This window comes from Ciconia boyciana, chromosome 7, assembly GCF_034638445.1.
Source record: "Ciconia boyciana chromosome 7, ASM3463844v1, whole genome shotgun sequence".
In the NCBI taxonomy this organism is placed as follows: domain Eukaryota; kingdom Metazoa; phylum Chordata; class Aves; order Ciconiiformes; family Ciconiidae; genus Ciconia; species Ciconia boyciana.
The window spans coordinates 40,623,445-40,735,174 of record NC_132940.1 but is presented as its reverse complement, the minus strand read 5'-3'; the positions used below and the strand labels follow the sequence as shown (position 1 = coordinate 40,735,174).

The window sequence follows — 111,730 nt, the reverse complement described above, 5'->3', positions numbered from 1 at the left end:
GTGCATACCTGCAGCTGAACTCTGGTTTTGCTCTGCTGCCTTCTTGTAGAGATTCACATTAATTCTTGCTCACTTGATTTGTAGGGAACAGAGAAATTCACCCACTACTTAAATGGTAAAATCTTTTCTATTCAAGGCAGTAGATGAAACTTTTGATCTCCCATCCTTTATCAGTACTGGAAGAATTTTTACCAGATGTGCCTTTGACTGTCTGAAGGGAGATGTTGGGTAACTCTTGTGTAGTTCTGGGCTGTGGGTTTAAGCAGTCATCTAATGTTTTCTGGGGTTTAGTGACATGGAAGTTCCCACATGGCTCATACAAGGAAACCTCTTTATTAAAATGACCACCATTTTACACTTCTGCACGGCTGTTCATTTCGCATGTTGATACAAGAGCTCAAAATAGCCTTTTTTCTCAAAGGCTCCTTCAGTTTCCCAGCCCATCAGTTATGAAGCTAAAATCAAACTGTTTTCTAGAAAAAAACGCAAAAAAATGTTTAGGGAGAGGGAAAATAAATGTTTTATAGTTTGTTGCAGTTAAATCGCACCCTGTATGAAAGCAGTGAACAGCCTCCAGTGTTCCATCGCTAACATCTGAGCTTGGTTGGTCCGATCATTAAGCTGTTGGAAACCGCCTTGACGGCGGGGCGGGGCGGGGCGGGGCGGGGCGGGGCGGGGCGGTGTAAGGGCTGCGGCCCCGCCCTCCCGCGCGGTGCCCCCTGGCGGCGGCTCCAGCCTGAAGCCTCGCGAGAGCCGCCCGCTCCGGGGGCGCACGGGGTAAGGGGGCGGCCGTTCCTAGCGCATGCGCAGAGGTGGCTGCCGGCCGTTCAGCGGAGAGGCGCCATTTTGGGCCTGTGCGAGGCGGGCGGCGTCGGCGGCGTCTGGAGGCGGTGAACCCTAGCGGCGGACGCTGCGGTGGGGGCTTCGCCCCGCCGCCAGCCCTCGGGGCGTCGGCGGGGAGGCGGGGCCGGCGGCCCGCCATGGAGAGCGAGTACTACGGCGGGGACCAGTCAGGTAGCGGCGCGGGACCGTCCCCCGCGGGAGGGACGCCCGGGGCGCTGGGCCCTGCGAGGGAGGGTGCTGGGCGCGGCGGGAATCGCCTTGCCCTGTCCGCCCGGCGGCTGCTTCCGGGGTCCTTCGCGCTCACCGTGGTGTCGCGTAGCTCCACGGAGGGTGCGCGGGGCCGGGCCGGCCTGCGCCGCCTCTCCCCCGGCGGTAGTCAGCAGCCGGCTCCGCAGGGGTCTGGGATGACATCGGCGGGGTTGGGCAGGGTCCGCTGGCGTGATCACAGCACAGCGGCCGCCTTATTATTAGTTCGGTGTTTTGGTTAGTTTATCAGTCACTGCTTGCGTGCATGTTATAAGTAGTTTTGTGGTCTCTTTGGGGGGTATCTGTGGTGGGTTTGTTCCAGACCTTCCTAGTAGATACTCTCCGTTTCTCTGTATTAGTGCACTGTTAGAACGAGAGTCTGACTGTAGCACTGCCTGGCTCCCTGTTCGTCATCACTGTCAGTGCTCTTTTAAACTTTGGGAGATGTCACTGAGTTTTACTTTTCTTTTCTTAACTTCGGAGTAGATGATGGTGGAGCTACTCCAGTGCAAGACGAACGAGATTCAGGATCTGATGTTGAAGATGAAGGAAACGAGCAGCATTCTGGATCTGAGAATGGAAGTGTAGGGCACCATTCAGAGGTACTACTGGAACTTTATCTAGATAAAGATTACTCTTCTATAAGTTGATTTTTTTTTGTTGTTTAAAGAGGCTTTTTCTCCTAACTGAGACTTATGTGTTTATTCAGTTCTTCTTAAGGGTTCTGTCTGGCAAAACTTTGCTTCCAGAATAATCTCTTGACCAATATGTAGGATAGGGTCTTTTATTTTTCTTAATTGCTATAATAGCATTCACTGTTTTGTACTAGAAAAAGTTTAATATTGTTGTGCTCAATTACAAGAAGATAAACTTTTTGGATTTGAAATTATAAGCAATAGATTATGAGGAATTTGGAATTTTACCTCAAATTCTGCACAGTAATGTAAAACCACACATTACGGAGGCATAGGTTTCCTTACCAAAGAATACATGCTCTCCCATCTTCCATCTTTCCTCTCAGATGTGAGTGTTGACTCTCAAAGTCTGTTTTGTGCTATGTTTTTCACCTTGTCATTCATAAAGGAGCAGGTCTCCATGTGGACCAGGAGCAGGTTAAGGTTCCTAAATGGGATCTGTTCTTCCTCTGAAGAGGTTCTTGCTTCGAGAAGCCTACACCATGAAAAGGGTGGTAATGCTTTGATCCAGCGTTGTATTTGGGGGAGAGCCACTTAACTTGTGGATTGACTGTTTTGGTTGAAAAGAGATTCTGATAAAAGTGAAGGTTCCCTTTAGGTTTCTAGGACAGTTTTGGAGTTAATCTTAATTTTGAGGAATTTTTTGTGACTTGAAATACATCAGGTCTTACTAGGAAGGAATGATTTTGGCCTGTGAACTCATGTCTTCTGCCAGCAAAGTTATGTTATGGAGAACTTTTTGATACTCATAAAAATTGTAATCAAAGCCATTTCATTCTGTTCTGCATATTTTGTTGCATTTTATGTAAAGATCAGGATTGATTCTGAGTTTTCAGTGGTTATACATTTTAAAAATGGCTTAAAATGTATGATGTCATATACTGTAGCAGGCTGAATGTGTCAAAAGGCTCAACTCTGCTGTGGTATAACTTGCAATCTTGCAATTCTTTTTTTTTTTCTCCACACCTTTATTGAAGTCATACTTCCCTCAGAGTTAGAAAGTAGATGAAAATGTTATATTTGTATAAAATGAAAGTTCTTCCTATGTTGTTGAATTTGAGTGTAAAGCAGATTTGGAATTTCTTTTTTTGAAAAGGTGTTGATATTTACAATGGAAGAAATTGATTTGGTGCGAGGCAGCGTCTCTTATTGTGACAATCAGGATTTCAGTGTTGGAGAAAATATGTTTTTCAGCATGGGAGAAATAACTGTCTTTCAAAGGGATTTAGTAATTCTGTTTTAATGAAAAGAAAAAAAGGTGATGAGTGCATGGAGACTCATGTTGCTGCTACAATAATATTAAACTTTTTCTGCTGTGTATGAAAACTTGGTCATTTGTTCCTACTCTTCTGTACTCCTGTGGGATTTTAATTTTACTTACTGTGGCAAAGTAGTTGGAAATGTGACCGAAAGAACAGGTAGTTGACTATTACTTATATCTTCAGCATGTCTTTTTCAGATTTAAATAACCAGAAAGTACTAGGACCTATTAGCATTAACTGATCCTCTTCATGTGCCTGCATTATTTTAAGGGCTTTGTTCTGTGATGGCTGTTGAATATTCCTCTGTAGATAAAATACTTCAGAAAGTCCATTAAAAAAAAAAGAAAAACCGAACTAAACCACCTTTCTGTCCAATAGTAAATGTGAAACTTCAAGCCTTAGTGCTTTATTTGATTCAGTTCGAATCATAAACATTTGAGTATTTTGTTTTGTTATGAAGTCTGACATTCTTAGTTTTCCCTACATCAAATTCAAAATGCAACTCCTGAAAATGCAATAATGTGGAGCAGCTGTCTCTGAAAGGAGTAGCTTTCAGTGATTTGTCATATTTACCTTAAATATTTTCTCATCCTCTTATTTCCTTCATCTTTAGGAATATGTGGGAGGAATGACACTCAAAGGTAGTAAAACCTTTGAGACAGCCTAATCAGTTAAGTCTATTTAATTGCTATTTCGTCTCTAATCTAGAACTCAGATGTAAAGAACTGAAGTTTTAAACTTTCAAACTTTTTTTTCAGGTTCTTAACTTTAAAGAAAAGGGGAATCCTGAGGAATTACTTTTGTAGGTCTCAGGTATGTGGGTTTTTCTTTTCCACAATTCTTTTCTGGCTTTCCTTCCCCCAGTCCCACTTTATCTATAAATGTTCTCCTTGATGTCCTTACCAATTCTGCTTTAGACAAATAGAATTAGATAACACATAGTTTTAGTACAGTAATGAATATGAAATCATGTTTACAGTGTTTGTACAAGTCAGGCTTATACGGAAATCTTTAATGACTTAGATTCTTACACTTTCACCAAGTCGCTGCTGTCTTCATTAATTAAGTTATGGTTTGACTGTGACTGTTAACAAACATATACAAATATCTTACATTTCTGAAAAAAGAGGGACTTGCTGATCTGCCTATGATGGTTATGTATGCCTTAGTTTAACAATTGTCATTCATGAGATTGTAGTGGATGGGTCAATTTTGTTGAACTTACTAAATTATCAAAGTAGTACCTCTTAAAAGTGGCTGCATGTTCATCCAATAAACTACTTGCTAACTGAAATTTTTATGTAGAAGAGTAACACTGTAAATTTGATTTTTGATATATTCTTTATTTTATACTGTACTAAAGCCTCATGTTATAGAATTCTTTCAGTTAAAAAAAATTAAGGACATCTCAATTAAAATGTTTATAGATAAAGAGGAGGAAGAAAAGAAAGCAAAGGAATTAGAGAAAAATGCAGTAGCAATTACCTGAGACCTACTTGTTTTTGAGGATGTCTGATCTTTTATTTTAATTCAAGTATTTGGAAAAGGAAAAATAGAAAACTCCAAAATTACATACTTGATTTCTTTGAAAACATCTTTTTAGAGACGAACTAGTAAAAAAAAAAAGGGGGGGGGGATGGAGGGGAGACTGTCCTACAGAGTTTAGTCATCTTACTATAAAGTTGCATGAGCTTTTTATGTTGAGTATATTCCAAACCATTCAGAGATTCATTGATTGTATTCAGGAGACCTTTGCACTGATGGCTGTGGACAGGGCCTGTCTGTTCTGCGTAGGCTCTGAGCGAGTCAGCTCTGCCTCAGCTCTGCTTTAGGAGATGCTCAGTTCTGTTAATGAGCTGAGTCTGAAGTAGTGTGTGTCATCTCTCTGCTGGGCTTACTGACTTGACTAATATAACTGTGTGCTTTTTGGCTTAGCTCTGGTTGAGCTTTCCAGACTCAGGACTGGTGCCTGCCTGCCCAGTCTCTGTAGGGGCACCTGTATTATCTAAGTGGTTCTTCTGTAGGTGATTATATCACAGTAGAGTTCAGCTGCTGTAACCACTGTGATTCTGTGGTGCAGAGCACTGTATAATCACAGTGTGAGCTAATTGGGATGCATGTCTGCTTTCTCTCCCCAAACATCTTTGTTCTCAAGAGTGATTGTCAGTTTGCAGTAACAGATTAGAGATTCAATATATTGTAAAGTGCTTCAGTAATAATGCTGTATAATTGTAATGACTTTTTACCAAGTATTTTGCATAGGAAGTTCTTTGTAATTTAGTAATATATTCTGAATAGGTGGATATATAACCTGCAGCCATGCTTCTGACCTTAGAAACATTTAAGAATCATTATGGATTCCAGTTGTTTTTTGGTTTTGTTTACTTGTTTGCCAAAGGCTTTCTAGACTGGCAGTCTGGGAGGTGATGAGCCTAATAGTTTAAACAGGAGTATTTGTATTGTTTTCCTTGGTTTTGTTTAGCAAAATCCTTTATTACTGCTGACATAATTATCAGTACCTATTCAGCGTTAGCCATCTGAAATCAGGAGATGACAGACAAACCCACCAAAAATTAAATGATAGGAAAATAAGGATTAAATAATTTCTATTACTATAAACATCAATTGCAGTGTAGACCTCTGCATTTCAGTACTTCTCAATGAGCTTACCTGTAACACTGCTGTAAAATGTGTGTTTCCTGTTTGGTTGCAGCTGGAATTTTCTTTAATCTTAAATAATACAGTCAGAGAAAATACATCACATACACATTGTTAGTTTATGTGGGAGATACTGGGCAGGAGAGGGCAATCGAATTCATTTTTTGGTAAGAAAAAAAAGAAGTAAATAAAATCCCCTAACAAGCTGAGAGCAGTTGAACGTGTGTATGAGCTTCCTCAGCTGTGCATCCTCAATTCTGTAACTTTTGATGTTCATATTTAATTCTTTAAAATTCCAAGTTCAGGTTTTAAGAGAACTATGTTTTCTTTCTGTAGGGAGAAATAAGAAATACTGAATAATACCACCATCATGATTCAAAAGACTAGCATCACTGTAGAGACAGGGACAAGCAGTAGAGAGAAGACTACTCACTCAGATTATTACAGCAGCTGTTTTGTAGCTAGTGTTAAGTAACATGGAAATAGTGAAGTTGTATTTGAAGTGCATTTTTTAAAATTATAGTCTTTATTTTTTTCCATTGTGCAGTAACTTTCTGTTAGTAATTCTGCAGTAATTTAGAAGTTATTATTTTATCGAGTGCTAGCCAAGGGAATAAATGTGTAAGGTCCAAAATCTTAAAAAGCAAAGTTATTTACCACTTAGTATAATTCTGGAGGGAGTAGTTCCTAAAATCAATTAAAATTAATTTTATTTAAAATTCCTTCTTAATCATACATTTTAAAGATTAATAGTATTGTTTGTTATAGGTGTAGGATAGATACACCTGCATTATTTTGTATGGCTCTGAATGTGGGAGTAGAATGACTATAGAAAATAAGAATAGATAGAAGGTCTGTCTTTCCAAGGAAATTAAAGTGCTGACAAAAAAGATTTGGAAGCTCCAGGACATATAGGTCTTAAAAGTATCTCCTAGGGCAATAAATACTCAGTTTGCAAATATGCTAGTGGAAGGAGTCTGTAGCTGAGACAAAATCATCCCTGTGGAAAGCCTGGCTGAAGACTGGAGTTCAGATGTAGAAAAGAAGTTCCTTTTACACTATTGTTCTTTTCAGTTGAAAACAGGATTATTGTGACAGTGACTGTGAGCTGTATACTGAGTTAATGAAATGCGTGTTCAAGAGTCTAATTTTTGTTTTCTCAGGTAAATTCAATTGAGTTTTTTTTGCAAGGAGAAATTAGATGTTGTAGGAAAGATAAAACAAGATGTTGTCAGTAATGATGTTGACAGGTGGCTTGTGACACGTTTTTCCAAAAATGAAGTGTGTGGCTCAGTATTTTTTTGCCTTGTAGAAAAAGACATAAAGGATTGTGTTTCAATTGTAAAGTTTTAAGAAGATCGGTGTATTTGTGCATAGGTTCCCTCAGGTGTCTCTACAGGCATGGGAGCTATCAGCTTAAGGGAGAGAAACATTGAATCTGTTCTTACATTCTTACACATTGAAACACAAAACTTATTAACAATAATACTCTGAAAGGTCTGACTAAAACTTTATTCCTGTGTTTGGTAGGCTTTTGGTCTTAACGTATTCTTTAAGTTTCCTTGGCGAAGAAGGAAAGGGCACAAGCTCTCTTGAGCTTCGCTTGGAAAGTAATGCATGTGCAGTTTCAGTAAAGTGTATTTCATACAAAAAACATCTCTTTGAGATTTTAAGAAAAATAAAATGACAAGTGCAAGATACTGTTTCTTGCCTTTTTACTGGGGATTTGGAGTAAACTGCTTTGAAGGCCTGACTTTCTAAAACAAAAGCACTAAGCATTTACCCTCAAGGAACTGGACCCTTCTTAGACATGTTTGAGGGTTTTTTAAATTCTGTTACCATTTCCAAAATGTGATTGAGCTGCAGGGTGGACAGACTTCCATTAATGTCTTAATATTTTCCTTGATCTGAAATATTTGATAGTCCTTTGATGCAAATTGTCTAATAGTTATTTCTGTATAGAAGGTATTTCAGTTTGCAGTACCTTGGGTAATCAAATTGGAGGAAGGACAAGCAAAAATTAAGAACACTGTTTACTTTTTAAGGTGGGGGGTTTTTTTTGCTTAGTTGCCTGAGATTATTTTTGTCTTTCAGAATGAACACAGTGATGGAGATGATGATGTGCAAATGGGAGAGCCTCATATGACAGACTCTGAAAATGAAGATATCCCAAGGCAAAAAGACAGTGACTCAGATAATGAGGAGCCTCCAAATCACAATGTAAGTGATTCAGACAATGAAGCAGCTCATGGAGGGAAAGACAGTGATTCTGATACTGAGGACCGTCCAAATCAGCATTTAAGTGACTCTGAAAATGAAGATGCCTTAAATCATCGAGCAAGTGACTCTGAAAATGGAGAACCTCACAGGGATCACAGTAGTGATTTTGAAAATGAGGAATCACACAAGCAGCCGGTCAGCGACTCGGAGAGCGAGGAGCTCCACAAGCAGCCAGCCAGCGACTCGGAGAGCGAGGAGCTCCACAAGCAGCCAGCCAGCGACTCGGAGAGTGAGGAACTCCACAAACAGCCGGCTAGCGACTCGGAGAGCGAGGATGTTTCCAGACACAAACAAGAAATAGAATCTGAGGATAGTGATGGGGAGGACAGGAAGGAGGAGGTGCAGAATGATTCTCATCATTCAGATAATGAACATGTAAGGGAAGGATTTCAGGGCTCTGACAGTGAAGAGGAAGCTCCTAAGAGACGAAAAATATCGGACAGTGATGAAGAAGAGAAAGAGGAGGAGAAAACGGTGAAGAGGAAAACAGCTATCCTTTCTGACAGTGAGGATGACAATGAGAAAACACGTAAGGAACTATAGTGTCACAAAAATGTGACATGACAAGCAGTAGTGTTAGAGTTAAATCATTGTTTTTATGTGAAGAAAGCATCTGAGATAAATATGAAACCATAAAGGAAATTTGTCTTTAGAACACAACTGCATTTTTAGAGGCTATTGTTCTAACTGCATTTCTGTGTGAATGTATATCTAGTACTTTTGCATAATAAGTAGAAGTAAAAGAGAAGACTGCAGTGATCTTGCTTTATACTGGCATCTGTTGTCATGTTGATTATTTCTGTTAGTAATTTCTCTACTTTGTTATTTCTCTAGTCATTTTTTCCTCTGTTTCATATACTGGGGGTGAGAGTCAGTTTTGAAATTACAAGGCTTTATGGATAGAGGTGGTGTATGGAAACTTCAGTTACTGATTTAATAAAACAGATTTTAGAATGGATATGTTTTTTAAGAAATGGCAGTGATTTTGTGTAGGAAGGCTAGTCAACTTCCCTCTTGTCCAAATCGAATTTGAGAGAATAGTTTTTTGAGAGTATGAGTTGTCACCTCTGTTACTAGGACATGTAGTAATGCTCCTTTCTGTTGGCAGCTGCAAAAAAAGTACGAATTCTTTCTGATGTCGAAGAATCAGATAGTGATGCTGCTTCAGAGACATCTGACAAAAGGAAGAAAAATATTGTATCAGATAGTGAGGAAGAAGAAGAAGAAGAAAGAAAAGAGAATGCTGGGAAGAAAAAAGAAGAGAAAGATCTGTTTGGCAGTGACAGCGAATCTGGAAATGAACAAGAGTAAGTGCTTCTGGGAATAGGAATTCCTTCAGGGTTGCAGATAGTGAGACTGATCGTGAATGGAGAATGGATGAATCCCATCCAGAGAATGATTGTCCACCTCATTGGTGGTATGAAGAGGAAGGTCAGTAGTACGTGGCAGAATGAAAGGTGGATTTCCATACAGTCATTAGAAATTTTGCAGAAAATGCACTTCTCACTGTTGTAGTCTAAATAGATAAATGTTACTGTTCCTTTCACAGGAACCTGATTGCAGATATATTTGGAGAATCTGGTGATGAGGAAGAAGAGGAATTTACAGTAAGTGTTATTGTGGATGTCTCTTGTTCACTTGCTAGATCTAATCTTCATGGGAAGGTACTCCAGAGTGACTATTTGGGTTTGAACTCCTGTTTGAGGATATGCTGTATCAGGAGGGAAGCTTTGTATCTGCTGGATTCACTGCGGTAGTCTTTGGGTTAAATAACATTTACAACTCTTCTGTTGGGAGAGTTACTGGTGTGAAAGTCATAGGTGGAATTAGGAAGCCTTTGTTCCTCTTTCTTCTAGATCCTCTGCAGACTTATCTGAAGCTTTTTGAGTATGTGTCAGGTGCCTTAGTAGATGCTCAGTCTTAATCCATACACTGATTTGCACTGTCTTTACCCATCAGGGTTTTAACCAGGAAGATCTGGAGGAAGAGAAAGGTGATGCAGACATGAAGGAGACAGCAGATGAATCGGACTCTGATGATAACATCAAAAGGGGGAAGCAGTAAGTCATTGTATTACATACTCGTTTGTTAATAGCAAATGCAAGATTTTAGTGAAAGGGCTCCTCCAAAGACTGGCTAGACTTCTTAGTTTGGAAAGGCATGGGGCTATGTTTCCACAGAAAGTGTGTTCTCCTAAATGATGACAGAAGGTCCTCTCTCAGCTTGTACAGTTTATTCACTCGGCAGGCCATAGCCAATTACCTATGCTGCTGCTTCAGAGAACAGTATTTCATGGTTCGCATCAAAACCTGAGTGAAATTAATATCTAATCAAACGAGCATTTAACTCTACTTTTAGCAGTTCAGCATTGGAGTCACAGGTGTGTTTCTCTGCTGGTGTAAGGGATAAAGTACGGCAAGACCTGCCATCAGCATGTTTCCTGTTTCCTTTCTGTCTGCTCCAGTAGTGTCAGAGCAGTGTGGTGCAGGTACAGGAAAGCTAAATCTTTGTCAGCTTCAGTGGCAGCTTTAGCACATTTTGAACCCTGGATGTTACATGTATGCATGTCATTGGCTATTTCAGCAAGGTCTTGCAGACTTCTGAGGGCATCTCAGAGCCATTGAAGCCCTTTACTGCTTTCCCAGTTTGTATACTGAGGATAACTAATTATCTTACAGGGACGTTGAGACATAATACTTGTAGATTTATTGGCGAATTTTTGAAAGGTTATGCTACAGAAATACAAAATTATTTCCTACAAAGACAGTAAGATCAACCCTCTTCTGACCATCAGCAAACTCTCTTCTTGCATTTCAGTATGGACTTCATGTCAGATTTCGACATGATGCTGCAACGAAAGAAGAGTATGAGTGGCAAGCGTAGACGAAACCGTGATGGTGGAACTTTTATTAGTGATGCAGATGATGTGGTCAGTGCTATGATTGTGAAGATGAATGAAGCTGCTGAGGTGAGATTTCTGGGCTCCAAAGACACCTTAAAATCCAGTTCCATTCTATGGGAAAATCTTGCAATCAGTAAAATACAGAAATCTGGCTGGTACTCAGGAGGAGTAACCTGTACGCTACGGAAAGCTTCCAATATCTAAATAACTGTTTAAATATTATTTTGCTACTCTGAATTAAAACACTTCTTCCGTTGAAATTTGAAGAAAATATTTATTCATTTTAAAGATTAAAATTAGTTAACTTGCTATACTTTGATCAGCTGAGATCAGCTGCCCTATAAAAAGGCATGTGTATGTGTTCTATAAACTACATGAATAAGTATATGAAATACTGAGAAAGGGACTATGTTTTAATTTCACTATACAATTACTAGCATATGTAGTACTTCGGTGTTTGTTCCTGAGAAGAACCCTTTTCTAAACTGTTTGAATTACAATACTGTAGTAAATGATGGTAGAGCAACAGAATTATGGGAAGTTCTGCCTTGGCAGACTGCCTTTTTCAAGGAGTCATGTTTAGTATGTTACTGTGCAAGGTTTATTGGGGTCTGGCCTTTTATCAGGTATCTTCTGTTGTGGTTGTAGTTTTGTTGGAACAGCAATCAAATTAACGAACAGCACTGCGAAACTCATTAAAACCAATTGGGGGGGAATATACAGAACTTTAGAAAGAGGGATCTTACAAATAACAGGAACAACAAAAGCATATTCCTGAGAACAAGATAAGAAGGATAATGTGTTTGGGGAGGAAGGGGAGAGTGAGATAGCCATCTGGGAGACAACTGAGACTTTCTTGGTTGGTCTTGGACAAGATGATAGTCAAATGTTTCAAATGAAGCCATAATGCTGGAGAGAAGGAAGAGCTGAGCTCCAGTATTGTGGTGTCTTTAGTTCTCTAGCTTGTGCCTGTCAAACCATTCTCGGGCATGAAGAGGGGAAGAAGGGCATTAGAAGAATCTCCTCCCTTGCAATAAAAAAAACATTGTGCAGAAAGAGCCTTCAGTGGATTAAGATCAGTGAAAAGGAATTACCACAGCAAGACATAAATCTGTTGATTGTAATGGGTCTTTTTGATATGAGAGCCCAAGTACTGAACAGATAGTGACATTATCTGTTGGATAATGTCTTGGGTCTTGGATGATAGTCACTTTGAAACTCAGACTTTGTTTTAGCACGTGATGCACATTTGTGTGCTCTTAAGTTACTTGCACCATGCTTCATCCTAAACCTCTAGGTAATCCAGTTCCATTCTTAGCTGAAGTGAATATACGTTTTCTCGCTTCCCATTGTTGTGGTTAGCTATTTTTCTGTTGTTCAGGTGAGATTTTACTAATGAAGTTTCTAGGTTATCTGTGCATAGCTAGCATGGAGAACTCTGCATGCCTCCAGTTTATTGCAATCAACCTAAATCATGAAGTAGGAAAAAAAAAATGTAATTTTAGGGGGAATCTTCTAATGTGATGCTTTTAACGAAAATGTTGACTAAGGTGGGGACCCTTTTTTAAGAGAAGTCATCATATAATGTGTTTTGGGGCTATAGGAAGATGGAGCAGGATACAAGGTTAGTGTAATCCTGCCCAAAGTTGCACTTCTGGTTTAATAGACTAATCTTTTTCCTGTAAATGTTGTAAAGGATGAGAGTTGCTGATTTCTTCTTTTGATTAACTTGCACTAATTCTTCAATTCCCTACAGGAGGATCGACAGCTGAATACACAAAAGAAACCAGCACTAAAGAAATTAACTTTGCTACCAACTGTAGTTATGCATCTTAAAAAGTGAGTTGTCATTCTCCCAGTTAATTATCATATTGGGGAATATGGGGAATTTGGTAGATTTCATGGAGTGACATTACAGTTGTACTGAGTATGCAGTGAAACTCTTTCTTCCAGCTAAATGCTGGAGCTAGGTGGCCTCAAAAATCTAAAATTCTACGTAATTTTACCTGTTAATTTAACATGAAACAAGCTCAAATGCACTATTGTGCTGAAGGAACATCACATCTTAAGATTTTGATGTATTTGTGGCTTTGACTTTTTGACTGTGACTTCTCTTTACTTTAAACTTTCTAGGCAGGACCTCAAAGAAACTTTCATCGATAGTGGTGTTATGTCTGCCATCAAAGAGTGGCTTTCTCCTCTTCCAGACCGAAGTCTGCCAGCACTGAAGATACGAGAGGAGCTTCTGAAGATCCTGCAAGAGGTTTGAAACTGACTTTTAACCGTATTTGATTTGTGGCTTCTTCATGGTTTTACAATCATGTGCTTTAGGGAAATGTTTGGTGATAAATGTACTGCAGCTGCTACCAATGGACTGTGCAGTGAAATACACAAGGAAGCAAACTGCAAAACAGATGTGTTTGTTTAAAAGTTGCATCATTTTAATGAGTCTTATATTGTAGACGTGCTGTCTAGCTGAACAAAATTTGGCTAGGGAACTTCAAGCACCTAATTGTTGTTACGAAAATTTTGCCCATGTTCACAACAAAGCAAATAGCTCTGCTAGCAGCAGGCCAGAAGACATTTTTGAGAGTCTCAGGTGAACTACAAGACATGAAGTTCTCAACCCTGTCTCAGGGAGTTACATGCTACAGCATTTCTAGATTCTTGATAAATCTAAACGGCTTAGTCACTTATCTTCCCTCGTTCTCAGTGGCTCATACATTGTGATTGGTCACTTTAATTTGTCTTTGCTGTGTTCATAAAATAAGCATGGCATAGTCTTGATAGTGAAGTAGAAGTGAAATTTTTCTTGCAGCACCGCTAGCTGGCTTTATTTGACTGAAGCTCTAGAAGTATTTCTCCTTGCTAAGAGTTTGCAAGAGTTCTGCCTGAATTCAGATTATTTGGCCCTGCCTGCCTGTTTCAGGTTTTTGCAAAGTTTAGTGAAGAGTCATTTGCTATGTATCCCTGAGTTTTTCTCTCTCGTGGTCCCTTCTCTTTTCCGGCCTACTAAAGTGTGCAGTGCACTAGAAAGCCTGTCATACTCAGTGTAGACTTTTAGCATTTGTAGCTAAGCTGATTACTTGAATGCTTTTGCCACGTAAGTTTTTATCTTTATAAAATGAATGCTTTGAAAGCAGTAATATAAGCAAAAGAGTATTTGGAGTAAATAGTTTTGGAAAGTTATTTAATTTTGTGTATAAACCCCAAGAATGTTAAGGCAAATTTCTAGGTTTTTAAGTATCTAGTGATACTTTAACCAATTCCTAGTGGGACAATGAAAATGCTGGGTTTTTTCAAGCTTATTGTGAAGGTGGGTTTTGGTCTTTTTGCAAAGTTCAGTGACACTGTTAATGTTCAGACATAATTTCTTGCTGTTTTCTGATTTTTCCTTTACCCTGCAGCTACCCAGTGTGAGCCAAGAGACCCTGAAGCACAGTGGCATTGGACGAGCTGTGATGTACCTCTACAAACACCCCAAAGAGTCGAGACCTAACAAGGATATGGCAGGGAAGCTAATCAGTATGTAAACCTCCCTTTGCCTTGCATCGTGAGATTTCACTGATAATTTAATTTCTGCATCAGTCTTTGTTGCATGTTTTTTGCTATTGTCTGTAGTAGAATTAATTCTGCAATGTAGGAATCTCACTAATCTGTTTCATTGCTTGCTTTGTAGAGCTCTTAACAAACGCTGTTGCATTAACTTCTGCATGCACCTTTTCCTGTTTCTTTCATTCTTGTTCTAAACCAGAGGATGGCATTTATTTTGCCTAGATTCTCTTGGCTAGTTGTCCAGACCTCGTGTATGTGCTACAAAGGCAGGAAGGTGCTGCCGGAAGACTGTTTATTCCGTGGACTTCAGAGAGATCTTGGATGACTGAAAGTTTACTTCTTCAACAGCTGTAGCCCATGTGTAGTGCATTGCATCCTGAATGACTGCAAACTGATTATAAACTTATGTTCTTTAGGAACTACTTTGCATATTTCTAAAATAGCATTCACTGTGGCGTGCAGGAGTTCCTGACACTAAGTATTCTAAGAGCTCAGATTCTGAAAGAGCAGGTAACAGCAAGAGGCTTTATGGATGAAAACTCTTTCTTACCATCCACAAGGCTGGATTTCCCTTGTGGACAGTAAGAAATATTAAGGGCTCAAAAATAATTTGTTTGGTTGAAAGGAAGCATAAATACTTGCCATGAACTTTGAAAGCTGTATTTGGTCACCAGAGTGGTTTGGAGATAAACTTCAGAGGCCTCGTGTTTGTTAACCGGTTTGGTTTTTTTTTAATAGATGAATGGTCTCGACCCATCTTTGGCCTTACCTCAAACTACAAAGGCATGACAAGAGAAGAGAGGGAACAGAGAGATTTGGAACAGATGCCTCAGCGAAGGAGATTGAGCAGGTAGGAGTAGCAGGCAGAAACATTAAATCCTTCTTTCTTTCTAAGACTCCATCAAGAAAAACAAAGTGGTGTGTAAATATAAAGGGAAATAAAAGGATAGTAAGTTATGACCCCTCTCTTTTCTTTTACCACACTTGACTGTCTTTTAAAATTACTGTCTTTCTCTGTGTATAGATGCCTATAATATTTTATTTTTCTTACAGCTCTGGTGGTCAGACTCCCCGCAGGGACCTGGAGAAAGTGTTAACTGGAGAGGAAAAGTAGGTTGGATTTTTAAAAAAAATTTTGATTAGAAAAAAGTATTTCAGTGGTACTAACAATATGCAATTTGTTTTGAGGTTTTAGAGGCAATGGTTATGCAGTATGTTTCAGAGGTAGAACACGCTATATTGCTTGTACTTCTTTCTGTATAAGATTTACCTCTAACAGTGACATCTTTTTTTCTGCAGGGCTCTTAGACCTGGAGACCCCGGGTTCTGTGCCCGTGCGAGGGTGCCAATGCCCTCCAACAAGGACTATGTGGTGAGGCCAAAGTGGAATGTGGAGATGGAGTCTTCCAGGGTAAGCGCAGTGGTGTTGGGATAGCTTAGTCTCTCCTAGTGACCATGTACCTAAGCTGTCTCTGATTAAGCCTGGGAATCTGTCACCTTATTGCCGTGGTTACTGTATAATACAGTAGTTCTTTTAAGTGCCTCTTCTAATTTGAGTAGACAGTTCTGCTATCAAGTGGGCTGGTTTAAGCTCATCAAATACTTTCACTTGGGTATCATTGCTTCTCTAACCAAAAAGATGTTTTCATGTTAACTGGTCTAGAGTTTCTCTCTAGGGTGAGAATCTGATTACAGGCCTCTTATTTTAGAGCATTTTGAACTAAAGCTGCAATTCAATAAGTGTGTCACTGATATTTTTATACCTTTCCCAGTTTTTGCATCATGTTCTTCTGATAATACTCCAGTTTGGGAAAACTTCGAGGTTTTGGTAAACATTAACAGTTTCAGTAGAGGCCTTTGCCTTGCTTTATTTGGTTCATCCATCTACCTTGTACAGTTTTAATTAAAGTGGAGTACATGGTTGAACACAAGTAAATGGAAGAAGTAATAATTACTGTGCTTTCTGCTGTTATCTCTCCTTCTGTGCATTAATTGAGATATTGTTTCTAGCCCGGGACTATTAAGAGAGGTATTAGTCGCTTGGAAAAACACAAGAGACGGTTTGCTGAACAGAAACGACTCAGCAAAGTGCATCGGGCCATCAAGTTCAGCATTGAAGGCAACAGGATGCCCCTGTAGCCATGACACTCTGCCTTCCCCAAGTTTGAGAGGTATTCCTCAAGGGAGGTGTGAACAGTGCATGTGCTTCAGCTGTTGGCAGTTTGCACATACAGGAAAGGAGTGTGTACACCCTAACTTAAACTTGGAAAACTCTCCTCGTACTCTCTCATTTCTGTACTGTCACCTAAAAGGTAACTTGTACAGGAAAAAATAGGCTGTAGCACATACCGTTTGCTATGATACCTGCCTTGACAGCTTCAGGGTACCCAGATGACAGGTGTTAAATGGAAATACCTGTACTCGAAAATAGCTTTGCACCACCACCTGTGGTTTTGAATCCTGTTCGGACATAATTAGGTTCTCCAGGTTTACCTGAACTGACACACAGGAATTCTTAGCCCTTAGTATAGGACCTTATGTCACTATACCAACATCTGTACCTGACGTTTTAGTGGTCCAAAGTAAGGTATTTTTTCACACCTACACTTTCAAGGAAGTTGAGTGATGTGAGACTTTAGGGGTGGTTGATAGGAGGCAGAGAATGAGGCCGCTGCAGATGAGGGGGAGAAGAATCCCCTGCTGTGAGTGTGGGGTGGAGGGAGATCAATCAATGACATGCATCGATGTGGGAATTGTTTTGACAACTTGTAGTCTGCATTTCAGTTCTGTGAGCAGGGTTGACACAAACTTAGTGACAGGAAGAGGCTAGCACAAATGGTAGGTAACTGTTGAGTTTAAGCTTCATATTTATTTGTTTAAAAAATTTTTTTTAAAATCACTGTGAAATTCCAGATATAACTTCAATGAATAGTGAACAGTTTTATGAATAAAGTTTATTTAAAATCAGTGTGTCAGGAGTGCCTTCCTCAGTGATGGGAACAAGAGGTTCAGTTTCTAATAGATGTTTTTTGTCAGATATTAAGTAGCATGTTCTGGATGTCTCTGTTTCTCCCAAACTTAAAAGGTGTGAAGTTTCCATCATTTACTGTTTCTGTTGTCTGGTTAGGGGAAATTGCTTTCTAGGAAGTAATGGCTATGGATTGGAAGGTCTTTGCTCTTTGTCTTCAGTGGTGTTTCTTTACAGAATCACTGTATTTAATCTGTGCAAAATAACTGCTGCATCATCTCAGTTTTTCACTTGCAGTTAAAATACAGAGATGAAATGCAGTAACTCATCTAATAACTTGTATGTTCAGCTTAGGCATTTCTTTTGCTTCCCCCTACATCCCCTTTTTCCCAATAATCTCTTGCTTTATAAGTACTAATCAGTGACCTTTAAAATAAATTGTGGTTTGGAGTTGATATGTCCATTCAATCCACCTAAATTACTGTGTATCTGAAAATCTTCCCCTACAGGAAGCCTGTATGTATGACACCGTAGTGCAGTATATTTCTGACACTAAACTCCAGCCAATATAGATACAAAACTATCCCAAACTGTATATTCAGCCAGCATGTGAACAACTAACACAGTTATTAATCCCTGTAATGTGAAAGCTTTACTGTGTGATGTTTGAGTGTGACTACCTCTATATATGCAATGCATATATTGGGGGAACCATTTTATTGACTTTGGGGAGAGAATGTGTGTATGTGTGTACACACACACCCACCCCCCCCAGTTGGAACCAGTGGCTTCATCAGCTCCCTCTTGCAGGTGTAACCTTGCATGCATTGCTTTTCTTGAACCTCTGGGACGTCTGCTTTTTTTCAGTGGTAATTACTAGTTTTATTTTTTAAGTTCCAGGGGACCTCTAAGAAAGGGGTGAGTCGACTGGACAAACAGATGCGGAAATTCACAGATATCAGGAAAAAAAGCAGATCGGCCCATGCAGTGAAAATCAGCATTGAGGGCAATAAGATGCCATTGTGACCCTTCACAGAATACCCCATGATCTCTGCTGTAAGACAATACACCCATAGACTCTTTGCAGACCTTTAAATTTTTTAACAACTTGTTTGGGTTTTAGTGAATCTTTAAATTGTTGGTTCAGGTTCTGGTATAAGATGTTGTCCGAGGACTGTGAATACGGGGACTTCTTTCTCCTGATTGTATTTAAACTTGCTCTACTGTGTCCTTTGTACAGATCACGTATTTGTTGTATTGCAACACTTTAGACAATAAAACATCTTCTGTTTTTTGGGGGGGCCGTCTGTTGATTGCTCAAGTGAATGTATGTGTGGACCACCTGGTATGTGGAAAAGCTGCTAATTGTTCATTTTCTGCTTACCATTGTCCATTTCCTCTTTATTCAGTGCTTTATTAATCAGTTGTTCTGTTTTTGGAGACAATTGGTTTTGATTAGAAATATTGACCATCTTCCACTCAAAGGATTTCATTTTTCATGAAAGCATTTTTCAAGAGAAGACCAGCAGACCAACCGCTAAAAATTCCAGTGGCTTCCAGCTAAAATGCTTGATGTAAGAGACAGTAGTATTTCACTACTGTTGATCCTCCTGTGCGAATGGCAAAGCCTTCAACTGTGACTGCTATTGGAGAAAAAAGGGCTGCGGATGAAGGGCTTTTTTGTGATGCGTGATAGAATAGATTATTTTTAAAGTAAGCCAGACTTTGGAATCAAGGCTAGTGAGACTGCTCAAGATGACTGAATGTCAGACTGCTGGACACTTCTCTTCTGGGTGTTTTCATGCAGCACTTAGATTGGCTGTGAGGAGCCTTTGCTGCAGGGCTTGATACTGCTGTGATGTCATTTTTTAGAGTTGAAAGCTGTGTAAATTTTTTTGTTTTGCTTTGGTATTTGGGTAGCTCAAATGTGTGTTGCTCTGTAGCCCACTAGTGACTGTCTGAAAGGTTTATTTTACCAGTGGTAAGGAGAAGGTTTCTGTCTCTGTTAGGGGGATAATGGTGCTATTTCTTTGTTCCTGGTGCTACAGAAAGAGAGCAGAGCAGCATTTTGTACCTCTGCTTCTTTACCTCTGCCTCTGAAAATGTTTTTGTCTGCTGAGCTTGCCTACAAGACGATGACTCTTCTCCTTGCACGGATAACTGGCAGTTGGGATTTCAGTAAGAGAGTCGCCTTCGTTCCAGAGGAGCACAGCCCATTTGCTGTAATGTGTGTGCTGTAATTCTGTGAATTCTTTGAGGGTAGGGGTCTTGGTCTTGGCTGACTTAGAGGTGCTTAGTGCCAGCAGATGCCAGAGGTACTGATAATGGAGAGAATGTAAGTACGTGGATGGTCCCATTTTAAATATGCTCCTGTGAGACTGAAGGGGACTGACAAAATAAAGCTGTACACTGGGACACCAACTTGAAGCAAAAACTGAAGGAGGATGCCTGTGCTGGATGGAGCCTACTAAAGGAATTCTGCTTGTAAGACTACTTCACCTACTCTTGCCAGGTATGCTTTTGACACAGTAACTGACCTCAGGTGTGTGTTTTTAGCATGCTGTGAGTTTCAAGGGTTTGGGGTTGGTTGTTTTTCCATTTTTAATTAAGAATTTATTGAAAGACAGGGAATTCCTTACTGCCATATTGGCAGGTGCAACTATGTGAAGAATAAGTGAATGGTGTAGAGCTATTCATATTCAGGTTCTGTTTGGCCCTGAAGGTCTATGGGTTAGGATGGCCTTGTTTCTTTTTGTTTCTTTTTTTTTCTTTTTTTTTTTTTTTGCCTTCCCAAACTTTTTTTTTTTAGTTCTGGTACTACAGTCATGGCAGACTGTGGGCTATTTTTAAATCCTAAGAGATGTTTCCTGAAAGTACTGACCCTTGTGGTCTTGTGCAGTCCTAACACAGTTTCTTGCCATCAAAATTAATCATAATAGCTTGGCATCACATGTTCTCTGAGGCAAACAAAAAGGTTCTGTTTCTTATGGAATGGTAATAATGTACTTTTATAAGGCTTTGAACAAAGCTGGGGAAGAGAACCACTCAGTGTGAATGCTGGTTTTGTTTTTTAAATTAAAACTTCCTAGTGAATTGTAAGACGGGTCACAATCCAAAACTTCTTTTGACATGGGTCACAAAGACCACCTATTGCAGCAGAGAAAGGTGATTTTATGAAGATGGCAATGTAGATACTTAGAGGGGATAATTAGTTGGGATAATTATTTTAAGTAATTAGTAGGATAATTAATATAATTACTCTGGCCCACAGGTATTTTATTCCACCTGCATTTTTGGCATTGAGCACTTCTTTTTGTGAAGCTTCTTACCATGTGTGGGGAAATCAGCCTCTTTGAGGGATGGCTAGCTGCACATGATCAATCTTCCGTTTGTTTTAGGATGACAGAAAAGTTGTTTCTTGCTGTGGTATGTTGGCTTTTTTCCCATCAAGTGTGTTCACAAATATTTCATGTCTGAATTGCTGGTTTTCATCAAAAACTGGGAGAGGTAAATTGTGTACATGAGGGGGTGGGGGGGTGTCTTCAGAATAAAGAGAAAGGGTTTTCTCTCTTAGGAAGAAAGTGTGAAAAATGGACAGTTCTGTTATTTGCTACTTCTGCATCTGTGTTTTATAACTTCACTTCTGTAGCACTCTGCCCAGAGTGGGATGTGGAGGGTGGGAGCATGTAGCACATCTTCGTGCCTTTCCTCACCAGCTGCTGGAGCAGAGCCACATGGTAAGTAGGGCTGTCCTGTGAGGAGCAGGAGATGGCATTTCCTCACACCCCCCGCAGCCCCTCCCAGTAATCATTTCTTTCTTTCTTTCAGAATTCTACCATACAATCCTTTTATGTTTCTTCAGCTGCAGTTGGGTGGATTCCCTCTCAGACAGTTTATCCAGTGCAGTTTGTAATACATGATTCCACAGAGACATGATTTTTGTATGAGAAAACATTTGTATTTTAGGAAACTGAATTGTACTTGAGGTATCAATTCTACTCTGACCCTAACTGCTGTGTTCAGCATGGTATTTCATAGCTAGAGGACAAGACAACACTACCAGAAATGCACTTCCTTTTCTAAGCAAGTGAGACAGAGATGCTTGCCTGTTTTTGTGATATGCATGTAGGCTTGAGAAGTGGAAAGCTTTTTCTTTTAAAAAAAACCAAACCCTTTCTGATAGGAATTTACATTAAGAAAAGTTGTAGTTGTCTACTTTGTTATTTCCAGACTAGTTATTATACACAAGTATTTTACTCAGTAATACCTGAACAATTTAGCCATTTACAGTAGAGACTCAGAATTTCTTTGGAGATAATCTAGATTTTATACCATTAAGGACAGGAACTACATAGTGTCTTAGACTGAAACACTCTGTAATAATAGAATTGTCCCTGTTTTTAAAGATGATATTAAGAAAAGTTAATGGCAAAGTTTTCTGAATCTGCTACACTTTCAACAATCTCTTTAATCCACGGGATGTAATTGGATACTCTCGTATATACACCATATTTTCCTTTTTCAGCACAGCCCTCACCCCAGCTTACAATCCCCAAGAGAAACCAAGTGTTGTGGTAAGACACTGTGAAAGGGCCACCACTGTCCCCTTTGCAGGCGTCTGCAACTTCAGTCTTGTAACCTGCGCAGAACATGTTGTCAGTAATGAGCCTGTCTGTTGACTGCTGGCAGGTCTCCATGTTTACAATGGGCAGCCTGACTTTCATGAGGAAGCGCAGAGTTGAACCTCTGTTGTGAGTGGCACCCCATCCACTTACCATCCCTATCCTTCCTTCTTCAGATAGCAGGGTGGCAAGGTTAGGGCTTGGAAGGCAGATGGGAATTACATACTCGTTAAAAATAACATCACTGCTCAAGTACAACAAGGCGATGTCACTGTTGTAGTCATTTGAATCATAATGTGGATGTGTCCAGCTCCGTTCCACATCAATCTTCTGTTCTTTGAATTCTCTTTGATATTTGTCAAAGTCTCCTGTAGTCATGACAAGTTAAAATGTTAAGCAAATGTAAACAGCCTGTACAGTATCATTATGGGGGAACAGGAAGGATAGTTAGTTAATGCTTTGAGCTTTTGTCCCAAGAAGGCACAGACCAAAACAAATCATGCTCTGTAACAATTTCTTTGCTGCAGATGTGATCTTGCAAATCAAGCTTACCAGTTTGCCCTTTAAGGGTGAAACAAAGTTGTTGACTGGATGAATAGATACTTAGGGAGATTATGGCTTCCAGGGTAGGGATTTTACCATAAATACTGACTGCTTTTTTGTAAGCACTGTATTTTGAACAGTTTGTCTAAGCTTCCATGGGACTTTGTTCCCCCCCCTCAGGAACATGACACAAGCACTAAAAAGTGGACATCCAAGCATTCAGCATGGATAAAGCTGAAGAGTTGTTTCCTGTCAGCCAGTGCTGTATTCTGTTTGCTCCTCTTGCATGTCCCTTTTCTGGAGTTTCAAGCACAAGATTGTTTACTGCAGCATTCCTCCTGCAAGGGGTTCCAATTCCTGCTATTGTAACCAGTGCTGTAGTACATTACAGGGGAGAGGGGCTTTCTGCTCTAAGGCAATTACAGGCAATGAGAAGGAAACTAATATTCAGGCTGATTATAAAACAAAACTGACTTGAGAGCAGACAATCACCTACAGGAATCCTTCTTCCTTCTGAGGGGTACCCTGAGATATGCTTGGTCTCCGTGCACAATGAGTTTGCCAAAATGGGCAACAGAAAAAGATAAATCTGTGCCTTATGCTCCCAGGTTCTCCATGAAAACAAAAGGGACCAACTAGAGCCCCTTTGCACCTAACTTGCCAAGAAAATGAAGGGTTCTGTAAATCTGAGTCAGCTTGGATGTGTCTGTGTCTCAGCCATACCTTACTGTGTTCGTGTACAATGCAAAGCACTTTCTAAGTAAGAGCTTGCCTCTGTTTATACAATATACAAATTGTACTCACCAACAGTAACATGGTGTGGTCTGACAAGATCAAGGCAGTGAGCAGCAGTGACCACCCAGCGACTGCTGATTAAACTCCCTCCACAAAAGCCAATATCTCTACTATTCCGGATCAAAACCTGTATGAAAGATGAGGTAGAATGTGTCACCAGGGCTGAGGTATGTATGCACCCTGTCAGGCTCACTGTGGTTGACTGCAGGCTCTGTATCTTGAAAATAACACTTCTGGCAATAACAACTACAGATGAATAACGATCAAAGATGATTATGATGTTAACACAATAATAAAATGACTGCACATCTGTGACAATGGAGCAGAATATGGTGAACTAAGCTTGACAAAATCAAATAGGATTAGAGCTATGCTGACAGGCATTCTTCTAAGGAAACGTGTATGATTGTGATTTTCTCATGTGACTTCAAATTTTTCAGGGGTGGGGGAGAACAGTAACACAAGGTGTATTTCATTGGTACTCAGGTTAAAAAAAAAGAGTGGTGTTTGTCTACATGAGCAAGGGACAGAAAAGAATGTTTCACTTACCCAGCTGTCAAGTGGAAGTGCAAGTAAGAGTAGAGATTCAGAAACTTTGTTATTTTTCCTTTTATTGGTAATAAAATTTGGGATGATCTACAGAGTAGAAAATGGAGAAGTAAAAACACACTGCTCAGTGTTAGATGTAATCTTGTCTAGTCAGAATTATAAGCTCCTTTAATGCCTCAGCATCTCTTCAATTAAACTCCTCCCTGAACCTGTTATTTCATGTGTTAAACTGAAGGAAAGGCTTAAATTTTGGTACTCTGCAGTTTCGGTGAAGTTAATAATCAAATAATGGAAAAAGGTGCGACATAGTCTGGCCTCCTACCTTGGTCTAGTTCCTGGAGTAATGTCATGTTTTACATGAGCTATTTTGACTTAATTCAATGTACTATTGATGCTTTTAATTCTGTTCAGTAGTGCTAGAACAAAACATTGAAAAGTAGCAAAGAAAAATTACCTGAGAAGTCTGTCTTAGGTTATGAAGAACTAGAACAGAAAGGGTTTGCAAAACCCTTTAAAAAAATATATATATATAAAATATAAGATTCAATTATGAATTGCCTGATGTAAATAAAATTTAAAACTTCCTTGATGGTAACACTTTATTTCAAGAAGAAACAGTATAGGTTAGGCAGCATTCAGACCACCTTCCCTTCTCGCAACCCAAAATCAGGTCTTCGCTTGATCAAAAGGAAAGCAGCTGCTGTTCCTCCTAGAGGCATGTAAGATGGCAGAAACCCATAGAATTTACTAGTAGCACTAGACATTTCAGCTTGCAAAAGTGCACAATGACTGCATGGTTAACACACTATTTTTCCACCTGTAAAATACCTCCTGATGTGTGGAATGGGAAAATCTTTTTTGTGTGACAGCAATAAAACACACTGACAGTAACCTGAGGTTTTTTAGATCAGTCTGTTAAGTTTCTGTGCACCAGCCTGTAAACAGTAATAGTACACTGATGAAACAGAGACAATATAAACAAGTGAAAATTAATAACAAATAAGGACACACATGAAAAAGCCCAAAACCAAGATTTAAACAAAATAAAAAGAAACACTTTTTATAAAAATAAAGTGGAAATAAAAGAAACACTTCAGGGAGGTTCCCCTACTTCCCACATGCCACTTGCCTTCACATTTGAGTCCTCTCGGTTTTATCTTCCTTACCGTAACATGTATGAAAAGCTCAGCATTCTAATCTCACCTCACCTGGTCATAGAAAAATTTTTGTGAAAAATATTGCCAGCCATTCCAGGAGGAGTCAGAAGCACAGCTTTTCACCAAGAACATTTAGAAACAAAGAAAAGAACCTGAATAACAGAGCAGAAGATCTGCTTGATTGATGTAGTTAAGAGAGAAATATTAAGCTGAGATCACAAAAGCGCATATAGCTAGGCTGGGAGAAGAATGATGAATAAGGCAACTAAGATACGTATCAGCAAAAAGACCTGCAGAAGTTTGAGAAATACAAGTGATTGGATTGCTCTCGACTTGAAAAAAAAACCCCCCACTTTATAATGGCTTCATGAAGCCTGCACCAGATGGAACCGGAGATGATAAAGTAAGAAAGCATTCAGGTGTGGTATTTATGGCCAGACTGGAAGAAAGGTATTACCTGCCAGGGGCAATGTCCACGATGACACAAAGTTCCTCCCGTTATCCTGGAGTCACTGTGCTCTAAAGCAGAGCTGACGTTTATCTGGACGAATGGAGGTGCGTCTGAAACATTTCCCCAGTCACTGCTCTGATTAAGCCCATCATGAACAGTTTGAATGGCCCCTGTTTTGTTTCGGCCAGCGCTCTCCCCTGTTTGGTTTGGCCCAGCAGCCTTTTCCACCATTTCCTTCTGCCTGGCAGCAGGCGCTGTGGTCTTGTTCTGCCATGCAGGGCCCTGGGTCGGCTCACTCCACGGAGCCGGGCCTCTCCTGGGCTTTCCAGGCCTGGAAGTCCCCTCTACTGCCTCATCGTGCTCAGGGACACCCGCCTCCTGCCCAGCAGCACCATCCTCCAGCGGCTTCTGGGTAAGAGAGTCCACCAGTGTCTTGTTCCAGCTGGAAGCATCTCCTGCCGCCTCTGTTTGTCCAGCGTCACCCTCCACACGTGTGCTCTGCCCAAAGGCATCCTTTAAGGTCTCATTTTCCCCAACAGTACTTTGTTCCAGCTCTGTTTGCCTAGCTGTGCCCTTTGTACTCTCATTCCACCTGGCCACATCATCCCTGTGCTCATGCAGTCCCCTCAGGAGTCTTTTCTGCCCCAGCCACCCTTCCTCCAGAGCCTGCCTGGCTTTAATCAGGCCACATGGAAATGGTGCTGCAGGGAGGAAAGACAGAAACAAAGATTTGAGTTTAGGGTGTGTGGTGTCATGTCAAACTCCAACACAAAAGCAGCACTTCTGTCCAAGAATGGGATTCAACCCTCCTGTAAGAGCCCAGGAACAACTCTGACATCTTGATGTCAAACTCCACTTTTGCCACCCACCCCTGCCATCATCTGACCAAGGTGTGTAGAGCTAATTACCGAGAAACACAGCAGATGGCTGTGCCTTTTCCGAACCACAGGCATCAGCCATGGCTGGCTACTCCAGGAGCAGTCTGCGAAGGGCTCTCTTCAGGACAGAATCCAAACCCAGCATTCCCCTTGTGACAGGACGCTTTAACACAAAGTTTTAAAGACCCTTGTCATGTCCCCTTCCCTCCTAATACTGCGGTTTAGTTTCATAACTCAGTTAAGTTGATCTGTTGGAAGGAACAGGCCCACCCCAGACTGTACTGCTGCTCCTTTACCCAGTACGTGCCCATGAGGGCACTGGATTAGAGAGACACCTGATTGAGAAGAACCTTAAAATTCAAAATAAATAAACAAAACATTATAAATAAGACAGATCTTTTCCATACACTAAGTGCAAGCTGCAGTAGCTACAGCGTGTGTAGCTCTCCTGCAACTAGTGAAGAGGAAAAGACGGTGCCTGCAAATCTGCTCTTTACCTGAAGTAACTCTGAGCTGACCATGCTTTACCTGCTTGCACGCATCTCTTCCCATCCTCATGCAGGGTGTAATCCTTCGCGCAGGAACATACCACGTGAAAGGCGCTGCTGCTGTCTCTGCAGTACTGCCAGCACCCACCGTTCTTATACCAGCATTCAAACTTTTCTGCAATGGACACACACAGGCATTCACTTGGTTATTGCTACACATGGACCCTGAGCAGCGTGCAGCTTCTAGCACTATTATTATATGAAAGAAAGTAGGAAAAAAAATCTGCTGAAATCTCACAGGGAAACAGAAGGAACTACCTCTTATACTTCCAGAAAACCACGCTGATTTGTAGCAAACCAAACACGTTGCCTTGTTTGCCTGTTTCTACCATTTTCTTATTTGCCAGCTTTGTCTTGAGGCCACAGCTGGGCTCTAGGCCTTTCTGCCTGTAGAGCAGGGGCAAGAAAATGGCTGGAAGAGCAAACGCTTCTAAATGCATCTGTGTGCAATCCATCTGCACATCTTATCTTTTATATTATGACAGATTTAAAGTACTAGGCATTTTGGTGGGGGCCAAGTCTATGAGAAATTGACTGAGTTTTTTATACATTGTTACGTTAAAAAAAAAGAGAATAAGGCCTCACCATGAACGATCTCCAGTGCGGGCATCTATGGCAGGAATTACTAGACGACTTATCACTCTTAAGTGATAAAAAGAGGTAATTCCCTATCCTTTCTTGGGGGGAGATGGGAGATGGCCACATGCCTTCCTCAGAGCTTGCACAGATAAGTGCAAGAGCCCAGAACCGCAGCTGCTGTATGACAGGAGGTGGTGCTACCCTCTTCTTCCACGCAGCAGAGCTAGAAGTAGCTACAGCCACTGTCACAACGATTCCCTTCCTAGGGTGGGCAGTGCCCCAACATGTCATATAAGAAAACACTGTTCTAATGCATGAAATCTTAAACAACCGACCAGTTCTGTATCAGACAGATAAAGTCACCACCGATAACCTCAGCAAGAAGCCTGTGCAAAGGTTCAGCTCAAGTATCCAAGGAGCAAATTCCAGCCTTAATCCTTCCTTTACAATGAATGTCAATGTGTCTGTTCCTGCATTCACCTTTTTCACAGTTGTCTCCTCCAAATTTTGGGGGGCAGATGCAAAAGTAATTGTAGTGTCTTATTTTGCAGACTCCACCATTGTTACAGGGATTTGTACTACATGGATTTAAACCTAAGAAGAAGAAACAAGGCATAGTGTAATTCCAGGAATTAAGAGAAGCCTGGCTTTAAACTGCCACATAATTCTTTGTACCCAGAAGGGACACAAGAAATTGATTTTTTTAGAAATTCCTTTCTTACCCACCTTTGTAATTGAACCAAAACTCCATCTGCAAGAAGAAATCACAAATGAAGAAAACAGTCAATAAGTGATCATACTGGTTACTGAAAATATAATTTAGAAAACTGGGGTTTTTTTAGGGTGCATGTAAATTAACATTTTGATTAGAACCATAAAATACATTCTCAGAGCAGATCTCCTGATCATCACCACGCTGCTCACTTTCATTTGCATCATGGACCAGGCACAGAGTGCATAAACTGGGTTGCATTGGAATGAAAATTAAACTAAAAGCTTAGATCCTTAAATGGTCCAGCCAGTGAAAGGTCTGTGGCACCAGCCTAGGAGTTTCAAGTGCCACCCCCCCTCCCCACAAAATGTGCCAATGCGGGGTCCTCAGCACCAACTGCTTCACTCTGAAGAGCCATTTCTACTGCGCTGCACTACCTGCTAAGGAAGACATCACCTAAGCAACTCGGGCTAGATACAAGAGAAATTAGGCACCTCTGTTTAAAATTGCAGTTCAAACTCTTGCTTCAGCAGAAGGTCCCTGACAGAATGCCTGCAGCCCCGCTTCCCAGCTGGACAGTATCGGGCCCTGGGAACAAGGCCCTCCTCCTCCTCCTCCTCCTCCTCTGTATTTGGAGGGGTCTGATCAAGCAAGTGGCCTCTGAAAATGTCACAGTCATGTTGCTGGATGGAGGCTCTCACAGAAATAGGTTTTAGATACTTTTAAGGAATTGTGTTTAACGTTTACACAACAAACTGAGCACTCGCTTAGAAAGTGAGATCTCACAGGTGCCTTGAGTGACCCATCCTGACTACCAAGCTGCAGAATCCATAGGCACACACCTGTCAGAGCCATGCCAGGTGGCTTCGGAAGGATTACTTACAGCTCACACTGTTAACTTTCCTCTATTTTTCCTAACATAAAGTTTCTCACCGTTTTCTCCTGCGAATGGAAGATCTCCTTAGCCTCCTCAAATGAACACTTTTCCTCATTGCATTCTCTCTCCAAGTTCCCTGTACGAATCTCTTCTAGAAAATAGTTAGCACGTTTACGGACTTTCAGCACCTCGTGTGCTTCGTCTTTTCTCATAAATACTAGAAAACCAAAATCGAACAGTTGATACTGGAACACAACAAACTGGCATCATTACAGTCACAGTCATGCATGCTTTCAGTTGAGTAAACAATATAAAGCAGGGCAGCAGGAATCCACGTAAACAGCCCAAAGGAAAAGAAAATTAGTCTGTCTTCCAACAAAAGACACTAGTAGTTTAAGCTTTCTTTTAGTGGATCAGAAGACCCACTACCGAGACTTGCAGATCAGTGCAGAAATAATTTTTTATTCTTCTTTGGAGGCTGGTTATATTTTTCTGCCTAACTATCCTGATTCACAACAATTATTAGTTGCCTGGCTGTGTGTGCATGTGGAAATAAAGCTGAAAGGAGAGGTTTGGTTTATATTTGGTGTCAGCTTTGTTAGATATCCAGTAATGGAGACCCAGTGGTTCCAGGTAGCCACAACAGGACAGACACCACTCCTTCATTAAAGTGTCAGTTTTGTACTTACATGTAGTTCATCTCAGCTTCGCTTCACTAAGCTATCTGCCCTGCTACCACGATGTCTTAAGAGCTATTACTGCCAATAAATTAAGGGAGGAGTGGCCAGAAGAGGGAATGTGGCAGTAAGATCCTCCCCACATACCCTCTGATGCTCCATAGCAAGTCTTTGCTACGGCACCTCTAGCAGAAGCACAGTGCTCCCAGGATTTTCCAGCCAGGATGCTCTGAAGGAAAATGAGGGCTCACTCAGCCCTTGTGGATGTACCGACACCATGTGCCATCTCAAGCACCTCCGGACACTTACGTGCAGTGACTGAACTGAGCCCTGAGTCACTATTTAGAGCAGCTGGAGGTTTTTACCTTTTGTTAGATCTCCAGAAGTGTGGCCCTATATCCAAAACCCATCCGATTGTGAAAAACTGCTGCTAAGAAGCGTTTTAAGAAGCAAGCTCACTTTGTAATCCTGACAAAGCCCACCAAAATTCACACACCAGTTCATTTAACAGTACTCTGCTTTCCTCGTCATGGTTTAGCATCCTAGACAAGTCAAAACCCTCTGACAAAGAGGGTTTTGGAGATGGACCATAAAGACACGTTTCTTTGCAGTTGCAGGATTGGTATCCATAGCAATGACTGAAATTCTAGAATATTAAATTGCTTCATTTCTAGGCAATTAGAAACAGCCGACAAAACCTCTTAGCTGAGAAAAGCTTTGGACAGATCCTGCTGTCTGGTAATGGAAAAAATGTCTTTCACTTACTTACATCCGTGAAATTGCCCTTCACCACCCCTTGAGTTCTGGGGTCATCTTTAAAGGATTTACCTATTGTAAGTACCATCACATAAAAGATATGCCTGTTGTAAAGCCTTCTGGTTTGCAGATACCAGCTCTACTTCTGCTCTTCCTCCTCTGCAAGGACAGCCATAATGACTCGTGAGATCCTGTGCCCTCTCACGCCTGTTCCAAAGCTCTCTGAAGCCATTTCCAAACCTTGTGTAGTAGTTGTAGTAAAATCAACATAAGGTCTCAGAACACATGTTCAAAGTGCCTAATTTTAGCTTTCCAAATTTGAAAACATTGCCATGCAAAAATAATTCAGATTTTGGGTTCAACATCACAAGGAGAATACTTTTCAAGAGGATAGTGGTCTAAGCAGGAAGATAAGAAAGGCTGATTTCTCTTGGAAATATATATGAATATTTATTTTTATCTTGTGCATTTCAGGAAGTGCTTCTTCAACCCACAGGACCTTGTGTTCAGAAAAGGAATGTAGTTTCAGTTCAAATGCCAAGATTGTCACTATAAGACAATTAAGTTAAAAACGTAATTCAGAAGTACCTACCTGAATATGAAAACGGACAGCTGCTGTTGATGGAGCACATCAGTAGGAGAAACATCACAAGTGAGGAACTGCTCTCCATTTTAGTGAGCCTTCAGAATACTCCGACTTCCTGCTGATTTCCTTCAGAGGGAAAAGAAGAATGATATTGGTATATTGTCACAAAAACAACAAGGGTGAATTAGCCTGCAAAAAAGACAAGGAAATAGAAGCAAGAGGACAAAAGAAGGGAGAAAGAAAGCAAATTCTACCCAGTTCATTTTGATCTGATTTCCATTTTTTCTCCAAGTCACACTGATGCTGCACACTACCATAGGAATCCCAAGAGTTCGCAAGGCAACATGCAGAGATTGACCTAGCCCAGGATGTGTGCAGGCTCTGATCCAAAGCCCACAGCAGCAATAAAAAAGCTATGGTGAACATGGGAGGCACGGATCAGATCCAAACTGAGCAGAAGCCAGTTCCAGCGACAGCCTTGTTTAAACTGCGAAGGATCCAGGCCGAGGTCTGAGCTGCACACTTCAGCCAGCAGTTGCTAATGACGGCAGCTGCTGTGTAATTACTGATGGTCTTGTCAAGTAAGACCGTATGCGCAAACTCTAATGAAGAAACCATCCGCCACATACCTGACAGTAAAAGTTACAAGAGAGAAGTTTGCATTTCTTTGTATTACCTTCCCAGGCTAAGTAATTTACCAGGATTTGACCGCACATACCTCTTTGCTACCTGTATCATTTTTCCAAAAGCAGAGTGCATTCACTTTACACAGAACCATGCAATTATACTCACTTTTTTCTTTATTTTTTTAGGGGAAGACAGGAGAGAGATTTGGATGTACACCAGGAACAGCCATGAGGTCAAGAGGTTGATCATTAACCAGTCACAAATATTGACAGAGGAGAGACAACCTTCTGGATTCTATGAAACACATTTGAAATCCAAAATCAGAAGAAAATAGCGTGTTTCCACACACATACACGTGTGCATCAAGAAAAAAAAGTCCTTAAAAACATCCTCCAACAATAAAAGCCACTTCTTTGCAACAAATTTCTTCAGGAAAATCTGGAATTTTTAAGAGAAGATTTCTGACACTCCATCATCTTTCGGTAGGTAAGACCAACTGATCTGGAAAATACACAAGCTGCTCTGTAAACATCTGTTGAAATATGCAGAGCTGTGAGTGTGTAGGAGGATTCATAGCAGTCACCCACAGGAAGGCAAATATTGCCCTGTAGTAGTCACAGCTATTCATTGGCATTACGATTTCTGCCTTTAATTAGACGCATGTTTTACTGGCTTTGAACACAATAATTTTCCTTGTAATCCAAGTACTAGCAACCTCCTCAGAACCACATATTCTTGGTGCAGGCCCTGGCTGGTTCGACGCATTATTCTTTAACATTCCCTGATCCTTAAATCCAGTCTCAAATAAAAAAGGTGAGGAGAAAAAAAGAGAAAAAGCGAGACAGAGACAGCGACACAGAGAGATGGCTGACTGTACTCTGCAGTTTCAGCTTACCTCAACATGAAGCCCTTAGCCCGACTGTTACTTCTTTAATGCATGAATCAACTTCAAGCACTTGCTTAATAAGCATGTAAGCAGCTTGTAAGTCAAAAAGACTAAGTCCACAAGTTTAAGAGGTATTAAACCTCTTTGCTGACACCCTATTAAATTTCTCACAAATCCTAATACAATTTTGTTGTGCCCAAGTTGTTTTTCGTTTAACAATCTCATCATAAGAGCAGCCTGAAGTTCTTCACTGATCCAAATATGGGTCCAAATCCTGATTGAGATGTGGGAAACATATGTCACTACGGCAGAGTTAGTTTCACTTTTTTTTTCTATGAGATTAATTATATTTAGCAGCCATGAGTGCTAAGATTAAAACCAAGTATAAATTGTGATATCAAACTTCATTTTGACTATTGCTACTTCCTATGAACTTATTGGTGCTATGTATCTTTATTTTATTTACTGATACATACACAGACATACAGATACAGATGCAAACACACACACACACATATATTTATCAGTAAGTATTAGTAATGCTAATATAGCCTGCAGCTGATAGCATTCACTAGAATAGGAATGAACAAAAGTGTTTGCTTAGCCTGCTAATTAGAAGAGATTTACGGACCTTAGGATAAATAGAGCATGCGAAAGCTTGGAATTAAACCTCTTTTTTTTAATAACACCAGAATTACCATTGACTTTTAAGGAAGTCTGGGGGGGGTAAAATCAGGCATCAAGTGTGCAAAGAATAGAAAATATGGAGAAGTTCTAGTGACCTGCTGAATCAGCTGAATCTGTGAGCACTGCAGCAAGATGTGAATGAGTGGAGGCAGTGATGATGTTATTAAAATTTCATTGTGTTCAAAGAAAAATTATACAAATACAGAGCAAACCAAAACAGTTACTGTGGATATGTTAGAGTAAAGCTGAAATGACCAAACTGTATCACTACGGTGATTGTTAAAATACTTTTCTCTGTCCCCTCCTGCCCCCCACCCCAACCAATTCAGTCATTTTACACTTCAACGATGGAGTCATCTGACCATGGACTATCTTATTTTCTACAATGCTGTACAGCATCTCAGGGTAACAGGGTATTATTTCTTGCCTGTAGGGCCTAAGTAGGGCCATGCTCCAAATAAACAACATAACCTGGAAACTAACCAATGTAAACAATGTAAAAGAGAAAAAAAAAAAAGAAGTAAAAAAAAATAGGTACCAAGGAAAACAGTACACAAGGTTAACATATACTCAATATTTAATACTGAAGATCTGACAGTACATTACACTGCATACTGTCACTAGCACATAGCCACAATATTCCAGACTCTCAGTATCAGAATCAACCCTTCCAAGATGCTGAGAACTCATCTATGTGGCGCTGGATCCACTCAAGATATTGACTAACTTTGGTGTAGACTCCAAATTTCTCCCTTCTTCCACAGCCTTCACCCCAGCTCACCAGTCCTACCAAAAACCAAGTATCTTTATATTTAGTGATCATAGGGCCTCCACTGTCCCCACTGCAGGCATCTTTTTTGTCTCCTAAGCTCCCAGCACACAGCATGTTGTCAGAGATAGCAAATCTCATCGCCTGGGCACACTCGTTCCGGGGAACCATGGGGATCTGAATATAACTGAGGAAAGTAGAGTAATTGCTGTTAACATCACTTGTGCTGCCCCAACCAGTTACCACCATCTGCTTCCCGCTTCTTGTCAGCTCCTGTTCTGCCAGGTCGCGGGTCGGAAGACAGATAGGGAGCGCATATTTGTTATACATCACAGGCTCAGCCAAGTGCAGCATGGCTATGTCATTATCAGAGGTCGTCTTGGTGTAATTTTCGTGGCTCACATGTTTATCAACCCAAATGGTTTGCTCGTCTGTCTCAACACGGAGACGGTGGAATTTACCTGGAAGAGCAAACAAGAAGATGGCAGATGCTACCGAACCTTCCTTCACTTTGAACACCAAGGCATCTGGATTACATTTGGGCTTTAGTACTTCACGTTTTCACTTCCCTTGTAATATAGACATTTGTTCATTTTATGTTATAGGTTAGCAGTGTTCTTTCTAGATGGACAAGTCTGCAAACTTTCCATACTTACCAAATCATGAATACATACAGTACTAAATTAATTAGTACCCTAGAGGTACAGTCATCAGGCGAGAAACTGAAATGCCTATGTATTGCCCTGTTGTGTTGATATTACAGGACACTTGTGCAACTTGTGAGATCTTCTTCAGGAGGAAAACAATCTTCTTGGAGACAGCACTAAAAGCTGGGAGAGCAAGCATACAGCAAAGCAAGACATTTACAACAGTACATGAGCTTTATGCTGTATAACCAGTGCCTGAATGACTGAACTTTAGGATTTGTAAGATAAAGATGACTGACTGGTAAGGCTATTCCTTTCTGAAATCTTGCATCTGTATTTTAAGGAATTTTTAAGACTTCTTAAGACAACTTAAGACTTCTCAGTTGTTATTTGTGCTACATGATCATGGCCACTTTGTGGGCTAAGCAGTTATGGAACAGCAAGCAGGAAACTAAGTTGAAAAGGGCCAGAAAGGCAAGAACAAGTCACTTGTGATACACTGGAAAAGACAGAAACAGATATCTCTCATAGGATGTGAAGAGAGAGCCCCAAGAATAATTATCAGTGGCTGTCACATTTCTCAGCTGTGCTGTCGGTTAATTTAAGCTTCATATCAAGGCCTACTTCAGTATGTACTTGATAAAAACACTCCTTTGGAGAACTAGACGCAATTATGCACATTCGAGCTGCAGGCAGGCACACATCCAAGCACATGAGGTGGCAGGACTTGCAGGCTGACACCTCACCTCTGCCCATGCTGCATGTGTGTGACAGAAGTGTCCTTTCCTTCTCAGTCTCTCTATAAGTGAGTTGGAAGTTGCTCTTTATCACCACCTTTTCAAATGTGTGCTCCACAATACTATCCTTCAAAATTGTTCCCCCACCCCCCGTTAACTTTTGCCTTCTTTCAGTCTTATTTGAATCCCTCCAGATACAAACTCTACAGCCAAGTTGCTCTGACTTTGTGTGACCAAGGTCTTCTGAAGTCACTTGCTTCAATGTGAGCACCCCTGTGCCTGAGCCTGCCAATGAGGTATTGCAGCTGTTTGGGTTTTTTTCCTGTAAAGAGTCAGTGCCTCCAAGCGTAGGGACTTTATGATCCACAGTAGTTCCAGAAATAGATTCTCTAAAGACCCCTTAAGTCCAGCTTTGGGTCTTGGACTTCCAGACCAATTATTTCTGAGTCTCTTCTCTTGCTCCTCTGCAGACAGCCAATGGACATTTCATACATGGCTACAGCAGATGGCTGAAACTGCTCTGACAGGCACCTGTATTATGTAGTACCAGAGCCTGAAGGACTTGCTACTACCAAGCCGATGCTCACAAATCTGTTTTTTTCTGCTATCACGACCTCTCTTCTTTGTGGCAACAGTGTCCGTAGCACCCTTGGAGCACATTTCCTTGCTACCCACTCTGCAGCCACTGTGGCTGGGGGCTGACTGGTGGATAAGGGGCAGGGGTTTATTCCTCTCTTCAGAGATACAAAACTCTGCTTTAGGCATCAGAAATAACTCTGGACTCCAACACTGTCAGATCATCTCCTCCTCCTCCGAGGAAGGCAGTTTAGTTGTGTAGGAGCATACTTTCTGCTAGGCTTCACATGCTCTGTATACAAGCATGGCCATGAACCGTCTGTATCCTGAGACACCTATGAACAAGCGGGTGACAGCTTTCACACTGGTGCTATTGTAGCAATGGTTCCGCCCACCCCAGCCCAGGAGAAGACACTTTTGAGTTCTGGTCATGAATACTTCCTTTCTCAGATGAGTTACCCACGCCAAGAATTTCAAATTCCAGAAGTCCTATCCACACCTGGATGTACTGAACCTAGAGGCTGTGTGAAATGCATCTAGTTCCTTCTACACAAGAAGGAGCATCATAACCTTGCTGCTGGCAGAAAAATATTAACTATGAAGCTCTACATAAACAAGGAAGCGTGAGACCTGTTCTCTGAAGGGACAGACAGTATTTTGAATCGAATCATTACTTACATTCACCTGTCTGCTTTATTTTCTTGGAGCTCTGAACACACTTCTGGATGCTCTTAAGCTGGAGGTGCAGGAACAAGAGCCACAAACAGGAAAACTGGGTTGTTCTCAAATCCATCTTCCAAAACTTCAGCTACTCTGAGATCTAACTTTTCACTTCAGACACCGAAAAGCCATGTGAGTCCTGCTACGAGACTACTCCCCAAGATCATGAGTGCAAACCCAGACGCAAGCTTCCCCTCCAGTTTTGCTCTTATGGATGGCAAGCAGAGAGCTGCAGCAGGACGAGTCCAGAACAGTGTTGGGTATCTGCCTGACAGAGGCAGGTTAAGTATCACCTCTGCAGTCTCACTATGAACACCTTCATTACTGTCATGGAGCTCACACCTGCCCCCACAGACACGGCAATGTCTCCATTCAAAACTCTGTTCCATGCATCTCACTAGATGTCTCTAGGGTTTAGGGTATGCATTTTTCCGATGAGAACTGCTTTTCTGGTGGCAGTAAAATGCCCAAAAGATACATGTAAAAGGACAACCATGTGATGTTAGGCTGGGTCTTAAAAAGGTTCCCTTCTGCTTGACCTGGAGTATCATTTGGAGAAGAATCTCTTCTCTCTTGGTGAAGTCTCAGGCTGTAGTCATCTCAGTCCTGCACGTACACCCCCATACCACAATAAAGGACCCTTCTGTGGTTCCCATTTCACCACAGCAATATTGCTCAAGACTGAATGAGAAGGGTTCTCCTCTCATATGTCACAACTCTCAGTCCATGATCACACACTTGCTTCTTCCTCTGTTAATAAGGAAGGTCTTTTGGGCAGCTAGGAGAGTGAGAGAAATTCGAGCCTCTATTGCTGATCATCCTGACACTATAAATTACTCTGTATACTCACCCCAAATTTATGTGTGAGGTGCCTCTTGAGTTTCATTTAAGCCAAAAAAAAATCTCAAATCAGGGTTCTCAAGTGCCAACACTTTCCTTCATCCACTGAAAATCACTTTTTATTTGGACAGCACAGGACTCTTTTGACAGATCCCACCCCTTCTTTCTTTGCTGCAGAGAGATCTTTAGGCATGGCTATCCCAGCTGAAAGCTTGTCAGACTGCACAGATCTCTACCAAGACCTGCAGTACAAGGCCAGGGTGGGGTAATTTAAGTGCAGCCTCAATACTTCTAGTTACCATTTTCCCACTGACCTATCCCCTTCAAGTTACACTCAAAGCTACATCTAGCATTGCAGAGCATTCAAACACCCCATCTGACAGTTGCTTTTCCCCTAAAACATTTCAAGATCCTTTACCAAGCAAACTGCACAGGTTTCTTCTCCTTGGGCCTCACTAAAACTAAATATATATATTGGCAATCACTTAAAAGGGAAGACTTACTAGGAACTGGAAGTGCCTAGAGATGTGTAGTCTGTACGCTTATTTCCAAACTACTACACACACTTCTACTTTGATCTCCCTCTGTAAAAAAGGTGGATATTCTGGCACTAAGAGGACCCAAGGGTATATCACATGCTTTTCCATTCATCCTTTATGTTGAACAATGGAGGATGTACATAAACACATCCATCTGTATGTGTCTTATTGTCTCTGTTCTCAAATGTTTGCACATCCACATTGTATATGGAACACGCATACAGACAATATATTTCCAAGGCTATGTATACAGACAATATATCTGCGAGACTTTCCACAATTACTGGGAACAACCTATCTTTTCACTAATGGAAAGATACTTGTGCTGTTATGCCTTGTCACCACCAGTAGACAGAAAACACTAATAAAAAAAATTCTACTTAAGTGTGAATGGAGCACTGATTATTTTTGTCTGTTAATTTAGAAGCAGTACTGTACTTGACATAGATTTTCTCATGCTTAAGAGCAGCAGTGCCAGTAAAGTCAGTGTTGCCATCCTGCAGCACCTCTCCTCCTTCTCTACTGAAACTCTCTTAAGTAATGGTGTTCAAATGTATGAAAAGGCAGGAAGAGGCATTGTGACATTCTCCTCCTGGGATCAAGACTTTTTTTTTCAGTATTGGGATGACCTTGAATATTTTCATCACCAGAAAAACACAAGCAGAGGAGACTAGGTCTTTCTACTTTATAGACAAGCAGCAGTGTTCAGAAGACATCAGCTCACTTCCATAGGAAGGTTGATAGTGGCTCAAATGAAATCAGATTTTTACTAAACTTTTTTGGTTTGTGCTAAGGTACATATTAATAATTCCTAGACAACCTACTCCTACAACCAAGGACTTTTGTCTTCATAACCTGCTGGTCTTTCTCCTGAGCTTAGAAACCTTGGGAATGAAAGAGCTATATTTAAAAAAATAGGGACAGATTTTTTTTCCATACCAAGTCTTACTTTGAGCCCCTCTTCTGCCTCAATGCAGTGTGCTGCCGTTAGGACCCAAGATGGATGGATGAGAACACCCCCACACAGAAACTTCCCTTTGCTATTTTGCAGCATAATCTGAAACAAAAAAAGAGAGGTCTGACACTGCATGGAGCACAGCTCACAAAAGATTGTACACATTCTTCTTTGTAGTTGCAAAATGTCCAGACACATCAAGCACCAAAGCATGTCACATTAATTGAAGCCAAAGCTCTACAGTGGGACAAAAGCACTTATGAATAAGGTCTCTGTGGAAAAAAGTTTGGAATATTGTTCCTGAAAGAGGGCTGGCTTCATCCAAATCAGCAAGGGATGATGCTGGTCACTGCAAAAAGGCACTTTGGTACTTCAAAGCTTTGAAACACAGAGCTCAAATGAGGGGATTATTCTTGTGTCCACAGCACACGAGAGACAGTGCGTCATCTCAGGCTGCAACTCTCATGCTACGGTGTAAAAGGGCCTTTAATGTCAAGGAGAACCAGGCCCTGATTATATGCATTCACTAGTTCCACAATAAGCTCTGCGAGGTCTCCCCTTTCTCTGTGATGTCCCAACCTGCTCTGTAAAGCTATGGCATATTTTGCTGATTAAATCTGCTAATTTGAATTTAGGACAGGTGAGGTTTATAAGAACAGATCCATGCAGAAAGTGGGAGAAGATTACTTCACAGTCCCAGCATAAGGCTGTTACAATAGCTGGAGCATGCATCATGCAGCACAAGCTGCAGTGATTAAGTGGCCTTCCCCAGGATGAAGCAACAGAGTAGGTTAAGTGTCATCACTATCCTCTCTCTTGACATCGTTGACAAGGTAAGGTAAAAAACTTGGCAACAGTGACAAGGTCAAGAGTCCTAAAAGACAATAAACTATTTTCTCCTGTTACTCCAACTTTTGGGTTGCCTCTGAAAAAGCTAAGCTAAGGGAATCTTAGCTTCATGTGACACCTCACTAGTAATGTAGGAGCTTTCTGGACCAGCTAGACAGGCAGAGCTGTTCGGGAAGAGCCTGAATTATTTGTGGTGAAAAACTCTTTTCTCCTTACCTGCCAAGGGCTGCCTCCCCGTCTTCCTACTTTTCCCTCAATGAGCCGAATATTGAATCCTGCTTTGGCTTCAATGTAGTCCATTTTCACTCTTCCACAGGGGAACTCCACTACAGGAGATGCAGAGAAGTTAACTAGCAAAGACCAGACCACCCAATACAAAACCTCTCTCTAATGCATTCCCTCCATCTCTCGAACCTAGGCAATACTATTAAGTGGCTTCACAGAATTCCCTCAATGCTTTGCAGAGGAGGCAGTTTCCTGATTCCCCTGTATGTCTCCATGAGGCAAACACAGGTTTAAAGGCCATAAAGTGGGTCTGGAGCTGTGAAATGCAGGCACAGAGTTACTCTGCATGGAATGGATGTTTTGAAAACTAGTACAATGTGCACTGCAGACAATTCTCCCATAAACCCCTCTTACTTCATGTTTGAATAACCCTCTGTCAAATCTGGACTACAAACATCCTCCTCTTACCTACAGGCTTGCACATGGTATGGTCCTTCATCAACTGATACCCAGACGCACAGCTGCAAGAGCGGCACTGGTTGGCAGGGTCGTCCCTACAGAAGTGTTCACATCCTCCATTATTGACAGAACAGTTGGTGTATTTGACCTCTGCGGAAAAAATGAACAGCAAGAGAGACATAAGAAGTTGGAAAGCCAAAGGTAAGGAAGCCACAGGAAGGTAAAGCGGTAAAATGACATCGTGATTCAAGTGAGCAACAGCTGACAATGGATTTGGGATGACAGTTGTGGGCTTTGATGGCACTTGGGCCATGAGACAGCAAACACACCTTGGTCCAGAATAAGGCAGTGGGGAGATGGAGAAAACAGAGATTACTGTCAGGCCACGTAGACTGGAGAACAGAAAATTCACTGTCACTGAGTGCAAGTCAGACAGTGCAAAGTGTTGATGATACATGACATACACGCTCATGCCTAAGTATGCTATCCAGCTTTTGTCCAAGGAAGAAATTGTCACAGTAATGACAATCAAATATTTGCAGTGGATTGTTTTTTCCTCTGTATTGTAAAAAACCCCACCATCATCCCTGTGCTGACAGTTCTAAAGTAACTGAAAACCCTGCTTTACAGAATTATTCCCAGTATTTTTGTAAAATGTAGATATCTCAGATCTCCAAACCTCTCTCATGGCAACACAAAGTTCATTTTGCTTTAGATAAGCACAGATAATCCTTTCACCACATCATGAAACAAAAGAGAAATCACATTAGTAAAGGAAGCAAGTATACTGTGTAATGACAAAAGTGTTGATCCCTATTACACAGAGATCCCTATCACAAAGAATGTTATTTTCTAGTGGATTAAAGGCAGCATTACCATAATTGCACAAAACCCCCTCCCAGCCTTTGTTACAGATGCAGGAAAATTTTCCAATACTGTCCTTGCAGATCCCATTGGAACAAGGCTGTGGGTCACACTGATCTCCGTCTGAAACAGAGGTAGGAAAACTCAGTCCGTGAATAATACAGAGCTCACAGATCGAACATTAACACAAACAGACCCCTCCTAAATTCCTACGCATCACCCACGGTTTCAGCCACCGAATGGTGATACCTCCATGGTGCTAGCCTAGAGACAGGGGCATTTGTTTGGGTTCTGAATTACAGCTGCAGAATGAGTGGAGTGGGTGGAAGGGGAAGAAAGAGCAAAACCCGAGGCAGACAGGGAGAGGCAGGTTACTGTGGAAGCGAAGAGCAGTGGTGGGGCTCCTCTTTGGACACATCAGGCAGAGTTAGAGCATCAGAGAGCACTCTTGACCAGTGCCTTAGCTCTGAGGAGATAACTGATGAAAGGCACAGATACACCTCAAGTTTTTTAGGAAGGTTGCTTGTAATGATAGGACTGGAAAACATTCTTTGCACACCCCATATGAAAGAGAACAAGAATTTGAATCCATATGTGATACATGGCAGCAGAAAGGCTGAGTACTAGTTACTCTTGAGGAAACACAGAGAAGTGATTAGGGAAGTCTTTCACTTACCTACATACTTGCTCCAAAAATTTAGCTGTGGAGAAACAAAACTCACATTAAGGCTAGAAGCAGATTTTTAACAAGCGAGGGATGTAAAGCGTATCATGGTCTTGGCCAACAGAGCACAGCACCCCAGTCAACAGCATCTGCCTCATTCTTCTTGACAGTGTAATGACTAGCACGACAAACCAACAAAACTGGCCACCCTGGACATTCATGTATTGCCCATACTCAGCACACATTCCCCCTGTCCTGCTGCAGACCCACCAGCACCACAACCCCTCAATATCCCCACAGATTCTCTGTTTTCTTGTCACATACTGCCAGGTAAGTCACCTGTGTTGTTGAGCGCACAATTCATTTGTGCCCAGTTAGAAAAAACATGGGCATTGTGAAGGCAGACCCCACTCCACTCTGGGGTCTGAGGGACAGCAAGGACTGGTTCCTATGTGGCAAGCCTACTCTGCTTAATGCAATAAGAAAAAGTCCCAAGCCAGTGCAACAATTGGGTGTGGAAAGGGGCACGAATCAGTGATGTTGACAATAAAGGTAGTGTCCAATTGAAAATATGAGGTTTGGAGAAGGAGAGGACCTAGTGATAAATGTTTGTCAGGCACAGGTGGGAGACTGTGAAGGGGAGCTACAGTGAAAAGCAGCCAGAGCTGGCGAATGGACAAGAGGGCAAAGGACTGGAAGGACTGGGAAAAAACTCAGTGACAGCAAGAATAGCCAACGGGGTCAAGCAGGGACTGGGATTACCTGGCTGGGACCTAAACCTCACAAGTAGCTCAGGTGGGACATGCATGAGCAGCCAAGTTTTGTGGCCCATACAGGTGGTAACTTGACAATCACTGTTACACAATTACATTCAAAACCATGCTTATACCTTAGGATGCACGTTCAGTGCTCACAGCAAGATCTTCTATGCCCTGGATTGCAATACTTTAAGAAGACGACAAACGATTGATTGGTTAAGGCCCACATTCATCCTTAAAAAACCAACTTACTGTTGCTTCCTTCGTTTCAAATATCTCACTGGCCTCCTCAAAGTCACACTGCTCTTCAATGCACTCACGCTCCACAGAGCCTGGTTTGAGCTCCTCCAGAAAAGAGTTTGCCCGCTTCTGGATTTTCAGGACTTGGTTTGCATCTTTATTGCTGTAAAATACTGGAAGCAAAAACGTCAAAGCACAAGCTGGGAAAAGACCTGGCTGAAAACTGGTAGTGGTCCTTCCCAAAGGACACTTACAAGAGCAATAGCCCCTCTCTAGCACAGCAAGAGAGCCTGCCCTACAAACCGTGGGCTGTCAGTGCTGTGCTGCAGAAGCAAGCTCCAGCCTCTGCTCTGTGATACTCGGACAGCTCGCAGGGCTCTTGAGGGCTGTGACCAGGCAGCCATCACAGCCCAACGCTGTGTCTGTGAACCTCTGCTAGAGGAATTCAAACCCCCTTTAATGGGAACGATTCCAGCCACTCCCTGTGACTGACAGAGGAGCAGGAAATGCACTTGCAGTGGTGCAGGGTATCTCTAAAATGAAAACTTACTTGAGGTACTACAGACTCGTGAAGAGCAGGCAGTCAGCAGCACCCCTATGGTGACGAGCTTCCACATACTGCAGCAGGAGTCACCTAAAGAAGAGAAGGTGGGTGTGAAGGGGAGTGCACTGCTGAGCTGCAGCACGACCCCCATACTGCAGACAGTTTCTATTCAGAGAGCTCAGCTAGCTCCTTCACTTGTTTTTCTCAGAGCAGCTCCCTCGCTGTGTTGTGCCATGACTTTCTCTGATTCCAGCTCCAAAGCAGCCGTTCATTAGAGGCCCTCCAGACTGGTTTTCTAGTTCCCTTTAACCCATCAGCAGCTCCCCCAGAACACTTCTTTTCTGCCCCGACATCCTCCCCTTGTCACCAGACATTTTTTACAAGCTTTATGCTTCATTAAAGCAAGCTGTACTTTGAAATCCCGAAGGATACCATACTTTTGAAGCACTTACTGCTTTATTCAGTGTGAATCAGCGTGATCTATTCTTCCGCCATGAGCTCTGCTGGAACTTAGTTAATCCATAACTTCAGATATTTACTCTTTGGAGTGACATGAAATGCTTTCTTTTTAGTCATTAAACAAACAGTGCTCAGGGGGAGCTTGACAATTTACCTGCATGCAGGAGAAAAGTGAAACAGCTGAGACATCCACTCTGCCTTTTTCCAATCTGTTTTTCTTTTGATTCTCTGGCAAGTAGAAATGGTTATCTTCAGTTTGTAAGCGGAACCACCCAGTGCTGAGGTCTCTTGGGAGATCCTACCACCTTCTCACAGCATGCAATCACCCAAAAGGGACACATATTGCTATTTTCAAGAGTCCTCCCACCTTACTTTCTCATCAAAGGTTCCACCACAAAACAGCCAAGGCAACTAACCTCCCTTACAGCCATCAGCAGGCAGTGCCTGCCCCATCAGCTGCCTGCTGTGAGGACGCAGGGCAAGAAGCTTGTACCAGCATGCTGCATCTTTGGTGTACTGGATAAGCTCTCATCAGCACAATATCTTCTATTAAATTTTGAATATTAAACAATTTAGAGAAAAACCACAATCCTTTCTAGAAGTCTTCTTGCATGGGAGATCGTACAAACCAGTGTGTTCCGCTTCTCTGAAAGCAGTTTGTGCAGCAGCACCTCTGCGAGCCGTACAGCTTGTGACATCGTCCTGCAAATCACCTCTGCAACCATGTGTCCTTAAGGGTCCTTCACCAGAGAAAGTGCCACGGGGTGCTGGGAAAAAGTGGCCCTCTCCAGGATCTCAGCTCATGTCCAGTGACACCATTTAGGAGGGCTCTGACTGCTTATAAATTGTTTTTTTCTTTTTCTCTTGCAAACTTGGCCATGGACTTTCTTGAAAACAAACTCTTTTTAAACACACAAAGGTTTATGTTTCAAAGTTCATCCATTTTGGACTTGTGCAAAAAAAAAAAAAAAGACTGCAGTATCCAAAATTACAGTTGGGGAAGATGTGTGCACTGTGAAGCCCTACTGATATATTCTTTATCTTCAATTCAGCCATTCAATAAGAAAATTTAAGCTGAGATTAATGATAACAGATTTTTGCTGAAAATAAAGTTTATGAAACACATCTGAACATGGGAAACATAAAATAGGAAACCTAAAAAGAAACAAGTCTAGTACCATATATTCCATGTATTACTCATACAGTATTAGTAGCTGAGCTGGCTATCTAGAAATAGTGCTTTGCAACCACATAGGTTACATGCTTTTGAATACACTTTTCTTTCTAAGACTTGGTAGAGGTTGGAAATTTAGGACACGTACATCAACGGCCAACTTAAAACATTTAAACTAATGTGTTGGCCTCCTAAGAATTTTTTTTTTTTAAACCTGTACTGATACTAACAAAGAATGTAGTTTTTCATCAGCCCTTGTGTTTTGGGGGCTTTATATTCCTGCTTTCCCATTTCTTTTGCTACGGCAGTGCAGAAATATGTATTTTAAAAGCCAGCACTTGGGCTCTCAGGTAATCATATGACCCCAGCCGCAGGGGACTCAATAAAAGGTGCTCCAGGATACTTCAAGTTCTGCCCAGTTTTGCATGCCAGGGAACCATTTCAATCTAAACAATTACAGTGTCGGGCTCCCTACTTTCTAGTTCACCTTCATTAAAAGAATAGCGATTTTTCTGAGGAGGGTAAAGGGAAGAAAGCAGAGAAACTTCACGAGAGATTGAAAAGACAGAGGAGGCTCCACATCATTTTAAATAACACTGTGGAGAGTTCTGATTCAGAGTGTTATGAACAGGCATTAATAATCAAAAGAAATCACCTCCCTGAAGTAAAAAAGTATCATGGATCTTTCAGATTTCACAGCTTAAAGATACTCCCCCTTACAATCTGAAGGGAAAGAGCACACCAGCACACCAGACTGCACACTTTGTTGTTCTTGGTTCCCCTGTGTATATAAAAAAGCCAAATGCTTTGGTTTTGCCTCTTCTACAGAAAAGCTTCTGGAAAACTCTCAAATGTGTTCTCAGCCTTTAGCTTCTTAGCCAGGAGTGCTGAATCACTCCTCTCTAATTTTTCCAAATTGCAATTGTAATTTAAAATGTAATTTTCCATAAATTAAATAAATTGTACACAGATGTAAATTTTGATAGAGGGGGGAACTGAGGCGGCAAAGATACAAGGCCTCAAAAACACAGCTCTCCAGCAATCATTCTTGTGTTGCATCCATCAGTTCTTCCTACTTCCCCATAACAGCTTTTAATTTGTAACAAGGCCAAATCTGAGTAATTCACTGAGCAATCAAAGCACTGAGCCTACTTCCTATATGCACACTGGAGCCTCTCCCTGCAAGAGAGCACTACCAAGGTCTCCCTCTCATCCTGGGTACTGATATCTTGCAAGACTTGTAGAAATGTAATGTTCTGTGAGCCATCTCCCCATGAACCATCTGAAATGAGACAGTAAGTTCCGAACAGGCATTAAAGGGGGAAAGACAGGCTGATACACACAGCACCTGACAAATCAGACCGCTTTTGCTTCCCTAGTAAACCAAGCTGAAATATTAGTCTCCTCGGGCTGCTCTTCTTAAAAGAAAAGGTCCTTGGAGGCCAAGGTTTTGCACAGCTCACACATGAGCACAGGAACACAATGCCAGGAAAGCAGAAACGCCTCTCTGTGGAGAGCCCACGTGTAGGGAGGCAGCTCAGAGCACATCCTCAGCAGGCTGCTGGGAAGTGCTGCTGTGAATCCAGTTTGCAGCCTGGGAGCAAGAGGAATTTGACAACCTGTGCAGCAAGCAAGCTGCTCCCATGACAGTCCCTCCTGGCCTGTTACTTCCCTGCCTGGTATCTGCTCACACCTGCCTGAGGCTGCAACTGTGCACAGCCTTTAACAAAAGGGAGACCTACCACTTGCTCCAACTCCTCCCGCTGGCAGCGCAGCCCATCAGCCAACCCGTTCATAAAGAAGGACATAAAGGGGCAGACATAAAGGTTCATAAAGGGGTGGCCTGAAGCCGCCCCTTTCCCTGCTCCCCTGAGGAAAAGCCATAGGCCACAACTGACTCTTATTTTACCCTGAAGTCAACAGAAGTGGTGTGTCTTTTAGGTCATATGCAAACTCCCCCACTTCTTCCCTTCTTGTGAAGACAAAGACTTACTACCTTCCAGGTCATTTGGTAAGCCAGCAAAATGCTGGAACTTTTCAGATGGAACGTTGCTAGAGAACTGCCATGTGTCTTTTAGCTGCTATTAACACAAAATGTCACCTTCCGCAGTCTCAGAACCTTTTCATTCTGCCCACATGAGAATTAAATATCTCAAGCTGCTCAAGGCCCAGCTGGTGGGTGCACAGTTATTCATCCCAACCAGGCACACAACAGCCAAACAAGGAATTCACCTTATGACTCTGCTTTACAGGTAAGGAATGACGGGGCTTCTTCTAAACCTGTTCGTTTGCAGTGCTGCCCATTCAGTGGGAACAGATCTTGACTTCTCCTCAACTCTCCTGATGCTTTACACTGTACTAAAAAAACCAAACACATAAAAACCCCCAACCCAACAACACTTACGACAAGGGAAACAGCAGCAGAATATATATTTTTTAAAAAAACTCATTGGTACTTCAAGATCTTTACAGCACACCTCCCTCCCAACCCACTCCACCTTCCCAAGATCCATTAAGTAGTTATCAATCAAACCAAGAGGATGGCAGCCCTGAGCAGGAGGTCTGATATCCCAGTAATGATACATGGAGTGGGGCAAAGAGTTTCTTGCTATTGGCTTCTGCCACATAAATTTTAAAAAGACCAAAATTAATTACCTGTATCAGAGGAGTAGGCATATCTTCTGTCTCTCTGCTGCTGCTGCTTTCTTTGCATGTTTTCTGTAGTGCTACTTTAATGCAGAGCCTGACACTCAGGTCCAGTGCATGTATGAGCAAATGCAATAATTTTTCTTTTCTCCTTATTACTAGGGCTAGGTAACTAACATTTTAATGATCAGTTTTACCATTTTCATCTTGCAACAGTATATAACATTACTACAGTTTCTTATGTTCCTGTCACATAAACTATTCCCTCCATACAGACAAAATAATTCCTTCAGTTTAACTATCAAGTACAAAGGTCTTTTTCACACAGAAAATATTCATGACCGTTATAAGTTACTTTCCATTTACTTTGCAACAGTACTATGGAACTCTACGACCATCCTCTCAGTTTAAATTAATCTGCTGAAAGTTTCTTGTCAGCATCTTACAAACACATCAATCTGTACAGATGGAAGAGAAAGCTCATTACAATCTGATCCATGGATTGGATTTGCTCACCCAATCATCTCCAAATCTTTTAGTTTCAAGTTTACAGGTCTCATTTTATGGCAGTCAATTTCTATATTTCATGCGAAAATTAATTTCTCCCACATTTTTGTAAACGCACTTTCTTATTCCAGTTACTGTATATACTGCCTGCAATAAAATGAATGCACAGAGGCCCAAGCGGAGTAGAGAAACAACTGTTCCCCTCTCATCAGGGCACTGCACCACCATGACCAGGAAGATGTGGTCACACCACACCACCCAATGAGAGGTCTACAAGCACATGGAGGTAACTAACAAATACCCTGCTGAGTTTCCGAGTGTCTTCCCATCCAACTGTGTGTTTGCAGACAGTGGAGCTATGATCAGGACGAGCAGCACTAGAACCACCATTTTTAAAACATCTCTTCTTCTCTTCACTGCAGAGATATAGCTTATAAAAAATAAACTACATGATGCCTTTACCCCATACCAATTAAACCAATGCAAAGAAATGCTACAAAACTAATCTACAACAATCACATTTACCATTTCACTCTTCTCCAAGGAATAGCTCTGAACTTCTGATGCAACTCAGGATGAAGCCATTTTATCACAGCACAGATTTTTATTAGCTGGTTCCCACCAGATGGGCACTGCAGCCCTCTCACTCAATGAAATCAGTAACAGAGAATCTTTACTGGAAGCTCAGAAACACGTTTACTTTATATACAAGAAAAACTTATTTACAACAATCAACAGTAAACTATGTACAAAAAAAATACAAGAGACATTTCCATGGTAATCATTGTATAAATTAACACAATAAATAGGAGGGAAGCAGGTCCCATTCTTAAGGCACAAAACCTTCTTCCCAAGACTGTACAGGGATTCACTTGCTTCCCTATGCTTTTGACAGGATCACAGGAATGGCGGGGAGACCCCTGAGGAACAATGGTTGGTGGACAATGATATAGACATGCAGTCACTGCTGACAGTTGTAGAAAAACATCATTTTTCATCCTTTCCTTTTTTTTTTCTTTTTACAGTACACACATCTTAAGATACAAAATATTTCATGTAAACAGTCCTTTTTTAAACCACATAGATAGTATGCACATTTTTAAATAATACTAGAACAATGAACAAAGCTTTTCATACGATTTGGGAGCAGAAACATTCCCAGGACTAGCACTGAAGGCCTCGGCAGAGCTGGAGGCTCCCGGGTGCCCGGCTCTTGTGTGGCCCGGCCAGGCTGGCACCTCCGGGCACCAAGTGACACACCTCCCCTCTGCTGCAAAGAGCCAGCTCCTGCCGCAGCGGGGGACACATGCTCTCAGCACTAAGATCCCACAAGCGAAACCAGAAAGACTACGTTAGCACTAACAGCCCTCCCAAAGGTAGCCCAGAGCAGGATGCTGCCGATAGCTGCTTCACAGGCCAAACCTCCCTCGAGTCTCCATTGCATGCACTCCCACTGAACTGAAACACCGTAACACAGGGTACGCTATTCCCCAGAATCTGCCATTAAAGTTAAATATCCAGAGCAGTGCCAGAATGTGAGATAACATACTGAAACCTTTTCCTAGCAGAAGAAACCATATGCCCAGCTCACTGCAGACACTGCCCCAGCATCACTGCCAAGGGTGAGGGATGATAAACAGAAGGTGCCGCACGGCTTTCACATGAGTAGCATTTTTTAAGAGACTAAACATAGGCGCGATATGTGCAGTTCTAGCTTCTCTCAAGCTGGTGTTTTACCTGAGACTGCAGGAGAGTCTCTTTTTTGGCAAAGCAGCAGATTTTTTTACTGTCCAATTGTCTCTCCTGAGTTTCTCTCCCACAAAAAATTATCAGATGCCAGAAGAGGAACTTGGAATAACATAGCCAGAAGTTCAGTCTGGCTCCCTACTTTGCAGGTAGCTCTCACTGATGTTTGGCACAAATTGTCCTCATCTAATCACAAAATCTCTGCAACAGAAATCTGCATTACTCCCAGTGAGACACACAGAGCTACGACCCCTTTGTTAGATATAAACCTTAATATATATTCAAAGGCACACAGGTTAAATGTGGATCCCATTTTCTAGCTCTTAAAAGACGGTAGCATTCCCTCCCCGCCTCCAGTAAGCAATAGACAGGAACATACTGGCTATGAACCCTTTGATAAAATGTGCATGTACACAGAAAAGATCTGAACCCATCAACATGACAGATCATAAAAGTAAAACAAATGAAGATTGGTCTGTGCAGGCATCATCACTCATAGCAGATGGCTAATGGCCGTCAGGCCTCTACAGATACGGCAAGAATTAAGGAACATGCCTGAATCTATAAACTTTTTGGATTCCACTGTTACTCTGAGCAGGAAGAGTAGAGAGGAGCTGTTTCTACTGAGGCAAGAATTTAATCCCCCAGGAATTATGCAAGCAAGGCAAGTGCATATTGTTTATGCACCTTTAACCATGAGGTTGTCTGGAGAAACTTCACAGCAAGAACAGCTTCTTCACCAAGTACAGGAACAAACGCAGATCTCACCTCTTCAGAGTTATCACCTGCCTTGTGCTCCCTGCTGCACTCTCCTGGGCAGGCACATGAATGTCCTAACCACGCACACTGCTGGGGACAGGCAGCGGGCTGCACCTTACTGTCACCAGCAAGGATGGCTGCGTCCTGGAGCTCTCCTTAGTGGAAGTTTCTCCTCATTCTCATGCAGATGCTGCTCTGTGCCTCAACAAGCAAGTGGGAAAATACAGTATGTCTACAATTCTTACTCATCTGACACCTCAGGAATTCAATACAGCGAGGAGGGGCTGTACTGATAAAGAAAAAAATATGGCTATGGAAGCAATTGCCAATGTATAGATAGGAGAAACAAATTCAGGGCAGAGCTGAACATATTTCTTGCTCAGTCCCCACAGTATTTATACCAGAAATTTTGCTAGCTGGATTAAGTACATTTAGTCTTTTGTTAACTTCTCATGAGCAAACCCTTTCACTCACTAGGCTGAGACATGTGGGTGCATGACAACTAGTTAAAAACAGACAGGGAGAATTAGAAACTTGGTGAAATCTTAAAGAATGCAATGGAGTTCACCCAGCATGAAATCAGCTCATAACCTTTTTAAGCTGACAAGTGTTTACATAAAATAACTTGACTGACTGTTGTTAGACTAGAGAGCTGATGTCAGTTTGATAAAATCCTTACAAATAACAAAGAACAACAATATCCTCAGGAAATTATTTTTTATGCCACTGTGTATGTGGCCATTTTTCTGTCTGCAGCCATAGCCAGACAGGTGCCACTCTGTAATAATAATAAAAATAAATACATAGAAACCCACAAAGTAATTAAAAATTCCTGCTGTCTCTCCGGCTTTACAGCACTGAATGTTCCCGAATTCCCTTCGCAGTGATAAACATGGCAATACGCACACTGGTCTTCGGGCTTTAACAGTCACCTGACTGGGGTCAGGCAATACAGTGGAAATTTGAAGGCCATCTAGGAACTCTGATTCAGAGGCACTAATTTTTCCGTGCTCCACTGCTGTGGTACCAAAGGCAATTTACCAACATACTCCAGTTTTCATTACGATGCTCATCTGCTCAGTAACAATCCTCCTTCTCTCAGTGCTCTTACAGGAGCCCTGATGTTTGACAGCACACAATATCTCTCTCAGGGGTACAACCCAGGAGGACTGAGCCACCCTAATCTTTTGGCATCCACCTTGGAGTGAAGGAGCAAGGCAGCAAGAGAGAGAAGCAAGGTGGAAAAGCCACTAGAACCAAGACAGGTGAAAAGATGCAAGTACTACAGATCAATCATATCCTTTGTGACAGAAATAGTTTTCTGCACTGCAAGTTGAAGTAAAGAAACAGCTCTGTTGTCTGTGGCCACGAAGGTGGCACTAAATGGGCAGGAAGCCGCTCCTGGCTGTTGCCAGTCATGCTGCTCCCCCCTACCAAGACAGAGCAAATTGTTCCATATCTCACTCCATTACATTACATTTCTCACACAGCCCAAACAGCTAGTTAGTGTTGCTCTCTCTTTCATCTGGTCTCCTGAAGATGAATTCAGAAGGGGGAATGTCAGAGCTGATCTCCTGTAACCTTTTGGCTCTCCAGAATTCTGTCCTTCCTTCCTTACTGCCAGGAATTTCTGAACAATTTTTTGTGATGCCTGAAAACCTAGAAGTTGTACCATTGCCACTGGCTGGAAGAGGAGAGCCAGGCCCTGAGGAAGACCCCGCAAGCTGGTGCGAACGGCTGTTTGAACCACATGCATTGTTTGTTGCAAGGCATAAGTGAGTGAGAATCACTGGGTATTCATCAGGAAGAGGTCTGTACTGGCTTTGAATTTCTGACGCAAATTGCATGCAACTACAGGTGCATTAAAAAGGGATTAGTAAAACACAAGGACAAGCTTTGTCCCTCTTAAATGCTCCAAGATACAGGTGTGACACACAGATGAGCAGGAAAGTTTTGGGTCTGAAAGGACTGTCAGATGCTCCTGAACTAAGACTGGCCAATATATCTTTTGCCCTGAATAATTCTACTGTGATGAAGTTATCCAGTAAAGGTAGCTGTGTTGCAATTCTCAGGAGTCCTGCACTGTCACTGGAACCAGAACTTCCCACGTCAGAGGACATGGTTCTTCAAACAGCAAGTGAGTTTTCTTCCGGGAGGCTCTGCCTGACCGCAGATAAGGTGCCTCTCGACTGGATGCAGCCGTACCCCACAGGAAAAAAGGTAGCACCATGCTTGGTTGATATGAGCTCTGAACAGCTACAGTTTGGCTGTTCAGAGGAGACAGTCGTGAGCACATCTGCTCTGTGAGGTGACTGCTGTGCAGTTAGGGGGAATGGTAGACACAGGCTGTGAAAACAGAGGCTAAACCTCGCTGGCAGGAGTACTCCGGCTCAGCTCCTTGATCCCGTGCAGTATCCTCTTCATGTGACCTACTTTGGTCACACCCAGGTCCTGGAAGAAAAGAGAAAACCTTACCTTAGGAGAAAGGCAGGGGGGAAATTCCAGGTGGCCAAGCAATGGTTACAAACCAGTCAGCCAGTTACAAAGAGAGGAGGAAACCAACCAGAAAGATTACAAACCTGATGGTTATATATAGAACCTCAAACCATGTGTCAAAAAGCTATCAGAGCATGACAGGGTAATGAAGACAGCAGGCACAGAGCAATGGAGAGAAACTGTGGACCATTAGCCAGAAATGCAAACTGCTTTGACTGTTAAAGGCCAAAGCAAGAGAACAGAAAGAGCATACAGATCTGAAGGACCTAAGTTAGCAGCCAAAACATGCAGGAAGAACCAATCCATCACTGGTCACATCAAATAAACGTACAAACACTTGGGTACCACGCAATGAAACACAGGCTGTAGCTGGATGGCATGCAGAGGAATCAGCTACAGATTTCAGCAAACCTCAGAACAGGAAGATGGTCAAAATCACAAATTAAGATCCAAGGGGCATTCAACAAATGCCATGCACTACTTTACAACAAAGTATTTTTCTGCTACATGCAAGTCACCAGAACGATGACGCAAGTCACCAGAACGATGGCACAAGTCTCTTGCACATGCAAAGAACCACCACTCCCAATTTTTCTCTGTAGAGAAAGCATATCCTGGTAAGGAGATGCAAAATTGTGCAATTCGTTACTAAGCAGCATTTAAAAATATTCTCTCCATCTAGCAGCCTCATCAAAACTATGATGATTTTTTTTCTTGTAACAAAGAAGTGCGATGATCTATTCGTCCAGTGACTACAACATAAGAACCAAATTTTCCCAATCACAGCATGTTCTACAAAGATGGTACGGGAGCCAAGAAGTTGAGAACTTCCATTCCATCATTAAAATCAGAGACCTTCAAGAACACTATCTGCAATCTGTGTGCTGGACTGTATTACATCTCCAGGAAGCTGTGGCAGAATTAGACAGCTGGTCCCTCAACTAGCTATTCTACCTCTCTGCTGTTAAAAATCAGGTGACCTGAAATGGTGAGAAAATAAAACGAGGCTGCAATGAACCCGTTCATCTTGCCAAGGCATGTGGAATGAACAGCGGGCAGACCACTTCGAAGCACATTCAGCACAGAAGGTCATGCAGATGCAGCTGGCTATTTCTCATGAGCCAATCATGAAAGTACCTTGAGGTCCCTCCGTTCGAGGTGCAGGAGCTCAGAGCCCCGGACGTCATGCCGGATGAAGATATCCTTATACTCACAAAGACTGAGATGCTCAAGCCAGGCCGCAACCTCCTCCGTTCCCCAGAGGTGAACTGTTAGAGATGGAAAAGCAGGAGTGCATTGAGTACCCAGAATCCCAGAAGACAGTGAGAGGACACCATCAGCACTCAGTGCCAGAGAAGGAGGGCAAGCAGTACCACAGCCTCAAACCAAGGGGAAGGCAAGGACTGGTAGCACGACTTACAGTCTCAAACAAAGGAGGTAGGGCAGAGAAAGGTAAGAGCTGTTCTCTTAAGCAGAGGCTGGCTGCAGTAAAGCCAGGAGGAAGTGCACGGTTGTTTTGATGGGATTGGATAGACTTTTTAAAGTCTACCCCCATGTTTAAGAAGAGTAAGTTCATTGATATTCCTCTGCTTACAAAACAACAGATTCATAAAATATATCATGAAGAATCAAGCACAGATTAGTTTGCTATTATGTACAAGCACTTGTGCTCAGTAAACAAAATGGCAACCTCTCTCCCCCAAGTCTGAGGGAGAGAGGAAGAGTTTAGACTTCCACCTTCTTGCACAGCCTCTAAATAAGAGAATAATAAAGTTCTCAAGTTCTGGGAGGCAACGAATGAGCACCAGCCTGTCAGACAGCAGGAGACTGTACCCACAATTCCATGGCAGAGGACAGGACCAAGGAGCCCACAGAACAGGTAGTACTTCTGAATTTTAGAAGAAAGTCTTCATAAGGAGAGTATAAACCAAAAATCAACTAACCCAACTGGAGAGAAAGTGTCTCGAATGGCAATTTGTTGATTCATGGACAGTTTTTATCTACTGACCAGTAGGATTAAAGGTCAGGGTACACCTGTGGTGATGCTGATCCCCAGCCAATTAGACATGAAACTTGATTAAAGCCTGAGGGTGAATCAATGAGAAAAACATCATTAACCATACCACAGAGAATTAGCAGTGCAAAGACCGGAGTTATGCAGACTTGGGCTCCACAGTCATTTTGATACCTAAAATGCCAAAATCCTCACATTCATTCCACTAAGCACCCCCTGAAATATCCCTGAAAATGTCTGGATGTAGGCAGAATTCTTCAGAGGGTACCTCCTGTTTATGCTCAGGAATATTTGCATGGTACTGGGGGATCATGACTTAGAATGGAGCAATAAGCTACTTTGCCACGTGAAAAAGACAGACTAGACCTCCAAGAAAAGGCAGATGCACTTGAAACAGAAGGAGAGAATGTGAGAGGAAACAGACAGAGAACAGGCAGTGGTGTGACCACACTGATGTGACAAAGAGACACAATAAATGAGCAGACTTGGTACCCGGCAATCCCATGCTACTATGAGTCTCCTTATTTTTGTTGTTCTTCTCCTTTTTAAACTTGGTCACCAGACGGAATTTGCCACTGCGGCTGCGTTTAGAATAATCCAGCATCTGGTTCTGTGAGAACAAAAAGGGAATATCAGGCAAACAGCCATAAATTGGTTGTAATGGACCAAGAGCAACAAGTACTGTCAAGCTCACCTCCATGACCTTGTAAGAGAGGAAAAAAGAGTTCTAAACTCATTCTGATCAAGACAGGAAAGGAAACAGAGAAAGTTGATCCCATGTCAGGCAAGGGACCTTAGCAGGAAATTACTTTATTTAGCCCCAGGAAGTCAAGTTTCCTTCTTAATGATTTTTTCTCACATCAGTCATATATTCACAGGAAGTCAAACACTCAAAGCCGACTACTGAAACAGAGAACACCTAGGGAAATATAGCCTTGGTCCTCCTCACCTCCTCATCGCAGGGCTCCATAAGCTGCCACAGCCAAGGGATGTCTGCTAGTTTCCTCAACTGGAGGTCCATGTCTGCCAGGGCTGCTTGGAGCTGCTCCTTCTGTGGAGGATCTAATTGCTGGTCCAGAAATGGAAGCAAGGCAGAGTTAAAAGCCATATGGTGGAACACACAGTCAGGCCCTTGCCTTGAAATTCCCAGCTAATGAAGCAGTTCCTTTTAAAAGGAAGTGCCCAGCAGGCACTCTGCCCAGACATTACCAAGTTAATGATTTTCATCTTTCCTGAGCTTCAAACTCTGCGCAAGCTAGCTTGACTGCTCACCATGCCTACGTAGCAACACCATCCTAATTCCTCAATGATAACATTTAAACTGACTTGTTACAAAAGACAAAGAAGACCAAGATCAACAAAATGTTGCTTGCCAAGGCAACAGTAGGAGAAGAGAGAAAGTGAGAGGCTGCATTACTCCTGCTTTGTGCTTCTTACCAGCGCCATCTTGCCCGCCAGCAGCAGCTCTGTCTCATTATGCAGGGCTTTGACATTATTCACCATCTCTACAACAAGGCTGCAGTTCAGACCCTGCAGGGAAGCAATTCATGCGCAAATTAAGCCTGGAAATGCAGAGGTCTGAGCAGTCAAAAGTAAGAAGTCTTAGACAAGCAAGGCCTAATTTTGGTCAATCAGAAAGGAAAACCAAGAGCTATGGAATAAGGACAAAATGGGAGATGCCAAGTGAGTGAAGTACCTCTGTAGACTTGGATTTAGCGTAGACTTTGTCCATAGACTTGGAGCTGGCATTGACAGCGTGGGCAAGCTCCTGTTCCATGTCCTGATAGGACTGGGCTATTTCCCGAATGCTAAAGAGAGAATTACAGATTGCATCAGCATATGCTCAAAGCAGGAGACCTTTTCTGACTGCGTATCTCCTTTTAATACCCATCTGAGTGACAAGAGCAGGGATAAAGCATGGGAAGGGCACAGCCTCTGGTAAAGCAGGGCAATTCTCCCTACTATAGTGAGCATGCATAGGCAAAGCAAGGCAGATTTCACATGCACAACTTCAGGTGCATATTCAATTCTGCACACAAGTTGGGATCAGTTTGAAATACACCTAGACATGGCCATAGTGATGTGAAAGGCAGCTGCACATATGGCAATTTAATTAACCCGTCTCTGATGTGACTCTGGGAATTTTCTCTCAGAGGCTCAGACCAAGGAGCTGAACATCTGAGCAAAGGATGAGCAGGTGAGCATACAGTGACTTCTTCCAGAAATCTCTGCTGGGCATCAGGGTTATAAGAACCCAACTTGTCATCTGAGCTCCTAGAGAGGCTTTTGTTTCATTTCTGATAAAAATCATCAATTCTCAAAGATAAGAGGTTCTTTCAGGATTAAAGGATCCATGTTTGCTCATGAAAGCAATATTTTTTGTTCAGAATGACCTAAGAAAGTTTATTTGACTTCAGTCCTCAGGCAACTGGGATAGTGCATAATGAACGATGTTATCCCCAGTGCCACGGACCAGCACTGCAGAAGATAAGAGTGAACAGAAACCTCTCCAGGAACAGGAAGTAGGACAAGAACTTCAGGCATCAAAGGACGGCTCTATTCACCAAAAGCAAATTGAGTCCCACCTGTGGATCAGAGCACCTGCAGCTTGACCAAACTGGTTGATCTGGGTGGATTCTTCTTCGGACATGATCTCTGGTTGCAGAGAGAAAGAGGAAGGTCGGGACAACTCACACTTCTGTTTGTCCTCCCAGGACTTCAGGGTGCTCTCAAATGCCTAAAAACACAGCAAACTATAAGATATCTTATAAAGCTCCTATAAAAACAATGGCTGTGCCTATGCCTGTAAAATATGTAAATCTGGTATAGACACTTTTCATTGCAGGACCCAGTTGTTCAGCTGCTTATAACTTTGCCAACTAGCTGCTTAGGCTGAAGTTTTCCATGCCACATGCTTGCCTTGGCTTAATTTTTGCTTAAGCCTAGTTTTAGTCAAAATTGCTAGGCCAGTTCTGAGGGCCAAACTAGCAAAATCCACCAATTCCCTACTGGTGGCAGCCTTTTCTCTGAGTAGCTATATCACCTCTACACTTCAGTATTACTGCATACCTCAGTGACATCTCAGAGCTGGAAACTAAAAATGTTCAAGGCTCCTCTTTATCTGGAAGTAAATTGGGCTTCCCCAGTAATGGGTGGGACAAGCAGCTGAACTCAGAGCTAGGACCTGTCCCACTTGCACCTGTACTGATATTCCTGCTGGCATCAGCTAGCAGTACAGGAAGAAGTAAAACAGATCCAATACAGAAGGATCAAAATTGGATATGGTGAGAATGAAAACTGAAACACAGAGCCTCAGGGCAAGGAGAGATGGATCAATGAGCACAAGAAATGACAACAGAGAAGGTTAGACAAGAGAAGGGAGTATGGGAGGGGAAGACTGAAATAGGAAGAGTAATTCAGAGAAGAAGATGAGGATAACAAGCAGGAGTGCGAAGCTTTCATGGAAAAAAAAAATCAGCATTTGGAGAGCCAGAAAAGGAAAGGAGACTGAGTGTGATGGGTGGATGGGAAAGGGGGAGAAAATGGTACTTATGGATCCTGGGCCTGGGAAGTCAAATGAGATGAGTACAAACTAGGTAAGGAGCACAGGACTAAGGGTAGAGAGAGGAGACAGATGGAGCAGAAAAGCCAGTGTCCGCTAGAACACAACTGCCTTTGGGGACAACCCAAGGTTCTGGGGACATGCCATTCTCCTGCGTCTGCAAATACCTGTGAAGCCCTGTGGTAAAGCATTCCCTTTCCCTACTGCTCCTCATACAGGACAAAACCAGGCTCTGTCAGCTCAGTGCAAGCTATCTGTTGATCTCAACCTTGCTGATGACGGGCCACATGAGGGAATTTGAGTTTTTCCATCTTCAGTTTAGGAAACTAAATACCCCAAATCACATTTGAAAAATGCTACCAAAGGTACAGGGTCACACATGTGAACAGAGAACCCCACTTCATCTACTGCATAGGACAGATTTGCTCTGTGAAGGAAGGGGTGTGCAATGATGATCAAAAGGACTGCAGGAAAAAGAAGGATAAGCCCACAGTCAAGACAAAAGCTGAATGTTGCTCTGTAAAACAGGGACCTCTTCCTCAGTGGCAATTCCATGCCCGCAAAACTGGGTTTGCAGGAATGAGGAGGGGGAGGGCACAATCATAGCCATGGCTTCAGATAGCCCAACACACACAGCACACTCACTAGGGACTTGTGTGTCCTCTCTATCTCTTGTGCTTCACTCCACCTTTCCCACCATACCACCATGTAGGTTGTCTCTCCTTTTCTCTCTCCCACCTTTACAGCAGGAATCCCGTTCCCCCTTGTTCTCTGTGCTATCTCCTTCAGTCACTCCCCCTCCAAGTCTCAGTATGACCCTGCAGAAGCTCTCTTACCCTCCAGGAAAGACTGTGCGCACTATTCCTGTCTCCTCCTCTCCACAATATTAGCATCAAGGTGTGACAGGACAAGGGGTAATGATTTTAACTAAAAGAGGGTAGATTCAGACTAGATGTAAGGAAGACATTTTTTATGATGAGGGTGGTGAAACACTGGACCAGGTTTCCCAGAGAGGTTGTAGGTGCCCCATTCCTGGAAACATTCAAGATCAGGCTGGACGGGGCTCTGAGCAGCCTGATCTAGTTGAAGATGTTCCTGCTCATTGCAGGGGGGTTGGACTAGATGACCTTTAAAGGTCTCTTCGAACCCAAACTATTCTATGATTCTATGAACAGTACCCAGTGTTCTCTCCCAGCTCAAGGGATCTTGGGTATTGCCCTGTCCTACCATGACCGGGGCTTTGTATGCCCACCTTTTCTTTCTTTTCATACCATCATACTTGTAACTTCCTGCCAGGCAATGTGCCTCAGGCCTGTATCAGGCTGCTTTCCCTTTTTCCTCTTGGTTGTTCTCTCTTTTCTTGTTATTCAGCAGGTGAGTCCTTTGCAGAGGACTTCGATTTGCTCTGGAAGCTGGGTAAAGGGGCGTTATGCTGGAAAGTATTAAAAGCTGCTATCAACCAAATTGTTTATGCATGGACAGTTACAGAGTTGGGAGGAACCACAAAGCCTGTTTGTGCCACAGCAGGGCCTTTATCCTTTCCTTTGGCTTACCACCATTCAGTAATACAGTAAAATGGCAAGGACATGTCCTTATGTGCTGGTACTCATCAGATATATTTGAAAATGATGAGATGAGACATAGACACACACTGCTGAACAAGGCATAAGACACTGCTTTACTTGGTCAATGAGGTATAAGCCACATATTGAACAATAATGAGAAATTAAAATATTGAACAGCTGAATCTAGACAATCCGCAGCACTCAGTGAGGCAGGCATCCTGTGGGAAAAACAGCATGCAAGCGTGTTAAGAAACGCTGTCACAAGGCACCTAGAAAAGGAAGCAAAATAAGCTTGCATAAACAACTTCATTTATGTGATTTCCCAAGCGGTGAATACGAGTTTAATCATGTTCTTTCCAGAAAGTTTTATGGTGTGTAGCAAAATATGCTTCTTACATTCACAAACATAAGCTTTCACGTGTGGCCATTGCCACACTCTCCAGGAGTATGTGACATAGAAACACGTGTGTACTACATAGTGTATGCAAGGCTGCTCTTACCCTGTCTCGGGTGAGGGTCTGTGCTCTGTTCTTATGAACAATCCAAATGTAACCCGGAGGCTGGATCCAGGCTTCTCCGTCCACTTGCACGGGAACTCCCTCTTCTCCCAGGATGGCTATCTTCACTGTCCGACACTGCAAGAAGTGATTGCATCAGAGAAGCTCTAAAATGGTGCTTTCCCAAAAGCATGAGACATTCTCTTTCTTTCCAAAGCACTTCCCCAGGTACTGTAGCTTTGGTGCTACTAGAGGCACACGTGCCTGGGTGGCAGGGCACACCTCGTCCTTGTGCGGCAGGGACCATTTGCTTTGTCTTTGGACTACAAATCTGTATTTTAATTGCTGGCACTACCAAGCAATTCCATGCCCAAACTGCCCCTGGATGTGCTAATTTTCAGCCCTGGTGGATGCTCTTTCCATGGACAAGAGAGAGCACAAATGGGGGCTCAATGACTGAAATTGGCATAAACATCACAAACTGGACATGGGGGAGGCAAGAAGAGCTCACAAAAGCAACTGATACCTGTGCAATCCGGTGATGCTGTAGGTTTATCACTCGTGACACTGCCATCTGCATGCTACCAAACACTGCTACCACCTCCAAAATCTTGTCATCAAAGGAGGGGGCTGTAAATGTCTAGCCGGATACAAGGGAGAGAGAATTCAGCTGACATACAGCTCTGTTGGAGAGGCTTCCTTTACCCCCTATTGGTGAAGATCTGGGGGTCAGCTTTCAATTGTGCCTTTTAATCTGTATAAAATTAACGAGGCTCGAAGGTGAAGATTTGCAGTGAGCTAGGAGGGAGAAAAAGGAGCCTCGATATTCCCACTGTGCCTCCAATGGCACCTAAAGTATAATTCAAACACAAAGGCTGTAGAGGCCACAAGGTAATAATTATTCTTATGAGAGTAGGCACTTTTTCATCTCAAATAATACAATGTTTCTGACTGGATCTAACTCCCTTTGACTTCAAGGGGCTTTACTTCTCAGGCAGTCTGAGGGGAGAAGGCAATCTAAAGCACTTCCTGGAAGTCCAAATGCCCAGGACAGCATCTGGGGTTTTTTTTTGTCTGAATCACTACAGACTGCCTGGGTGTGAAGCTGCTGAAGATTGGATTTCAGTATCATATCCACTTCACAGAGAACATACATGCAGACAGGCCCCTTGCCCTCTTCTTCCAAGCACTATTCTCAGCGATTATGACTTCAAAAGCAATAGTAAGTAAAACACTTCCTGGATTGCCTTAGAGAATACTCACATCATCTTCCTTGGTTCCCCCCCAGAAGTTGGTGCCTCCTGCGTAGCTGGGAATGTTGAGTACGGCGATTCCCTGGAGACTGGGCAAAGGGATTGGCCTCCCATCGCACTGCACAGAAAAGAAGGTAATGTTACTCTCAGCACAGCAGGAGACAGCCCCTCCTGCCATGTGCTAAGAACAGAAAACAGTCTGCACAGCTTAGTAATAAATTAATTCAGGTTTCTTCCAGTTTATGCTTGGCCTAGCAGAGTAGAACATATCCATTCATGTCTTATGAACCACCTCTCCTTTGGCAAACATGGCAAACATGGATTTTAGAGAGATACTGTTGCTTCTTTTCCCCAAACAGGAATAGGGCACACCTGAAAGGCTTGGCAAAGCCTCTTGGTTTATTCCTCCGGAAAGGGGAATAAAACTTCTGAAACGCCTATGCAGTCTGCCGTGATGAGGGTCTCCTCCTGCAAGCTACCTGTTTATGCTGTACATGACCAATACAAGAATATTTCTTTTCCAGTTTGATGCACATTATAGTGTAGTTAAATTAAGAGCTTTCCACTGCACCTATCTAAAATGATGTGTTCACATGAGATATCACATATAACATAACAATCTTATCTATGCTGAATACTGAGTTGGGGACAGCTAATAATTTCCAGCAGGATGACACTTCCCTTACAGGCAGAGAATACAAGTTATCTTCCAGAACCAGGAAAAGCTACTTTTAGCTAGCTCAGGGTGAGATACAGCAAGTACATTGTATCAGGCAGGCAAGTCATCAAGCAGAATCACCATGCCAAAGTCAAGGTGTCTGAAGGAGATGCAGTTAGGCATCCCAGTTTTAGCAACAGAAGGGCATGCTAATTCCTCACCTCCAGCAAGACTTTCTGCTCCAGGTTTTTATATGTTCTGTGTAGCAGCTCCTTGGTGCCCAGTACTCCGTACCACATCATGTTTTTAGTACGACTTCTAAGGAGGCAAATCAAAAGAGAAAAAGTTAGCATAAGCATTTACCGTTTCACTTAGAGGGAAAAAAAACCCACATTGAAATGGTACCTCCTGCATCCTAAAACACAAAGGTGCTTTGCTTCCAAAAGGGTCAAGCACTCAAAATGGTCATAGTTTCTGCTAGGAAACTACTCCCCTTAAAATAAATGTCAGGTACGAACTGAGGATGACTGAGTAACACACATTACCAGAAACAAACACAGATTCCCCTGGCACAGAACTTGTCAATCTCATATGCCAGGACATCAACAGCATTTTCCAGTATTAGCTCAAGTATAGCAAATGTACCAATCCCAGGCTACACAAAGCATCCTGTAGTTGCCCAGGTACGCAAAAGGCCAAAACCTGTGGTTTGTATTAAGTTAGGATCAAGGCCTCCATGGCATTTAGAGCTGAGATGTGATTCTCTTATAGCTAAATAGCAAATCCAGGAGAAAAATCTAAGTGAGATCACGAAGCAAATAGAACCAATGCACTAAATCCACACCAATGTAGCTACTCAAAGATCTTATACTAGCCACAGCAGCATAATGAATCAGTAATAAATCAGTAGCTAATCTCCTCCATCATGATTTCGAGCCTTGAAGGAGGATTATGCAGACAAGATTGACAATATACCTATTCAGCACACTTGTGCACAATTGGCTTCAAAACCACACAGAGACATAAAGTGGGTTCAGTCACTTCTGGCAATAGCCAAAGGTCAGCCAAAGCCAAACCCACCTGCATTTCTCTGGGTGCTCATCACGTTTGTTGTTGAAGTCCAAAGAAATCTTTGCATCCAGTCCAATTCCAAAGTAATTATTCATGACACACTTCTCTGTGTAACATTCACTGCCGGACAAAAGAACAAAACTCCCATTTCTAAGTCTATGTACCATTTGGTATATGTCTCACATGCCCTCTCTAGCCACCTCATAATTCTCTTGCATAAAAAGGTGAAGAACAAGAAGGCTGTATGCCAAGGTGCTCTGATAAGCACTGCTGGGAACTGCCTAAAACCCACAAGGGATACCATAAAAGTGGCTACTGAGTGGAAGTCCCTGGCCTGCAGCCTCTGTCCATAAGACTTCGCACCCCCAAGACTTGCAGAGGAATTCTCCCCTTGCCACAGAAACGTACTCAGAAGCCTATACCTCATTTACAAAAAACTACATTGCTGGTTGCTGGCATTGTGTAAAAGGTCTCACAAAACATTAGCAATGCTAATTGCTTTTATATATATATATTTTAGGTGTTACCTACAGAGAGACTGACAAATGAGCTCGAAAGTGTCAGTTACTCATCTCAGCGGCAGTGAACCCCATGAAAAAACCTTAAAGTCTCTATCATTGGATTTTTACTGTTAAACAGTTTTGCAGAAACAGCTTGAGAAAGTCTTCACATTACATTTCTCAACTGCCTCCCTGTTGTGGCCTGCCCATGACCTTTCCTGGGCCTCCATGCTGTAAGGGTAGTGATTCCCCCACAGGTTATTGTTTACTAACTGGAAGCTGGAGTCGTCTCTGAGTGTAGGGAGAAGACTCATCTAGATTTCGTTCTCACCTAAAACCTAAAAATCTTCTACCATGATCAGATGTGTCACTGCATGCATAACTACATAAGCTGATCCTCACTGGCACCCAGCATATGAATTCATTTATATAACTCTGGACTGCTGCAGTCCTTTATTTAGCTCTATAAACTAATCTGCTTCTCTGCTGCGGTCCATTTGGAAACGCTCCCTCCCTCCCTTCAACCTCCTGGGCATACTCACAGATTTTCAGGCTCAGAGTTAAAGGGATCAGCATGGATCAACAATCGACTTATGACAGAGCTCCCAGGCAAAGAACCAGACATGCCAGCACGGATATCTGTAGGGAAATTGACCACAGGGAAAAGTGTGATTAATAATAAGCAGAAAACAGGTAACTTCAATCTCAGAGACAAGATGACAGGGCAGAATATATTAACTCTTGTCATTCACTGTGGAAAGCAAACAGCAATAGTGCTTTCTTCCACTCCACAAGGCTTAGCTCTCTCGATAAGGAGAAGGGTTTCTGGGGCTGCCTGCAGGGTTTTTGATTGACAGGGTATCACCTAAGGCCAGCATCACAGTTATACAGACACATAGAAATGGGAAATAGGAGTGTATTCACTGCAGTAGCTTTTTTGTTCCAGGGTGAGACATGCAACATCCTTGCTTCAATGAGGAGAGAGAGGGAGAAGTAGGACTGAAGTTATTCTCCAAGTTGGTCAAGAATTACTGCCTTCTACTTCCTACTTTATTAGCTGGCAACCCACAAACAGTAGCTTTGTCAGAGAGAAAGGAAATTACTTGCCTCCAGGAGAAACAACTTGAACAAGTAATTTGGGGGAAGGGGTGGAAGGACAGCACCATGGTGATGGGGAGAAGTTCCTACACAAGACTGGGGAGGTGGGAATTCTGCTGGATCTGTGCACCTCCAGTGACTTCAGCCTTCACATGAAGGGACTGCTGCTCCCAGTCTATGGCTGCCACTCTTCAGAAACCTCTCTCAGCAGCATCCTATCAGGCTTCTCAAGGTTACTTTGAGCTCAGTGTCTCCTTGTAATTGGCATCAAAGTTCTGTCACTGCATAGTGTTAATAAAAATCTGTGTCTAGGTCTCAGCTACAAACTGTAAACTATTACAGCTCCCTCCAAGTCTCCACTTTTCAGCCCTAGTGGAAAGTTATCCACAAAGGGATTTCTCTCCAAGTGGACTATGCACAAAAGGACATCAGGCAGGACAATTTCATGTTTTCATGTGGAGACTGCAGCCTGAGCTGCTGTCACCCATGCTCCAGTTGGCTGCCCCAGTGGGAAGTGGTGGGTGTTACACTTACTTGGGTAGAGGATTTTTGTGTTCAGCATTGGCAAGTTGTCCCGGTTTCCTGTCTGGGGAGGAAGAGATGCAGAGCTGCCCAGTGACAAACTTCCTTTGTTTATTAGTCTTTCGCAAGGGGACTTGGACGCTGTAAAACACAACACAACCATGGCTATTGACAAACATAACACTGTGATTCAGACCAGCACATAGCAGTACAGCCCAAGCAGCAAGACTGGTTTAAGAATCACTCAACAGCAAAACACTCTAGCCACCATAAAACAAAGAGCTGACAGAACCAGCCATTAAGAAACAGAGATGTGGCACATGTGAAGCCAGAAAACCTCACAGATTGGAGGTACCAAAATGCCACATGCAAATATTAGAAACGGAGATGAGAAAAAGCTGGTGCCAGCAGCACAACAGACAAGGTATTTGGCTCCCAATCAATACTCAGGTAAGTTCGAAATACATTTGTAGTGATCAGGGATTTCTAACAAATTACTCACATAACACAGTTATTAAAGCAAACTGGCTTCCGTTCTCTGTCATCTGCAAAGGATGGCAGGGGCTTACAGGGAAATGTCATCAGGTACATGACATGAAAAATGCTCAAGACCATCCTTGTCCAAGCACTGAAAGCCAAGAGAATCCAGATTACTGGCTAAGGTGCAAGAAAATTTCTTAATGCTAGGCTCCATATGCTAAGATCATGGACCAGCCATCAGAGATGTAGCGAAAAGTGCGGTGCATGATGCACAGGCTAGAGTATAGAAACATGCAAGGCCTGGCATCTGAAGAGCAATCATTAAAAAATTAGAGAAAAACAGAACTTGGAAGGTAATACACGTAACACCTCCCTCACTTTTTACAACTAACAGAATCGTAATTCGCAGGCAAGATCTGCATGGTGGCAGCCCCGGAGCAGTACCTTTCCGCTGGCTCCTCCCTTTGGACACTCCATAGCTGCTGCTGTGTGATGACTGCAGGGAGATTTTATCCTCGTTCTTCAGCTCCTTGCCCTCTTCAGAGGCTGAGAGACTAAGGAGGAAGCCCTCTTGCTCCTGGGTCTGGGCGTTCTGCTCATCTACAGCTGTAAGGAGAGAGAAAGTAGGTGAGTGCCTCACAGCTCTTCTAGCAAGGAACAACTCCCACTAATGTAAATAACAATAGGATGGGAGTCTAAAGGCCCCGATTCCTTAAAGGAAAGAATAGAAATAACCAAAAGCTTTCCTATATCATTTGTCTCAACTAAGCTCTGCTCTAGAGAACTTCTGGAACTGGGCTGGCTTAGCCTCCTGTTTTCTTTGCTGAGCTCTTTAGCAGTAAGGCTCTAAATAGAAGCGTCCACCCTTAATGCTACAGGTACGCATGCTTCCTCAGACGTAAACTGTGCTACAGGTGATGGGCTTCCATTTATTTGCATTTAGATGTTGCCAGAAATTCTAACTAGATGGACATTAAACAATAAATTTAATGAATTTTCTGTTTGCTTAATCTGTACTGGGGCAATAGGATAAGCCACTTGAAAAGGGCACTTAGACACATATAATCAGGAGGAAGAAAATAGCAGTTGGTAAAAAACAATACAAACAAAGGAAAGAATCAGATTACATACTTTGGAAGAAGAAAATCAGTTTGGAGAAGTTGAATAAATACATTTGAAACGTAACTGGAGTTTGCCCCAGAGCTGGTAAGAATTAAATGCTAGCATGTTGCCTAGAGAAATCAAAACTTCCTTTGCATGTAATCAATAGGCCTTCCTCCCCAGTAACCCCTCACAGGGCACAGCTCGGTGAACAGTCCTGAGCTGATCTACCAGCTCACTGCCTCTACAGGGGAACGAGCCTCCCTTCTTTCAGTCTCTTCTCCTCCCTTGTGCTGACTCTGGAGTTGATCAAACTACCCACAAGGCAATCCAAACCACTAGCCCAGCAGAAATATAAACTCTTTTTGTTGGATTAAGCAAATTGGTTAGGCTCCAAAAGAACTCCCACAAACATCAAATTGGCATAAGGTAAGCAGCAGCAAAGTGGGGCAGCAATGAGGTCAAGACCTCTACTTCACCAGAAGCAGGCTGTTTGCTCAACTTCCATCATTTCATGTAACTTTGCCTCCAAGATAGGTCGCATACAATATTGCAGTACTGGAAATCCAAGCAACATTGCAATGATCTGTACCTGACTGCACAGTTGTTCACATTGCACATTTAGGTGTGCATGGATGTCACATCTGCAACTTCAATGCTTTTATCTCCAATAATTAAGTTAAACCACTGAGTTGATGACTAACATCTGGGAGACTGACGCCTTTTGAAGGAAATGAAACTTTGAGCTATGGGTGTGAGTGGCTGGAGAGAGATAAGGGTCAAGATGTGGAGAAGAGGGTCACCTGCCTAGGAAGTTACCTCAGAACAGAACTGATTTGCATCAAGGTGCACTTTTATAACATTTTCCCAGTGACAAAGCCAGTTTAAGAAGTCCCTGCCCTCTCTTGCAGTTGTACTACTGCACTGTTTTGCTGGGCTGTACTATAAAGAGATTTCTGAAACAATCCAAGTTAAAATACTTGAAATACTTTCTTCCCAAGTATTTTCAGAACTGTTTTACAGCAAGGCCACACAAACAGTTGTGCTGACACAATTGTGGTATGGGTGGGGACAGACAGGAAACGCAAATGAACAGAGTGTGGGAGGGTAGTAACTTCCTAAACCAGCCCTATGGGAGAGAACATACCTTGAACTTCAGGCTGATTTACCAAGCTATGTTTCAAACAGGTGGGCTTGGCAGAGATGATACTGAAGCTAAATAGCCATTACTGAATAGCTTCTCTAGCTCAGGAAAGCTGTTTTTAATAAAGAACCCTACTCCCCTCTGGAGTAAAGGAAATTTATACTTCTCAAGAGCCTGTAACAAGTCACAAGCAGGACTCCTAACAGGTTACCTTTTTCTGCATGCTCTATTATCTGACGAATGGCTTTTTTCAAGCTGTTGGCTCTCAACATGAGCTGTTCTCGGGGGCGAAATATCTGGGGCCGTGCAGTACATGACGAGCCCACTGACCGGTCACTAGAAGAATCACAAGCACTGCCTGACCCATCACCATCTTCAGTTTCCTCTGCAATGGTGGGAGGAGGGTTTGGCAGAGATGAAGATGCTTGAGATTCATCATTCAGTGTCTTCAGCAATGAGTCCAGTTTCTCCTTCAGGACAGAGCACTACAAGGCAAAGAAAAACATCTGAGTAGAACTAACAGTAGACTGGGTAGCTCCTTCTTTTAGCGCTTGCTGAACTGCTGCTGTCCTAGTTCTCTGAAAACAGAGCGGTTTTCCACTTCAGAAGTAGAAATCCAAACAATTTTTCCAATTTTACCTTCCTGGCCATGACCTCTGATTCCTCTGAGCTTTCCGTTGCCTTCTCATAGGCTTTCCCTACTCGAGCCACAAAATCCTTCACTGTCTCACAAAGCACCCTAGATAAAGAAGGTAGTGAAAACAAAGTCATGCAAGGATTGGCTCAGGATTTTCACAGTGCAACTTTCACTTGGAGCAGCTAAGCAAGTGTAAGTACTCACTTGGCTGAGGAGATGACCACTGAGTGTTGGTCAGAAGTCAAAATTTTGGACAAATGAGCAGCCACAGAGTCTTCATAGAAGAGAATCTTCTGCACCTGGTGATAGTCAGAAACAAGCCACTGGGGTGCTGCTTCCCAACATTACAACACATGCTGTGTAACCCTGGCTCCCCAGAGAGTACCTATCATTCTACAGGTTCTTTTTGCCCTGGAAAAGTTCTGTGATCCAGGGCTCAGTTACCCACTGAAGATCTGAATCTGATGAAGAAACTAATTCTGAACCTAGAAATCATCAGCAGTGCAGTTCTTAAGAGTCTCTGATTGGGTTTTTACAGTTCTTATGACTGCTATGCAGCTTTCCACAATTTCAACAACATGATGTCATGACAGCATTTATCTGTCTTTTATCAGTCGATCATTTCCTCTCTGTCCTGTTCCAAAGCATTTTCCTCCCATTCCCCATTATGGTTGTTGACTCTGGTAACCCAACCGCCATCCTTTTCCATAATACTTCATTGACTTAAAGACCCAGGATCTTTGTAGCTCCTGCTTCACCCAAGTCATAGCTCAGGCCTCCTCCATTTGAACTCAACCACTGCCTCCTATCTTGTCTGTTCTGAGGTCACTGCTCCCAGTCCCCTGCCCTCTGCATCTCATGAGGTACCTCAGAATCCTCACTGAAATCTTCAGTGACTGTGGAAGTGGAGGCCTGGCGAGGGAGTTTGGTTTCATACACCATGATGCTCCACCTGTTGAAAAGGAGACATCATAGCTGTCACTACAAGGCAGATGATTTCCTCCTTTATCCAAAGGACATAACAGGTTAGAACTTCAAGCAGAACAAATTGCACTTTGGCAGGGGCATGGCTGATGTAAGGAAGCCATAGGGTTGCAATGGAACTGCAGATGGATGAACTGCGGTAAGAGAAAGGGAGGACACTATGAACAAGTATCCTACAGCACAAGGACCTTCTCTGTACTTCTTCCCTCTCTCACAGAAATTCTATGGGCATTACTTGATTCAACATAACAGATGCCAAAATGTAACTCTAAAGACAAGAAGCATTTTTAAATGTACAAATATATATAGGCGATACCAATACTAGGGGTAAAGATATCCATTTCTGCATTCAGCTTTCATTTCTAAGCCAAACTCAAGATAAATTGGTTCAAATTTACCAAGCAAAAAATTAGCTTAAAAAAAAAAATCATGACTACAAGGCTGTCAAATTCAATTGACAAGAACTCTGGAACACAAGAGAGGACGCTGGACATCAGACAATTTCACTCATTACTATTCTGCAGCAGTGACATAGAAACCCAGACTACCTTTTGTTGCTAAAGGGTGACAGAGGATTATCAAAGAAAAAATGTTCACTGGCATTAGTACGAAGTCCAGCAGCTGGGTAGAATCAAGAACTGTCCAGTTCTCCTGGAAGGGTACTTTCATACAACTCTTGAGCAGGGGAGGATGTCAGCGATGGTTACTCACCTGTCCAGCATTTTGGTACTGGCCCTCTCCAGCTTCTCCAGGATCTGTGGGAGCTGGGTATCATCATCACAAGCAGACCCCCAGCCTAACACACGGGCAAGGTCATTCCCTGTTCCCAAGGGCAGCACTCCCAGCTGGCACTGCATTAGAGAACAGGAAACCAAAACTGATATTCAAATGGGAAAACACAAGCCACAAACAGCCACAAGTAACATGACTGATTCCTTACACAGACTAGTCATTGAGAAATAGCTAGTCCCAGGGGGAGGAGAAAGTAATTGGATGGGGAAAACAGCCAGAAGAGCATGCAAGTACGGAAAAATTTCCTCTAAGTTGTTAACTGAGAGAGGAGTGTATTACAGCTACCATCTGGAGGAGCATCTTACTAAAAGTAACCCCTTCTACAGATTTATTTTTTTAACCATCAGGTGGTGCTATTGCTTTTTCTGTAAAATTAGCATAGACATCTCCAAGACAAAATGGAAACAAATTAAACACTGTATGATACCTTTACTCCAATGAAGTTTCTGTCTATCCCAGGACTCAGAAACAACACCACAAGAATTAAAGGGAATAGATGAGGAGCACTACCCTTGCGGAACTCCCAGTTTTCTAACTGCAGCCCTTTCTGAGTATAAGTCTCTGCTGCCAATGGAGCAGGAGTAACTTGGAGCTACTCCAAAAGCTGGATCTTGTAAGAGGCAGTTGCGGGGGAGCAATGGAGATAGAAATAACGAATTAATGCGGTACTGCTTCTTGCAGAAAACTACTGCAAGAACACTGCTGTGGTAAGCTTTCAGCGGCTTCAGTCCTGGGGCAAACTACATCTGTATGACCAAAGAAAGTCCTCTTCAACCCATGCTATTGTTATTCCTTCATTCTTTCATCCAACCAAGCTCGTTGGGCAGGTACCTGCTTGTGAAGATTGAGGCTATCAATTTCGGAGAGAACCCAGCCAACACTGCCGTCCCCACCGCAAACCAGAATCCGGAAAGTGTCAAATTTCTGGAATAAGCGTAAACTACAGAGAAGGGAAAGAAAAAAACAAGACAGAAGAACAATCATCTGTTATAGAAAGAAATGATAAACAATTCCAATCTAGGTAATAAACATGGCAGATTTGCTTAAAGTAGGCTCTGATTTCACAATGAATATGGGCCACTGTCAGATTACAAATGAATTAAAATTATTATAAATAAGAAATTATAAATACAGCTAAGCAATTCACAACGGCTATTGACTACAGAAATGTGTCCCAGACATACTCCTCTACTAAAGCAGGGCACTTTTGTCTGAACAGAAGAGGAAACAAGCATGTGATAGCTCATTATCCATTGAATTAATTCCTTTTTGCAGATTTGCTGTGTTCAGCCTAACACTAGTTATTTGTCACTGTTTGGAGTGCTCTGATGTCACTGCCTTCGCACTCAAGGCCATCCCAATTAAAGCAAAGCTTGAAGAGTGGGAACTTTATGCAGTCATTCAGTAAGCAGACAACTGTAAGAGGATGTAAAGCCTCACAAGCTTTAGTCCTTCTTCTAGGAAAGCAACATAAATCAATGCTCTGGCGCCTTGTCTGTCCTGCAGGCAGGCAAACAACTCACCAGCAAGATAAGTGTGAATTTCTCTATTCACCCTTTTCAGAATATTAAAAACAACCTCTCCTTAAGCTATTTGAAACTGTGCTTCTTACTGAACATCTTCCAGAACTACTGCCTGCTTTTATTTTGGTTTTGTATATATTTATTTTTTTATTATTACCTAAACAGGATTTACTGTAGTACATGAAAATCCTTACTTCTTCAAGTACTGTTGACACATGAAAAATGTCTATCAGAAATGACAACATCTTATGGTACAGTTTGACTGGCACCAATTGAGAAAATTTACATTATTAAGAAGCAGCCTTTACCCTGTACTACCATTTCCTTTTTAAGAAAGAGAACAAGAGCAGCTGTTTTAGAAGTGTGCACCACAGCTTCAGAAAATAATTGATTCCCTCCTTTCTCTTCTCTCCTGCTTAAAAGCAAAATTCCTCTCTACAGTCAGTCCAACTGGGGAGGGGAAGAAGAGAACTATTTAATTTTAAAAGTTTTCTATAAATTATTTATCAGGCAAACACATCCCCTAGACAGCATGCTGCAGTTTTAAAGGCCAGTGTTTTACAATGCACTATGGCAAGAAACCACAACAGTTCTCAGGAAAGCAGAACCTAACGGTCACTCATCCAGGAGTGGACACTCCCAGATTTAGCACCCTGCATCTACAGGTCTTAGTCATAAACTCTGAGTCACATTTAGAAAAATATGAAGGAAGTTCACCTTGTGTTGGCTCTTATTATAAGAAGCACCCATTCATGACAAAAGTTACTCAAATCCGATGCAAGAGAAACATTTGGAGGGAGCAAACTAGAGACCAGATTTTTTTTTTAAACAGAGTTGCAGAAATACACTAAAGGAATTTATTCCACAGCAATTTTTTTTTTTTTATCCATAGATATTCTAGTGTAATCTGGTAAACAAGTCTGAAATGTCATCTAGATCCCAGGGCAGAACCAACTTCACCAAAAGAATTCATAAAAGATGTTTTCCCAATATCACCATAAAATCTTTAATGGATGGAAGTTTCACATACTTCCCAGGTAAGTTATTTCTGGACAAATCTCATTTTGACAAAATTCATTTGCTATCTATGACGTTTGTCTGTTCACTCAATTTAACTCAAGTTAAGTCTCGTTAACAGTACATCAGGATGCCTGCTACAAGTCTGTTTGCTGACAAGTTTTCTTCTGGATTCAAGCCTTCCATGCTTGGTCTTCTTCCAGGGTAGTGTTTCTGGAATTCCCCCAAAGCCCCTCAAGCTGTCCTGCTGTTACTGATGAATGGAAATAATAAACTTTTTCAACAACATTCTTGGTTTTAGCTAATCAATAACACTAAACACAGAGAGGGGAAAACCCCTCCAAACTTCCTATGTGTTCAGTCTTCTCTGAGGAATAGGTTCCTTGTTATATTTGAGGATGAGCTTATAATCAAATAAATCACTTGTACTTTTCTGGTATTTACAAGGAACATGTGCTTCCATAGAATATCTGCTTACCCAAGGTGAGGTCCTCCATTCATGAGGTCAAAGACTTGGGCTGGATTCAGTAGCTGTTTGAACCTTCGTAGAAATTTTACACCTTGGTTGTCTCCACTTTTTGAGTTGACAAAGACCAACAAAGGGCTTGTGCAAGAAGGGGGACAAGTAGCTTTCCAGAAACCTGCCAGGGAAAAGGGAAGGCAAAGGGAGGAAAAGCCAAGAGATGTGAAGCTGCCCATGGAGATGGAGTGAGAACAAAAACACCCCACACCCCAGCACAGTTATGAAGAAGCTAATACTCTCCTCGTGCTTATGGCACTCACTGGGTAAACGCCAAATGCGCACAGCACTGAATCCAGCATGAACCACGCCTCATGCTGCCAAATGTCACACTTATCTCGTACCAGTATGCCAAAATTTTCAGCTTCCCCAGCCCTCCCAAACCTCTTCTGCAATATAGTTGTTCTCAATAAATTTTAACAGCTGCAGCTCAGCAAATACTGACGTTACAGGGTAATAAACTGCATGCAAAAGCAAAGCAAACAGTTCACTGCCATACTTCAGCAGTATCTTCCAGTTTGGAATTTCAGCAACACCAAAAGGCAGAATCTTCAGTTGACAGAGTCTGTCATTAATAGTGTTAGCTGAAGGGACTGTGACTGAGAGGAGGAGAAAGAAGGCACTACTTACTACTAATACTTACCATCTGAATCAATGCTGTTAAGAGCAGTAGGAGGAATGACAGACACTTTGCACAGCCCAAGAGGGCACTTATTTGGCAACAACTCTTTACATGCTGTGTGTACCTGAAAACACCACCAAAAAACATTCATTCAGACTCTTTTAGGCACTGTGGTATAACTCATAAAGCCACCCAACAAGAGGCTGTAAAGGAAGAGTAAGAAAGGAAGAGGGGGAGCATCCAAGGAAATATCAATTGATAAAAGTTACTTTAAGAATGATCTAATCAGAGTCTTCTACTAATTCTCCTCTTTCCATTAGTATGTACTTTTTCTGCCATTTGAATTTATGAGACTAGCACTCTGAGTGCTAGGAGGACCAGATAACAGATGATGTGGCTTTAAGAGCCTTCAGGCATTCTGCTTTCAAAATCCCAGCCTCAGTTCAAAGATCAAAAGTAGCAACAAAAGAAAAAGCTGGGAATTCAAGAAAACAAGAAAGTAAAAAACAAAGCAGGAAGACATGAGGGACATAAGAGGTAAGAGAAGAAAGGATTAATAAAGCCACCCAAAAAAGGAAATACAAAGCAGAGTAGGGCACTTCAGTCATTCCTGGTACACGAAGACTGCAAGACAGAGGGTTTGCTTGGGGTTTGAGCTCCCGCCCCCCACATTACAAACACATATTTTGTGATACTTCTCTTATTAATCTTATAGACAACTGGAAACATAGCAAGGTCTGCATCACTGCCGTGGTTAGGCAAGAGAAACCTATTGCAATGGGAAGGGAAATTGCTATTATTAAAATAGCTTAGTATTCTTTATCGTCCTTTTTTGTTGTACCTTTTCAAGTTGTAGAAATGACAAATAATGGCTCCTTAAAATCCAACATCTCCCATGCCTGAGGCCTTGATTCATAACTAGTGTAATTAGATTCTTCTATGAAAGCTCACTATCAAAAGAAAATGAGCTTGCAGAGAAGCCAGATACTTATTTCAGGTCTTACTTTTACGCATCCCAGTGATACTTTTCAGCACAAATTTAAATTTCTATCTCTTGCAGGTGTTTATCATCTGGAGAAAGAACAATGAAGTCCTTCATGGCACATACTGACAGGACAGTTAGAAATTTCATTTTAAGTAAATGTCATTAAAAGAACACACCACAGAGCTGATCAGAGATGATCCTTTTAATGAAATGATCACATTTATTCAACTCACCATGGCTTTGCACCAAAGGCAGCGCCAATCTTGCAAACGTAGGACACTGCCACAGGTTTTATCACACACAGTGCATTTGGCACTCACAGGCAGGTTTCCTTCCAACCACTGATGTGGCATCGAGATCTGCAAATAGTGCAGAGGGAGAGAAGCAATATGGACTTTCCAGAGTGCAACTCAGGGGCACAGGATGCACTGTGGCACTGAGACATACAGAGATGCAAGACTTTATATGCACTGTTTGAGGACAGCAAAGGCCACTTCTAGAAAACACCTGAGGATCTCTTTTGGCATTTTACATCACGCTTAAGCACAAAGAGACCAGGTGACTCGCCCCAGGCTACCCAGGAAACACACACTTCCATCAGACATCCCATATGCTAAGGTACTGTTCCAACCACTCATTTATCTTTCTTTTGCCAAAACTCAGACCAGGTTCCAACTGCCTCCAATTATTTAACCTCAACTCCCCCAGTCCATAGCAGGAGCCTCTTCCTATTAAGGAGTCCTCACTATCCTGGTTGGACTTGTCACATAGAATCTCATGCTCTGACAGTAAAGGCCTTTCCCACATCACTAACACATAAAGGTAGAATCTGCTATTTGTACAGTGAAAAAAGCTGTACAGCACATGCCAGTGCTTCCACATCAAGATAAGGCTGGAAGAGTTAAGACTTAACACCTACCCCATCTTCATCCTCAATGATATCCTTCCCGATAGAAGCCAGAGTTGTCCACTTGCAATTATTGGTTGCCCGCACAGCACACCGCTTGTGGGCTTTAAACTTGCACACTAGAGAGGAAGAGAAGAATATATTAATCCTGCCTCAGAACATATAATGTGGCAGTCTGTGCAAAAGCTTTCCCAGGTGACCATATTTGGCTCCAGAAGAAAGCATGGGCACACACTACCCCTGTTAGCACTGCCAAAACTATCAGCTCTAAGCATACTCAGTAAGATGAGCTAGCTATTAATTCTTGCCTTGTCACTTTTGCCAGTTGCTTGTACAAAGCTTAGTTATCACCTTGTTAAATTTGACATGATTTACACAGTCATACAGTCCTGCATCCTTTTACACAGTGTGGGTGTAACCTCATTCATGCTAGAAGTATGAGCTGTGTACAGCCAGGCGTGTCTGCTATGCCAAAGCTGAAAAAGAATAACCTCCTGACATTCAGACACTTAAGAAGGATGTTCTTACAAATACGATTATTCTTATGAACAGGAGTACTCTTATGAATATTCTATCTGATACCTCAGAAGTAGGTATCAGATAGATAACTACATGCCTCTTCACTTCAGAAGCATGATTTTAATAAGGGATGGCAGTATTTGCATATATGGGGGAAAAAAAATCAACTATATTACTATCAGGTCCAACATTAAAACCAGCACGAAAACAGCATCACATCTATTATACTTTTACAAAATGCCAAAATCCTGATCTTGAGTTCTGCAGGAAAATTCTCTGTGAAGCCAAAGGGATTCAGCAGCAAAGGGTTTCAGCATCAGGTCCAGAAAAGACCTCCAGTCTCATGCACAGCCTGTAGCTCTCTCAAGTTTATTATGCAGCATTTTTCTACATCTTTAAGAGGAGTGTTAACAACACTCCTCTTAAATTATCTCTGGAACATGGCATTGAGCTATAAAATATGATGCTCCCAAAACAGGAGACAAGAAAGCATGCTTACCTTCACATGAGAGCCCATGGGATGTGACTCCAGATAATGCCTCCCGACACACATTGCAGTACGTTGGCCGAGCATGTGAGCAGGCGTACCAGTTATGCATCCCTGAGAAATGGTCCATGCTGTACTGGGTAGACTAATAGAATAAATGTATTACAGCAAAGTCTAAAGTAGAGCAACAAGACTTTTCCTTAAAACAAAGACTTGCGCACAGCAGTCAGGAAAGGCAGAAATAGAACACACATATTAGGGAAGAGTAGGCCACATGCAGTTTATACACAATAGCTACAACTCAAGAAGGTCTTTAAGCCAGAAGAGACTACTTGAAGAAGAAGCCACACCTTCATTCCTGCTCCTGTCCTACCTCTCATCCTCGTCTCACTACAAGCATGTGTAGGGAAATGAACTGGAGAACTTATCTACTGCAGAATTGATCCTTCCCTTCCCCATTTTTTTGTTGGATTAAGTTTTCAGCAAGATCAGTTCCCCAACCTGGTTTATTGCATAGCAGAGGAATGCTTGTGCCAGCATAAAGGAGGAGACAACAGGGAGACAAGCATCAGAGGGGGGAAAACACAAGACAGCTTCTTTTGGTGGCAGTGCTGGCCTAACTACAGCCCCAAAAAGCAAACAGATGCACTGAAGTAGGCAGAATACCAAGCAGGCAAGACATGAATTAGGACAGGGAGGATAACTGAAGAGTGAAAAGACAATGGGATGGGAACTGTGTTTCAAAACCTACCCATACTCTGAAATGTGCTCTCAAAGTTACCAAGGGAGAGTACACAAAGCCACAGCATTCTTTGAAGAATCACTTCAGTGTATTTGGGACAGTTTTTACAGAAGGCCTAACACTATACCCATTATAGTCAATAAAAATGACCTCTATTAACTTCACTGGAAGCTGACTCCAATCTCAAAACAAGCTGTTATTTAGGAGAGAATGCACAGAGTGCAAAGGAACACATTTTCCCATTACCTCAAAATGTTCACGGTTTTGTACAGTCTTCAGTGCTGCAATCCAATCTTCCATCTCTTTTCTGTTATCAGCACAAAGGATGAGCTTCCGACATGGAGTGATAATCTGAAGCGTGAGAGAAAATTAATGGTGTGTATTCTGGGCATGTCAGTGAGAGACAGCAAGAGAACACATTATTACTCGTGTAGTCTATTGAAGCTATTTTCAGAGGCACTGAGCTGCACAACAGAACAGAAGTTATTTGCACCTTTCAACCATGTTTCTCTTCCACCGTGACATACCTTAATTCCTTCATAAATGTACAGAACCACAGAGATTTTAGCTGTCATTCCCAATACCGAACTGAGTAAAGAAATCTCTCAGACCCAAATAACACAAATCAAGCACAAAGCAGTAGAAGTTAATATATTACATGTGCAGAAGTTGCGTAAGTTTTTTTTAAGTACTTAACGACTTTTTAAATTGGCAACAACATTAAAACATTTTGTTAACACCATAATATACCAGTTTCTAGCAATTAATAAATTAGATGACATGCTCTGTAACATCATACTAAAAACCTGTTTAGAGTCATGACAAGCGGGAAGAGAGGAGGAGAGAAATCAAACAAAATAAGCAACCTAGAAGAGAAATCACTGTATTTTGAACCTTCATGTTTCCTGAGGACTTGTTCTACATTTATTACATAAAAGATATTCCAACAAATGTCCCACTAGCAGCCTGAGGTTGTGGTGAGTTTGCCTTCCTTGAAAAATACTCTCCTCAGTGTTCTTCTACCCTGAGCTAACTCCCATGCGTTAGTTGCCCTATGTTAAATAAACAGTTCCGTTTTTTAACAAACCAGTAGAAGACATGCAGGGTGGCCGAAACTCTCCCCTGCCTAGGAAGGCAGACAGGTCTCTGTGTAGCCTACCACCAATGTTCTCTCCTTTTGTCAGATGGCGGCAGCAGAGAGAAATAAAAGCTCCTAGCTCTTCAGAGGACCACGTCTGCTGTCCACAGGGCTGCCCATTCAGCTGGGGTCCAGACTCGACTATAAATCAACATTTATTTTTCTTAAGACAAAAGTCTTTCTTCCCCACACTGTAGTCATCTTATCTTACTAACACTGTCTCCCTGTGCACACCTCTGTACTGATTTCCATCCAACTGACTTTTTAAATTAGACCAATATTGAAGTGTTTGCAAGATCTGGGTTTAAGAAAAGCTGCATTAAGGTTGAGCGCCATTAACAAAAATCAAAAGGCTCCCCTTTATGTCAACTCTAAAAACTTCCAGCAGCCCAGACTCTCCTGTGCCCCTCTACATTTTGTACATTTGAAAAAAATCATCTACATCATCTGCTTTTCCAGCAAATTGTATCTTAACATCTGAAACAACAGATTAAAACAAGCTAAGATTGTGTCAGGTTGATGAAATCTGTGTGGCTCTTGCAAGCAGGCAGCCAAAGTTTTGTTAATGAACACTAAAAACCCACACATATCACCCCAATACATGACCCCTGTTAACTTGTTAACTACCATTTTCCAGTCTGTTTCTCGCTTCTCTCATTATGATTCATAGAACAGACTAAAAATAAAAACCTCTGAAGTTGAACATGAAACTGTTAGCTGATATTGAAGTGCATCAGTGCATCCACTAAGAAATGTGTATGTAATGTCAACAAAAAAGGTACACTTGTAAATTTCTGCTTTATTTTAAGCTCTTCAATTTTCAAAATATATTTCTTTTTGTAGGACAGAATGCAGCATTCACTTGCAGTAACATTAAGTTTACCCAGAGGCATTACCAATACCTAAAAAAGGGTGCTATAGACACATTAAGTAGGCAATGAATGGAGCTAAATACCTTTTTAAAGCAAGGACTGGCCATTCACATTAGAAACACAGTTTTGGCATGGAACATTCTATCTTGGACAAAATGACCTGATCTGTATCAATTGTAAGCAAACAGAAATAAATATTTACAATTTTCTAAAAATAAAACTTTGAAGAACTCCTTCCCTCTTCCCTGACTTTTCCTTTAAACAATTCCATCTCTGATAAAATTTATTCCCAAAGAAGGTAATCACAGGAGTCTTTCTTTTTTCTCAGGAAAGTAGAAAAGTGGGAGGTTAACTGTATTTCCATCAAAAACTCTGCTGTGTAAGAAAGGCTACCCTAGAGAAACCTTTTATGGGGCATGAAACACTACTGCAAAAATCAGTGTGAAGTTAGAGAAGAGCAAGCAGCATCTCTGAAGTCCTGCTAAGAGGAAGCAGCTTTTTGCCTGGAAGTAAAACCAAGTTCAAATAATTTGTTCAGACAGTGCAGGGCCCCACTTCTTTCTGGCAGCAAAGCCAAGAACATCTATAACTGCATATGTACAACAGTACCCTATGTAAAGTCCAAACATCCTAGGACGAAGCATCCAAGGACCTTTCATTGCTTTAAAACCAGCCAGTTTTTATAAGGAACTGCCAGTTCATTCAACAAGCCACTGGCACACTCTTGGGCAGTGGGGAAAAACAATTTAAAATAGTTGGTAAAATTAATTTATTATCATCACGATCACATTTCAGAACACTCTTATTCAGTGCTGTCCCTTTTCCTATTTTTCTCTCTTTTTTGGAAGAAAAAAAAAAGGCAAATGCAAAGTACACAGTATCCTTTTTAAATCACCTTGCAAGACAGAAAATCTAAAATATTGGCATAAAATACAGAAATGCAGACACTCCTTTGATAAGAATTAATTTCTGAGGCCACTGACTTCCTGGATCACTAGAGAGAATGTCCAATATACAAAATCACTAATTCCTTCTCAAGTCACCTACTGCATCATCTTAAAAATCCCCACATTCAGTGTTGGACAATCCTCTGTTCAAAGAACAAAGTTAAGGTGCATAAGACAAGATGACAAATAAAGAGATCAAGAAGATTTTCATACTCGAATCATCCAAAGAGTCACAGAATTAAAATAGAGGGTCTATTGTGTAACTACAAAACTGCAAATAAAATATAACTTTGTGCAAGATAAATTTATGAATAGCATCCCCATTAGTCAGTTCTAAAGCAACATTTGCGTTGGGATTTAGTGGTATCATCAGAGAGGGAAATAAAAGAATACAATCTCAAACCTCACTCCTATTCTAAGGAGGACAAACTGGGACAATTCAGGCTTCACTGTGAAGGACAGATAAGATTTTAATGTAACTAGTGTAACAATTCTTTGGGGAAATTAAGAAACCATACAAACCTGTTTTTCTGATTAACATGCAGTGGTGTTAAGTTAAACATTTTAATGAGGATAATTAGGAATCCAGAAACATGTTAATAGGGACACTTCCTTCGCAGAGTGGTTCAACAGTTCTCGCCTTCCATACAGCCTCACACACACAACAGCCAACACCAGGTACCTTATGAGTGTAAGACACTCCTGCTTTCCCTGCGCTGCAGGCAGCCGCTGATCTCTGACCTGTGCAGGCTGATGTGCAACAGGCACGCCACAACATTGGTCCTGAATAAGGGCAGAACTGAGATTAACAGAAACATGCTCTCACTCACAGGGAAAGAAAAACACTCATCCTACCCCTTTTACCTCCTTCTACTTGAGCTGGTAATTCAACTCCAGGCATCCACCTGTTGAAGGATACTAACAGAGGGTGAAAGGCTATTACATACACTGCATTGTCTAGATGAGACCGATGATCAATCTAACGTCTCACACACCAAAAAAAAAAATTAAAAAAAAATTCTTGTCATCTCCAAAAGAAGCCACAGCAATCTTCCCCCTGAAAAGCTGTCCTTTCCCAGCCAAGGAGCCCAGGGTGTTTGCTCTCAGCTACAGCCGCGATGAGCCGATGCTCTGGAACACGAGGCTTGGTTATCCCTGTTGGCAAATGTGGCTAGAAATGAGCACGGTCCAGCTATTTTTTATGTTCCGGCTACAGCTTTTGACTAACATCCTGGAACAGTATATTCCACAGGATGACGACGCACTAGGTGAAGTAGCATTTCCTTTTATTTGTTCTAAATTTACAAAGCAGTAATGTCATCCAGTGACCTCTTGTTCTCATATAAACGGAGAGCACAAAAACAACGATCTGATTGCTTTTGAGTTAGGATGGGGGCTGCCTTGCTAGGAGTTAAAAAAACCACAATAAAAAGTTTTAAGACTTATTTATAATCTCATACATTTTTGGCCTGTTTGGGGACTGGCAGAACTCTGAGTGTTCCTGCCCTGAAACAGCTCAGAATTTTATCTAGATATGAGTAATTACATAAATTAGAAGTGCTTGTTCTTCCTAAAAAGGGAATATTAAAAATGAACACACTTTTTTGATCCTAAATGCTATTGAACTGTGGTTCTTTAGATTTCACTCCTTAGTAGGAAGTGGATGCCCAGATATCCATGTGCCCAGAGCTCACATGGTGAGACCTATTGAGACCTAACCATGAGACCATGTCGAGACATATTGAGACCTAACACTGACCAACAAAAGAGCTCAACAACAGTCATGGGGAAAAAAAAGCTGCCAATCCCTCTAATGAGTCCTGAAGAGCCATAGGATGGATTGGAATGGCAGGAAGGCTTAAAGACATTTCAAATCAGGACACAGCTTAATTTACAAACTCCTCACTGCGTTATGAAACACCAGAAATATCTTTTGCAAGAATTATGGTGGCAATCAACTACCCACCAGGTCAACCCTTTGCAGACAGTTATGTGCCCTCTATGCAGATGAGCCATCTCAAGTCTATTAGAGAAACTCTCAATTTTCAAGCTTGCTCACTCTAAATCTAAAAAAAATCTAAATCTGAAAAAAGCCATGCCTTCATTGGCTGTCTTGTGCAAATACTGATGCTCTCCTGACACTTCTCCAAAATTTAGGTTCATCTCCTTTCTCTCTTCCTCATACAGCACATGCCCTCTTACCAGCTGTTAACGCCCACCCCTCATGTTGACCCACACTCCCCTGTCCAAAACTAACACCAGTTTACTGACATTTCAAATCAGGCCAGCTGGCAAACAACAGAGCCAACCAAAGAAAATTAATTTCACATTCTAAAAATGGACTGGATGTCCCTGGATGTCCTTCCCCAATGAACAGCTGTGAATAATTGCATTAGAAAGGCAGCCCAAAAAAGACTCCTTATATTAGACCAAATTTGAAATAGAAATCTGCTACACTTCACCCTTTGGTGTTTTGCTGCACTGAGCAACCTTCCTCCACCCAACAGCCGGAGCATAAACTTCATTCTCTGGTCTTGCTGCCACCAAAGACAACTTTATCATCTCTGCTCGCTTCCTCCTTCAGCATTTTCTGGCTGCCCAGAAACTTCTCAGCAAAAAAGTGACAGTCTGGCCAAACATGCATTGGAACTATTTGTTATCAGAGTAGATCTGGTGAGCTCAGTGACCACAAAAGACAGCAAAACAAGTTAAGATCACGCTGGCCCAATCACGGAGCTGGCTGAAGAAATGCTGTGGGGGGAGATGGGGCGGGGGGGACATACAACTTTGCTAAATATAGTTTTTCTGATGTGATACATTTCTCAGAGTAGCCAAAAGCGGGTGTATGAGAACACCTGCTCGTTATGACTGCTTCCTTTTACTCACATCCTGTTCAAATATAGTCTTATGTTCAAAGGTGCTAGCCATAAATCCTCCAAAGAGATCCTGGATTATTCTAAACAGTTGATGATTTGGGTACAGGGACAACAGGAATTTCTGGAGCTCAAAAGACCTAGGAATTGCAACTAGAAAAAATAAAATAGCTGTGAGAACGGTGCTGGTGCAGGCAAAAACTTCAGCTTGATCACATATGGCAAAGGCAGGGAAAATGTTCACCATCTGTAGCTAACTGCTACGTCTGCTTTTGTATAGTGGAGTAAGCTCTTGATATCCTATGAACCCAGAAACTCAGGAAGGAAAATTGGGTGAGATTATAACGAGGACCCAGACATTTTATCCGCTTCAGCTCCTGTTCCAGCAACAGCAGTAGTTAAACGAACACTGGTATACGTTAAAATGTTCATCAGCAAGATTCACAAACCAGTGAAGTCACTATATGTTTCAAACACGACTGCTGAACTCACAGTTAGGGCAAAATGGACTAAGTGTGGATTAAGCAAGTGCTACTCCCCTCAGCAAATACACAAGGTTAAAAAGAAGACTGCACAAGGTTAAAAAGAAGACTGAAAAAGGGAGAAGAAAGGAAAATGAAAGTATGAGTTTCAGACTCAAACCAGTCCTTTACACTTAAAATATTAAAAGCCTGTCTCATTGATGTCAGCTTCTGAAACAATCTGGAGCTGAGCATCAGGCCAGCAAAGCCTTAGACAGCAAGTCGGCATGATTTTAGTAGGTCTCTGTAGTTTGGAAGAGAGAAATAATACGAATATCAATGCTTAGACTCATGGGGGACTGAGGCTTGCCTTCCTCCACAGACAACATCCCTCTTCTGATTTGCAATTCAGCTTTCACCCAGTTTTGCCAACAAATTCAGTCCTGTTAACTCACTGCAGAGGTCAGTTAGAGCTCTCTAGAACTGCACTGATTCTCTTTCCTCAAAACCTGGATGCTACCCTGAAAGTGAAAGAAAAAAAAAACTTTTCATGTGACACTATAGAAATGCACCAGTTTTATATTTATTTTTATAGTGCAAGATCTTTATTTCCTGCTAAAATTATCATCTTCCATCTATGGAAATTCTCATTTCCAACAAATAAAAGAAGTTGTTAATGTTCTTATAGTTGTGCCAAATTCTGCCTTTTCTTTTTTTTTTAAATAGCAATAACAAGATTTTCCGTATAGCCCTAAGTGTCCAAATCTCTGTTTGCACTATATCAGGTATTTTATCCCCAACTTCTACGTGGCTGTTTTAGCTTAATTTTCAATCTGTAAAATCCAGGACAGCTCAATTCCATAGGAAAATACAGCATGTGGTGTGGTCTCTCTAGGACCAATTTTACATTACAGGTTCATTCATCTTGCAATATGTACCTCGTCTGCCAGGGGGTTGCACATTATGAGTGCATCTTCTCTGAGCACTGTCATTGGCACTTACCGCCACTATGCTGTGCCCGCAGACGAAGTTCAACTCATGCTGACCCTCCATCTGTGCTTTCTCCCAGTCCCTATCTTCTCCGATGCTGCAGGGGGAAAGCAGACCAGACAGAGCGTTCCCTGGGAAAATGATCACTCTCATACCAGGGTCACATTCCTACATGCTTCTGGAAACTCTGTTCCTAAACAAGGCACATTCCTGTTCTTGGCAATTGGTAAGAGGACCACAGACAAGGAGAGGTTTTAGGACTTCTGCAACCACTTAATAGCTGTCAAAACCTAGAGTCTGCAAGAAGGTCTTTGCCACTGTTAGCAGGTATAAAATGCAGACAATCCTGGTAATTTGTGCATATTAATCACTAGAGATCTACATGGATGGAGCAGCACCAAATGGGAACCGACAGGGCTGCCATGCCAAGTGCCAGAGCATCTTAGCAACAGCTCCCTTATCTGCTCACCCTCCACTTCATGCAGCAGATGCACACACGCATCCTTTCTTCATCTGTTTTCCAAAGGACACAGTCTTGCCAGGAAAAGAGTTCCCAAACAGAACTACACTGTTCAGAAAGAGCAGCACATTTGGGAAGCTGAAGGATATTTCAGAGAAGCCTTCCTACTCACTCAAACAGAAGCAAACCCACGAAGAACAGAGGAGCAGGTCAATGTTCCCCAGTGGCAGAGCTGCTGTCTCAGTGGGGTCATACACATCAAGGTTAGCAGCTAATAAATCAGAGGATTGAGCAATAAAAGTCCTTGTCCACAGTAGGAAAATGACCTGTTACTGACAGCTTATTGTTAGTAACAGCTCCTCACAGCCCCCTAACTTCAGCTGTGTTGAAAAGAGGCTGGTAGCTAGCACAAAAGGAAATTAATAGCTTTCAACAGCCTGATGAACCCAGTAGCTTTCCGCACTGAGTCACCAGGCAAAGACCAGTCCTGTTTCACACACCACAACAGTGAAACCATCACAAGCACCACAACTGGGAAGACCTAATTTCTGTGAATATTATCAGTAAGCCTCTCCCTGCTTGTCAAAATGACCAGAGTAAAGATGTGCATAAAAAGAAGTCTTTTTCTTCTAGAGAAGCTCCCATGTAAAGCTAAACCCATCACGTTCTCAAATTACCTCCTGTTTACCACAGGTTGTTCTGCCTTTGTGTCCTCACCTGGAAGGGGGAGAAGACACTGGAATCTGCAGCCTTGCTCAGGAAGGTAGATAAAACACCACCAAGGCACGAAGGTTACAAAGAGCAAAGAGATTATCAAACAAAAGCTCCTACCGTTCAGGCACAAGGGCAGTAACAGACACTAATTTCAAAGCAGTAAACTTCCCTCCAGGGAAACAAAAGCTTTTCACAGTCACCTTCACTTTCCAGCTCTCTACCTATCCTGTCTCACAGTAAAATACATAAAGCTCAGTCTGACCTCTTTCTCTTAAAGAAGCTTCATCTTTCTCAAAAACTCCTAGCATATTTTGGGGTCATTCTGTAACGTATAGGAGCAATTGCCAGATCTCTCCACCCACAGCAACTTCTTCCAGACTCTTTAACTCTTCTTCCATGTTTATCCTCTCTTCAACAGTTTTTCTCCAGATTTTTGCTTCTTCTGTGCAAGCAGACTAATAACCAAGTCCTGCAGGAGGCTGGATTAAGAGTCCTAAAAATCCTTGACATGAAAGGATTTTAAATGACTATTTTCACTGACTAACAGTGACTCAGAATGGTCTGTTTACCAAAGGGCCTTTTCTCAAGCAGAAAAAACTGCACTGCAGTCTGGATTACAAACTACCAAAATAGCAAAGTATTTTGAAACTGCAGCAATTCTGACAGGAAATGGGGACCAAACTGCACTTAATGAAGGCACGGGGGGAAAACAGCAGAGTAATTCTGGACATGGCAATTCACGGCTCTACTCATATTTTCACTTGCTTGTAAAGGAAATTCTGACAGCCGCCAATATAAGCAGAGTGAGAGCACTAGCAGAAAGTGTACAATTCCTGAACGTGTACACACATGGGTGTGGAAGAGACAACCCCCAGAAAAGCCTGACTTTCTAATGTGCACTCTGATTTTGTCCAATTTAGAGAAGAGAGTTTAAAAAGGAGGAGGGAAGAACCATCCCTTTCATGAGTCGCTCTTTTCTAACCTTTCCCTTCTCCAAACCTTAACAAGGCAGTCCATGACTGTGTACAAAGGAGCAAAGTGAGGAACCAGGACACTTGGTGACTCCTCTGTGTAACTATGTCCCCAGATTAGTAAGTCTTTTTGCCCACTTCTGAGAGCTGATGTCTTCCCTCTGGGTCCCTCTCCCCGGTGCTGAGGAAGCAGGGGAGGAAGATCCCCTCCCTCGCTAGGAAGCCCAGAGACTCCCTGCAGCATACGTTCAAGCCCATCTTTTTGGAAGGGCTGAGGACACACGGGGCAGTTTGGGGAATCTGTGCAAGCATCAAACCACGCAAATTTCCCTGATCTCTATCAGCCCAAGCTTGAAGTCCAAGCCTGACTTTGTGCAAACAGCTTGTAACAAAAGTTCTTATATTCTTTCTCCTCATAAAAATAAGTCACATGCTCTTTCTCGAAGCTTGTGTTTCAAATCAGCACAAGTAACCTCTGATCCGGGTTCCTCTTGTTTCAACAGTGCCTTAACAGGCACACAGCTCCTGCGCTAGACACGAGCAGCAGACTTTCCGCCTGACGTGTAGCTTCAGCAGCTCTATTCACTTTCAAAAACTAACTCTTCAGAGAAGATTTCACTGCCTTCTTTGCTAAAAAGGATGTATTTTCACTTAAAAGCAGTAATACAAATAATTCAACATGACACAAAATCACAGAAAAGGCAAAGGCACTTTCACTTCATTGTGAAATGAATTTGCAGACATCAACAACGTACTCTCCCCATCAGGAAGCACCCTCAGCACTTTTATCTTTTGCTAAAGTTCAAGCACTTTGCCCTGTGATTTTAGGAAAGGTTAATTACCCCAAAATGAGGATTCACGCTATTTCTCCACAGCGTCAACAAGCCCTGGGACAATACAGCAAAAACATACAGTATGAAGGAGATCGGACGGTCACATAAAACTTCGCAAGGCAGAAACTGGCATCTTTGCTGCTGAATAAAGTCAGTACTAAGTAACAAGGTTGTAATAACAAAAATTGTAGCACACCTCAGGCTTCCGTACGGCTGGAGAACGACATCCATACTGCTTCTCAGAGATGAGAGCATGCTCTTGTTCAGGAGCACCAGCAACTCCCTGTTCCTCAACCCACCACAACCATTGTCGCCTCCAGTCATGCAAGTGCTCTGAAAGAGAGGTATTACTCTAATCTCAATACTTCCTCTCTCCTGTGACATTGGTTAGGGTGAATCATCAGTTAATAAACAGTATTTCTTAACTGATGGGTGCAGCATTTCCAACAGCACCGCAGGCACATTTCCCTTTATCCTGATTCTGGAGAACTTATCTATATAAATCCACACAGAAGAGAACACCTGAACAGTAAGAGCTTGTAGCAAACTTATTCCAAAGAACCTGAGCTCCTGATGATCTGTTATGCTGGCACAGGTGCCATGTTTCTCAATGCTCAGTCCAGAAAACTCGGACTCCTGCTCTTACCTTTCATGTTCAATCTTCCTCTAAACTAGTGTCCAGAGCAGCCTACTCCCTCCAAAAAAAATGTAAACAGATTGCTTGACATGCAATTAATAGGATTAGTCCCCTCTGTGGTCAGTCTTTCTGAGCTACGTTCCACTTGCCACAAGCTGATTAGCTGTCTGCTTAAGGAGGAGCTGGGATAAGTTTCCTTCTGACGGTAGTGAAGTGGAGAGGCAGGCACTGACTGTAATAATATGCTGTTTCCTGTTGCGGCTGAGCTAAGAGGTACTTCCCAACAGAAAAGGATTTACAGGAGCTCAGGAGTTCAAGCTCCACCTCTTCCAGTTGAAGAGCCTTTAACTAGAGGAGGGGTCAACAGCATGGCTCCTGGAGCTCAACAACATGCTCTGACCGAGCTTCACTTCCACTAAAGCATCAGAAAGAAAAAATCAAACTACCCATATCTCTCTCCACAGAGAGGAGCTTTCTCCTATGGGATCTCAAGGCTATGAATAAGATGGGATGGGAAGTGAATGTTGTAATCCATGTTATGTGAATGAGGGTGAAAGTCCTCCCCACCACCCCACCACTTGCTAGCAATAACTGGAAGACATTTACAAAAACACCACGTGAGAATCATACTGAAACATAAAATATGTACCTGAAAAGATCTGATGTCCTTCCTAGGCCCTCTCCTGTTGATGACAGGTGTTTTTTATTGGTATTAAAGAACACATATTTTAGATTTTTTTTTTCCCTTTAGCTTTATACAAATCCTGCACAAGCAGGAAAGGGTCAATGAACTGGTAAGGACTCACTCCATCAGCTGTGCCAATTGCACTGACAGCAGCAGGCTTAATTCAGTTGGCACCTTTTAGAAAAGAGCAGATCTTCAGCCAACCCACCAACCTGAGGAGTAATAATTTGTTCACCACACAAACATTTACAAACATGGGTCTAAGGAGATGACCCAAAGTCCTCTCAAAGACTCTTGAGGGGATAGCTGTGGTAGCAAAGTGCTGGCCTGAGCAACAGACAATAGAGAGACTGGTGCCCCCACAAACCTTACGGGCTTCGTAGGAGAGAATGGACATGCTGGATGGTTCAGGTCCACGACACAGGTAAAGCAGTCATTTTGAGAGAAGTATCTCCAAAACCCAGGCTTCCTGGCATGATCGAGAGAAAAAACTATGCCAGGTTTGAAGTATGGAACTCATCCTCATGGCATATTTTGTTTTAATGCTCCTAAAGCAACTGCAGGCTAATGCATTAGACAGGCACATCAACCAATCAAGTTACTGCGAAATTGTGCTGTCCAAGAAAAAACTGTTCATGGAAACAGCTGAAGTCTCACTGGGAAGATCCAATGTGCCCAGTGTGATCCCAAATCATCTGCTTTTTAGAAATCACAAGAGGCTTTGAGGGTATGGCTGGGAAAGCTCTGCTCAGAAGTTAGGATCAGGCTTTGACCTCACCCATCCAATGCTGCTGGATCTCTATTTCATAAGGAGTACAAATGTAGGCACACACTGATGGCAAGAATTCAGGCTAAAAGCTGACCACCCTCTTTGAAATAAATTGGTCTTAAGTATGAGGACAACATGGTTATCATTGAGTTTGTAGCACAGCAGATCCTCTCTAAGGCCCTGTGAAAGACAGCAGCCCTAGGAAAATCCACTGGTGAGAGATCTATAAACCAGGTACTAAGGGATCATACATGGAAAGAACCAGACACTTACAGCCCAGACATCCCAAAAGAATTTACCTTGTAGACAGATGACTTAGAAGGACAGAGATGGCAGAGATGTGACAGAACCAGCAAATATTACATCTATAGTCCTCCTGAGAGAAGAAAGACCTGGCATGGGGCTGCTATATGATTTGTTTCCAGAGGCTTCCTGCTAAATAATTCTGCAGCCACACTGCCTGACCTAAAGGAACAATAGCTAAACATAAAGCTTTCCCTTACACCTCTCGGAGGACAGAGCTGTACAACATCTTAAGCCCAAAGATGCCCCTAGTCACATGCTCCCAGCCCACTCTATAGTCACATATCCATTAAGTCTGGGTAGCAGCCCTGAAAACTGTCTCCATTGCAAACAGAATACATTCACTGAAGAAATGATCTATGCAAGATCAACTAAGTAAACAACAGTGGAACCCATATTACACACTCTTCTTTTTAGAAGAAGAGATCTGAGTCTTAATACTCACTTTTCTCTCTCTCCTGCCTGCTGACAGCAAACAAATTAGCTGTCAGACTTATGTCCTATGTAAAAGGTTTACTGTCAGCTATATTTTTTAACCTTATTCCTCTGTTTATGCAACATAACCTTTGTTGGCTCCATACTCTGGTTTTCTTCTCTCATGGTGCTGACCCCTGCGGTCCTCACTGCCTTTTTGCCAGTTTCTCCTCTGAATGGTCACCCCTTATTACCTCTTTGCTTTGGATTCACATTGCTCCTCTAACTGTTTTTGTTTCCCGCCTCTTTTGTTAGTACCTTGGAAGTGTCAATTCACCCAACCTGACCCACAGAATCTATACATTAAGCAGTACGGATGCCTGGACAGAGGATGAGTTTCCTCATAAAGAAACCACTCTTTCATAAATCCAAAACTACCAGTCTCCCTTGAAGAAAACACAGAAACAAAAAGAAAATCAGAACATCTAAAACTCGAGAATTAATGTCTCTGCTATACAACACCAAGTGTGGGATGCTTCTGGTTTAGGATAAAAACTCAATAGTCAATCCCACTGATTTGAAACAGGAAAAAAATGCATAAAAGAACTCCAAATTTTAGAAAGGAACTGAGCTGGGGAGATACATGGGGGAAACAGAGTGCTCTCAAAGAAAACCGAGAGAAAATGGCAAGACGGCAAGGAATCCAAAGAACTGATGGCAGTGATGTGGCAGACCAAACAGCAGCAAGACTAGGCAACCTTCTGATTTTTTAAGTATTGTTATAGCTCATGGTAAACCACAGTCAAACCCCTCTGTAAGCCATGATAGACAGAACAGACAGAAATTAAGAGGAGAGATGCTCTTCCTGACGTTTACCTGAGCCCTATGATATAGAGACCAGCTGGAGACAGTGCAAACTGTATCTGCTACTTGAGTGTCAAAGTAGTCCTATACTTTTTAGCCCCTGGGGAAGGCAGGGACTGGCAGAGCCTGATACCATAGTCATGGAAGTAACTCTTCACTGTTGGACTCAGATGGGCTGATTTGAGAGAGCAAACACACTATTTCCTCCTGTCCTGACATCCAGTGTCTCTGACGGAAATTAGATCTCTCCCAACTATAATAATAAGCAAAACAGTAACAGTACATTTGCTTACCTGAAAAATCAGTCTTTATTTACATATGGGAAAACTGAAGCAAGATCCAAGAGAAAGTGCTTTAACAGGTAAGTAATTTCACATTCTTGAAAATGTATCCCCTACTGAAGTCATTGCAGAATCCTTCTCTCTATGCACACACACTGACACCTGATATCAATATTTACTATCAGACCCGGTTGGACCTCCTACGTGTCCAACTATGAATGCAGAAAGTATTTTCAAACTTTGAGACAGTGCTGGGGTTTCATTTGGGCATAGGATGGATCCCATAGCTGTTTTGCTCAGGCAAAGCAAAAAGCTACAGCTACATAATAGAAACATCCTTTGCTAGATGTTGAAAGCAGTCATTACTGCTGCACAGCAAGGCATACTGCTCAGTCTTGGTGACCACCTGAGACCACCATCCTGCAGGATCAGCTTCCTCCCTCCACCTGGATTGCTCCCCTCTTCACCTTGCGTTAGAGCAACACTGCCTCCTTTCTCCACACCCTTCTCTCTCCTCCCTTCTGAGCCCTTCAGAGGCTGCATGGAAGTTATTGCTGTTAGCCAACTCCAAAGCTCACACTGCTGCTTGACACTTGCCCTGCATGGCTGCTGTTAATGGCTTTTTTCTGCACACCAGGCGTTTCCCCCAAAATGGAGCTTGGGGAACACCTGCACCTCAGAAATACAGTCATTTTTTCTCCCAGTTATTAAGCCTGGAGAAAATGAAGCAGTGACACCACCACGTTTCCAAACTGCAAATATTGAGCACATATTCTACATCTAACAAGTATCCTAAACCAATTCCACTGTGCGCCTTTTTTTGTTCCTCCTTTTGCTTTGCCACTATATATAATGTGCATATATAAACACATATACAGCTACATACAAATAAAGTCAGAGAAAGAAGTTTACATATTTTAAGGCCTGAAGGGAAAACTAAATTCCTTTAGCAAGATCTCTAGTATAAACATCAACATCACCCCTAACTCCCTCAGCAGAATAAATTTTTCTGTCCCACTGTGTAAATGGATTCTATCAAACCCTCCTAGCTTATAGGTAAGAAATCCCTGAATGCAAAGTTTTAGCACTATACATAGTAACCCAAGCTATTTCACATGTGCATGGAGATGAGTTATGGTTGCTGTAAGGAAAAATAAGTTTATGATTTTCTAATTTTTTTTTTTTGTGAAAGAGGCTGTGAAGATTGTTCAGATGTTTTTAAACTCTGCAAAAGAGAAGGGATGTGGGGGAAAGATCCAAGAAGAATAGAAAATAATGCAAAAAATCCTACCGTGAAGCTGTTGTTGACATTCTTAGTGCTGGATTCTGCCACGCTGGCATCTGTCAGATCCACCTCATCAAAAATAATGGACTGGAAAGAAAAAATTCAAACCCCCAATGAATTATTGAATCCAATGGATAAGCAGCAGGCCCAAAGGGACATGCCTGTATGTCTGCCTAGCACACTCCATCACAGCCTTTTGTGATCGGAAGGAAAGGCCCAGCACCAAGTACATGAAGAACTCAGAAGTCTAGTTCCATACAGTGGTGCTCGCACTTGCCTGTCTTCAGTCAGTGAACATGATGACTTTATTTTTATTAAGGGATTATTAAAAAAAAAAAAATTGTAGGCTTGGTTCTTGTGAAAGGAGACAGATTTATCTAATTGACTATCAACATACTAAACCAGGTGCATGGCAGCTCTGATTTGATAAATTCTAGCCTTGCTTGTCTCCTCCATTTCCTCTTTTCATTCATATTTTCTCCTTTCTTTTTCAGCTTCTATTGATTCAGAGCCCATTCCCTAGTAAAATGCACCAAGGGGGAAAAAATGTGGAAAAAACAGTATGATGCTTTACTTAAAAACCAAGGATTTCCAAGTGTGAGGCAAAACACAGGGATCTTCTAGTAGCTACAAAACCTGACAAGTGCTTTCAGAGCACGTGCTCTTTTCTCTACTGAGGGCTGTCTTCTCACAGACACCCATCTGCCTCCAAAAGCTCCACCACTGACTTTCTTCCCTTGGACTCACACGTATTGTCAAGACCTTACCTTAGCAGTTTTTGCATAGTAGAGTGTTCGTCCTCGCAGCTTAAAATATCGTCTCTTCCAGCGCTGGAAGGAGCTGGTCTGTTTCATCAGCATCCCCTCTTTTATGATAGTCTACAAACAAGGAGGGGAGAGGGGTGAAGCATACATTTTACTTACAGGCATCTTTTATGCTCTCCTGCTATATACCCGTACCAAAAAAGACTGGAGTTCGAGATCAATAATCTTAGTGCCCTCTGCTGGAAGTGCTTAACAAATTCATTTAACATAAGCAAGCAAACTTAACAAGATTAAACCGTCACAATGCACAATCCACACTGGGGTGCGATTTTATCCTTGTCTCCAGTGCTATCACGATACCATAAAAGATAAATAACGTATGACTGAATGAGCATTTCAAAGTCTAACAATGACTTGGGGAGCATAACAGTTAAATTCACTGATTTCAGTTGCAGGTAATTGTTCCTTTCATTTAATTGGCATTTGATTACAAGCACATACACACCACAGTATATCTGTCCCTATCTCCAGTTCTGCCTTGTGAAATTATCAGCATCTACCTGGCACAGAGCTGGCAAGCTGCAGGCCCACAGGGTGAAGAGTGAAACTAGAGCAAAGAAGGAGCTATATCCAACTTCAGCATTTGGTATTCTTCAGATAGTCTTGGCCCTGCCTCAGTACTCTCTGGCTGGCTGCCATTTCCCAGGGCTGGAGTGCCAAAACTGTCTACGCACACTGCCTTTTTTTTTTCTTTAACCGCTTTATAACTAGATTGACATACCAGCATACACAGTCCCATATGCTCACTCACATACTATGCATACATAGGGGTATGTATTTAATCCACATGCACTTCATTCTACTTTGTCAAATACATTTGATTCCTTCACTAAGGACAGATTTTGAATACCAACAGCTACATGAAAACGGAATCATAAAATCATAGAACCGTTTAGGTTGGAAAAGACCTTTAAGATCATCAAGTCCAACTGTTAACCTAGCACTGCCACGTCCACCACTAAACCATGTCCCTAAGCACCACATCTACACGTCTTTTAAATACCTCCAGGGATGGTGACTCAACCACTTCCCTGGGCAGCCTGTGCCAATGCCTGACAACACTTTCGGTGAAGAAACTTTTCCTAATATCCAAATAATCTCAAAAACTGCAGCTTAGAAAGACAAAAGGCAGAAAAGTCAGAGCAGAGGGTTCAGCCCCAAATTACTGATTGAAGGTATTGCCTACAAACTGTAAATGGTGCTATGTCATGCCTCAGTACCATGAGAAACCTGCTTCTCTCCCCAAGAAACAGCCCCCAGGAACCCACTTCTTGCTGAGAAAGCCCAATGCGATAAACACACAGTTAAAACACAGGTGGTTGGTAAAACAAATGGTCCAACAATCTTGTAAGACAGGTTATTCTGTATCTTGATGCCAGGAAAATGACACAGCTTTAACATACCAGAGATCTCAGTGTAACTCAGGTTTGTAAGAGAGTCAGGTCACCAATGAGTATCAATTAATTCACAAACACAATGTTAAATGTACACTGCCAGGCTACTACAGAGCACAAAATAAATACTCTTACTGATCCACAGGGTTTAGTTCATTTTAGAAATCCTTTCCAGGGCACTAAACTTGCTTTTAAAATGCTATATATATTTCTAATGCGGGTCTTTCCTTTTTGAAACAGCTGCAGATTTTAATACTTTCCACACACACTGGTCCTTGCCAAGCTCAAAGTTTCCTCAAAAAGCACTTGGAAAAAAATGCTGACTATAAGAAGAAACATCCGTCTGACAATACATGCTTCTCTCTTGCTAGATTGAGCCATCCTCAAACCGGCCTGAGAGATCACAGGGCCTGGACCACCACAGTGACGCCTCTACTCAAAGATTAGCTGGGAAAGAGTGGGCTCCCACATACCCCCAGATCTGAAAGAGAGCTGCCAGCCATAGGAGCCACTATATACCTTCCTCCTCTGCGTTGGGAAACAGAAAAGAGTGAGAGCTTCCCTATCTCCTCCAAAAGAAACATCATCTACCTTGGAGCCTGGGACCTGGCCAACTCCGAGCCTAGCAAACCCCAGACCTCACCATTTCCCAGTGTTCTGTTTCACAAAGCCACCTGCAGACTGGCAGAAATACTTGTCAGTGTTCACGCAAACACCAACTTAGTGTGCCTGGTTCAACCAGGAATCGCCAAACTCCACGGTATTTCCAGCAGAATGAAAAGAGATAAAGAAAATGCACAATCAGACAAAGCTCATATCAAAAATTGGCTGTCTCACACATCAGCTCCCCACAACTCTGAAGCGGTCGCTGAAAGACATCTTGGCACCCATTTTCCACAAGTCACAGCAGGGACACAGCAGTAGGAATACACTCTAAGAAGCCATAAGGCATCTGGGAGCAGCTTTAGGGTCCGGAAGTTAAACACAGTATAGTGATACCCAGAAACAAGATGTTAAACTAACTTAGAGCTGGTACTATGCAAAGAATCGGAAACTCAGCCATGATCTCAATCTGAAGTTTCAGCATAACAGAAAATGGAGTTCAAAGACTGACCCAACAGCATCCTTTGCGGAAAAGACCCTGAAGGCCAGGCCAGAGCTGAAGGCACTCATCTGGAACTGGGAATGGTGCATTCAGGCTCCTAGTCTGCCGTGGACTTTTTATGAGATCCCAATAAAGCAATTTTCACTCTGCATGTCTCCATCTCCCATCCGCCAAGTGGAACAAACAGCACTGCCCAACTCTGCAAAGTCCTAATAGAATATATATACATACGTCTATCTGATCAGTTACTTTAACCTCCAGCACCTGAGCATCAGAGAAATGTAAAGCAACAGCATCTAAATTATCATGCTAAAGAAATCACACATTTCTGCAGTTCACTTTCTACAGGGAAGAAAATGGGAAAGTGGCAAGAGATTTTCCACATGAAGACAGAAACATGGAGTGATCTTTTGCATTCCTTGGACAAAACCACGTATAATTAAAAAACGAGACAGAGAAAGTAGCTACTGAACTCTGAAAAGCCCTGAACCGAAGTCAGAGAAGAATTAAAAATCCTGGGGAAGAATCCCAGGATGCAAAGCCCAAAGATACCAAGTCAGCCAGGAGTCTGATCAAAAAATAGCAACTTGCAGGAGGAGATTTCAGAGCTCTGTTGCTCTGCTTATTCACAGATATGCTTAAACTGGGGTCAGCCAGAGCCCTGCACTCCCCAAGCTCGGTGAGCGACACTCTGGCCGCTCAAACTCTTGCCCAGCCCACCAGAACAGTAACTCACAGCAAAACAACGCCTCTGCTTTCCCTCAGCTCCCACAGCTCCCGCCTGCCATGCTCATCTCCCGAGTGCCGCACATTGGGTGGCTCCCCTCACCTCGGCAGGGCTCACTCACCTCTGCACAAGACGTGCATTCCTCCATTCCTCTTTTAAACAGAACCCTCTTTTTTTTTTAACCAAAAGGCAACAATCCCAGAGGTCATCCTGCCCCTCCCTAAGTAGCAGTTTATGTCATTTGCCAGCCTCTATCTATAGAAAACCTCACAGCTACATAACTCAGACATGAAAGGACACTGAGAAGCAAGCTCTCGCATGCACGCACTGCTCAGAGAAAACAAGCCTCTGGTTCAGAGCTGCCCATCTCTGCACGAGAGCGGCTGTTCTATTTATAGGCACACAGCTCAGTAAAGAGTTTGGTGGGTTTGGGCGGAAAGGGCTGGAGATAAGATCAAGATGACTTTATAAAATGATTCAGACATTGCTGCCTTTCTCCTCCTCTATTTTAATTTTACAGCCAAAGGACTTGCTACTTGCAGAGGAATACAGCTGAAGAAAATTAACTGGGGAAAGGACCTGACAGCAAAGTGACATTGTATGAAATAAAAGGGGGGAGCTGAACAGTTATTTCTGCTCACCAGCTTCTCTTTAGCTTTTTTAATTGAAGATCCACTCTGATCAGATTACTAGCCATGTAATTCATCAAGACAAAAGTGAAATTACTTCTCCCATAACAAAAAAAGAGAGTTAAATCTGTTTTTAGTATCATATATTGGATTCTATGGGAAAAGCTACTGCCCTGAAACATGAGGTTTGATTACGTGCATTCTATCAAGGATAAATATAAAAATTGTTTGTGATGGAACTATCCAGACTGCTTTCTATCCAGATGAGCTTCTCTCTAGCGTGGTGTCCTGTGGCATGGCACTCCATGGGCAGACAACACTGTGAAAAAATGAAGTATCTTCTTGGATCAAACCTAAAATGATGTGCTACTAGTTTCAACAGTGATCCCCTTTTATCATATTACAAGACAGTGTAAAAAAGGTTACTGAACAAACTGGCAATTTAAAGCAACACTGCACATAGCAAAGAGCCTTAAGCGTCTCTACAAAGAACACAATTAGACAGCTGAAAGGCAGGGCCTAGGAAATTTCTAGCATTTTCACTGTTTGTCTTTGGTCTTGAAGAAAAGCGACTTCCTGCAGAAAAAAATGCAGTTCACGGCAACAGAACCCTCCCCCCAGCTCATCCCCTTTTAAAACTTGACATTTAGGAAGAGAGAGAATATGTTCTCAGATTTCTTCTGTCAAAATGGGTGCAGGGTTTAGGCCTAATCCTGAACTGATGAAACAAAAGTTTTGCCACTGACCTGAACAGGAATGGTTTCAAACAAATCAGAGGACTTAAATTAAGGACTTAAGACTTGGGCTTCAGTGCTTCCCCTTCACACAGTCCCACCTCGTAAGAACAAGAAGCCCAACGATTAACAGTAGTCATTCACAAAACCAGCAAGACACAGCTGTATTTTTTGCAGCATTACTTGTCTGAGGTGTCTCTGTATCTAGTAACCCACATCAGGAGATCAGAGAGCCAGCCTACACAGATGAAATGCTTTCTATACTGATAATGTGAATGATTCTAGTAAAAAGTTAAGAACGATCATGTCAGATTTCAGCTGCTTTCAGAGGGCATCCCTTTTTCTCCTGCTCACTACATGAAACACAGGAGTAGCCCATCCTTTCCTGAAGCTTAAGCCTCTTACCCCATTTGGAAGTAGGGCCCTTGATATAACTAATTTCCTAATCTGGAAAACAAGATCCTATTAGCCAGACTGAAGGCAACTATCAACTGTACCCAGCTGTCAGGCTGGCAAGTGTCCTTTGGCACAGGCAGGCTCTAAACTGTGTTCAATATAGACAGAGGAAGAACAATACAACCTATTTTACAGCTGAGATCATGACATATTCTTAGGGGCAGTTATTCAGTGCAGCATATCTGAAACAAGAATTTTGCTCCACTGATATTTCTTTCCAATGCAGAAAAAGAACTATATAGAAGGTAAAAGCAAAATCATTCAAAACTATCTCAACAGCAACTAAAAAATCCCAAATAGCAAAGTCCTCAACATCTGGATTTCTCTGTTTTCCATGTGTCTTCAGAATGTAAAAACTTCAGGGCACAGATTGTTTTTATTTGTATGTACTATATAACTTTGAGCAGGGTGCTGAGGCCAAACAACAAATAACTGACTAAAGAAAGCACCAAATGCACAGAGAAGGAGAAAACAAAATGAAAAAGCATATGCAGAACTGACAGGCTATCTTTATATATGCTTACTAAAGAATTTTACAGGCAGTTGATCCCCAGGGGCCAAACAACCTCTTCTAGTCACTGACTTCGGGTAAACTGTGGCAAAAAAGATGGGAGTAGATCTGCAGTCACTTAAACATGGCAAGATAGTCTTGCCTCGCTGGGGCAGGTACAAATCTGGAGTGCTGTACCATGTTGTGGGTAAAACAGTTTTTGTAGCTGGTTCCATAAAAGCTCTTTTTGGTCATAAATACAGAATTAATAATTATTTACAAATCAAGTTAAATACAGTAAATCCAACAAAGAAACTACATGAATAAATCTAACCAACCCCGTAGAATAAGACATGAAAGGTCAAAAGGCTAGGGGTTAACAAGCTAATCCGAGAGCAACATCCTTCCACCAGACAGTGGTCACACCCTGCAAATCAGCTCCAGGAAGCTTGGAGGGGAGAAATCTGGATCAGTAAAGCAATTCTAAGTATGGGACACACAAAGAGCTATACAGATCTATAGGGGAACACAAGGAATTTACAGGTTGCTTAGTCCTGTTTGGGAATTGTACATTAAATGCATGTGGCTCTTGCAAAATTGAAAAATGCATTAAGATTTCTTCGACTGGTATGAAAAGGACAAGACATTATCTGAACTCACTGCAACAAAAGGACTCCAGAAGAGGGAAAAAAGAAAAAGAAAATCAGAGGTCAGCCACAGGAATCAAATATCAAAATAGCAGCTAGGGCTGTGAGTCAGTAACAGAAGCCGAGCTCTCCACTGATGAAGGGGGTACTGTCTAGGCTTTTAGTGTACATTGTTTAATATCATTTTGTTTTAATAACCAATGCTTTATAAACTGGGAAGCACCCATGTCAGGTTACGGCACAGACCTCTATATGACCATGAGGGAGAGCCTGCAAAATCTCCCCTAACAACCATCCTCCCAATCCTCCCTCTTTTCTAACCTCCAGGTCTGCTGTATTAGTTGAACTCTGCATACCCAGTAAGAGACTAGGGGCGAGCTTGGCCAACAGCTCTCAGTACAGCCTCTCTGCAACTACTAAGATAAGCAGAATTCAGAGCAGCGTGCAGCAATCTGTCGGTAGTATAGCTGAGATGTTACTGCAACAAGAAATGCAAGCTTATGCTCCAGATCAGCAGTGAAAAGAAGGAGTTTGTATAAAATAAAATACTGAAACCAGGCTTGAGTTAGAATCTGCCTTGGCACAGACAAACAAATGTTCAAACGTCTCTTTCTTCATTAGTTAATGCTGCAGCCAGTAAAAAAATAATATGTCTTTGAACCAGCTTCTTTTCAACACCATGTTCAGCTGCTACTATTGTGAATGATTCTCTTCTAAAAGAGACGAGCACTCATAGACCTAAAGTGAACAAATTAACAAAGAAAAACAAATTTGAAAACACACAGAAAGGTCGCACGTATATGGGAAAGGAAATACAACATACCAGCATATCATCACGCAGCTCCCTGGTAAAATGAGCTCAGTTAGAGAGCTCCAAGTGAAGTACTTAAAATAGATGAATACTCTGGTCAGCTACTTAGAAGAGAGAATGAAAAACACACCAGTACACTCTGATTCAGGATGAGTTAGTAGCTGGACAACTCCTGGCACGCTAACTGCTTAAGCCCTCAGTATGCTTTCCATAGGCTCCAGGCATCCTTCCCAAACACATTTATCAAAAGAGGGGAATTGAGCACGAAGCTCAAGTCATGCCAGCGAACTATAATAAAAGCTGGAAGATAAGGGCTTAGATCCATCCACAGAGACAACCAAAGCCAAAAAAGCAACAGTTTAAAAGCTACCTGAAAACTTTGGAACAGAATAAAATTGTAAAGGGTACTAATTAAACATGAACTTTATACATTTAAGGACAAACATGAAAAATAAGCTGTTATTTTTTCTACCATCTTAAATTACACATACACAACTACATCCCTTCCTTAGGGCATTTTCCCATAGACAAAAAATGTCAAAACACATTACCTGCTGTGAAACCTTCAGCTCTGAGATAAGCCTGTCACACAGCTATGCACCACCACCACAGAATCCCCTGTATTAACTCAGAAGCACACTACTCTGCTGCTGAAACGCAGCAATATAACCTCATTGTGAATCACGGTGTTGAACATGGAACCCTCTAATGCTACAGCCTGTATCACTAGAGCTTAAATAACACTTTTATTCACTCAGAGAGAGCCAAGTTATTACCAAAAGGTGCTGTTGCCCGTCTAAGCCCACGCATCCACTTCACCAGCAGGTAGAATAAGCCAGGTACTTACCATAGCGGCATGTCAGGGCCATTTGATACAAGAGTATCAGGCTGGGAAGGCACGATCGGTGCTATTACAAGAATAGCGAACGTAAGGGAAAGCACATCCAGAATACAGCTGCGGATCTCATCCTCACAATCATAACCACCCCATCCTTCCCATACTGCTAAATGTCATGGAGATCTTGGCCAAGTAGGAAGGAAAAGCCAGCAGAAAGTACTGGTACGAGAACTTCAGGACATGGGAAAGTGAAAGTTATACCTTGAGGAAGAAAACTGAATCCTTTGCCCTTGTGTCGAGGAGACTGAGAGAATGACAGCTTCCTCCCACTGTGTCTGGATTCCCATCAACTCTGCTACTGAATTCTGCAAGAAGCCTTATTTGGTAGTGGCTGGTAGATGTAGGACCAAATCCTGATCCTTTTACTCCAACTGGTATTCCAATGGGATTACACTGTTGAGAGCAGAAAGCAGCTTTTGGCCTTTGGCCATTTAATTAATACTTAAGGTAACTTAGAATTTATTTTTATCTCATCTGTAACAATTGTCGTTATCAGATTTTCCATATTTATGTATTAAACAACCTATGCTTTTAAGTTTTTTTTTCCTCATCCATTTAACATAGTTTTTAAAGGATACTCCAAAGTTTTTAATTTGTTTTTCCATTTTCCCTGTTTTAATGTCCTGCAAATACCTTTGACCATGCCAAGACATCTTGATCAGCACCAGTAACAACAAGGAAGATTAGCACAGCCCTGGGAACACCATTTTGTTAACTTTCAGCTAAACAGAACAGAAGGGGCTGGCGTCAGTTTCCAGAATACTGATTTTTAATAAAATCTCAGCAATAGATCTACACGTTCTAAGAGTGCTTTGACCTGCCTCAGCAAAGAGCAGTTTGAAATGCAGGCAACACGCCCTCCCTGTTTTATCAGCCACGCTTCTGTCTTTCAAGAACCAGCGAAGGCAGCTGTCCCGCAGATCAAGACATTACCCTGGAGCTTGCAACACCTTCCTCAGTCCCCAGCTCCCCTGGGGATGCCCTGTGTGATTTTGTGCATTCGATATAAGAAGTATGTATCTCAATTCCCCATATGGGATATTGAGGTGGTATCACCTTTCCCTGCTAGAATATTACATGGCTAAATTGATTAAAACTTGCAAGACTCAAATACAATGTGCTTGATGCAAACATTATGTAATCAAGACGGCGTTTCCTTTTTCAAAAAAAGCAAACCACAACATCAGGTATCAGATGTAAAACTTTCCAACTTAGCAATGAGCCTGTGAGGAAATAAAAAGATTTCCTCTAAACCCAAATGGAGTAATCCCATATTAATCAATTACCTAACTCAGCAGTGGTAATCTTTTAGCCAGGCAAGCCATCTTTTTCCTCTCTGGATGAATGGAGGGCAGCAGGCTTTGGACCTCCTCCTCTGTATAAATGCTTTACTGTCCATGTGTAGCCCAGGGACTGCAGACAGTAAGCGCCATACCCTGCGGAAGCACTGGACTGCTTCTGCAGAGGTGCAGCACTACTGAACCAGCCATGCACAATAAGCTTACTGCTCTCCAGAGTGCTTTATATAAAGCATGCAAGAAAGGACCACAAAAGATGGCAGCCACTGTGGATCACTGCTGTTGCCTCAACTATTTGTCTGCTTGAAGCTGAGCTGTCCCTGGATAATTGTCCGGCAGGGCTGCAGAACCAAACAGAAGCATCTTCTTTCTTTCAGAGACACTAACGTAAATTCTTAGTGAAACAAGAAGCAATAACCACTTAGTGGGGAAAAAGCAGGGAACAAATGGTTTAAGTGGAGAGTTAATAAAAATTCTTTAAATAATGGTTTGTGCATTTGAAACCTTGAAAAAACATATTCCAAGAGGAAGGTGCTTTTCACTTGGACAGTATTTTGCCCTGAAATTTCCGATGCTGCTGTGACACTACCTAGTGTAAACCTTAAGCTTTCAAGGAAATAGGGAATACAAAAACCTCTCTTTATCTCACTTCTGCTTTCTGTTAAGTATGCAGGTATATCTGCTATTTTAGAAAGAATCATGTTGGATTCGTAATTAAAGAAGGTAAAGTTATGCAGTGTCTTACACGGTATACTGGATTTTCTAATCAGGTAATCTGGAGATAGACATTTTACAGTTTTCATTTATATTCCAGTACTCCTCCGAAGTAAAATATCAATGATTTTTTTGTAATAACAGGTTTTGGGCAGGGGGAAATACTCTAAATATTTGACTTAGCTTTATTTAAAAAAAGAAAAAAACTCTTCAATACCCATTTTATTTTGTCTCTAATTTTATTTGAGAGAACAATTACTAGCCTGGCAATGTACTTTTTAGCAATGTGGTCTAAGTAAATCTATGTTCTCAAAACCTGCAAAAGTTTAATGTTAGCTCTTTAGTTCCTGGAACCTGAACTATAGTTAGAAGGAATGAGAAAAGCTACAAGTGTGTGTGGTTTTGTGCTTTGTTTTGTTTTTTGTTTTTTGGGGTTTTTGGGTTTTGTTTTTTTTTTTTTAAAGGAAGTAACAGCTGTTGCTTTCACATAGCATCCAAAACTCTCCAGCAGGGAGGCAAACTTACAGTACACCAGTGGTAACACAGCATTGGGAGGCTTCCCAAATTTTGTTGTAACAGATGAGTCTGACGAGCATGCAAAATATAACGTAGACTGAGTTAAGGGACAGAAACATTCTTACAGCCATGTACCGTGGCCTAAAATCCTACGTTTTCCCGTAGTGCTCAGAGAAGGAACTAGTCTGTTTGTGGTGTTAATCCAAGAAAATTCATGTCCTTAAAACCTGTGCTCAAGACATTCAGTTTCAATTCAATCACAAGATCTTCTCTTTTGCAACAATTATTTATCTTTTTAAGCGAAGAGTTCCCAGTTTCTACCTGGACTAAAGCATGAGCCACTACAATTTACAACGTGAAGCTACTAAAATGTCCTCTTTTAGACACCCTGTTAGAAGGCAGCATAACAAAACCAGACAGAGATTTTACTATGTTTTAGTGGAAGATGCCACAGACAGAACATGAATTAAGCCATAAATTCCTGAAAATTCCCTCCTCATTTGTTGCACATTTATTTTACAGTCTCTGTACTGAAATGCATTGCTTCTTATCATAACATTTCTTTCAATACTTGTATCAAACTAATAGACTTCTCCATTTCCTCACCCTCATCTCATCTCAGAAAACCTGAAAACATGTGCCCTCCAGAAATAAAAATAACACTTCTTTACCTATAAAAAGGACATTTTATCTATAAGGCAATACAAGAAGAAACAAAATGAGCTTTCTTCAGTTGCTCACGCTGCCTACCATATGTTTGAGAACTCAGTTTAGTCTGCTCTGGAAACTTGCACAAAAATGAGGAGAAGCATTTCGCTTCCTCCTGTTTTTTCTTGCCTGCATGCTTCAGGGTGGCTCCCAGACCTCAAAGCTACTAATCAGGAAGAAAATCACAACCTCCCATAGTGTGAAAGTTATCTATACCACAGACTGCTACACAGCACAGAAATCGGAAACTCACTAGTTTGGATACTGAACAAAGTCTGTCCACCACAGCATAAAGCTTCGTACCAGTTAATTTATCCTGCTTTTCATAGTATAAATTAACCTGACATCTCTCTGCTACTGGAGCTAGACAGCTTCCAATATCCCAGAAAGTTTGGAAAGCTGCTCGCTTTATTTGCAACTTTGTTGCAATATATACTGCAAACTTGTCTTAAAAAGTTCAAGGCAATGATAAACAGTTATAAAAACTAAAATATTACAGAGAAAATGCTCATAAAAGTAAACAGAAGTTAGACTGAATTAGTCTAAACAAGAAGTCCTCCTGATGCCACCCAAGGACGTTGCTGAAATCCTGTCTGGTAAACAAACTGAGATCTCAACATACCAAAGTTGGCATGCTGGAAATCACACCTAGCTGATGAATGAAATGAGAAGATGGCCTATTCATCCACTCTCGTGCTTTCTGAGGTTTGTAATGTGACGCTTGCAATGAAAGGTCAAATGCAAAGGAAGAAGCGTGCTTTACTGTCAGAGCCCATAAAAGGTGCAGTGCTTCCCCGTTTCACACCCTCATTTCCCAGGACCACTTTTCATATTACTGTGTCTTCATCCATGCCAGGTGACAACTGAGATGATATTACCACTTCAGCTGATTTCAGCTGAGTCCTCAACACTGCTTAGAAGGTGGGAGCAAGGCTCCTGCTGTGGCCTCTCCTCACACATATCATCCTTCTCTTATTTTATTTCACCTCTTTCCTAATTCCCATCTGTTCAAAAATACTTTCTTAGTTGACCAACAGTTTCTGTAGCTGCACCAATGCCAGCCTGAGACCAGGAGAGGGGCTAAAAGCATTGTACTATGAAGCTTGATGCTGGTACAAGTCTGACAGGTCTCAAAATGGCTGATCAAGCACTCTATGCAGCCTGTACTTCTTTGCCAGCTGAGACAACAGCAGTTACGCTACCAGCTATACCTGATCATACAAGGTTTTCTTCCTTCCCCAGAATAATAATCATTAAGAGACTGCTAAACATACTTCTCTTATACCTTCTTCTCTTCCTCAAAAATTCTTTCTAGCCAAAAACAAATAAGTAGATTAAAACACAGTACTTCACTAGTACTTCACTTTCCAAACACTTAGCTTTCTGTTACCCCTTCCCCTGCCCTGTATCTTCACACGGGACAGATTTTTCAGCTGAACAGATGTTAGCTATGATTTGCCTTCAGACATTGCATGTCAAAGCCACAGTACCTATACATCCAACAATTCTATTTGCCCCACAGTATTACCACACCAACGTATTTCAGTCAAACGCAGTTGGGCAACCTGTGGGCTCAGAAACAAGTTCAGTGAAGTTTTATGGTCTTGTAAGCAAGCAGCTTTATTTTGCAGCGTTTCTTGGGAAAACAGATGACAGGACCAGAGGAAGGAAAACATATCTTCGAAGTGTTTGTGACTGTGACAAACAAGTAAATTCAGAGGAACTCCGTGGCTACAGCAGACTTTGCACTCAAGCTGTGGTAACAGTAAGCTTCCATGGTGATTTAACTGTACTTACAGGCATGGTCTTGACCTAACTACAGCAAAAGATGTGGTTAGAAGAGATTTATATCCTCAGGGTACAGTAAAAGTCTGCCTGTATCTTTTACTGTCTCTCTGACGGACCTGTCCAACAGCTTCTACAGCTCACGGTAGTCTGCTCTCTGTCATTCAATAGACAAATTCAAAATTAGGTCTGCCTTTACAGAGGAAGCAAGCTCCTCAAATTCTCATCAGAACTATGATTACTCACAAAGTTGTCTTCGCTCCTTGCCCTGAGGGCAAGGAAAAAGTACACATGCAGCAGCATGCAGAAAAGATGATGACAAAACAAAAAGACATCAACAAGCAACAGAACAAATCAATCCTTTATATCATAATACCTGGGCTTACTTGGAAAATTTGACACTGTTTAGTTGAAGGTCTTCTGCAGATTAACACACAGGAGGCTTAATAGCTCTAGACAATATCTGTTTATAATCCCTGTTCTTAACATGTTTATGTTCACATAGTACAAGCTGCTGGTTTAGGCTTTTTCCAGCCATGCTGACGCAGGAAGTGATGTAAAACAGGACAAACGATTAAGTAGGTACATGGGGATGTGTTCTGCTATATTCAAACAAAAGTAAAATCCAATGCACCTTTTAGCTTAGTATCTCTAAAACACCCTGCTGTAAGCAAGAGTTCCCACTCTAGCACTGAGAAAGTCAATATCCTGGCTCTTCTCACTGACACCACCACATAGGTATTAAAGTCTGACTATGGCATCCTTCCTCCCTTCTCTCATGGGCCCCCTGCCACAAGTGGTATTAAGAAATCACAAGGTTCATCCAATCTCCAGCAAGACAAATTTCTGAAATTCAGCACCCTGTGTGTGGGAAAAGATCTCAAAAGGTTTACTTTTTTCATAGCAGGTTAACAGAGTAGATCAGGTCACCTGGTACTACAGCACAGCTAAGATCTGCTTGATACACTGAACATCAACCCATTTTAGAGGGCTTCACCCGTTTCCTGTTGTGGCCGAAAGAACCATCTCACTCACACAGCCCAGACCCTCAGTGCCTTAACTCAAGAAGTGAGTGACAGCATCAGCAGCACTTCGCAGATGGAGGAAGCAGCCCCACCATGCGTAATGAAGTGAGAGCACGGTCCTCACGTACTTTGTCATGGGGGTTTTCGGAACTGGGACCAATGTAGCAAAATGATGACAAGCAGCAGAACAATGATACCTATGTGTTTGAAAGTAGGGCAAACTAGCCAGCAGAAAAAAGATCCCTTCAGGCACCGTGTCATGCAGAGACGTTTACTCTCCTTCACTATGAATACAAAATAACTAACACTGAGCTAGCAGCATCAGCACTGAGCAAGCCTCCTGTATCCACACAGCACCAACTGTGCTTGCCTATGCTTCAGACACAACAGGAAGGTGATGGCAAAAGAATAACTAACCTGGTATTTCTAAGCAGAAACATATCATGCAACAATCCAGGAGTTATACAGGACTTTAATGGCTACAAAGAAAAACCATGCAGCTATAGTAAAAATAGTACAGAAGAGGGCAACTCCCTATGGGTGGTTCCTGGCCTAAGGCTGAAGGAAATCTTTGCATCTTCTCTTACAGTAACAATACAGAGGAACTACAGTTGTAGTTGCAGAATGCTGTTACTGCCCCTAAAAATGGCATTATTGTTCCAGAACGAGCCACAGAGGGGTAAAATCTGACTGGGCCAAGGGAATCAGGGTGGAAAGGATTGTTACCTGACCAGGGAGGCAAAGCAGGGCAGAAAAAGCTGGGAACAAAAACTAACCAGCCCTAAGGTCACTGTTTGACCAGATAGGAGGCTAAACATCGCTGTATGGCTACAGAAAGGAAAAATAGCGCAGTACAAGATGGGGAAAATTGGGATGCAACTATGAAAAAGGTGGGAAGATGCTGAGGGGATCACTGTTATCCCCTACACTGACTGTAGGGGATAACAGCAGGGGCTACACCTTTCAGAGCACAGAGCTCTGCATATAAGATAATGACTTGTGCCATGTCCAACAGGGCCAAAGGAAGGGGCTTTAGGAAAGTGATAAGGGGGGAGGGCGCAATATGACCGGGAGATACAGCTGTGCAGGGGCCCTCAGGGAAGGCATAGGGAGGTGAGGTGGGAGCCCCTGGCAACTCTGATATGGGGAAAAAAGGGGAAAAAGGAGATGCAGCTTCAGGGGGTGGGGAGGGACAGGATGTCCTTAGAAGTCAAATATCAAATAACGGGGAGCAGTGCGGGGGGGCCGGAGCTCAAATGTGACTTCTATAACTCCAAGAAAATATTACAGGGGGAGAGAGCAAGGAATTAAAGAGGCAAGACAAGGTCCTGCTGAGCCTGGGCACACTGATTACCATTAGGATAGAGAAGCTCCCTGGCAGGTCTGAACCTGGGCACTGGGAAGAAGATGGTCTAAGCTGGGCTACCGACAGCTTCGGAGAGGCGGTTTGGGGATGGTACCTGCTGGGTGGTTGGGGGCAATTCCAGGAGCCCCTAGGGGCAATTAGGGGGTCGTTGGCAGAGCCTGAAGGACATTTAGGGGGCAGCTGCTGACAGGCACCTGGGAAACAGTTTGTTATGGGGATCTCTGAAGAGCATTTAGGGGTTTGCAAGTCCATGAAAAGCTGTTGGGAGGATGTTGTTAGCAGGTTCCTGAGGGGCGGTTTGGGGGGGGAAGGGGGAGCCGGCAAGTCCGTGAGGGGCGATTTGGGGGGACCGCCGGCAGGTCCCGGACGGGTGGTTTTGGGGGGGGGATCGCCAGCAAGTTCCTGGGGAGCGGTTTGTGAGATCACCGGCAAGTCCCTGAAGAGCGGGATGTGCCCGTGAGGCGGTCGCCGGCAGGTCCGTGAGGGGTGGCTAGGCGGGGGGGGAGGGGCGTCGCCGGCAAGTCCCTGAGGAGCAGGGGGTGTGTGTGGGGGGGAATCGCCGGCAGCTCCCTAAGGGGTGGACTTGAAGGGGTCCTTGGCAGGCCCCCGAGGGAGGTTTGGGGGGGTCTTTGGCAACTCGCAGAGGGGCGGACTGGGGTAGCCGGCGGGCGCTCCCCGCAGCGGCGGCGCAGGCCGTGCCGGGCGGGAGGGGGAGGCGGCGGCGGCGGCGGCGCTGAGGGAGACGCGGAGGCAGAGCCGGCCGCAGCGCTGCCGGAGCCCGAGGCCCTGCCCGCGGCCCCCGCCCGCCGCACGCACCTTCTGGCGGATTTGCCCGGACGTAGAGACTTTGCGGATGAGTTTCTGCGGGGAGCCTGGCTCCTGCTCCGGCTCGCTGTCCGACGATTCCTCCGCCGCGGCGCTGGCGGCGGCGGCGACCGCCCCGGCCTGGGGCTGCGCGGCGCCCGCCGCCGCCATGCTGCACGGTGCGGGGCGGCGCGGCCGGCGCCCCCTCCCGCCGCGCGCCGCGCTCTGCAGCCGCGCTCCCGCCCGTCCCGCTGCTGCGGCGCCCCCTGGCGGCGGCCGCGCCCGATGGCGCAGGTCGGAGGGGAACGGCTAAGGCGAAGGGGGGCGGGGCGGGGCGGGGCGGGCCGCCTTCCCTGGCCCGGCCGCCTTCCCCGGCCCGGCCAACGGCCACTCCTCACCCCTCGTTGCGAACCGACAGGAGCCCGCCCACCGACCATGGTTCACCCATCTCTGTTTGTTACAGAGAAAAGGTGTTCAGCTCAGACCGTTTTGATGAGGTGAGCCCAAAAGCTTGAATCTCAGCCCCAATTCTTAGGGTTGCTTCCAGCACTCCAAGTGTTCCACTGGATTTAATAAAATACTGTAGGTAA

At 42.4% G+C, this 111,730-nt stretch overlaps 4 protein-coding genes across 19 annotated transcripts; 1 reads left to right on the top strand and 3 right to left on the bottom strand.

The window, feature by feature from the left end:
- The first annotated feature begins 802 nt into the window (after positions 1-802).
- Positions 803-18,707, top strand: IWS1 (interacts with SUPT6H, CTD assembly factor 1). 6 transcript variants are annotated; one of them, XM_072869014.1, is made up of 15 exons: positions 803-1,014; positions 1,576-1,691; positions 7,799-8,513; positions 9,093-9,291; positions 9,534-9,591; positions 9,944-10,044; positions 10,802-10,952; positions 12,643-12,725; positions 13,020-13,149; positions 14,294-14,411; positions 15,180-15,291; positions 15,495-15,551; positions 15,741-15,852; positions 16,452-16,612; positions 18,304-18,441. In XM_072869014.1, the coding sequence occupies exons 1-14, from the start codon at positions 981-983 to the stop codon at positions 16,578-16,580; spliced, it is 2,115 nt and encodes a 704-aa protein (XP_072725115.1). In that variant the 5' UTR covers positions 803-980; the 3' UTR covers positions 16,581-16,612; positions 18,304-18,441. The 6 variants fall into 6 exon arrangements, with proteins under 6 accessions (XP_072725115.1, XP_072725116.1, XP_072725114.1 ...); XM_072869015.1 differs by lacking the exon at positions 16,452-16,612 and having other exon boundaries at positions 18,310-18,707; XM_072869013.1 differs by lacking the exon at positions 16,452-16,612 and having other exon boundaries at positions 804-1,014; positions 18,304-18,707.
- Positions 18,708-20,211: 1,504 nt separating this feature from the next.
- Positions 20,212-31,267, bottom strand: LOC140655008 (coagulation factor X-like). Its single transcript, XM_072869021.1, has 8 exons — positions 31,146-31,267; positions 29,177-29,337; positions 28,258-28,282; positions 28,012-28,125; positions 26,933-27,067; positions 25,533-26,227; positions 23,379-23,496; positions 20,212-22,399 (listed from the first exon to the last, which is right to left on the bottom strand). Exons 1-8 carry the CDS (start codon positions 31,222-31,224, stop codon positions 21,822-21,824), a joined length of 1,905 nt encoding a protein of 634 aa, XP_072725122.1. The 5' UTR covers positions 31,225-31,267; the 3' UTR covers positions 20,212-21,821.
- A 2,725-nt stretch (positions 31,268-33,992) lies between these two features.
- On the bottom strand, positions 33,993-44,310 carry PROC (protein C, inactivator of coagulation factors Va and VIIIa). The gene is made up of 9 exons (XM_072869020.1): positions 44,178-44,310; positions 43,732-43,815; positions 43,194-43,354; positions 42,196-42,220; positions 41,532-41,642; positions 40,665-40,805; positions 40,188-40,297; positions 39,107-39,224; positions 33,993-34,569 (listed from the first exon to the last, which is right to left on the bottom strand). The coding sequence occupies exons 2-9, from the start codon at positions 43,796-43,798 to the stop codon at positions 34,001-34,003; spliced, it is 1,302 nt and encodes a 433-aa protein (XP_072725121.1). The 5' UTR covers positions 43,799-43,815; positions 44,178-44,310; the 3' UTR covers positions 33,993-34,000.
- Positions 44,311-49,120: 4,810 nt separating this feature from the next.
- Positions 49,121-111,348, bottom strand: DGKD (diacylglycerol kinase delta). Of its 11 annotated transcripts, none has more exons than XM_072866448.1 (30): positions 111,153-111,348; positions 94,977-95,087; positions 94,216-94,296; positions 78,959-79,063; positions 77,983-78,115; positions 76,977-77,083; positions 76,291-76,416; positions 75,094-75,196; positions 74,409-74,571; positions 72,222-72,330; positions 71,310-71,449; positions 70,482-70,566; positions 69,819-69,913; positions 69,617-69,716; positions 69,189-69,462; positions 67,177-67,338; positions 66,265-66,393; positions 65,175-65,271; positions 64,142-64,252; positions 63,283-63,379; positions 62,414-62,521; positions 61,677-61,790; positions 61,154-61,288; positions 58,112-58,263; positions 57,223-57,334; positions 56,964-57,056; positions 56,476-56,595; positions 56,019-56,136; positions 54,650-54,780; positions 49,121-53,467 (listed from the first exon to the last, which is right to left on the bottom strand). In XM_072866448.1, the coding sequence occupies exons 1-30, from the start codon at positions 111,309-111,311 to the stop codon at positions 53,378-53,380; spliced, it is 3,660 nt and encodes a 1,219-aa protein (XP_072722549.1). In that variant the 5' UTR covers positions 111,312-111,348; the 3' UTR covers positions 49,121-53,377. The 11 variants fall into 11 exon arrangements, with proteins under 11 accessions (XP_072722549.1, XP_072722552.1, XP_072722550.1 ...); XM_072866451.1 differs by lacking the exon at positions 111,153-111,348 and adding an exon at positions 102,039-102,059; XM_072866449.1 differs by lacking the exon at positions 111,153-111,348 and adding an exon at positions 98,381-98,457.
- Between the last annotated feature and the right edge of the window lie 382 nt (positions 111,349-111,730).

Bases quoted from the DNA above. Each gene is read 5' to 3' on its own strand.
- PROC (XM_072869020.1), bottom strand. From the start codon at position 43,798: ATGTGGAAGCTCGTCACCATAGGGGTGCTGCTGACTGCCTGCTCTTCA. The intron at 43,355-43,731 runs GTAAGTTTTCAT...TTTTGCTTCCAG, and splicing joins ACGAGTCTGTAGTACCTCAA to TATTTTACAGCAATAAAGAT. The intron at 40,806-41,531 runs GTAATGCTGCCT...TTTTTTCCGCAG, and splicing joins GGGGGTTTTGTGCAATTATG to AGGTCAAATACACCAACTGT.
- IWS1 (XM_072869013.1), top strand. From the start codon at position 981: ATGGAGAGCGAGTACTACGGCGGGGACCAGTCAG. The intron at 10,045-10,801 runs GTAAGTCATTGT...CTTGCATTTCAG, and splicing joins AACATCAAAAGGGGGAAGCA to TATGGACTTCATGTCAGATT. The intron at 14,412-15,179 runs GTATGTAAACCT...TTTTTTTAATAG, and splicing joins TATGGCAGGGAAGCTAATCA to ATGAATGGTCTCGACCCATC.
- LOC140655008 (XM_072869021.1), bottom strand. From the start codon at position 31,224: ATGGAGAGCAGTTCCTCACTTGTGATGTTTCTCCTACTGATGTGCTCC. The intron at 29,338-31,145 runs GTAGGTACTTCT...TTGGTTTTCTAG, and splicing joins CTGTCCGTTTTCATATTCAG to TATTTATGAGAAAAGACGAA. The intron at 26,228-26,932 runs GTAAAGCATGGT...TCCTCCCTGCAG, and splicing joins GAAGAGATGCGTGCAAGCAG to CACCATTTCCATGTGGCCTG.
- DGKD (XM_072866448.1), bottom strand. From the start codon at position 111,311: ATGGCGGCGGCGGGCGCCGCGCAGCCCCAGGCCGGGGCGGTCGCCGCC. The intron at 69,717-69,818 runs GTGAGTACTTAC...TTCTTTATCTAG, and splicing joins GTGGTCATCTCCTCAGCCAA to GGTGCTTTGTGAGACAGTGA. The intron at 58,264-61,153 runs GTAAGAGCAGCC...CTGTGTTTTTAG, and splicing joins AGACCCTCACCCGAGACAGG to GCATTTGAGAGCACCCTGAA.